A 122,365-nucleotide genomic window follows, 5' to 3' on the forward strand; every position below is an offset into this window, starting at 1 on the left:
AAAAGGGGCCCATGAGAGGGAAGTGGGGGGGAGAGAGGGGAGGGTTTCAAAGCAGTTCAAGCAGAGTGCAGGCCACCACATTCAATTTCATAGCATTTCAGGCAGAGTGCAGGCCACCACATTCAATGTCAGGCAGAGTGCAGGCCACCACATTCAATTTCATAGCATTTCAGGTGGAGTGTATGCCACCACATTCAATTTCATAGCATTTCAGGCGGAGTGCAGACCACCACATTCAATTTCACAGCATTTCCGGCGGAGTGCAGGCCACCACATTCAATTTCACATCATTTCAGGCAGAGTGCTGGCCACCACATTCAATTTCATAGCACTTCAGGCAGAGTGCAGGCCACCACATTCAATTTCACATCATTTCAGGCAGAGTGCAGGCCACCACATTCAATTACATAGCATTTCAGGCAGAGTGCAGGCCACCACATTCAATTTCACATCATTTCAGGCAGAGTGCAGGCCACCACATTCAATTTCATAGCACTTCAGGCAGAGTGCAGGCCACCACATTCAATTTCACAGCATTTCAGGCAGAGTGCAGGCCACCACATTCAATTTTATATCGAAGTCACGTGAGTGACTACGTGAAGAGCCCGCCAGCCCGCATGCGCGTCAATACGTCGATGCATGGCGCGAGAATCGGAGCAGTTCGAACTGCTCCGGCAGGTAAGGAACATTTTTCTTTCAGTAACGGGCCGCTGCTCCGAAAATAGGGGCAGCGGACCTGGAGAAGCTGGCACAGCTTGTGCAGCTGCTGCCGTGGATACTCCGTACGGAGCTGGCAGTGTAAATTTTCGTCTGCCTGCGCGGCCGGGACAGCGACCGCCATGGAGGCTCCGTAAAGGAGCTGGCGGCTATAAATAGCGGCTGCCGGCATGGCCGGGGCAGCAACCACCGTGAAGGAATGGGGCTCCACCGGAGCATCTGACGGACAAGGCCTGTCCAGACACCTCCGTTGGAGCTCCGAAAGGGAGCCAGCCAGAGGCCTGAGGAGGCAACACCTGGCTCAGGGTTGCGTTATATTCCTCCCTTAAGAAACTCCATTGAAGCTCCAGAGGGGAGCAAGGCCTCGGAGTCACTTGCAGGCGCACCATGTCTAGTGAGTAAACATAAATAAATAAATAAATAAACAAACAAACAAATAAATGAATAAAAAATAAATGGATGGATAAAATGAAAAAAGGAAATGTGCTCCTGGCTCAGGAGACACTTACAGGCTGTGCCAGTCGGGTGCCAGTTAGATGCTTGTGGAAGCAACACCTGGTTCAGGGTTGCATTATAATATCTCCCACGCAGAAGAAGGGAAGCAACACCTGGCTCAAATTTGCGTTATAATAATTCCCACTCAGAAGAGGGGAGTGTTGGAGATTATTACCTAGGTGACTCTAACTATGTGGATTTCGATATCAAATCCCTTGAACTAATGGGGGATATGCTTCATTTTAATCATCTAAGGGAGCTACCATCTCCTGTCTCATATTTACCATCCCTTTGGGGATAGGAGATTCACTGAAGGAAGATGTGGCTAAGAGTATCCGGGAAATATGCCAGTCCATATAACTGCCAGACATTTGGATGTTCCAAATGTCAATTTCATTAGTTGGGATATCTCAGTGATGATATGTAGGCAAAGAATTATGTCAACGAGTCCAAAAACTGCTCACGGGAGTCATTATGGCCTTTTGCAAGTCAGGGGTCTCAATTCTCGGAAGTGCAGAAAGCTGCATTAACACTTCTCTGTAATACGCAGTTGGGGCTATTGCCTTCGCAAAAATGCTATACGGCATGGGATAATTCCAAATATGGCTCATTTTTACAGTGCCAGTAACATGCAGCCTGCATAGTATCTCTTCAGAAAGGACTTATGTAGCAAGTTGAAGACTTGCAGGGGGAATTTAAGGCGGCTGTGGGGGTGGAGTACCATCCTATGTGGGTAAAGCTCCAATATTCCGGTGGGTTTTTCACCCCTGTATTCAAGGGGCAGGAAGCGCTGTTGAAGCTCCAGAAAGGAGCAGTCGGGAGTCACTAGTTGGCCCCGCTAGAACAGCCTGTTGATCCAGGCTTGCAGCAGTGGCAGGCGTGACATATCCAGTGAGCCCGCTGAGGCCTGTCAATCCAGGCTGGAAGAAACTGGCTGCGCGATCTGTACAGTCAGCTCCAGCAATGGCTCCAAAAAAGGCAGAAGGCCCGCAGGAGCAGCCTGTCGAACCAGGCTCAGAGCAATGACAGGCGCGGCCTGTTCAGTGAGCTCCGTTAAGGCTCCAAAGTAGCAGAAGGTGCCGAAGGAGAGGCCTGTCAAACCAGGCTGGGAATATCTGGTAGCGTGACCTGGACAGTAAAGCTCCAGCAAGGCTCTAAGAGGCTGTAGGCCGCAGAAGCACTCTGTTCCATTGTAGGTATGTTACAAAACCTACCTTCAGCGGCGCTGCAATTCTGCCACTGGCCGTGTGCGCGATTTTGGCGCGTTTGAGGGGGTGGGGGGGCAGGGTTAAAATGAGTTTTTTCCCGATCTGGTCCTGAATTATATTTGTTGGAGTGCAAGATGTTGCTAAAGAATCGTTCCTACGGTCGTTCTGTGTGTTTTAAAAAAAAATTCACCCGACAAGTTAATCACTGGAATGATTTTAAAATCAGCTTCTGAAGCCGTCAATGCCGACAACTGGGACGGATTTTATGGAGGACCAGGTAAAAGAAAGTAGTTTATTTTTATGTATAAAAGTGTTTCTTAAGATGTATTTAATTCACATTTTAAGTTGCGAAACGGTGATTTTTTCCCCCGAAGAACCGGCAGTGTATTTGCTGCCGATATGGGGGACTAAATTCACTGCCACCTGAACGTTCCAAATGGTCCCGTTCCAGAAAATCCCACTCACAAGCTGATTTAAATGGCCATTAATTTCCAGGTATTAAACATTAAATTCCTTCCATTTGGCCTATAAACCCATGACAATGAGATTTAAAAATTATGTTATATTCTGAATTCTTGTGTGAATGTTATTTGGACACTTAAGCTATTAAAAATGTTAATCTATTCTTAAGAAATGGACAGATGTTTAGATCTAGTAATTGAATTTTGTAATTAGCTACAATTAGGTAACTAACTAATTATATGCTTTAATTTCATCATCTAAGTAAGATTGTTTCATATTTATTTCAGAATGCTTCAATCTATAATAACTGAAAATTTCTTTCAGTTCTCTTAAATTTTAAGAAAGTTATCGGCTTTTAAATGTTCTCGATCACAGCTTTTGTGTGAAGTCAATGAAAAAGCAATAGGGAACAAGATGTCAATTTCCGAGTATGAAAATGGCCATAACTTTTTTAATACTGAAGATATGAAAGTTAATTAGGTGTCAAATTAAACTTATTTTTATGCTTTATCTGATGGGATAAATTAAAGACTTGATTTTTTAAATCTCAAAATGTTGTAACATTGCTATCCATTGGGCTCAGAAATCCTTACACAGCAATATCGCTTCTGAGCTCTGGAAAAGAGCTGTTTGACAAGAGTGGGGCTGAAGATGTGGTCAGACAGGGTCTGCAATGGAACTTCGCTGAAGCTCCAACAAGCAGGTCGACCTGGGTTCAGAGAAGCTGGCAGGTAAGGTCTCTTTACTAACCTCCGTAAAACTCTGAAATGGAGTAGTCTGTCGCCCTGGGTTTGGATTTACTGGCAGCACGGTCTGTCTAGTACCTTTCACTGTCTCAGGAGAAGAGCAGGTTGATGCAGAGACATTGGCAGGGTGCCTTGCATAGCAACCTCTGTAAGTTCCACGGAGGAACAGTTTGGCTACCCTGATTCAGGGTAGACCATCTTGGAACTGGCTGGCCATATGGAACATATTGACCAGGGAAGCACTGCCTCACCATCTGTGATTGAGGTTAGCAGGCTGCTCAGTAGAGTGAGATAGTTTGAGGTTTCCCTTAACACATGCTTAATTCTTTCAGCTCAGCTAGTAGAGTTGCCAGTTCATTGGGAACATCATGGCCATCTGCTCTGGGATAGATAGCTACTGTAAGTTATTGGGGCAAATCCTCCAAAATTATAGAAGAACTTGGATAAGGACATGGATACCCCTGGATTTCGGGGACATAGACATAGAAGAGATGTACCGCGGGGGAGGGGATTTCACTTTGGGGTCCGGCAGGCAAAGACGAGGGGTGGTTAACGACGGGTTTACAGCATTTAACACGGGGACGTCTATTATTAATAGCATGGACAACGTAGAACTGGCCTTGCAGATCAATCAGTTGAAGGGCCAGTTACGAAAGGTTCTGGGGGAGGAAAATGCGGTGGTAGGATCGGGACTGCACGAAGAGATGGCAATGACTCTACATCTAAAAGAAATCATAGCACAATTGGAGACACATGCAAAAACGATAAACGCTTTGATTAAAGAGGACCGGAATGCGTCCGATCAGGCTGCACAGAATGAGGTGTGTGGGCTGTATGGTGCATGGTTGTTGGGGGAGGGGAGGAGCAACCTGGAAGACCTGAGGCAAGGTCGGGTCCCCTCCTGGATAAGCAACCAGCACCTAGCAGTGCTACACCCTTATAACAGCACTTTGAGTCCTTGTCAGCTTCGTGTGGCCTCCGAGGCCTACCCGGTACCGGTGGATTGCGGAAAATCCAATCACACCATAATGGGAGTGGTCGTAAGAATCCCGGTGATGGGAACCTCGGCACGACCAGCTCCTCTGTACCAAGTGGAGAACGTGGGAGTGGTTCGTGGGGGGGTGCATATTCGCTACGGGAAGGTCCCACCCTATGTCATAGTGAGGGAGCAAGCTGTGTCAGGCATTGACCTTTTGGGTTGTCGGAGCCGGGGAGCACAGGTAATCCTGTGTCCCCAGCACATGGGCGCTGAGGCTAGGCCTCAGTGTGGGTTCAGGACTGTTGGGGCACAGCCTATAAACTGCACCATGGAGGCGATGGCGGCAGACCATGTCCCTCCACAGGTGGCGTATATAGACAGTGGGACGTACTGTGTCACCACAAGTGCCCAGCGGTATCAGCACGGATCACAGCTGTGGTGCCCGATACCGCACAGCAGCTTCTGTTTTAAACCCAGGGCAGAAGTCCATGTGGCACAGCAGCGAATATTGCCCATCCCGGAACCTTCTTCGGTTCACCTCTCGGTATGAGAAAATGTAACTGACTTATTTAACTATGTTGCCCATTTTGGGTATGATATTCCCCCAGTGAATGAAAAATTAAAAGAGTTGCTGGTGGCGGTCGAGTTGTCGCACAAACACTTCTTCTCCCTGGAGCAAAAGACTCTGGATATCGCCAGGGAGATCGAAGGGATCAAGTCTCCAAGTTGGTGGGACCTGGAGTCCTGGATCATAGTTCCAGCATGGGTCCGCATCGTGTCCCATGTTCTGATCATCTGCCAGATGATAATTGTGGTGTATTTGCTATGCATTAATTGCAAATTTAAAAGGCGGAGGAGGATGGCCAAATTACAACAGCTGGTAAATCGAGCCGCCCGACGTCACCGTAACAACACCCCATCACTGTAAAATGTCTGTACTCTAGTGCAATAGTTTTTGTACATATGTTGTAATCCCTGCATTTTCAGGGAATGGTCGTGAGGGTACTGTATGGTTTGTGGGATTGATGTAAAGTAAAAGGTGTATAGTGTAAGTTAATGTGCTTTGAGGGCCTAGTTTAGCGATTAAGGGGGCTTTCGGGGTACATAATTTCACCTTCTCACCAGGAGTGTTTACAGCTCTTGAGGCTGGAGGATTGCCCACTACCTTTGTCAATCGATACGGTCCGTGCAAGCCTGGACGTATCGTAGGGGCATGTAAGTTATTGGGGCAAATCCTCCAAAATAATGGAAGAACTTGGATAAGGACATGGATATTTTAAAAAGACAGATTTGCTGGCTGCAATGGAAAAACCCCCAATCCACAGAAAGAATCAGTTTCAAGTTTCAAACCCATCTGACCTGTGGACTTGGACATCACACAACGGTGTGAACAGGAAAGGCTGAGACGGAGATAACGAGATTCTCTTGGAAACACAAAGGAAGGAACCAAGCCTCAGCAGACGGTGGTAAACAGGCCCGCAGAAGCACAATCACCATCGGGGATGATAACGATCAGGCTGAGGGATCATGACATCAGCAAACCCCTTATCATCGGAAGCCTATTGTTCATGCCAGATCGAAACTGGGAAACATCAAAAAAAAAACTTTTATCCAGAGGACCACCTGGGGGTTTCAAAGGAAGCTCAGGTATAAAAGCCGAAGTCAAGCCAGAACTCTTCCTCTCTTCCTGCTCTTTCTGCTCTGCTGGACAGCCCGTGAGCCTGCATCGACCTAAGCTATGAGTATCCTAGTGACCTGGTGAACTCCCGAAATAGGATAGGAGGTTGAGGGTAAATAAGGTAAAGGGGGAGTATGCTTGCAAGTAAAATTGTGTTAAAGTAAGTTTCACGACATGCCCGATAGTTTTCCGTCCATAGTCTTAGTTTAAAGCATAAGTTTAGCCACATATTGTGTAGTGTTGGTGAGATTCGATTTCTCATTGTTTAATAAAGCCTGTAAATTTTAGACTTGCTTTGAGTCCATCTTGGTTTCTGTTTTCTCTCATTGGCACACTCTGGTCAATTCAGCCTTTTTATCATATCCCACCATAATTCCGAGGTCTAGAACCTAGGGGAACCCCTTTTGTGGAGTAAAAGGAAACGCAAAACCCCTACACTACCAGCAGAAAGCCGGTCTGGCATGTAGCATTTTTTTTATCAGACCTGCAGGTTTGTTGTGTATAGAAAATATATATAATAATCTGTAGGCTCTGAATACCAAAATTCCTGATTGAGTGGCTGGTCGAAGAGAGTGTGTTATGCACACTGGCGACTGAGATAGGTTGTTCCAAGCAGAGGACTGCGGCAGCAACTCCTGGTTCGCGGTTGCATTATGATATTTTCCAATCTGAGGGTGATTCTGCCTGTGAGGAGTTGACAGGGAACTCGTATTCCCACACCAAGTGGATGCTACGCTTCAATTCTAGTCGCAAAAGGATCTGGTGTATGTTCTGATTCTGTCAGACACTGGAGGTTTGTAGGTTAATGCCATCAGTTGAGGCAAAATCAAAGTCTAAAGGCTTTAACCCCATAAAGTTTTGAGAATTCTCAGGGGAAGAAAAATGTAGCATGCCAAATCTAGTTAGGATTTGGCTAGTCTGATCATGTGTTTGGTTAACCAGTTTAAGATGGATAATTATCTATCAGCAATTTAGCTGATTCAGAGGATTTAGGGCCTCAATCAATCTTGAAGATGCTTTCTTTTCTATATCTATACACGAGAGGCACAGATTTATCTGGTGTTTTTCATGACAAAGCAAGTGGTGGAAAGTTTAGGCTCTACCTAGGGGTTGTCTTCAGGCTTTGGCTATTTACAAAGATTCTAAAGCTAATGCTGCCCTACTCAGATCAAAAGGGCATTGTGTCATGGAGTTTATAGACGACATGCTTTTGTAGCTGATAAGACTCAGGGGTTTTATCATTAGATGCCTCTTACGATATTAAACATGAGGCGACATGAATTTTAATAGAGCCAATTTGGCCTACACATTCAGGGTGTCCATTGTAAAAGGCAGCTGAAAAAAGCTCCTATTTACTCGAAGTCACGAGTGATGGCTAGTTCAGCCTATTTCTCGTGCAGCTAGCTCTGCACGGTTGTATGGGAAGTTTGTGAAGAAGACACAGAGCTACTTTTAAACAGTAGTAGCAGAGGTTTGTGTTTCTTTCAGTTTGGGCTTAGAGAAGCGATTATGTTATAGCACAATTGACACTGCTTGTGCTCCTTTGTCATCTCTCCAGTACCATAAGTGGGACAATAAATGATTAGTTATTCACCCACTGTTGACTAACGTTATGCAAGGTATCTTTTATATGAACACTCTAAAGTCTAGACTCATAGTAGTGTGGAATGTGTATCAGTAAATTATTATGCAGATATTCATCTGTATTCCTAATGGGAGCAGTATCTTTTAAGGTGATTATGCTTTTAGCAACTGATTTCAGCACAAAGAACACAGTCTTTACTCAATCTCCGGCTCGGTCTCTGGGTCATAACTGACATGAGGGTAGCTTGTTGTGGGAATGATCTCATAAAGCAAAACGGGCACGGTTAGGTACAATTTGGAGTTGACAGCATACCCACCAGATTAGACATAGTGCGTTTTCAGAAGTTATAAAATTGGTTGAATATGCCTGGATGATTGCAAGATAGAATTCTGAACGGTGTTGCATGAGTTATTGTCTAACTCAAAGCCAATTGGGACTGTGGTCCGATTAAGGGCAATGGCCATGTACGCAAGTTAGCATCATGTTGTTAATAACCCATGTCTTTTCTACCATTTATGGTTTATCTGTTTAAGTGTTTCACACATGGATTGGTTTACTGCATGAAAGCACAGAGCTTTGAAGGCTTCACGTAGTCACTCACGTGACTTTGATATAAAATAGAAAGATTAAACGAAAACTTACCGTTTGAAGTTTGATCTTTATTTTATGAGAAGTTGAAGTAAGGGACTACGCACCCTCCACTCCCAACCCTGAATCTCATAAAGATCATTCGGTAAGTCAACGGTTATTAATCTTTCTATAGTTTAAGTTTGTGCAAGTGGTCTGTGGTTTCATACAGTTGCTCTGAAGATTGACACGCATGCAGGCTGGCGGGCTCTTCACGAAGTCCCTCAATTCAACCTCTCATAAAATAAAGATCAAACTTCAAATGGTAAGTTTTTGTTTAATCTTTCTATTTCACAGTATTTCAGGCAGAGTGCGGCCACCACATTCAATTTCACAGCATTTCAGGCAGAGTGCAGGCCACCACATTCAATTTCACAGCATTTCAGGCCGAGTGCAGGCCACCACATTCAATTTCACAGCATTTCAGGCAGAATGCAGGCCACCACATTCAATTTCACAGCATTTCAAGCAGAGTGCAGGCCACCAAATTGTCAAACAACTCATTGCATTGTCATTAAGGGCTAACAATTCATTTATTGCAAGCACATTGCAGACTCACAGTTGTGGACTTTACCTCTTGATCTTCCATGCATCTGGGGTTTTATGTTTTACTAGACTAAGGGGGACCCGTTAGATCCCAGCTTCACACGGGAGGGCTGGTCCCCAACGCAATATTCCACGTCTCACCAATTCCAATATTGGTGGCCTGTGGGGTGGGGAGGGGGGGGGGGGCCTTTCTGGAGCACTAGTATGCGTGTTTTGGACTGGTTTCCCGAGGGCTAGTATGGACATTGTGGGCCAAATGGATTCTTGGGCTGGTGGCTCAGTCACTCAAGCCTGGTGTGCTGGCAGCTCACTCACTCAAGGCTGGTGTGCTGGCAGTTGACTCACTGCTATTCCTTGAAATGCCACTTCAAGCAGGGTGCAAGTCCACCAAATTCACGTGCAGTTTCCTGCCACTTCAGGCAGGGTACAAGGCCACCAAATTCGAGTGCAGTGTCATACATTTCAAGCAGGGTGCAAGGCCACCAAATTCGAGTGCAGTGTCATACCACTTCAAGCAGGATGCAAGGCCACCAAATTCGAGTGCAGTTTCCTACCACTTCAAGCAGGATGCAAAGCCACCAAATTCAAACGCAGATTCCTACCATTTCAAGCAGGGTGCAAGGCCACCAAATTCAAGTGCAGTTTCATACCATTTCAAGCAGGGTGCAAGGCCACTAAAGACAGAGAGTCATGACTCTCCCTCCCCCTTCTTGCAGAGATTGAGCCGCGCCCACAATTACAGGTTTTATAGTCCCTCCCACCATAAGGGACGTGGCCTTCATGGCATGATTGACAGGAGAGCGAATCTCAACATTTTTAAACACTAATAACTCTTTTATTTTTCATTGATGGGAAAAAATCCTCGGCACCTGATGAGCGGTGGGGGACTCTGAGTAAGATAGCCAAAAATAACAGCCGTACGTGGTAGCGTCTTTCCTAAAATCAATATACAGCGCAAACAGGAAGTGGTCAAGATTGGACTTTTTAATTATATAGACGGCAAGGCAACATTTGCATTCTCAAACCAACTTTTCAATTAGGCAAGGCAACTTTTGCATTCTCAAACCAACTTTTCAATTAGGCACGGCAACTTTTGTATTCTTAAGCCAACTTTCAATTAGGCAAGGCAAGGCATTCTCAAACCAAAACACACGTTTGGCAAGCATTTTCAAACCAAAAAACACTTTTACCAAGCATTTTCAAACCAAAAATCATTTCTGCATTTTCAAACCACATTAATGGCACTCACAGTTTAGTAGACATGTGTTCAGTGTTATTCACAGATCAGACTGAGAGACGTGACACTCTAGTTCCCCCATCTTGCAGAGACTGACTGAGGCACTCAACACTTCCGTGTTTTATAGTCCCTTGGAAGGGGCGTGGCCTTCAGGAGAGAGAATCTCAACATTTTTAAACATTAATAAGTCTTTTATTTTTCATTGATGGGAAAAATCTTCTTGGCCTGACCAGCGGAGGGGGACTCTGAGTAAGTTGGCCAAAAATCACAGCCGTAAGTGGCAGCATTTTTTCTAAAATCCATATACAGTGCAACAGGAAGTGGTCAAGAAGAGAGTTTTTGTAATATAGATAGTCCTGCCCCCCCTGAAAGGGGCATTACCTTCATCATGGTGATTGACTGGCGAGAGGACCAATCAGCTGATCTCAAGATTTTTTAAACACTCATAACTTTTTTCTTTTTTATCGATCGGAAAAATCCTCAGTGCTGCCTCAGTCGGGGAGGACTGTGAGTAAGATGGCCAAAAATCATAGTGATATATGGTAGCGTTTTTTCTAAAATCAATATACAGCACAGACAGGAAGTGGTCAAGATGAGACTTTTAGTTATATAGGTTAGAAACGGTCCTGTTCAGTCAAAGAGATAGAGCACGGAAACAGGCCCTTCGGCCCACCAAGTCTGCACTGACCACAATCACCCCGTATACAAGTTCTATCCTACACAGTAGGGACAACATACTGAAGCGAATTAAACTACAAACCTGTACAACTTTGGAGTGTGGGAGGAAACGGCAGCACCCAGGGAGAATGTACAAACTCTGTTTAGACAGCACCTGTCATCAAGATTTAACCCGGGTCTCTGGCACTGTAAGGCAGTGACTCTACCACTGCACCATTGTGCCACCCTAACCCATAACTTGTATCACCTCGTTATGCAGTGTTCTCTTACTACACCAATGCTTTTTTAACATTGTAATGTTGTGTTCATGTAACTCAGCTGTGAGGCTCTTGACTCCTTTCCTGCAGCCCTCCACTTGGTACGTAACCTTGAGGCCGTATCACAATTTGTGAGTTATGGCAACTGATGCCTTTCCAAAGTCCACTGTCTCAGCTATTGTGGATGCTGTGCTGAAGACGTAGGCTCTCTCTTCTCTTGTCTTGCACTAAATTCCAAACTGAGCGATCGGTGAATGTGACCAGTTTCTGGATTGTCATTTCTAGTCGATGGCTGGAACTATAGTGCCTCATTTGAACATGCCAGCAGGTTTCATCCTTTAGAAAAGCATTTGAATAATTTGCCTATTCAACGACGGATGACTTGACTTCGGTCTTGTAGCAAGCAATGGATCGGAAAATTGTAATTTTCAAGCTTGGTGACAACTTACTCGGTGACAGCGCCCGCCCAGTTACTACCCAAAGTACCTTACAGCCAGCAAGACTAAAAACAGAACCTGTAATCTGAACTAAACCACAGGTCTGGGATATCATCACTGCTATTTTGGAAATGTTACCGTGAATTTCTTTGTGCAGGAGATATTTGTCTGTCATGATTTCATAATTAGTGGTTATTCATGATCAGTAAGTGTGTTAAGGGTTATGGAGAGAAAGCAGGAGAATGGGGTGAGAGGAAACGACAGATCACCCATGATTGAATGGTGGAATAGACAATGGGCCGAATAGCCTAATTCCTCTCCTATCACTTATGAACATGATTTCCTGTCAACATTGAATTCCTAGTCGAAAGGTTCTGTGGAAGCACAGGGGTAATGGCGAAACTCAAAGGGTTGTTTCAGTCACTAGCTATTGAAAGAGTGTAGGAAGGAACTGCAGATGCTGGTTTAAACCGAAGATAGGCATTAAATGCTGGAGTAACTCAACGGGGCAGGCAATATCTCTGGAGATAAGGAATGGGTGACGTTTCGGGTTCAGTCTATTGAAAGAGTGTTGATTGCCTTTGTGGCTGGACGTGCGGTGCCTGGAACCGGGACTAGTTTGGTGCAGGGAGGGGGGTAGTAGCTGGAGTGCTGGTGGGGAGAGAGGACAGGAGGCCTTTGACCCAAATGAGGCAAGAGATCAGGTCTTGTGGTCAGACAAGTGAGTATGCAGATAATCGGGGTGGCAGGATTGGGGTGGTCAGCCCGAGGTCCCTCCAGTCAGCCCGGGGAGTTCGTGCACACATAAGACTGAGGTGTGAATGTTGGCCAGGCAAGTGGCCAGTGGGGTGAGTATTAGGTATTAGGTTCTCCATCGCGGACCTTGGCTATGACCAGATGAGCGAGATCTGGAGCTCGAGGGTCTGGTTTATGTGTGTGGAGGTAGACCTATGCTCAGAGGCAGGCACGGGACATACCTTACACATGTCATGGACTCAACTTACACCCACCCATAGACTTACCTTACACCAGTTTCAGTTTAGTTTATTGTCACGTGTACCGAGGTACAATGAAAAGCTTTTGTTGCATGCTAACCAGCCAGCGAAAATACAATACATGTACAATCGAGCCATTCACAGAGTACAGATACATGATAAGGGAATAGCGCTTAGTGCAAGGTAAAGCCAGTAAAATCCAATCCATCCAACCATGGATTTACATTACACCCAAATGAGAATTATACAGTGAAGTTCCAATAGTTCTGGAAATATCCAAAAAAGGTCACACCCCTCACAACGGTTAGATTTCTCTGGTAATCATCCCACCTGTGACTGATGCTGAAATAGTGTTCTGCATATGTAGCTGGATGTGCCCAGTCCAATCTCCAAAGTGGCACAATTCATCCAGGAAATGGTCAGTCGATGTCCATTACAGAAGGCAGTTGTCCATCCTTACCCAGTCTGATAGACAGATAGATTAACTTTAATTGTCATTCAGGTATACACATAGACACAGTGCACATTGAACGAAATTTCGTTGCATTGACTCTTCAAGTAGCAGCAGAATATAACATTTATATCAGGCGATCAGTAAAAGTGCTTAGTGTGTCCATAACAAGTACTTCATGTGCATAGTTCTGTAAAATAGATATGTAGGAAAGTTTTTAAAAGTGGCAATGTATAAGAAAGTTCTAGCCTCGGTTTGATTGTGAGTTCAATAGTCTTATGGCCTGGGGGATGAAGCTGTTGCAGAACCTGGTTGTCCCGCTCTTCATGCTGCGGTACCTCCTCCCAGAGTTCAACAGTGTAAACAGTCCATATTGTGGGTGTGTGGGGGCTCTGGTAATGCCCTTAGCTCTTGTCAGACAGCGTTTGTAACCAATGTCCATGATGGAAGGAAGAGAAGTCCCAATGATTTTTCCGCTGTCCTCACCACTCTCTGAAGGCACTTCCAGTCCGCAGCTGTACAGCCGCCGCAACACATAGAGATGCAGCTGGTCATGACTGATTCAATGGTGCTTCTGTAGAATGTGGTGAGGATGGGAGGGTGGAGGTGTGATCTTCTCATCCTGCGGAGGAAGTACAAACGCTGCTGTGCCCGTTTTACCAGAGATGTGATGTTTGTGGTCCAAGTTAAGGTATCCGTTATATGCACTCCCAGGAACTTGATGCTTTTCACCTGCTCCACTGCTAAGTTGTTGATGCACAGCGGAGTGTGACTGGGCTGATTTTTCTTTCTGAAGTCGACGACAATCTCCTTGGGTTTGTCCACATTTAGGAGAAGGTTGTTCCTGCTGCACCAGCTCACCAGCTGCTCCACCTCCTCTCTGTATGCCTGGTCGTCGTTGTTGCGGATGAGGCCCACTACTGTTGTGTCATCCGCGTATTTGATGATATGGTTAGTAGTGGACCTGGCGACACAGTCATGTGTCATCAATGTGAAGAGCAGCGGACTCAGGACACAGCCCTGAGGGGAGCCGGTGCTCAGTGTGATGACCGAGGAGGTGTTCTTCCCCACCCGCACAGACTGGGGTCTTTCAGAAAGGAAATCCAGGATCCAGTTGCATAGTGTGGTATTGAATCCTAGGAGTGCCAGTTTGCTCACCAGATGCTGGGGGATTATCGTATTGAATGCTGAGCTGAAATCAACAAACAGCATCCGCACATGGGTGTTCTTCTCCTCCAGGTGTTGTAGGCTCAGGTGGACTGCAGAGGAGATAGCATCCTCTGTGGAGCGGTTCGGGCGATAAGCAAACTGGAATGGGTCAAAGCTGGAGGGGAGTTTAGAGACCATGTGCTGCTTAATAAGCCTCTCAAAGCACTTCATTATTATTGGTGTGAGTGCTACGGGGCAGTAATCATTCAGGCAGGTTATTGTGGACTTTTTGGGAACTGGTATGATGGTGGCTGTCTTGAAACATGATGGAACAATGGCCTGGTTCAGGGAGGTGTTAAAAATGTCTGTCAGAACCAGGGCCAGCTGGTCGGCACATCCCCTAAGCAGACACCCCGGTATGTTATCCGGTCCGGCTGCCTTTCGCTTGTCAATGCCCTCCAGGATTCTGCGGACTTCAGCAGTTTCAAAAGGCAGTGTCTGTTCTCCTGGTTGAGGCTCTAATTTCCTCACTGTAGTGGTGTTCAGTGCCTCAAACCTGCCGAAATGATTATTGAGTTAATTGAGAAAGTCTGTGTCATCCTTACAAGACATCTGAGGGGCCTTGTAGTTTGTTATGGCCCGGATGCCTTTCCACATGTTCCTGGTGTTGGTATCATCCTGGAAGAAACCCTGGATTTTCTGTCCGTGGGCGCGCTTTGCTTTCCTTATTTCACGGTTGAGGTTGGCTCTCGCTGTTCTCAGAGCCCCCAAATCACCAGATTTAAAAGCCGCATTCCGTGCTTTCAGCATGGCACGCACCTCTGCAGTAATCCAAGGTTTGTGGTTGGCCCGGGTTGTGATGTTCCTGATGACAGTGACGTCCTCCATGCACTTCTGTATGTATCCCGACACAGACATGGCATACTCATCCACATTGATGTTTTGGTTGTAAGTGGCTGCTGTCCTGAACATGTCCCAGTCCGTGCACTCAAAGCAGTCCTGGAGTGCTTCTATAGCTCCCTCAGACCAGACTCTAACCTGCTTCACAGTGGGTTTCTCTCTGATCAGCAGGGGCTTATAGGCTGGGATGAGCATTACGGAGAGGTGGTCAGAGGAGCCGAGGTGAGGCCGGGGTACTGCTCTGAAAGCCTGCTTGATGTTACTGTAGACCCGGTCCAGCATATTCTCTCCACGTGTAGCAAAGTCCACATATTGATGGAAATGAGGGAGGACAGTCTTCATGTTGGCCTGGTTAAAGTCCCCAGCAACAATGACAACGCCCTCTGGATGATTTCTTTGCAGCTCACTGATGGAACGGTAGAGAATACGCAGAGCCTCCTTAGTGTTGGCCGCGGGGGGATGTATACAGCAGTAATGCTAACCACAGTAAACTCCCGTGGCAGATAGAATGGCCTGCATTTCACAGTCAAAAACTCTATGTCCGAAGAGCAGTGGCTGGAAACAGCGGTAGCATTATTACACCAGCTGTTGTTTGTGTAGATGCACACACCCCCACCCCGGGATTTACCAGTCAAAACAGTGTCCCTGTCGAGCCGGAATGTTGTTAGCCCCCCTAAGCTAACAGCCGCATCAGGTACAGATGAGTTTAGCCATGTCTCTGTCAGAACTATAGCGCAGCAGTCTCTCACCTCCCTTTTTGTTGTGAGATCCAGATGTAAATAATCCATTTTATTTTTCAGAGAGCGGACATTCGACAGGAGAACGGATGGGAGCGGTGTCCTCCACGGGTTAGCCTTTAGCCTCGCCGTTAGCCCACCTCGACAGCCCCGCTTCTGTCTTCTGTAGCGCCGCCTCCGTGTCCTTCTGTGGCGCCTTCTGTAGCGCCGCCTCCGTGTCCTTCTGTAGCGGCCAGTGTTTGTGAATGTCTCCGCGGCTCTGCAGGCCGCTGGGTCCTCCCGACGCAGCAGTCCGAGACAGTGCAGGCGTTCCTCAAGTTCAACGTCCACGTAGTCTCTACTGCTTAACTGTTGTAATTCCAGTAATGACCCATGATCGTACGTTAACTTGCAACCTGCCCGCTGCAAGTTATGAAGCCGGATTGTAGAAAACTTGTCGCTATCGCTATCGAGAGTCAATGCTGCCGCAGCCAACCAGGGCGCCGCCATACTCCGAGTTGAATTGGACTCATAGAATCAGAGCTGGACTGTACAATCCACGCTTCGTTGACTCTTTATCTGCCTTCTCAACTGGCCACCACCTCATTCCAAACCACCATGTCAGTTCAGTCTAGATGATAGTTTATCATTATCTTATCAATAGACGTAGGATTCAGTGCAAGCTGGAAATTCTCAGCGAGCCAGTCAGTAGTTGTGGAGAGAGAAAGAAAGTTAATGTTTCATCTTTCATCGGTTTTAACTCTGCTGGCTGGATGAGAGGTCCTTGAGGAATTATCTAACCTCAATGGAAACGGGGTGCTGGAATGACCATGGGGTTCTTTGTACTGTTTACTGATCACCCCAACTAACCCACCAACTCCTCTCCCCCACAACTCTTTGAATGTTAATTCCAGAGTTGGATGTAGATTCCTCCTGGCCCTCTCGGCCCTCATTGCATAGTTCATGATCTGCGAATAAAGTTTCTTTGTTGACTCCTCCATCAGGTCATCTCTTACTGAAGGACCATCCATGGCTAACATTGCACTGTGTTCTTCAGCGTCACTTGCCCAGTTGAGTTGCTTCCTAACCGCCATATCTTTCCTACGCAATGAATATAAAGCCTGAGGTCCCATCAGGTTCAGTGATTGGACCCCTCAAACTTGAGTCACCAAGTTATTGAGTTCAAACTTGGTTCACCCAAATTCCTAAGAGCATAATTAGGCCATTCACCCCATCAAGTCTACTCCGCCATTCAATCATGGCTGAACTATCTTTCCCTCTCAACCCCATTCCCCTGCCTTCTGCCCATAATCCCTGACACCCATACTAATCTAGAATCTATCTCTGCCTTAGAAATATCCATTGACGGCCTTCACAGCCATCTGTGATAATGAATTCCACAGATTCACCACCTGCAGACTAAAGATATTCCTCCTTATCTACTTCCTAAAGGAACGTCCTTTTATTCTGAGGTTGTGGCCTCTGGTCCTAGACTGTCCCACTAGGGGAAACATCCTCTCCACGTCCACTCTATCCAGGCCATTGTGTGAGTCCAGATGATGAAAATAACACTTCTTTCCCTGCTTTAGCATCAAACTGGACAAATGGAGATGAAGCATATCTTTTTTAGCTACTGGTGAAAGCCATTCTCCATGCCCATTAGCCAAATCAATTGTACCTTTCCCTCAGTGAGTAAAAAGCCAAGAGGAAACTTTCTGCCTAAGTGCCTAAATTGGCACCATGGAAAACCCCCTGCCACTAAGTGCAGGCACAAAACTGCACATTTCAATTCAACGAGCATTCTTTGCAAAAAGGACAGGCGTCTATTTACAGAACGAAAATCGCAGTGAACTTTGGAAAATTGAAGCCTTCGGTTTGCGATGACATTTTGCATGTACATGCTATTGCTCAACCTTGATTCTTTCATTTCAATTGCTTTCCTCTCAGCACTTTACAGTGTGATTTAGTTGCGAGACTGCTCACAACTCAAGTTAACCTCCATGCTGCTGTTAGCGGAGTTACTTCAATAGATCTCAGCTTTCAGCTCCGAAGGGCATGATGAGAAGCGCGCTGTTCCTTTAAAGCAGAATCCAAGTTACCTTTTTGTTCAACATCAAGAAAACGATTATTCAGATAATTATCTCCCTGCTGTGGGAAGACAGCCTGCCTTCACTGTGTGCCACATTCCAATTGATGACTGATTGATGTACGTTTGGAACAACAATTCTGAGAACGTAATAATTAAGCTGCAAGTTTGATTTCTTCATTTTATTTTCTTTAATTTCCTTTATGTCCTTGGCAACATTCTTGTAAATCTTCTCTGCCCTCGAAAGTTTTGGTTTTGCTTTTCAATCCTGACCATTCAACAGGGATGCAGTGTGGTTTGAGGTGAGAGGCTAACGGAATCAAGGGATTTGGGGAGAAAGCAGGAACGGGGTACTGATTTGAGATGATCAGCCATGTTCATATTGAATGGCGGTGCTGGCTCGAAGGGCCGAATGGCCTACTCCTGCACCTATTTGCTATGTTTCTACGTTAAACAAAGGTCTTGGCTGCTCTCAAAAGTTGATGCTCTGTACACCATCACAAATCTTCTCAAGAAGACCCATGTGTCACAAAAATAGAGCTAAGTTCTTCTTCAATGTTGGCACAACCTCTATCCATTTTGCTTTGGGCCACCTTTGCCTCGATCCATTTTGTTTGGCTGTCCACAAATGCTTGAGTCATTTTAGAGTTTTTTAGTTTAGAGATACAACCCTTCGAAGCCCGCATTTGACCAGCGATCCCCGCACATTAACATCCCCGCATATCCTACACTAGGGCCAATTTTTACAGTTATACCATACCAATTAATCCTCAAACCTGTACGTCTTTGGAGTGTGGGAAAAAACCAAAGTTCTCGGAGAAAACCCGTGCGAGTCACAGGGAGAATGTACAAATTCCGTACAGCAGCACCCGTAGTCGGGATGGAACCTGGGACCCTGGCGCTGTATGCGCTGTAAGGCAGCAACTCTACCGCTGCGCCACCGTGCCGATTGGTCAATCTGTCATCTCATATGGACCAGACTGTGGAAGGACAACAGGTTTTCTGCCCTGAAGACATTAGTTAGACATTAGACATAAGCAGATGAATTTTACAACAATCCAATAGTTTAATTATTGGTGTTAATGACTATTAAAAAAAATTCTACAGTTGCCATGATAGAATTTGATCTCATGTCTCTGTTACTTCAAATGTCCGTATAACTCAATGTGGTTTTCTATTGAAATGCAGACTCTCTAGGCTGTATATAAACATTGTTTCCCGTAAGGTCTTTATGCCTTTTTCAACAAATCTACATTTACCATTAGACGCTTTGTAAACACAAAGTGCTGGAGTAACCCTGCAGGTCAGGCAGCCTCTCTGGAGAACGTGGACATGTGACTACTCAGGTCGGGAGACTCATTGCCTATCAATGTCCTCCAGAGATGTTGCCTGAACCGCTGAGTTGCTCCAGCACTTTGTATCAGCTGTTGGTTAATGGCACTTTGTAGAACTTCTTGATGTACATAATAGAGCTGTCAACGACTGTGTCTATGTATTGATCATTTCAATTTCAATTTCCATCAACGATGCTTATGGTGTTTAAGCTGCATTTCCTATGTTGCTCACCAGCTTCAAGGCCCCACAAGGCTCTCCTTTGTGGCTTTGTGTTCTAAGCGTTGCGCTTACATTGAGAACCTTCTTGGTTGATGTTATTCTGACCTTTAATACTAAGACTCAATGTCCTTTTATTTAACCATCTCACTGCCCCGCTGGCACCGGAATGGACATTTCAAGCCTCCTGATCCACACAAGAAGGCCATAGTAATCCATCATATTTATTGTTCCTAAGAACTAGATTTATGCAGCACACAAAAACAGACGCCACCCCACCTAATTACCAGATCATTGACTCAACAGGTTTCTTAAATTGCACCATGCACAAGAAGCACAAGAAGCGCAAGACGCCATTGTATGCAGATGCTGAGAAGTGTGTTCAGCTCTGGCTGAACAATTTCTAATCTTGTGATGCGGATTCGATAAGAAAAAGAAGAATGGCAAAATGGCAGCGTGTTAATGTAACCCACTAAGTCCGTGCCGACCAGCAATCCCCGTCCTACACACACTAGGGACAATTTACATTTATACCAAGCCAATTAACCTACAAACTTGTACGTCTTTGGAGGAATCCGAAGACCTTGGAGAAAATGCACGTGGTCACGGGGAGAACGTACAAACTCCATACAGACAGCACCCATAGTCGGGATTGAACCCAGGTCTCTGGCATCGCAAGCACTGTAGAAACTATCTTATAGAAACTTACAAAATTCTTAAGGGGTTGGACAGGCTAGATGCAGGAAGATTGTTCTCGATGTTGGGGAAGTCCAGGACAAGGGGTCACAGTTTAAGGATAAAGGGGAAATCCTTTAGGACCGAGATGAGAAAAACATTTTTCACACAGAGAGTAGTAAATCTCTGGAACTCTCTGCCACAGAAGGTAGTTGAGGCCAGTTCATTGGCTATATTTAAGAGGGAGTTAGATGTGGCCCTTGTGGCTAAAGGGATCAGGGGGTATGGAGGGAAGGCAGGTACAGGATACTGAGTTGGATGATCAGCCATGATCATATTGAATGGCGGTGCTGGCTCGAAGGGCCAAATGGCCTACTCCTGCACCTATTTTCTATGTTTCTATGTTTCTATGTAAGCAGCAACTCTACCGCTGTGCCACCGTGCCCCCTTTGTTAAACAGGGTGGCCACAAACAGGGGGCTGATTCTCCCACATGCACCAGTGGGTGCTTTCAGTTGCCCATAAACTCAGGTTGATTTTGAGACTGTGTTCTAGAACCAAAACATTCCAACAGGAGGTATTTAGCACTCTCTGTGTCACTCTCTCTGTCAAAATAATATACTAACTGAAAGCAACCTACTATTATTTTGTGTGCACTCCACTCACGCAGAAAAATAGCCTCAGTGACAGGATTTGACACCCAAACCCATTTGTGTTCATTTAGTAGAGGAGTTTGCACATTTTAGTTTAGTTTGAATTATTTAGTTTAGAGATACAGCGCAGAAACAGGCCCTTCGGCCCACTGAGTCTGCGCCAACCAGCGATCCCCGCACATTAACACTATCCTACACACTCACTAGGGACAATTTACACATATACCAAGCAAATTAACCTACAAACTTGCACGTGTTTGGAGTGTGGGAGGAAACTGAAGATCTCGGAGAAGGTCACGGGGAGAAGTCAGGATCGTTCCCGGGTCTCCGGCGCTGCACGTGCTGAGTGCCCCTGTCCCACTTAGGAAACCTGAACGGAAACCTCTGGAGACTTTGCGCCCCACCCAGAGGTTTCCGTTCAGGTTTCCTAAGTGGGATAGGGGCATTAGGCAGCAAATCTACAGCTGCCCCAGTTTGCTCCTGCTGTTTGTCTATTTACCATTAATTCTGACGTTGTTCACTGGTTGAAGTTCTGTAGCATTTGATGGAAGGCCTCTCTGTCGATGTAACTATTTACACACAACTCAAATGTTAAGCTTTGCCAACTGAATCATTTAGATTAAATCTGTTCAGCTGTTAAAATGAACACAAACTTGCCCCAGAGTGGTTGCTTCTTGAAGGTGTCAATATTAGAGTTGAAACACTTTGAAGTTCTCCAACTTTACACATCGATATACAAATTGTTCAGATACGTCACACAGTGATGTTGCACTTATTCACGATGTAAAACATTATATCTGAACTAAAGTGCTTATTTTCTTTCTCCTTGTCAGTTTGTGCCTATTGGTACTTTGTTTAGTTTAGTTTAGAGATGCCGCGTGGAAACAGGCCCTTCGGCCCATTAAGTCCGCGCCGACCAGCAAGGCTCGCATATTAACACGATCCTACACACACTTGGGACAATTTGCACATTTTGCCAAGCCATTTAATCTACAAACCTATGCATCTTTGGAGTGTGGGAGGAAACCGGAGCACTCGGAGAAAACATATGCAGGTCACAGGGAGAACATACAAACTCCACACAAACAGCACCTGTAGTCAGGATCGATCCCGGGTCTCTGGAGCTGTAAGGCAGTAACTCTACCGCTGCACCACCATGCAGGAATTTGTGAGGAATTCCAGATCTTGCCTGATTTCAGAAACAAAAGATTGTCAGATTTAGTTAATACTTAGATTGTGGGAATACCAGGCGCAGGTTTTATTTGAAGGGGAGATGGTGCCTCCAGGTCACCTATGATGCAAAACGCTTTGTGTCTTGTTAGGTACCTCAATGGCCTGAGTGTTCTTGGAACTCACTGCTGTCCTCAATAGTTCCATACCTTAGTAAGAAGATAGCCACAAAGCTGGAGAAACTCAACGGGTCAGGCAGCATCTCCGGAGAAAAATGACGGGTGACTTTTCGGGTCGGAAGCTTTCTTCAGACCCGACCCGAGATGCCACCGATCCTTTCTCTCCAGAGATGCCACCTGACCCGTTGATTACTGCATCTGCAGTTCCTTTCTATCCATACAGTAAGATTGGTTTATTCTCTATAGCCTTTATGAAGAAGTCTCCTTTCAATCAATTTGGATTTCTTACATTATATATCAGTAACTCTTGTTTTAAATTCTCCCATAATTCAAGACAACTTTGCTATAAATGTCCTTTCCAACCTCTCCTTGGTCTTCTCTCAACTTTCTATTTTACAGAGAAAACAACTCCCTGCCAGTCTGAAGAAGGGTTTCGGCCCGAAACGTCGCCTATTTCCTTCGCTCCATAGATGCTGCTGCACCCGCTGAGTTTCCCCAGCAATTTTGTGTACCTTCGATATTCCAGCATCTGCAGTTCCCTTTTGAACTCCCTGCTATTATTGTTTTATTGATGGTTTGAACCTCTCAAAACGGATACAATCCTTGTAAAGATTCCTGTATCTTTTCGAGTGCCTCTGTATCACAAAAAGTGATTGAAGGGCCTGTAACCGGAAGGATTTATGGAGAGTCTATCATCAAAGTAAATGGCCAAACTGGGCTGTTGGCAAGTAGACCAACTTTGGCAACACTCAGGCATGTGCAGTTCACATCAAAGTCAATGGCAGATGTACCAATGCAAAATGAATAATGTAGCTGGTTTACATTTGCTCTTTGTGATTCCCCACTCTGGGCACAGCTCGTTACAGTCTTCATTCTTCAGTTATACAAAGGCAGTGTTTGCAATCTAACCCTCCACACTCCACTCAGTAAATACATGGCTGCAATCTAGACATCTGGCACCTTATCATCCTAGCAGGAGCATGTGTGTCCCTCATCCCCCTGCTTAGTAAGGTCGGCACAGTGGCACAGCTGGTAGAGCCGCTGCCTCACAGCGCCAGAGACCCAGGTCGATCCTAACCTCGAGTGCTATCTTTTTGGAGTTTGCACGTTCTGCCTGTGACTGCATGAGTTTCCTCGGCGTGCTCCGATTTCCTTCCACATCCCAAAGGCATGTGTGATTGTAGGTTAATTGGTCACTGCAAATTGCCACTAGTGTGTAGGGAATGGAAGCGAAAGTGGGACAACAGAGAACTAGTGTGAACGGGTGATCGATGGCCGGCACAGGCTCGGTGGGCCAAAGGGCCTGTTTCCATGCTGTATCTACACTCTCTGCACTGAACTCTAAAAGATCTACTCCCTACACTTCTTCCTTTTACACTAGTAATTTAGCTCACATAGTTCAATGTCTAAAATTTCTATTCACTTTATCTTCTCCAGAGGGAACTAATGTTCAAGTCAAACAGAGTCATTAAACTGGAAAGAATGCAGAGAAGATTTATGAGGAAGTTGCCAGGACACAAAGGCCTGAGCTATAGAGAGATTTTAGGCAGGCTAGGACTTTATTCCTTGGAGTGCAGGAAGCTGAAGGGTGATCATATGGACAGACAAATGCACAGGGTTTTTTATCCATGGTAGGGGAATCAAAAGAGTCAATTATAAAAGATGAGGTTATGCAGCACTTGGAAGTTCACAATAAAATAGCCCAAAGTCAACATGGTTTTGTGAAGGGAAGATCTTGCCTGATGAATTTGCTGGAGTTTTTTGAGGAAGTTAATAAAAGGACAGACAGAAGGGAGGCTGTAGATGTTGTTTACCTAGATTTTCAGAAGGCCTTCGATAAGGTGTCGCACGTCAGGCTGCTAGGGAAAATGAGAGCCCATGGTGTTGAGGGGAAGATACTATCGTAGATAGCGGGTTGCTGGATGGCAGAAGGCAAAGAGTTGCAATAAAAATTGCTTTTTTAGGTTGGTTGCCAGAGACTAGTGGAGTTCCGCAAGGGTCGGTGCTGTGATCGCTTCTCTTCACGTTGTATATTAATGATTTGGATATGGGGATTGAAGGCTTTGTGGCCAAGTTTGCAGATGATGCTAAGATAGGTGGAGAGGCAGGCAGTGTAGAGGATGCAAGGAATCTGCAGGAGGACTTGGACAGGTTAGGAGAGTGGGTAGAGAAGTGGTAGATGCAATTCAGCATAGCAAAGTGCGGAGTCGTGCATTTTGGTAATAAGAATAAAGACGTAGATTATTATTTAAATGGAGAGAGAATCCAGAAATCGGAGGTGCAAAGGGACTTGGGAGTGCTAGTGCAGGACTCCCAAAACGTTAATTTGCATGTTGAATCGGTAGTAAGGAAGGCAAATTCAATGCTAGCATTTATATCAATGTAAATGTGAAATGTAAATGTAAAAACAGAGATGTAACGCTGAGGCTCTATAAGGCACTGGTCAGGCCGCATTTGGAGTACTGTGAGCAAATTTGGGCCCCATATCTGAGGAAGAATGTGCTGGCTCTGGAGAGGGTCCAGAGGAGGTTTACAAGAATGGCTCCAGAAATGAGTGGGTTAGTATATGCTGAGCGTTTGACAGCACTGGGCCTCTACTTGCTGGAGTTTAGAAGGTTGAGGGGGGATCTCATTGAAATTTACAGAATATTGAAAGGCATTGATAAAGTGGATATGGAAAGGATGTTTCCACTGGTGGGAGAGTCTAGGACCAGAGGTCATAGCAGGTCAGAATTAAAGGGCACTCTTTCAGAAGGGAGGTGAGAAGGAGCTCCTTTAGTCAGAGGGTAGTTAATCTGTGGAACTCATTACCACGGAGGGCGTGGAGGCCAGGACAGTGGATATTTTTTAAGGCAGATTGATTAGAATGGGTGTCAAGGGTTATGGATAGAAAGCAGGAAAATGGGATTAGGCAGAGATCAGCCATGATTGAATGGCAGAGTAGACTCGATGGGCCAAATGGCCTAATTCTACTCCTATAACTTGTAACTTGTAAAAAAACAGAGGACATAGGCTTAAGATGAGAATGGCAACATTTAAGAGGAACCTGAGGGGCAACATTTTCATTCAGAGGGTGGTAGGTATATGGTACGAGCTGCCAGAGGAGGTAGTTGAAGCAGATACTGTAACATCATTTAAAATACATTCAAGCAGGTACATGGTTAGGAAAGGTTCAGAGGGATGTGACCAAATGCAGGCAAATGGGACCAGCTTAGATGGGGCATTTTGGTCGGCATTGGATGAGTTAGGCTGAAGGGCTAATTTCATGCTGTAGTCCATCCTTAAAGGCGGCACAGTGGCACAGTAGTAGAGTTGCTGCCTTACAGCGCCAGAGACCCGGGTTTGATCATATGGGTGCTGTCTGTATGGTGTTTGTACATTCTCCCTGTGACCGCGTGGGTTTTCTCCAGGTGCTCCGGTTTCCTCCCACACTCCAAAGACATATATTGTGGGTTAATTGGCTTCTGTAAATTATAAATAGTCCACAGTGTGTGTAGAATAGTGTGCTAGTGTATGGGATGATCGCTGGTCAGTGTGGACTCAGTGGGCTGAAGGGCCTGTTTCCATGCTGTATCTCTAAAGATGGCGGCGCTGCCTTAGCAGCTGCGGCTCACCTGCAGTCTGTCTGTTTTTTTCTTCTTTTTTTGTGTTGTTCTTTTGTCCTGTTTAGTTGAGTTTTGGTTTATTATGTTGTGTATGTGGGGGGGGAACACGTTTTTGGTCTCTTCCTTTGGGGGATGCGACTTCTTTTGTCGTATCCCCCGTCTCCGCCAAGGCCTAATGGCGGAGCTGGCGGCCTCGGAGCTGGGGCAGCGGCAGTGGCGGCTGGGACAGCGGCAGCGGCAGCGGCGACCAGAACTCGGAGCTGGGCAGCGGCAGCGGCAGTGGCAGCCTGGCCTCGGAGCGGGGACAGCTACAGCGGTGGCCTGGCCTCGGAGCTGGGCCAGCGGCAGCGGCGGCCTGGCCTCGGAGCTGGGACAGCGGCTGCAGCGGCTGGGACAGCGGCAGTGGCAGCGACAGCGGCGGCCTGGCCTCGGAGCTGGGACAGCGGCAGCGGCCGCCCGGCATCGGAGATTGGATGGCGGCTGCAGCGGCTGGGACGGCGGCAGTGGCAGCGACAGTGGCGGCCTGGCCTCGGAGCTGGGGCAGCGGCAGCGGCGACCTGGCCTCGGAGCTGGGGCAGCGGCAGCGGCGGCCTGGCCTCGGAGCGGGGGCAGCAGCAGCGGCCACACGGCATCGGAGCTGGGGCAGCGGCAGCGGCGACCTGGCCTCGGAGCTGGGACAACGGCGACCAGAACTCTGAGCTGGGGCACGTTCCGGCGGCAGCGGCCACTCGACCCGACCACGGGCCCAGTGGACGACAGCGGCGGCTGGGACAGCGGCAGCGGCCTCGGCGCAGAGGATGAATAAGAAGGGATGAGACAAAGACTTAAGACTTTTGCCTTCCACCACAGTGAGGAGGTGCCTGGTGAACTCACTGTGGTGGATGTTAATTTGTGTTTATTGTGTGTTTTGTCATTTTTACTATATGTAGGACTGCAAGGCAACAACATTTTGTTCAGACCGCAAGGTCTGAATGACAATAAAGGCTACTTGTTACTTGTTACTTGTTACTTGTTAAAGCCTAATGTAAAGTCTCAAGCTTACATTTCCCCAAGAAACGAAGGCCCTGTGGAAGGCTCACTGATCTTGCTATTGAAGAAGGTGAGGTTAGTGCTGTATCACTGACAATAGGTTAATGACTGAACATCTTCACTTTGTCAAGCATCGCATTCCTAAGAAGCACAACATAGACACCAGCTTCTACTCCCTTTTTCATTCCAACGTCGTAACTCGAGGAGAGGGACGATGGTTCGCTGGACGATCAGGACGGAGGCGACGGCTGCGATGGGCCTTTATGGCCAACTGCAGCTGGGACTGAAAATGGCGCCAAAACCTGGCGACTCTTATATATGGTCTCAGTAGCCTACTTCTATACACTTCGTACGTAATCTGGGATCGGGTGTATGTGTAGCAATAATTTATTGAACTGCATGCAAAAAAGTGAACCACTGTACCTCCGTACATGTGATAATAAAGAACCATTGGACCATTGACCATTGACCATTGCCCATTGACCATTGGACCATTGCCCATTGACCATTGGACCATTGGACCATTGACCATTGGACCATTGCCCATTGGACCATTGACTATTAGACCATTGACTATTGGACCATTGACTACTGGACCAATTGACCATTGGACCATTGACCATTGGACCATTGACCATTGGACCATTGACTATTGGACCATTGACCATTGGACCATTGACTATTAGACCCTTGACTATTGGACCATTGACTACTGGACCAATTGACCATTGGACCATTGACCATTGGACCATTGACTATTGGACCATTCACTACTGGACCATTGACTATTGGACCATTGACTATTGGACCATTGACTACTGGACCAATTGACCATTGGACCATTGCCCATTGACCATTGACCATTGGCATTTGACCATTGACCATTGGACTATTGGACCATTGATCATTGACCATTAACCAATGAACTCAGAAGGTTGATATTAATGGGAAGTGATTTCTTGTCTCCTGGTGGTCATCTACTTATGCAGGACCACAATCTCACCACAAATTAACCAGTAATCTGGGCCAGACCCTAATGAGTGGTAACAAAAATTGATGGGACATCCTGAACCATAGGAAGCTCCATGACCCTGACCATGGAGAGTATGACAGGCCTGGGATCCAGGGGCCGTAAGCAGAGTGCTCCCTCAGCTGATGGCTGGATCCGCAGGCAAGCGTAATTTAGAAGAAACAGCATCGATGGCCCCCTTCCACGCCAAGTCTCTTGCTGTGGTTCTGTCATTGCAGGCTCGCTAAATCCAGCAATTAAGTGAATCCCCCCCGCCCCCAGGCTTGTGGTTGTAGCCAGCAGAAGCCTCGCAATGTAAAAGCATGGCCAATCCACCCATTCCTTTCAAGGCACAACAAAGGACTTTAGACACTTAGCCATTCTGAATTTCCCGGGCCCTATCTTTTACAATTCCACTCTTGCACAACTTAGCAGATTCTTAAAACTTATATACAGTGTGCACTTTCCAAATCCACACTTGAGGCTATGCTAATGAAATTAAATTTGCATACGTATCGCATATTTCCGTTTCCTTTGCCCAAAGATAGCCGTGAGCCGTTCTGGGATAAACTTTGCCAAAAGCTGAAAGATTTTGGCGTGAATGAACTCCTGAACACAATAACATTCCAATATCCCTGATTAACTCTTTGGCAATTTGTACATGTTTGGATCCATGATGGTATTACAATCCTACCCCTTGTGGTAGGGTGTCTTTCTGCACATTTCCTTCTTCTAACGCTGGAAAATGGCACAGCGTTTATGCAGCCTTCTGATCCTCAATTTCTTGCGTGTTAAATGGAACCGTGACGCAGTTATTGCTACATTAGTCAAGTTGACTTCACATGTTTTGGAGGATAGTCCAGTTAAAGATAATAATGGCACAGACATAGCTGAGATCAGGTACTTTGGAGGGATGAAAGTCATACGGCAGAAAGAATGCACTTGAGAAACCTTGCAGCAATAAGCTGCTAAATAGACCAATTCAAATACATTTGCAATTTTGTCTTTTTAAAGTTTAATTAGGGGATTATTCAGATTCACACTTAATCAACCGAATCCATGTAAATAAGGTTTCTAAAGGTCTTTAAAGTTTATCCCTTTGAGCAACAGAAATCTGCTGCCTTGTGATAATAATGTTTCTATTATATTAACGATGCGGACCTTTTGAGAAGTGTGATTGCTTCGGCAGCTGACAGAAATGAATAGCTGGTGCGTTCTTCACTGAGCATGAGTGATAAAATCATTCCTTTGGTAAAAATACCCCAAAGAGTTGTATCAGTTGAAAACAAATGCAGAAAACACTACCTTGGTGACCAGAGATTTGTCTGTGCGTCCGTTAGGAATTGCCAGAGGCTCAACGATTGACAGGAAACCATTTTGCCTTTAGCCAACAGAGATCTTTACTATCCTCGGTAACTCAGCGGGACAGGCAGCATCTCTGGAGAGAAGGAATGGGTGACGTTTCTCGGGTCGAGACCCTTCTTCAGACCTGAAACGTCACCCATTCCTTCTCTCCAGAGCCTGCTTGGCCTACTGAGTTACTACAGCATTTTGTGTCTACCTTCAATTTAAACTAGCATCTGTAGTTCTTTCCTACACTCTTTCCTATCCTCTATTTATTTAGGGAAGAGCATGTAGAGAGGAGATGCATCTTTCAGAGAACAATTCAGCATTGGCCGGGTCCAAGCCAGCAGATGCCTCAGTTGGTTGCGCACCCTTTCTCCTGATCAGCTCAAGGTTCAGAATGAGTTAGAGTAGAATCATACAGTGTGGAAACAGGCCTCCAGCCCAACTTGCCCACACCGACCCATCTACACTAGTCCTTCCTGCCTGCGTTTGGCCTATATCTTCTAAACCTGTCCTATCCATGAACCGTTGTCTCAACTACCTCCTCTGGCAGCTCGTTCCATGCACCCACCACCCTTTGTGTAAAAAGGATAACCCTCAGTTTCCTATTAAACCTTCGGGGTCAATTCCCACTTCACCTGGCTTGCAGCCTGCTATAGTCTCACAAAAAAATGTTGCCCATTACAGATGCCATCTTTTAGATGATGTGCTAAATCAAAGTGTTTAAACATTGGCAGGTTTAAATATTGGCACGGTAGAGTTGCTGCCTCACAGCGCCAGAGACCCCGGTTTGGTCCTGACTACAGGTGCTGTCTGTATGGAGTTTGTGTGTTCTCACCTGTGTGCATGGGTTTCCTCAGGGTTCTCTGGTTACCTCCCACACTCCAAAAAAATCCAGGTTTGAAGGTTAATTGGCTGTGGTAAATTGTAAATTATTCCTAGTGAGTAGGATAGTGCTAATGTACGGGGTGATCGCTAGTTAGTGCGGAGTAAGTGGGCCGAAGGGCCTGTTTCCACACTGTATCTCTAAAGTCTAAAGCCATGTACAAATATCTGTGATTATCAATGGTATGTGGAAACAATTGAAAAGCTTTTTAATAACTCAACCTATTCGAACACCATCAGGGCGATCTATGCGGAATCTAATCTAATCTAACTCTTTTTTTAACCTTGAACAAATGAGAGCTTTGTGCCTTTTAACCTTGTCACTGATTCCAAAACTATTTTTCAAATCTGTCAACTCAGCTGATATGCACACATTAGGAATCGCAGATGCTGATTCACAAGAAAAAACATAAAGTACTGGAGTAACTCAACAGGTCAAGCAGCATCTCTGGGGATCATGGATAGATGATGTATCTGGTTGAGACCCTTTTTCATGTGATGGGAAAATAAGTAATTAGTGTCAAGACTCTTAACAGCATTGATGTACAGAGTGATCTTGGGTTCCAAGTGCGTGGCTCCCTGAAACTGAGATAGAGTGGTATAGAAGCCTTATGGTATGTTTGCCTTAATTGGTTGGGGCATTGAATATAAGTGTTAGGAAGTCATCGTGCAGCTCTATAGGACTTTGGTTGGGCTGCACTCAGAGTATTGCGTTCAGTTCTGGTCACCCCATTGCAGAAAAGATGTGGAGGCTTTGGAAAGAGTGCAGAGGTGATTTGCCATAATAATCTCTGGATTAGGCGGTGTTAGGTGCAGGGAGAGGTTGGACAGACTTGGCTTGTTTTCTCCAGAATGCTGGAGGTTGAGGGAAGACCAGATAGAAGTCTATAAAATGATGAGCGGCATAGATAGGGTAGACAGTCAGAACCTTTTTTTTTTCAGGATGGAAATATCGGATGGTGACGTGCACAGTGTTCAGGTGAGAGGAACAAAGTTTAAAGGAGATGTCTGGGCAAGTTTTATTTACACAGAGGGCAGTGAATGCTGATATGCACTGCCAGGGATGGTGGTAGAGGCAGATACAATAGTGGTGTTTATGAGATGTTTGGATAGGTGTATGGGTATGCAGGCAATGGAAGGATATGGATTATGTGCAGGTAGATAAGGGTTGGTCTTTGCTTTATGTTCAATGTAGATTTTGTGGGTCAAAGAGCCTGTTCCTGTGTTGTTCCTGCACTGTTTTATGTTCGATGAGTTGCATTTCTCCATAACCACCCCTCATACATATATTGCACATTTTGCCTTTTTACCTGTTTTTTTTTCAACCATCTACTAATCACCCCCCCCCCCCTCCCCCCATCACCAATATCTACTCTTCCAGTTTTCTTCCCCCACATCAATTAATCCGAAGAAGGATCTCAACCTAAAACGTCACCGATCAATGCCTTGCAGGGATGCTGCCTGACCCACCAAGTTAATCCAGCGCTGTGTGTTTTGTTTCGTAACCCAGCTGATAACCTCCTGCCTTATCTGTTCTCTGTAATTTTTGTTTTGCCGAAGCTCATTAAATGATGGAAAATGTTTTGTGTAGTTTAGTTTAGATACAGCACGGAAATAGGCCCTTCGGCCCACCGAGTCCACATCGAACAGCGTTCCCCGCATATTAACACTATCCTACACCTACTAGGGACATTTTTTTACATTTACCAAGCCAATAAACCTACAAACCTGTACGTCTTTGGAGTGTGGGAGGAAATCGAAGATCTCTGAGAAAACCCACGGAGTGACGGGGAGAACGTACAAACTCCACACAGACAACACCCGTAGTCGGGATCGAATCCAGGTCTCCGGCGCTGCAAACACTGTCAGGTAGCAACTCTACCACTGTGCCACCATGCCGCCAATGGTGTTTTACTGATTGTGCTTGAATCGTTCACTCGCCACGGACATCGTTGGCAATCGTTGCGTTTATTATCCAAACACAATAGAGGAGGTGCAATGTAGACAACAGCAGTGTTGGCTGTGGATCCACAAAGCCGGCCCAGGAACGAGAGAACATTTTCTTCCCAATGGTGAATCAGATGCGTTTTTCCAAGGATCCCCATAATTTACCGAATAGGAAAGGACTGGGTAGAGTGAATGTGGAGAGGATGTTCCCACTAGTGGACGAGTCTAGGACCAGAGGTCATAGTCACATAATTAAAGGACTTTCCTTTAGGAAGGTAATGAGGAGGAATTTCTTTAGTCAGTGGGTAGTGAATCTGTGGAATTCTTTGCCTCAGAATACTGTGAAGGTCAATGGATATTTTTAAGGCAGAGATAGATAGATTCTTGATTAGTACGGGTGTCAGGGGTTATGGGGGGAAGGCAGGAGCATGGGATTAGGAGGAAGAGATAGATTAGCCATGATTGAATAGTGGAGCAGACCTGATGGGCCTGAATGGCCTAATTCTGCTCCTATCCCTTATCATCATTAAACATAGAAGCTTTTTATTCCAGTTTATTTAATTGAACGAGTTCACATTCCCAAAAAGAGGGCTTTTAATGATCAGTCAGGCCATCTGGTTGGTTAAACTATTGTGTCACCATACCTTGTATTGACACTTGTTTTTCATTCTTGGCTCTGACGGACAGTGGTGTGACATATCCATTTCTGAATCAGATTAATCTTGAACCCGCTGTAGAAGTCGTCATCAATATGATTAAAGAAGTAGTAGAAGTATTTGATTGTGTTGTCCAGAGTAATAAACTATATTCATGAGAACAATCTCTCCACTTTCCATTGGGCCCTGGCGAGTTGTATCAGGGCAAGAGAAAGCCAATTGTGCAGCACAAATAGACCTGTAGCTAGCAGTTCATCAGTGCTAAATGTCAAAGGTTAATCAGCAAAACTCACAGCTAGTTGATGTGAGGAATGACATCGCTGGGCATTCTCTGAGTACATTGTTAGGTAACAAATTTACTCGAGCGTCATCTAACTTGCAGATACGGCACAGTGGCACATTGGTCGAGTTGCTGCCTCTCAGCGCCAGAGGCCCTGGTTCGATCCTGACTATGGGTGCTGTCTGTACATTTGGTACATTCTCCCCATGACCTGCGTGGGGTTTCTCCAAGATCTTCGGTTTTTCTACCACACTCCAAAGATGTACAGGTTTGTAGGCTAATTGGCTTGGTATAAATGTAAACGTGTCACTATTGTGTGTAGGGTAGTGTTAATGTGCGGGGATTGCTGGTCGGTGCGGACTCCGTGGGACAAAGGGCCTGTTTCCACTCTGTACCTCTAAACTAAACTAAATACTTCATGTTGGCACCAGCTCCTTGAAAATGAAGATTTGCATTCCTCAAAACAAACACCTGGTTGAATATCAAACGCTCAAAGAGTAATTTAAATGGTAACACATTCTCTTCATCAGCCTGGGTCAGCAAGCATTGTAGAGCTGTTGACTCACGGTGCCAAAGACCTAGGTTTCAGCGTAAATAGGTGCTGTCTGTGTGGAGTTTGCATCTTCTCTCTGTGACCTTGTGGGTTTCCTCTGGGTGCTCCGGCTACCATCCACAAGATGTGTGGGCTTGTAGGTTAATTGACTTCTTTAAATTGCCCCTAGTGTGTAGGAAGTGGATGTGAAACAGGGATAATATAGAACAGGTGTTGATGGTTGGCGTGGACTCTAAGCCAAAGGGCCTGTTTCATGCTGTATCTTTCAATAAATGAAAAGCCACGCATTAAAACGCTTGCACCCATTTCCTCATGATTTTATCACTTGCATTGCCACAACAGAGGCATGTGAGGAATTTTTCCTTGAGTGGTACATGTGAAATATTTACTGTCCAGGTGCCTTCATTCTGTTGCCCCAGGATTTCCTGTGGTTTAGTTTAGTTTAGTTTAGAGATACAGCACGGAAACAGGCCCTTCGGCCCACCCAGTCCGGGCCAACCAGTGATAACTGCACACTAGCATTATCCTACATGGACCAAGGACAATTTTACAACTTTACCAAGTCAATCAGCCTATAAACCTGAACGTCTTTGGCGTGTGGGAAGAAAGCGGAGATCCTGGAGAAAACCCACAAGGTCACAGGGAGAACGTACAAACCCCTTACAGACAGCACCCGTAGTCAGGATTGAACCCGGGTCTCTGGAACTCTAAGGCAGCAACTCTACCACTGTGCCACCATGCCGCCCATTTGATCGAAGGATGGAAGCATGGAAACAGACCCTTCGGCCTACCGAGTCCACACCAATCGTCAATCACCTGTTCGCACTAGTTCTTCATTATTCCACTTTTGCACCCTCTCCTCACCCACTAGGGGCAATTTATAAACGACAATGAAACCACAAACTTTGTTGAAAGTTCCAACTCCTACTTTCTTATGTGGCAGAAGAAAGTTCTCTCAGTGTGCAGGTTGCACAAAGCATTAGGTATAATGGTTGTAGGTTGCGTGCAGATAAACCTAATAAGAAATAATCTCGAGGGAAGATGTACAGGAGTTAAATAGTATCAGGTGTGAGACAGATTGTTTCAGTAACCTTTGGGACTTGGAAGGAAGTTTTTTTTATTTAATTGGGAAAAGAAGCAACGCTGGATATTAGTGGTAGGAAATTTCAGTCTCAGAATCCAGTCTTTCAGGGACTGCAAGGAAAATGTAATTTGAAGCACACCATTCATCTGTTATCATCTGGCAACAGATGTCTTGAAGATGTAGAAATCTTTTTTCAGAATCTCATTTGGTTTCTTGTCGATGGATGTGCTGTCCTTTTGATGCGCGTCTCTTTGCGGCCAGGATTTGTGATAATTGTATTGTTATTGAGGGTTTGATGGCAAACAGAAACAAAACAGGTGATTCCTTGGGGTGTGTGACTTGCATGAGGTGAGGTCACAGTACATTCCGAATTACTCCTTCATCACCTACCGTGTTAGATCTTTGAATGTTATAGCAAAAGAACGGTCTACCATGTCTGTGCTGACTATGGTACTAAGTCAATTGAGTTTAGTTTAGAGATACAGCATGGCAACAGACCCTTCGGCCCACTGAGTCCACCCCGACCAGTGGTCCCCGTACAATAGCACATTAGCCTACAAACCTGTATGTGTTTGGAGTGTGGGGGAAAACTGGAGATCCCGGAGAAAGCCCACGCAGGTCACGGGGAGAACGTACAAATTCCGTACCGACTGAGCCCATAGTCAGGATCGAACCCGGGTCTCTGGTGCTGTAAGGCAGCAACTCTACCACTGCGCTACTGTGCTGCCCTATCTATCCCGCTCATCATTTGATGAGTCAGAGAGTCATTTAGCGTGGACACAGGTCCTTCGGCCCAACTTGCTCATGCCGTCCAACTTCCCCCATTTACACTAGTCCCATCTGCCTGCTTTTGGCCCATATCTTTCCAAGCCTATCCATGTGCCTGTCCAAATTTTTTGTTTAAATATTGTGATAGAATAAGGTGACATTAAGTTTAAAAGAGTGCAGAGAAGATTTACGAGCAAAGGACACAAAATATTGGAGTAACTCAGCAGGCCAGGCAGTATCTCTGGAGAACATTAATAGGTAACCATTTGACCCGCTGAGTTACTCCAGCACTTTGAGTCGTGTTTTACCAACCTGTATCAGCACATCCTAGATTCTACAAGTTTACTAGGATGTGGCCAGGACTCAAGGCAAAGCTATAGGAAAGGAGGGGCAGGCTAGGACTTGCAGCACAGGTGGCTGCGGAGTGATCTTATTGAGGAGTATAAAATCATGAAGGAATAGATAGGGTGAATCCCCAGAGTTATTTAGCCAGTGTAGAGGAATCAAAACCCAGAGGACATAGGACACGTTGAGATGGGAAAGATCGGAGGGGCAACCTTTTCACAAAAAATAGAAATATAGAAACATAGAAAATAGGTGCAGGAGTAGGCCATTCGGCCCTTCGAGCCTGCACCCCCATTCAATATGATCATGGCTGATCATCCAACTCAGTATCCGGTACCTGCCTTCTCTCCATACCCCCTGATCCCTTTAGCCACAAGGGCCACATCTAACTCCCTCTTAAATATAGCCAATGAACTGGCCTCAACTACATTCTGTGGCAGAGAATTCCAGAGATTCACCACTCTCTGTGTAAAAAATGTTTTTCTCATCTCAGTCCTAAAAGATTTCCCCTTTATCCTTAAACTGTGACCCCTTGTTCTGGACTTCCCCAACATCGGGAACAATCTTCCTGCATTTAGCCTGTCCAACCCCTTAAGAATTTTGTAAGTTTCTATAAGATCGCCCCTCAATCTTCTAAATTCTAGCAAGTACAAGCCAAGTCTATCCAGTCTTTTTTCATATGAAAGTCCTGACATCCCAGGAATCAGTCTGGTGAACCTTCTCTGTACTCCCTCTATGGCAAGAATGTCTTTCCTCAGATTAGGAGACCAAAACTGTATGCAATACTCCAGGTGTGGTCTCACCAAGACCCTGTACGACTGCAGTAGAATCTCCCTGCTCCTATACTCAAATCCTTTTGCTATGAATGCTAGCATACCATTTGCTTTCTTCACTGCCTGCTGCACCTGCATGCCTACTTTCAATGACTGGTGTACCATGACACCCAGGTCTCGTTGCATCTCCCCTTTTCCTAATCGGCCACCATTCAGATAATAGTCTACTTTCCTGTTTTTGCCACCAAAGTGGATAACCTCACATTTATCGCCATTATACTGCATCTGCCATGCATTTGCCCACTCACCCAGCCTATCCAAGTCACCTTGCAGCCTCCTGGCATCCTCCTCACAGCTTACACTGCCCCCCAGCTTCGTGTCATCCGCAAACTTGGAGATGTTGCATTCAATTCCCTCGTCCAAATCATTAATATATATTGTAAATAGCTGGGGTCCCAGCACTGAGCCTTGCGGTACCCCACTAGTCACTGCCTGCCATTCTGAAAAGGACCCGTTTACTCCTACTCTTTGCTTCCTGTCTGCCAGCCAGTTCTCTATCCACATCAATACTGAACCCCCAATACCGTGTGCTTTAAGTTTGTATACTAATCTCTTATGTGGGACCTTGTCGAAAGCCTTCTGAGAGTCCAGATATATCACATCGACTGGTTCTCCCTTATCCACTCTACTAGTTACATCCTCGAAAAATTCTATAAGATTCGTCAGACATGATTTACCTTTCATAAATCCATGCTGACTTTGTCCAATGATTTCACCACTTTCCAAATGTGCTGCTATCCCATCTTTAATAACTGACTCTAGCAGTTTCCCCACTACCGATGTTAGATTAACTGGTCTGTAATTCCCCGTTTTCTCTCTCCCTCCCTTTTTAAAAAGTGGGGTTACATTAGCTATCCTCCAATCCTCAGGTGGTGGGTATATTGAACTAGCTGCCAGAGGAGGTAGTTGAGGCAGGTTCTATAACAGCATTAATAATAAACCACTTGCATAGGTACATGGATAGGAATGGTTTATAGGGATATAGGTCAAATGTGGGCAAATGGGACGAGCTCACCTTTGCCAGCATAGATGTTGAGCCAAGGAGCCTGTTGCATGCTGTATGACTATGTCTCCATGAGTCAATGCCTCGACGTAACCCCCTCTGGACCAGGGAATGGGTTGGAGACCTTGGTGTCTGTTTTAGAATGTGACTTCAGAAGTGTTCAGTCCTTTGCTGCCAAACGTTACAGAAGCGAGGTGGCACGGAAGTGCAGTTGTAGAGTTGCTGCCTTACTGCACTTGCAGTGCCGGAGACCCGGGTTCAATCCCGACAATGGGTGCTGTCTGTACAGAGTATGTACGTTCTCCACGCGTCCGCGTGGGTTTTCTCAGAGATCTTCGGTTTCCTCCCGCACTCCAAAGACGTACAGGTTTCTAGATTAATTAGCTTGGTATAAATGTAAATTGTCGCAAATGTGTGCAGGGTAGTGTTAGAGTGCTGGGATCGCTGGTTGGTGCGGATTCGGTGGGCCGAAGAGCCTGTTTCCGTGCTGTATCTCTAAACTAAACCAAACAGTAAACACCCAGTAATGCTTTTTCTTCTCCTCATTGCCAGGTGTGTTTTATCTTCAATACTATTATACCTTTCGAATGGCTGATAATTCAATTAAAAAACACAAATGACAACACTATTTAAAAAATAATGTGACGGTGGAATGAACTCAAGTAAATTCGATTGAAGGGCAACCTTTAGAGACAAATTGAGGACTTCAATCAAACTGGCCAGTTACCACCCACTGACATTTTAAAAGTGTTTTTGCAAAGCAGTAAATGCACATCAACAGACACTTGTTGGCTGTGATCTTGTCAAATGTCAGCTGGTATTTCCTCAGATTGAAAGTTTGCTTCAAAGATGAAATATTCATTTGCCTATTAACGTGACCTTGTTGAGGCACAGCAACTGAACGGATAAAGAACTGAAAATATTTAGGAAGGAACTGCAGATGCTGGCTTAAAACCGAAGATAGACAAAATAAAGCTGGAGTAACTCGGCGGGTCAGACAGCACCTGTGCAATCATAATCGAGTCATAGAGTCATACAGCATGGAAACAGACCCTTTCGCCTAACTTACCCACGCTGACCAACATGCCCCATCTACATGAGTCCCACCTGCCTGCAGTTGGCCAATATCCCTCTAAACGTGTCCTATCCATGTCCCCATCCAAATGTCTTTTAAATGTTGTTACAGTACTCTCCCCAATTGCTCCTCTGACTGCTTGTTCCTCAAACCCACCACCCTTTGTGGGAAAAAGTTGCCTCTCAGCTTCCTATTAAATCTTTCCCCTCTCACCTTAAAATAAATTGGTATTTTAACCTACTCAAACTGTTTATTTGAGGTTGTGACAGCAATCAAAACATGCAGAAAACTAAACTCTGTGGTGATTATGAACGTACGATTATTTTTGTATGTTATATTCAATCCTGTAAATTGAATTCTTTAATCGACTGTGATGTGCACAAGATTGTTTTCCAGTTGAGTGCTGGACATACTGACGCATTTAAGGATAAATCGGACTACAAACAGAGAACCCAATAATTGTACTCACTTATAAATTATTTCAGACAATCAGTTTAATGAATACATTCATAACAAACACAAGCAACTAAACCTTTAATGAATAACATTAAACAGAAATGAAATCACCAGGGGAGTAAGCACGGAAATTCTTAATAATGTATTATAAAATTCATCTTCATGAAAGATAGCTATAAATAAATCTCAATGGGAATGTTTGCTCTTTATGTCTCATCACAGCACTCACTTCCTACCTTGACTCCACTCAAATGTTTAGAACTATGTATATCTAACAAATTATTAATTGATCTAAGATCAAAGACTCACATTATACTAATTTGCACTTACCATACAAACTATTGATACAAATTTAATCTAAAAGTTCATTTACATTACTTTGCCAGTTTAGAGCAATGCTGCAGGTTTTTTCCCCCCGGAGTTTCTCCTGAGATAATATATAAAACTTCCACCTGTGAAAGATTATTTACAGTGAAAGCACTCCAATATTCATAGGCAAGACCATGTCATTCTCTGCTCCCTTCCTTTTCCTTCAAATAAACTATTCCTTTAAGGACTGAATAAATGTATTGGGTTTACTTGTCAGTCAGAAGAGTTGAAACCATTGGATGAGTGCCAATCATATCTTATCAATTAAGCAGAGGTCCATATAGACTTTAGACTATAGAGATATAGCGTGGAAACAAGCCCTTCAGCCCACCACGTCTGCGCCGACCAAAGATCACACTAGCACCATCGGTGACAATTTACAATTTTACCGAATTTTACCAAAGCCAATTAAACAACAAATCTGTACGTCTTTGGAGTGTGGGAGGAAACCAGAGTACCCGGAGAAAACCTACGCGGTCATGGGGAATGTAAAACTCTGTACAGGCAGCACCCGTAGTCAGGATCAAACCTGGATTGCGGGCACACTAAGGCAGCAACTCTACCACTGTGCCACTGTGCTGCATAATCACCAGAAATCCTGAAGAGCACTTTTCAAACGTGAACTTTTCAATCATATTCTTTGGATGGCACCACAGTGAGTGGGGGTAAGAACCACTTTTTTTCTTGAGTGCCGCAAGCATAATACTTCTGATCCATGAAAATATAAACTCTTCCACCCGCCAGCCCTGCCTCCTGAAGGATCCCGACCCGAAACGTCACCTCTCCATGTTCCCCAGAGATGCTGCCTGACCCGATGAGTTACTGCAGTACTTAGTGTTCTTTTTGTGTAAACCAGCATCTGCAGTTCCTGGTTTCCACTGGGGAAATGCTAGTCTGTTCCTTGATTCCTTCTCCATAGATCTTGATCAACCTTTTCCCTGTTTAGCTACCTGAAGAAGGGTTTCGACCCGAAACGTTGCCTATTTCCTTCGCTCCATAGATGCTGCTGCACCCGCTGAGTTTCTCCAGCACTTTTGTCTATCTCTTGCTTCCAATCACTTGGAAATGCAGTTGCAATAGTAACAAATATTAGGAAGGGCAGCAACTGCTGGTTTTAGTAGCTCCACCCATCAATTGATTAAAAACAATTGATTTGTCTCAATTAATTTTTCATACAAGGCAGTTAGGTTACCACTGGCAACAGTCTCATTGTGGCTGTGAAGAGAGAGATTTCAGAGCTTTACATGTATAGGGGGAGGAAAGGAGGATAAATTTATTTAGCCAGAAGGGGATGAATCTGTAGAATTCATTGCCACAGGCATCTGTGGAGCCCAAGTCATTGGGTATTTTTAAAGCAGACATTGATAGGTTCTTGATTATAAGTTCAATAAGTTCATAAGCCACATGGCAGGCGTAGGTCATTTGGCTGGTCTATTCTTCCCTCTCAACTCCATTCTCCTGCCTTCTCCCCAAAACCTCTGACACCCTTACTAATCAATAATCCGTCAATCTCCACCTTAAATATACTGGGCTTCGAAGGTTACAGGGAGAAGGCAGAAAAATGGGGTTGAGAGGAAAAGATAGATCAGCCATGATCGAATGACTCGATGGGCCGAATGGCCTAATTCTGCTCCTATGTCTTAAGGTCTTATGAAATGAAAGAAAGTGAAATATAAATACAGCCTTAAACTGGGAAACAATAAATTTGTTGGAGTAATGAGCTAGAGTGAAGCATTTTTATAGTGAATTATTTTAAATGAAATTGAAATGTCAAACATTAGGGGCTTTTACAGTAAAATTTAGGTTTTTATGGTGCAACTGAACTGTTAACGCATTGCAGGAATGCATAATCAAATAGAACTATCATGACTGACTTTTTGAGACATTAAATGATACTGTGAGATTTTTAGTGAGATATTAATATTATGGTGATTTTAAATTTCATCAGTAAAATTAATTTTCATTGAGTTTAAATATCATGATAAAAAATGTTCTGTGTTTGAAGTGAGTACATTTTATAAGAATTGCTTTTAATAACAAAGTTATTTTATGTGAATACATTTAAAAATAATGTTTTATTGATTGAAATCAAACAAATGGTGCACATTCAAGCTTTCAAATAAACTCAAATTTGTTGTAATATCATCAATTATTCACAGGGATATCCTCTGAATCACACATTGTGCTACAATGTTCTGAAGAAGTGTCTCGACCCGAAAAGTTACCTATTCCTTTTCTCCTGAGATGCTGCCTGACCCGCTGAGTTACTGCAGCTTTTTGTGTCTAATTTCAGTTTAAATCTGCATCTGCAGTCCCCTCCACAGCTCCCTGGTCAACTTGTCCCTTCGCACCCAAACCACCCCCTCCCCTGGTACTTTCCTCTGCAACCACAAGAGATGCACCACCTGTCCCTACACCTCCCCCCTTGACTCTGTCCGTTGACCCCGACAGTCTTTTCAGATGAGGCAGAGGTTCACTTGCACCTCCGCCAACCTCATCTACTGTATCCGCAGTTCCAGGTGTCAACTCCTGTATATCGGCGAGCCCAAGCACAGGCTCAGCAGTCGTTTCGCTGAACACTTCCGCTCAGTCCACCTAAACCTACCTGATCGCCTTGTTGCTCAACACTTTAACTCCCCCTCCCATTCCCACACTGACATTTCTGTCCTGGTCCTCCTCCATTGTCAGTGTGAGGCCCAGCGCAAATTGGAGCAACAGCACTTCATATTTCGCTTGGCAAGCTTGCACCCCAGCGGTATGAACATTGACTTCTCTAACTTCAAACAGCTCTTGCTTTCCCTCTCACTCCATCCCCTCCCCCTTCCCAGTTCTCCGACCAATCTTACTGTCTCCGACTACATGTTATCTCTGCACCACCCATTCCCCTGAAGAAGGGTCTCGAGCCGAAACGTCACCCATTCCTTCTCTCCAGAGATGCTCCCTGTCCCTCCGAGTTACTCCAGCATTTTGTGTCTATCTGCAGTTCCTTCCGACACATTGTGCTGCAATCTCTTTTTGGACTCAACGAATAGATTCTTGTGCAGACCTTACATTAATCAGATGAGGTGGAATGAATGATTTAACCTAATTTAATTAGGCCAGTAATCAGACAGAAATTAACTGCTTAAGGATTTGAAGCAGCTGTTTCCATTGATGTGAAATTTATCCCATTGCTCCTCGTGGTGTGACATTTTTAATACAGAGACATTCTCTAACAAAGTGAAGGCATTTTTTAATTATAACATGGATATCATTTCTAACTCTGCATTATAGGACTGTGGTATCAAAGGGCTCACGAAAAACAAAGTTACAGTATATTTGGCTTCAATATACGGCTGCATTTAGTTTTATGGAGTATAGAGTGTGTATGAAGGAACTGCAGATGCTGGTTTAAACCAAAGATAGACACAAAAAGCTGGAGTAACTCAACGGGTCAGATGGCATCTCAGGAGAAAAGGAATAGGTGACGTTTCGGGTCGAGACCATTCTTCAGACCATTGTAGCACAATGTGTGATTCAGTGGATCTCTCTGTGAATATTTGGTGAGATTACAACAAATTTGAGTTTATTTGAAAGTTTGAATGTGCACCATTTGTTTGATTTCAATCAATAAAACATTATTTTAAAATGTATTCACATAGAATAACCTTGTTATTAAATGCAATTCTTATAAAATAAACTCACTTCAAACAGAGAACATTTTGGTCTGAAGAAGGGTCTCGACCCAGAGCGTTTTTTTTCTCCAGAGATGCTGGCTGACCTGCTGGGTTACTCCAGCTTTTTGTGTCTATAGAACAATATAGCACAGGAACGGGCTCTTCGGCCCACAACGTTTGTGCTGAACATGATGCCAAGTTAAATTGATCACATCTGCACGTACATGAACCACTTCCCTCTATATTCCCTGCATTTCCATGTACCTATCCAAAAGCCTATTAAATGCCACTATCGTATCTGCCTCCACCACCACCCCTGGCAATGTGTTCCAGGCCCCCACCACTCTCTGTGTAAAATACTTGCCTCACGTATCTCCATTAAACTTTCCCCTTCTCACCTTGTAGTGAGAACAAAATCACAATGAACTATACTCCAATTATCCATTTCCTATTTAGCTTCTGATTTAGTGCTTCCAGAGTCATGAAATTATACCGAAAGAGGCCCTTTAGCCCACTAAATCCATGGCAACTTATTAGCCACCTACGTTACACTCATCCTATAATCCCATTTTATTCACTTCCACTCCCAACAACTCCCCCTAGATTCCACCACTCACCTACACACTCCGGACAACTTTACTGCAGCCAATTAATCTACCAACTTGCAGCTCTTTGGGATGTGGAAAGAAAACTGGAGCACTCTGGGTAAACCCTTGCAGTCACAGGGGCCTTACAGACTCCTGGATGAGACATCAGCTCTTCCAGCTGCACCACTGTCCTTTAGTTTAGTTTAGTTTAGTTTAGAGATACAGCGTGGAAACAGGCCCTTCGGCCCACCAAGTCCACGCTGACCAGCGATCCCCCGTACACCAGCACAATCCATCACACACTGGGGACAATTTACAGAGCCTTTACAATCTATACACTTGTAGGTCTTTGGAGTGGGGGTGGAAACCAGAGCACCCGGGGAAATCTCACGCTGTTCACGGGGAGAATGTATAAGCTCTGTACAGACAGCACCCGTAGTCAGGATCAAACACGGGTCTCTGGCTCTGTGAGACAGCAACTCTACCACTGCGCCACCGTGCCACCTATGGCAGACCCATTTCTAATTTATCTTTCCTGAATGGATAACACTTCATAATTGTTCATTCTGGTCTATTTTTTGTTAAAGGATATGGCTGCATCATTTGAACAAGGGCAAAGATTGTTGGCATGACAGCCTTCAATGTGGTTGGCAGGAAGGCTCTGAGAGCAGGAGAAGGCCTTATGGTACCTTAAACCTGATCCTTGCATCAGTTCCACCTTCTTGCCAGTTCCGATAATTTAGTTTAGTTGAGTTTAGTTGAGTTGAGTTTAGTTTAGTTTAGTTTAGTTTAGTTTAGTTTAGTTTAGTTTAGTTTAGTTTAGTTTAGTTTAGTTTAGTTTAGTTTAGTTTAGAGACACAGCGTCGAAACAGGCCCTTCGGCCCAATGAGTCCAGGCCGACCATCGATCACCCATTCTCACTAGTTCTGTGGTATGCGACTTTCTCATCCACTCCTTACACACAAGGGGCATTTTTTACAGGGGTCAATTAAACTCCAAACTCACTAATTCGGCACAGTTGCGCAGTGGTAGAGTTGTTCTCTTATAGCACCAAAGGCCTGGGTTCGATTGTGACTATGGGTGTTGTCTGTACATTCTCCCTGTGACTGCTACCATTTCCTCCCACACACCAAAGACATACAGGTTTGTAGGTTAAATGGCTTTGATAAAAAAATTGTAAATTGTACCTAGTATGTAGGATAGTACTAGTGTATGGGTAATTGTTGGTTTGCATGGACTTGGTGGGCTGAAGGACCTGTTTCCGCACTGTATCATGAAAGTCTAAAGTCTATCCATCATAAGGTAAATCTTTAACCTCAGGAATTAGCCTAGTGAATCTTGCACTGCTGTGCTGCAAGTACAACCCTATCTAGTTACGATACCTTAACCTTACCCAGCTAGAGGGACCGAGTTACCACTAGTTAAAGAGACCAACATTTCTCCAGGCATCAGCTTGCAATTACTTGTGAAGTCCAGTTGGAGATGTAATTAGCTTCCTGGCTTCATGATCCAACCTATTAAAAAAGACCAAAAGCTGCCCAATTTACCAATGACACTATATTTTAGAGGCACAAGGAACTGCAGATGCTGGTTTACAAATAAAGAAGACACAAAATGCTGGAGTAACTCAGCAGGTCAGGCAGCCTCTCTGGAGAAAAGGAATAGGTGACATTTTGGGTCGGAGCTCTTCTTAAAACTGAACCAGCTTCTTCAGTCTGAACCAGGATTCCGACCCAAAATGTCACCTATTCCTTTTCTCCAGAGATGCTGGCTGACCTGCTGAGTTACTCCAGCATTTTGTGTCTATCTTCAGTATCTCTGGAGAACATGGATAGGCGACGTTTTGGGTTTGTTTGTGTTTTAGTACTGGTCAGCGATATTTATTTTACCCCCCCTAGCTCCCAATGAGGCTCCAAATGAAGGATAGTTTTCGATGTGGATTAAGTGAGTTCATTATTCAGCTTGCCATAGGTTACCCTGAGGTACTGCTCCAACCACAGACGGAGTGTCAGGAGTGCACCTGACACCCAAGCTTCTGCTAGCGCTGATCTGAGCCGGTCGCTAGGAGACCAGAATATTGATGACCGTGACTTGACTTCCTACTGCACTGAGTCGTGAAGCTTCAGCTGCGTGTGTGAACACATCAACGTCAGCAAGAGGCAAGGCACGCTGTTCAACAGCCTGGATTTTACTTTCCCTGATTGGTTTTCATTTAGTTGAGTTTAGTTTATTGTCACGTGTTCTGAGGTACAGTGAAAAGCTTTTTGTTGCATGCTAACCAGTCAGCGGAAAGACTGAAGAAGGGTTTCGACCCAAAATGTTGCCTACTTCCTTTGCTCCATAGATGTTGCCTCACCCGCTGAGTTTCTCCAGCATTTTTGTCTGCCAGCGGAAAGACTACTCATGATTACAATCGGGCCATACACAGTGTACAGATACAGGATAAAGGGAATGCAAGATAAAGTCCAGTAAAGTCTTCCTAAGATGTTTGCCTGTCAGCTTCTCAATAGTTTAGTCTAGTTTAGTTTAGTTTAAAGATATAGCGCGGGCACAGGCTCTTTGGCCCACCGAATCCGCACCGACCAGCAATCCCTGCACACTAATACTATCTTACACACACTAGGGCCAATTTACAAGTTTACCAAGCCAATTAACCTGCAAAATTGTACATCTTTGGAGTGTGGGAGGATACTGGAGCACCCGGAGAAAACCCAAGCAGGTCACAGGGAGAACATACAAACTCCATACAGACAGCACTCGTAGTCAAGATTGATCCCGGGTCTCTGGTACTGTAAGACACCAACTCCACTGCTGCGCCACTGTGCTGCTCATAATACTTTAGGCATCATTGGCCTAGACAGAACGACTCCATATTTCTCAGTTCTTTATCTAGTTATACATGCAAGTGGCCATTTTGAAGCTAGTCCTTACCCGAAACATCACCTATCCATGTTCTCCAGAGATGCTGCCTGACCCGCTGAGTTACTCCAGCACTTGACATCTTTTTTTCTCCAGCTGATAATACTGTTGCCTTCTGGCTGTCATTGGACTGATGTGCACTCTATCCTTCAATGCTCCAATGGAAAAGTGCACGCTGCCTGGCGTTGCCAAGGAAACCAAGGTCATTCCACTTGTGGGAGAATCCAGGACTGGATGCCGTTGTCTCAGACTAAAAGGATGTACCTTTAGAAAGGAGATGAGGAGGGATTTCTTTAGACACAAAAATCTGGAGTAGCTCGGCGGGTCAGGCAGCATCTCTGGAGAAAAGGAATAGGTGACGTATCAGGTCAAGACCCTTCTTCAGACATCAGAGGGTGGTGAATCTGTGGAATTTATTGTCACAGACGACTGTAGAGGACAAGTCATTGGGCATTTTATGGCGCAGATTGACAGATTCTTGATTATTATGGGAGTCAGGGGTTATGGGCAGAAGGCAGGAGAATGGGGTTGAGAGGGATAGATCAGCCATGATTGAATGGCGGAGTAAACTTGATGGGCCGAATGGCCTAATTCGGCGCCCATAACTTATGAATCTTATCAACTTATTCAGAGACTGCTGCCCACTTACAAAAAACACTTTCACCTCCTGTTGCCACAGGCCTGATCTTGCTACATCTTGAATGTCCCCATTCTTAAAGATCCTTATTGAAGATCCGATTTCCAACACTTCACACCTACGCAGCCCTGCCATCGTTCATCCTAACGCCAACACAAAACCTTTCAAGATGGCAAATACACAAGAATAGTGCGAAAGGTAGAATCTGGCTAACAAATGACATTGGAGAGTGTAGAAGTTTGACGATGTGTAGCAGATTAGACAGTGAAAGAGCAAAGAATCCAAGCAGAAACACAATAAAGAAAATTGCTGGGACTTTTTTTAACCGCGATTAAATGCAAATGCCAATAGCTGCAAGTATTAACTAATCAAAATCATTCAGAAAGAAAATGAGATTTTCATGGGCTGAAGACAAGGGAGATTTTTGATGTCAAATGCACAAATTCAGAACTCTTACATTCACCAGATGATCAAAGCATTATCTGTGACAGCTTCAGATAACATCAAATTATGTTCATTTCACCCAACTAAATCTGATTTTGTCCCTTTTGAAGTCTGGCTGTGAAGAGATAATTCGCTCACTTCACCTGTGGAGTGCAGTGAGCATTTACTGTCTTTGTAACTGCTGCTGTGAGACTGGGCTGAGGAAGTGTTGCTAGCACAGTGCTGTTTGAGGCTGCTATGCACCATGCTGGCTGACTCAAAGACTCCTTTTCACATTCATCCAAGCACAAACTCAGAACCACAAACTCAGGTACCTGCTTTTAGACTTTAGACTGTAGACTTTAGAAATACAGCATGGAAACAGGCTCTTCGGCCCACTGATTCCCCTTATCACCCCATACACTAGCACTATCCTACACACGAGCGACAAATGACAATTTGCTGAAGCCAATTAACGTACAAATCCGAACTTCTTTTGAGTGTGGGGTGAAACAGCAGCACCCGGAGAAAATCCATGCGGTCACGGGGAGAGCGTACAAACTCCATACAAACAGCACCGGTAGTCAGGATTGAACCTGGGTGTCTGGCGTTGTAAGGCAGCAACTCTACTGCTGCACCATCCTTATACATTTCACTCAAAAATTGCTCGCCTCTATGTTTGCCCTATAATATATACTTGTAACGATAAAATAAATTCTCCCACATTAGATCCTATATTATAAGTTCTGCCTTGGCCGGCCATTGTGGTCTTTCTGTGATGGTGAAAATATTCTCCAACTTTGTCTTAACTTTGCAAAATGACATATGGCTAGTTCACAGAAATCATCTTCTTTTAAAAACAACAGAATTCCAATTTTGGATCTAATTCACCACCCCATCAGAGAATCAATTACAGAGACAGAATCAAATTAGCACAAGCCCTTTGTGACTGAGCCACTTTCACTTTGACTGACTGAAACATGATCTTTTGGTTGATGACCAAGCTCAGGGTTTGGAGAGGATTGGAATCAAAGGACCAAGGCGTGGTTGGGAGACTTAAAGGGTTGAGTTAGTGAATGGAGGAATGGTTCCATGGTTGGGAGGTGTGTGTGACGTATTAGAGATTGGACCTTCCAACAGAAGACTTGGAGGGCAGGGATGTTCAAGACACAATAGGCTCAGGTCTGGGACAAATGATGTTGCAACCAGTCCAAGATGGCTGCCGGAAGGGAGAGTGTACGCTGGCGCGCTTTAGCTGCCGCTGCTCTCTCTTCATATTGTGTTTTTGATTTTTGTCTTTGGATTGAATTCTGTCTTTAATTTGTGTACTGGTGATGTCTTTACTATTTATTTCATTCCGCTTACATGTTTTTACTCTATTTGCTAAATTTTGTAAGGTGTCCTTGAGACTCTTGAAAGGCGCCCATAAATAAAATGTATTATTATTATTATTATTACTACAGTTGAGGGCAGAAGATAGCAAATAAGCATAAGGCTTAGCATGAGGGGACCCCAGTCTGTCACTGGGAATGAAAACTTGCAGTGACCAACAAAGGCCATTCCCAGTATAATACGATCTAACTTCCCTATTAATGCTCCAAAAGGCAGATTCAATGGGGAATTACAATCCTCAATGTTCATCTAGTCTTCACCTTGAACATTTCTGGAGAAACATGAAAATGTTCACACTGATGTGATGATCAAGAAAGCGTAACAGCACATACACTTTCTTAGGGCATCTGAGAATATTCGGCACGTCCATGAGGATTGTACGTCCATCAAACCACTTCTGAGGCGCTAGAGGAAGTATTTTGATGGGTCTATCTCTATCTTGTATGGCATCATGCCATCTTCAGGATGAGTTGCTTCAGAAAGGCTGGAAGTAAGGTCAGGATGCCTGCCACAATGGCCATCCCACCCTCTCTCCTCCACCTTCATAAAGAAGATGCAGGAGCTTGAAAGGCCAGATATCCAGATTTAAGAATACCGTTTTGCTCACGGTGATCAGACTCCTGAAACCATCACCTCTTTCACATCAGTCTGAAGAAGGTTCGCCGCCCGAAACGTCACCTATTCCTTCGCTCTATAGATGCTGCCTCACCCGCTGAGTTTCTCCAGCATTTTTGTCTACCTTCGATTTTTCCAGCATCTGCAGTTCTTTCTTAAACACCTCTTTCACATCGCTTCCCCGGAGGTACTGTCATTATTCTTACTCTTATCTCTACCTCATTCAGTTAATCAGTTGTCGTCCTTCAATATTTCTTTGCACTCTTTGGATCTGCAGTACAATCTTGCACCATTCTTCTGTATGCACTCATTTTAGTTTACTTTAGTTTAGTTTAGAGACACAGTGTAGAAACAGGCCCTTTGGCCCACTGAGCCCGTGCTGACCAGTGATCACCCCGTACACTAGCACTATCCTACACACTAACAACAATCTACAATCTTTTCAACAAAGCCAATTAACCACAAGCCTGTATGTCTTTGGAGTGTGGAAGGAAACTGGAGCACCAGTAGGAATCCCATGTGGTCACAGGAAGAAAGTACAAACTCCTATTGGACTGCACCCGTAGTCAGGATTGAACCCAGGTTTGTGGCGCTGCGGTAGAGTTGCTGCCTTACTGCGCCAAAGACCTGGGTTCGATCCTGACTATGGGTACAGTCTGAATGGAATTTCATTTATTTTTGTATCTAACATTTTGCTATATTCACAGTTTTCTGAGCGAGGTCTATGTGAACAAGGAACTTCACTGCACCCTGGTCTATATGACAACAAACCCACTCTGATCTGAAATGGCCATTACATTTCGCTCCATCCAAAGGGGATTTACAATCACACATCACTCTATTCTTCAGCACCACTACGGATAATAGCTCAATCTCTGAATGCTTCTGAGGGAATCAAAATCACAGAAAGGTTACCTTGCAGAAGGCCACTTGATTCACTGAGCTGCATACAAAACAATCCAGTTCCTTTCATTCCATTACTCTAAACTAACGTAGTCCTCATTGCCAGATGTCATGTTCTCCTTACACCCACTACCCGTTCTTTAGGCTGGATATTTGGTTGTTAGGTCATAAGGTCATAAGAGATAGGAGCAGAATTAGGCCATTCAGCCCATCAAGTCTACTCCACCATTCAATCATGGCTGATCTATCTCTCCCTCCTAACTCCATTCTCCTGCCTTCTCCCCATAAACTCTGACTCCCGTACTAATCACTACCGTCAGGTTCCTGTGGATCTGCACTTGACCCCATGAGACACGAAGATGCTTCCAATCCTAGAACACCTTGCCTGTACAATTACTCAGCTACAATGGATCTCTTGTTGCTTCTCATCAAATCACTTGTGGTGTTTTCTGGTAGAAAAGCCAAGTGTTTATTCTCAGAAGCTGCTAACTGTGGATTTCATGATCAGGAGTCATCAAGTTATCTGTGGCATGCTGATGAAGTAGAATTTTATTTTCTGATGTCTCATGATTTTGATTGTTCTGCAGTTTTGTCAACAGTTCTAGATTTAGTTGATGAAAATGACAGAACTAATTACGGAAATGAGCCCTTCAGCCCACCGAGTGCCTGCTGACCAGTGATCCCCTCACACTATACTATCCTACACGATAGGGACCTATACCTCTTTGGAATGTGGGAGGATAGGGGAGCACCCGGAGACAACCCATACAGTCACGGGGGGAATGTACAAACTCCGTACAGAGGATCAAACCTGGGTCTCTGGCGCTGTGAGTGAGGCATCAACTCTACCGCTGTGCCCCCGTGCCATGGTCCCAGTGATGTAATTCCTCATGGACCCTCACTTGGATAACAATGTAATTGGGCAGATGACGATGTTTGGATCAAGGATGGTCATGCGGCCTTGCTTTGATAAACCAGGGTGTTAGGCGGGGAAGCAAGTTAACCTTGTGGCTGAGGTGCTACCAAGAAATGGCCGATGTTGATGAACATTTATCAGATAGATTCCTCACTAATTTTCACTGAGACATTATCCTCTTTATTTCAAACATATTAAGGCACCATTCCTCTAATATCAGTAATGATAATCCTTACATTTAAAAAAAAAACAATTCTTTGTAATAATTTCTTTAATTTATTTGCTAGCTAGAGCTTTTTCGATTTAGTGAACACTTTTATCTAGACTCAGTGTGTGAGTAAATAAGAAAAAAAACACGTCGGCAGCAAAATAACCAATTTCTGGAACATAAAAAGTCACCGATAACATGATATATGTTGGAGGCGCAATTGCTTATTGTGTTTTTCACGATCATGATTATATCTGTTTCATCGTGCCTTTGTTCAACACTGTTTTAATTGTGACTTATTCCTGAGGCATTTAATTCACTGGGCGAACAAGCATTTAAGTCAATTCTTCAATTGGCATTGTAGAAACAAATTAAACAAACATCTATCCCGTCGCTGTTATTGGATCCTAGTGTTTGCCTACATAATTAACAGTGATTACATGTCAAAAGCACTTCATCATTTCATGAAACTCTGTGAGGCCCTGGGAATTTGCGATGTAGATGTAAACTGGTTCTTTCCATTCATCTGCCTATGCTGGGACATGCCACTGAATAATTTGAGGTGGATAAATGTTCCACCATGAGCCCTGGCCTGCACTGTGATTTCCGATGTGCATTTGAAAGAAGCACATAGAGATAAGAGTAGGGTTGCCAAATGTCCCGTATTAGCTGGGATATCCGGTATATTGAGCTAAATTGGTTTGTCCCATACGTGACCGTTCTTGCCCCGTATTTGACTGCTACTACTCGGGTCGAGGGGACTGTAGAGTCGGAGCGCCATATCCGGCCCCGCTTCACCCGTTCACAATAATCATGCAAGGGTATAGCTGTTCATTTTACGAGCAAATAAAGATCAATTGTTAGACCCATAGTCATACAGCACGGAAACAGACCGTTCGGCCCAACTTGCCCATGCCAACCAACACTAGTCCCTTCTGTCCGTGTTTGGCCCATATCCCGCTAAGCCTTTCTTATCCATGTACCTATCTGAATGTTTTTTAAATGTTGTTATCGTACCTGCCTCATCTACCTCCTCTAGCAGCTTGTTTCATTTACACACCACCCTATTTGTGAAAAAGTTGTACATCAGATTACTATTACATCTTCTCTCACCCTAAACCTATGTCCTCTGGTTTTGGATTCCCCTAACCTGGGTAAAAGACTGTGCATTCACCCAATATATGATTTTATACCCCTCCATAAAATCACCCCTCAGTGGTCCTGCACTCCAAGGAATAAAGTCAGGTATGACCGGCGTCAGCTCAGGCCCTTCTTGGACGACCGAGAGAAGGACGGCAAGGCCAAGAGCAACATCGTTCCTGTTGTGGGTAGAGGGACCAGTAGAGCATCCCTTGGAGCCAAGGTCCGGAGAGCAAGGCGCACTGCCACTCCACCTAGGGGGAGGAACGGCTCTGCTGCCAGCGACCGAAGGAATGGTGACGGGATCTAGGGAGCGTGCAGGGCCGAAAATGTCCTAGGTCTGGCCGAGCTGGCCATCCACGAGTCACGGCACCAGGCGGAAGAGGGTTTTGCCCGGGCCAGATGCTTGCCCCTTTACCGGGGCTATGTCCGCACCCAGTTAGAGATGGACATAGTTGTATATTAGTTGTTTAGTATATTTGTAAGGATTGTAACATCGTTGTTGGAAATTTAGTATCTGAATAATTTGGTGAATTTATAATATGGTGATGGGTGTGTCACCACGGTTTGGTTTTGTATCGATATAGTAATTAAATAAATTATTTTTGATACAAATTTTGAAAAGGAATAAAGTCAAAGCCTGCCCAACCTCTCCCTACAACTCAGGCCCTCAAGTCCTGGCAACATCCTTATAAATCACTGCATATTTTCCAGCTTAACAACATCCTTCCAATAGTAAAACTGAACACAACACTCAAAATCTAGCCTCGCCAATGGCTTGTACATCTGTAACGTTCCAACCCAAATTCACAGCTCAGTACCCTAACTGGTGAAGACCACTTTACACAGAGCCTTCTTGACCACCCTATCTACACTACCTATGACACCACTTTCAGGGAATTATGTACCTAAATCCCTAGATCCCTCTGCTCTACAAAACCCCACTGACTCTTACTATTCACGGTGAAGATCCTGCCCTGGTTTGACTCCCTAAATTGCAACACTTGGTATTTATCTGCATCTAAAAATTAATAATATGTGACACAAAAATGGGCAGAGATTACGAGGGGAAAAAGAGCATAAGATGATGTTTTTTATGGTGACCATGCATTTTCAAATGGAACCAGTTAATCACAAATTAAGGACCAAATAACTTGTCTTTTTAAGGACAAAGTTTGATTATTTGTACCTAGATGTGATGTACTGCTTCATTACTTTATGACCATTTGATGTAACGTGTCACTGACCAATTATGTCTGTTGACAATGTAGAATAGACTAATGGGCCTGTCCCACTAAAGGCGATTTTTTGGGCAACATGTTGAAAAATTTTCTGCGACAGTGGTGACAATTTTTGCTGTCGTCGCCTAAAGAGTCGCCCAAGTGGGACAGGCCCATAAGATGTCTCGCCTGCTAATCATGGTTAATAGGGTAGAATGACTTGGAAAATATTTTGTGTTGTGATGAATATACAGACATGGAAAGCCGGGGAATCAAAACTTTAATCATTCTTTCAGCCTAATTGCACTGTCCCTTTTTTAACTGCGTCTTGTACCATCGAGACGAGATAAGTCATGAATGTTCCGCCAGTCACCATAATACTGTTCTAATACTGGCTGAAATAAGACACTGTTCTTGTGTTGGAAACGCACCTTTTTGTGGAACTGTCACCTTCACAAGTTGGACACAAGGAACTGCAGATGCTGGTTTACAAAAGAAAAACAAAGTAACTCAGCGGGCCAGGCAGCATCTGAGGAGAACATGGACAGGCGACGTTTTGGGTCAGGACCCTTCCTCGGTTTGCAGAGTCTGTAGAAGGGTCCCAATCCAAAATGTTACATAGAAAATAGATAGAAACATAGAAAATAGGTGCAGGAGGAGGCCATTTGGCCCTTCGAGCCAGCACCGCCATTCATTGTGATCATGGCTGATCATCCCCAATCAATAACCCGTGCCTGCCTTCTCCCCATATCCCTTGACTCCACTAGCCCCTAGAGCTCTATCTAACTCTCTCTTAAATCCATCCAGTGATTTGGCCTCCACTGCCCTCTGTGGCCGGGAATTCCACAAATCCCTGTTCTCCTGAGATACTGCCTGACCCGCTGAATTACTCCACTTTGTGACCTTCACAAGTTACATGGCTCTGTATCGGAACCCAACTTTAAGGCAATGCAGTTCATCTGATAGACACCAGTGAAATCCAAATACTGATCACTTTCGAAACTCCACCCTGCTTCATCCTTCCACATCTTATAAAAGCTTCAGTTATGTGAAGTGTAATATGTTTATGATTAGGCTGCTGTCAAAGCTAAAGCTAAAGTTGGGAACTTAGTCATTTTATACATCAGTTTACATATCAGTTGTGCTGCTGCAAGAAAGAATTTGGTTGTTCTGTTTTCGGACATGTGACGATAAAACAATCTTATTCCATAGTAATAATATGGATAGCTGTTGGTGTTTATTTAATGCATCTTTAACCTGAAATTAAAGCAAAATAACCCCTATCAATTAATTCTAACAGTCAGCCCTGCTACTTTTCAGGGTTGGAACAGCCATTCATATTTCGGTGGGCGGCGTGACTCACGTCGCAGCGACCTCTGCAGTCTGTCTGTCATTTTGTTATTTTTGTCCCGTTTTAATGTAGTTTTTATTTATTTTTGATGGGGTATGTGTGTGTGTGTGTGTGTGTGGGGGGGGCGGGGGGTGGGGGGGAAACTTTTAAAATCTTTCCCCTGCACGGAGAACCCGACCTTTTCCCTGTCGGGTCTCCGTTGTCATTGGGGCTGCAACATGGAGCGGCCTCCGGCAGGAGCGACCTGGGGCCCCAGTCGCGGAGCTGGAGCTACTCACCATCGTAGAGCTGGCCGAGTTCGGAGCAGGTGGAGCTGTGGTGGCACGCTGCTGCGACCCGACCCCCGAAGATTCAGAGGCTTACCGCAGGTCTGGTGGACAGTGACACCGGGAGCCCGCGGGTCCCTGCTGGGAGACCGCTTTTCGGGGTTTCCGCAACGGCGACTTCACCCACCCGAATTGCGGGGTTGAAGAGCACCTGGAGCGGGGCCGTATCATCGCCCGGCGCGGCTTCAACGGCTGCGGGACTTGGCTAGCGCCCGCCGGGGGCTCCAACACCAAGACCCGGAGCGTGGCCTTGCATCACCCAGCGTGGCGTTAATGGCCGCGGGACAATTGCCATCGCCCGCCGGGGGCTTTGACTCTGACATCGGGAGGGGCATGGGGAGTGCAGGGGAGAGATAAGTTTTTTTGCCTTCCATCACAGCGAGGAGGAGGTGCGCTGTGATGGATGCCTGTGTAAACTGTGTTGTATCTTGGGTCTTTTTTTCTTGTGTGTATGACTGTAGAAACAACATTTCATTTGAGCCTCTATGTGGTTCAAGTGACAAATAAATTGTATTGTATTGAATATGGAAGTGAACGTGATCTTTATGTTCTTCTGTCTGTACCTGGGGTGTACCACTCAAACAATTCCCCCATGATCGACAGAACATCCTATAGTTATCCAGGAGGCTGTGGTGCTGCTCACCCTATTCTTACCAAGCTACTTGTTGAGTGATGGTGGGGAGATTTAAGGAAATGGAAAAACTTAAACCACCCATATCTTTTTACGACTTATGTCTCCCTTCAAAAATATATAACAACGTCCTGATTTACTCCAAAAAAAAAGTTGCTCTGAAAATGTTCTACATGTAACCTGTATTTTAACAGTCAACATTCAATATATTTACACAAACTTGGCTTTCAGAGATCAAAGATGGTCGCTGCCTTCGGGCTGACAAGTAAACCTCGCTTGAAAACTGTCTCGCTGAGCTGGGTGATTCTGTTTGAAGAAGGGGCGTGTACATGGAACAGAGACATAACATTTTACATACACCAGTGTGAAGGAGAAATTTCTTAGTGCAAACAATGGCATAATTTATAATAGCTGAAATACTTGAGCTGCGATTCGTACTCACATCCTTCAGGTCTCTCTTCGAAATCTTCTTTGTTATCATAGACAGCTGGTAGCAGTTCAAAGGACCACATCTTCTTTTTAATCACCAGTGTACCTAAATCTCTGGAAGAGGCCCAAACCCAGATTTATAGTGTTCTTTTTCCACATTCACAAAGATAAACTAGAAGTTTGTCGTGAATTAAGCTGCAAGGTAGCTCCTTATGCTCAGAAGCATCTTGTGCTTGCATGATTCCACGGAGCAAACAGATCCACAAAGCAACACTGTTCAGGTCGGCGAGAAGTTAAAAGTTCGGACGGAGTCTTACGAGGCTACACAGAGAAAAGAGAGCGAGCCTTGTCACTGAACAAACCCGCTTCTGCATCCTTCTTTACAGTGAGATTTCCTTCTCTTCCTTTCTAAATGCCTCGACGAATAATGTAATATTAATTCTGCCTGACCTGCAAAATTGATGCAATGAAGACAAGAGGCAACACCGGAGACCACGAGAAATGGGAAATTATTAAACGACATGTTGGGTGAAAGTGGTTGAGACAAGTGGGGCACTTTGCATAATATCCATAATTTGTCAGTGTCTTCAGCTAATGGCAATGGCAGTTAGTTAATTATTCATCCATTTTAACATTGATCTAATGTTTTTTGAAACCTAAAATGACTCATAGGATTCAATATTAAATATGATTTTAGATGACAATTACAATAACTATTGGTCTATCAGTTGCTAAGTCTGGCTCTCCGACATTGATTACTGATACCACTGAAATAGATCTCAGAGGTTAGAGTCTTCCTGGAAAGTTGATTCTCTGCACTAGCCTTTCTGAGCTCTTTTGCGCTGAACAATTTACATATTTTACACCCATTTACAGAACTGCAGAAACTGCTGTAATAATAGGCACAAAACAACTTAACAACAGGCATTAAATTGCAATCACCATGAACCTTATTAAATTGTGGTCTCCATGAAACCACGGTTTGCCAGTTCACCTGCCGTCGACTCCAGCTCAGCACGTTAAGAATAATTTGAAAAAAAAAACACATTTCCCTCCAGAAACCTTCAACCAGAGGGAAAGTAGGGCGTGTCACTGTGGTAATTATAGTCAGGGCACACTTTCTGCACCAGTCTGTAATCCGTGCTGTAAAAGGAAATGTAGATGCAGATGACTTTAAAGGGCTTGGAGCAGATCCAGGATACGTGGCTCTGGGTCTGCTCCTGGTAGCAAGTTTTGGACGGGTCATAATTACACAGCGCAGTCTTCTTCGCTCTGTCGATCTTCTCGTATTCGATGCGGCAGTTAAATATTTTAGAATCTTTGGCATCAATCGTGGTTTGTTGAGACAGGTCAAACTCGACCGCCTTCGTGGGCGGCACGAGGCTCACGGATATGTTTCCCTGGCCAGTAGAATTGTGGCGGAAGTAGACACTGAACGTACCGTTGCCATGGTCCACGATTTTCCCTGTGATCAGCAGGTTTAGTTTCACGGTTTTGATGTTTGAATAAAAATCGCCCCATCCAAACATTTTCTTAAATTTCCCCGTCTTAACCATCGGTCTCCTCTTGACTCTGGAGTTGGGGTCTTCGTGTTGATCGGATATATTTCCCAGCCAGTCCCAGATATCCTGCTTGGAGTAGGAGACAGGCGATGAGAACGGCAAGCGCAGGAGGGTGGAGTTCCCAGTGTTCGGCAGCGCCTGCATAACCCACTGGCTGAGAGCAGACGTTCTGTTGCCCTTGAGCAGCACATGCTTCTGTGTGCTTTTGGAGCCACTGGGCTTTGAGTCGTTTGCATCGTTTGACGTATTCCCAAGGGTAAAAGCAACCTGCAGGAAAAAAAAGACCGTACTGTAGATGTCATTTACAAATGCTTTCCTTAAATGGGATCAATCAACAAAGTGCAGACGCAAGGAGCTGCAGATTTTAGTTTAGTTTAGTTTAGAGATACAGCGCGGAAATAGGCCCTTCGGCCCACCGTGTCCGCGCCAACCAGCGATCCCCGCACAATTTTTTTACATTTACCAAGCCAATCCAATTAACCTACGTACCTGTATGTCTTTGGAGTGTGGGAGGAAACCGAAGGTCTCGGAGAAAATTCAGAGATCTCGGAGAAAACTCGGAGATCTTGGAGAAAACTCAGAGAACTCGGAGAAAACCCACGCGGTCACTGGGAGAACGTGCAAACTCCGTACAGACAGCACACATAGTTGAGATCGAACCCGGGTCTCCAGTGCTGCAAGCGCTGTAAGACATCAACTCTACCGCTGCACCACTGTGCCACCCCTTTGCTGCAAAGATGCTGCAATCTTGTGCAGAACACACAGTGGGTTTAGCACTTTACCTTTATTATTGTCACGTGTACCGAGGAAGTGAAAATATGTTTTTTGCATGTTATGTAAACAGATCATATACACCACAAGGACACAGAATGGAATGCTCCTGTCCTTTGCTTTCAAAATTATTGATTACAAATTAAATATTGTAAATTATAAATTATTGAAGTTGGTTGTAGAAAACAAAGTGCTGGAGTAACTCAGTGGTTCAGGCAGCATCGATGGGGAACATGGATAGGTGATGTTTCGAGTCGAGACCCTTCTTCATTCTGATTATAGTAGGGAAGAGAAAGATATAAGTGAGATGGGGACAAAGCCAAGCAACTAATGAATAACACTCTTCCAATTAAAAAATTGCCTAACCTGTATCCACCTATCACTTGCCAGGACTTGTCCCGTCCCCAACTTTATCTAGCTTTCTCTCCCCACTACAATCTGTCTGAAGAAGTGTCCTGACCTGAACCGTCACCTATCCACGTTCTCCACAGATGCTGCCTGAGTCGCTGAGTTACTCCATCAATACAATAGTTTATTTTGAAAGCAACATTTTGCAGATGTAAGTAAAGAGCATTTTATTCCCAGCACAGTTCTCAGAAAGATATTTCCACTCCATCTCTGTGTAATAACAGGTAGAATTACCACTTCTCAGTATCAGTGTGGATACAATTGCAGTTTTCCCCATTTCCTCATTGATTTATGATACCTAACCTTATTCCTCTTAGCAAAATGCATTGTTTCATGCTTCTCTATGTTAAAGTACATCCTGCATACCTCTTCCTTACTTTTTTACTATTATACGGGCGGCACGGTGGCGCAGCGGTAGATTTGTTGCCTTACAACGCCAATGACCTGGGTTCAATCTTGACTATGGGTGCTGTCTGTATGGAGTTTGTACGTTTTCCCCGTGACCTCGTGGGTTTTCTCCAGGAGCTCCAGTTTCACCCCACACTGCAAAGATGTACAAGTGTATAAGGTAATTGGCTTGGTTAAATTGTAAATCGTCCCTAGTATGCATAGGATAGTGTTCATGTGCGGGGATCGCTGGTCGGCGCGGACTCGGTGGGCCGAAGGGCCTGTTTCCGCGCTAAACTTGCCCTTAATATGCTACTCTAATTCATTGCCACTTTCCCCCTCCTTAAGGAACATCACCTCATCTTCCATCTGGGCACATTGTAATCTGCTAATGGTTCAATGGTTCCTTTATTATCATGTGTACCAAGGAACAGTGAGATTATTCTTTTGCATATAGATCAGTAAGATTATTGCCACACATAAATACAATCCCTGGTTAGGTACATAATGCATAGAAACAGCCCACTGAGTCCATATTTCCATAGTCCCCAGGATTTGGTGTCATTTCACAATCCCAACTGTGGTTGGCCATAAAGGCCTGTTGCAGCCATCGCCTGCATCCAGTCATCCTACAAACGGCCATCCCTCTCCTTGCCCGGCCCTCTGCAACCTTCGTGACCCAGGGGCATCTCCCTTAGCTGAAGATGCGCGGAAGATAAGATACAATACTGAAAACGTATCTCATTCGTTCCTTCCTTCTCTGACCCAGCACCAGTCATTTCTGTCAGATATCCCTCTGTGATGTTGACTTGTATTTTTTGTCTTCATCTGTATGTTCAAAACTGCTGAGAATATCCCCAACCCCTGCCATCAGCAACACATAACGCAACAATCTGCAGTTTAATATCACATTAACACTCTTGGCCTCCTGCTAACAGAGAGATTTCCTTCATCCCTTCCATCGTTCTCACACCATCTCTACAACGTATAACCCTTCTTCGTCCTGTGGGGAGAGTGAGATATTCACCCAGCATACTTCTGCCTATTTTACTTGACACTTCCCGTGGTTCATTACCTCTTCCCTCATCCTTGAGGAAAATCACCTAATCTTGCATCTTGGCACATCCATTCACCTGCATCCACCTATCACTTGCCAGGCCTTGTCCTGCCCCTCCTTTATTCCAGCCTCCCCCCCCCCCCCACCACAATCAGTCTGAAGATGGGTTTTAACACTGCTACCTCCAAATAAGCTCTGAACCACATAGACTTTTAGTTTAGTTTAATTTAGTTTAGTTTAGTTTAGTTTAGTTTGGAGATACAGCGTGGAAATAGGCCCTTCGGCCCATGATAGCTGCACACTATCACTATCCTGCACACACTAGGGACAATTTACACTTATACCAAGCCAATTAACCAACAAACCTGTATGTCTTTGGAGTGTGGGAGGAAACCAAAGATCTCAGAGAAAACCCATGGGGAGAACGTACAAACTCCATACAGACAGCACCGGTAGCCAGGATCGGACCAGTCTCCGGCGCTGCAAGCGCTGTAAGGTAACAACTCTACCACTGCGCCACCGTGCCCCATGAGTGAGTGTATGTGCATATATGTGTATGTGCATATATGTGTATGTGCATATATGTGTGTGTGTGTGTGTGTGTGTGTGTGTGTGTGTGTGTGTGTGCTGCATATTTATATAAATCTACACACACACTGAACTTTTTTTTCTTGTTTATTATATTGTTTACTGTGTACCATATTCACATATATCTGTTGTGCTGCTGCAAGTAAGAATTTCATTGTTCTGTCTGGGACATATGGCAATAAAATTCTTGACTCGTGAAACGCCACCTGTCCATGTTCTCCAGAGATGCTGCCTGACCCGTTGAGTCACTCCAGCACTTTGTGTCTGGTTTCTTAGTGCCTATCCCAGCTTCACATCCCTACAGCTGCTGCCTGTTTAATGTGAAGGATTTTAATTTCATTAACATGTTATTGTGCTGTAGTGGATCAGAAGCCGTTTGGAGAAGCCCATAATCGTATAAACCATCTTGCCCTCATTAACCTTTCCATTACTTCACAACTAACTCCATTAAACAGAAGGCACTCTTGACAAATCCTTGCTGGCTTTTAACTCATTTATTAACCCACAGGTTGCCAAATGCCAGCCCCATGGATTAGTCTCTCCTGAAGTTTCACTTATCTCAGCCTAGCTGCTGTGTAGTTATGGGATTTATCCTTCAGTGTTATGAAACAAGAATCCAATTAAACTGAAGGTTTTAGAGTTGAATGAGCAGAGTGGATTAATAATAGATTGGAAAAAATCATCGTAAGCAAAGAATTGAAGATCAAAGAGAAACGGATTACATCAGTCCAAAAAACCTGAATGAACTTTATTTACTTCATGCAACACAAACTGGAATTAGATTTTTGAATTAATTATACAGTTATATGCATAGGTTATGTAATACATTTCTTCTCTTTAGACTTTGGTCATTAGACTTTAGAGGTACTGCGTGGAAACAGGCCCTTTGGCCCACCGAGACCATGCTGACCAACGACCCCCGCACACTAGCACTATCCTACACACTAGGGAAAGTAATGCCCCTGTCCCACTTAGTAAACCTGAACGGAAACCTCTGGAGACTTTGCACCCCACCCAAGGTTTCCGTGCGGTTCCCGGAGCTTTTTGTCAGTCTCCCTACCTGCTTCCGCTACTTGCAACCTCCGGCAACCACCTGCAACCTCCGGGAACCGCACGGAAACCTTGGGTGGGGCGCAAAGTCGCCAGAGGTTTCCGTTCAGGTTTCCTAAGTGGGACAGGGCTTTTACCGAAGCCAATTAAGCTACAAACCTGCACGTCTTTGGAGTCTGGAAGGAAACCGGGGCACCCAGAGAAAACCCACGCGGTCACAGGGAGAACGAACAACTCCGTGCAGACAACAACCATGGTCAGGATTAAACCTGGGTCTCTGGTGCAGTAAGACAGCAAGTCTACTGCTGCGCCATTGTGCCACCCTAATTAACCTCGATTCAACCAAGAGAAGATTTTTTTTAAACAATGAGTTCCATTTGCAGCTCTGTTATCTTGTTCCTGCTTTGTCTATGGAGCATATCTCCTCACACAGTGCATTCACTTTTACTCTTTCACCGGTGATTGGGATTAGCTGTCTGAGAAATGGACTATGATTGAGTTATATTGGTAGTCCGGCAAAAGGTCTTGAGGCTGTACATTACTGGAGTTCTTGACAGCACGAGTGACAATTTTAAAACTTGAATGCAAATATGATGGTATATGTAAACATTTTGGTTGGTACAGTGGTGCAGCTGGTAGAGCTACTGCCTCACAGCGCAAGTGACCCGGGTTCAATCCTGACCTCAAGTGTTGTCTGTGCAGAGTTTGCATGTTCTCCCTATGACTGTGTGGGTTTCGTCCGGGTGCTCCGGTTTCCTCCCACATCCCAAAGACGCGCGTGCTTGCATGTTCTGTAAGTTGCCCTTGGTGTGCAGGGAGGGGATGAGAAAGTGGGATAACAAGCAACTGGTGTGAATGGGGACCTATACATGCCTTTTACTAAAAATTGATCTATGAGAACTACGCTAGTCATCTATATGCATGTTCGCCACACCAGCTTCAGGTGAGGGGCAAAAGCTTGGTTAGTGAGGAGTATCCTAACATTCCTGTACAAGTCCCATTGTTAGCTTCATGAAGGTAATATTTCACTGCCATCCCCATTGGCACCCTTCCAATATAAGATTTGCTGTCTGGGTTCAGTAGAGAGAGGGGGTGTACATAACACAAACCAGAAGGCAATTAGTTTCATAAGTACGCCCTTAACAATATGCTGATATTTGTTCATTTTTACAAACCAATGGGCGTAAAATGTTAATGGCTTCTTTTGGTTTTCCGTGCTTAACTTTCTTTCTTGTAGATACAGCATAGAAACAGGCCCTTCGGCCCAACTTGTGCACACTGGCCAACATGCCCCATCGATACTAGTCCCAGCTGCCTGCGTTTGGCCTGTATACCTCTCAACCTGTCCTACCCGCATACCTGTCTAAATTCTTCTTAAACGTTGCGATAGCAACCTTCTAAACATTCTAATTCTCTTTCTAAATTGTTCTTTCATTCTCTTTCCACAACGATACGATATGATGCGATACAATATGATAGAACTTTATTCATCCCAGGAGGGAAATTAATCTGCCAACAGTCATAAAAACACAAAATACATGAAACATGAAATTAAAGTGACGAGTGGAAAGGATTGGGGGATGTGCAAAGATTAGGGAGGGGAGAGTGGGGGGAGGAGAGTCAGTCTCAGTCTACCCCATGACAGAAGGGGGAGGATTTGTACAGTTTGATAGCCACAGGGAAGAAGGATCTCCTGTGGTGTTCTGTCCTGTATCTTGGTAGAACCAGTCTGTGGCTGAGAGTACTCCTCAGGTTGATCAATTTACCATTGAATTCTGACCCTTTAGTTCAGGCAAGTTTAGTTTAAACTCTGTCTTTTGGCTGTTTATATCCCAATCCTTCACTCGTATTGGAAAAAGAGATATCAATTGATTCCCTTGGCATTGCCCCGGGCCTGGATTGATACAACACAAGACAGTTATTGTTGTAGATAACCTCCTTACACCAACCTCTAGCACACATCATTCCTCTGTCACTCCACATCAACCAATTCTTCCCCCACCCTGCCCCCACCGCTCCACAATGGATAAATCACAGCCAGTGATGGGACCCATAGACGATGCTTCCTATTTAAGAGAGAGTTAGATAGAGCTCTAGGGGCTAGTGGAGTCAAGGGATATGGGGAGAAGGCAGGCACGGGTTATTGATTGGGGACGATCAGCCATGATCACAATGAATGGCGGTGCTGGCTCGAAGGGCCGAATGGCCTCCTCCTGCACCTATTCTCTATGTTTCTATCCCTCAAGCAGCGGGTTCCTTGTTGTCTGTTATCTATCAAGGACCTTGATAGCTGTTGCGTTTTATCCCACTTTCTCATCCACTCCCTGCACACTTGGGGCAATTTACAGAGACCAACGAACCTACAAGCCTGCACGTCTTTGGAATGTGGGTGGAAACCGGAGCACCCGGAAGAAACCCACCCCGTCACGGGGAGACAATGCAAACTCCACGCAGACAGCAACCGAGGTCAGGATCGAACCCGGGTCTCTGGCTCTGGCGCTGTAAGGCAGCAACTCTACCGCTGCGCCACTCTGCTGCCAAATAAAAGCATTTATTCCGTATAACTATATTTTTGAGTTAAGAAAGATAATTTAAATACAGGGAAATAATACAGGGTTTAGGAATATGGTGAGCGAAAGAGATAAAAGAGTTAATTCTGCAATCCCAGTGGAGAAGCCAACTTGCTCTGTTTCAGTCACTACATGCCTGGGAGTTTAGTGCCTCATTGGGAATGGTGAATGGCAGAATTAACAGTATTTATCAAAATGATATGTGGGCCAAGATTAAACAAATGGAGATGGAAATTATCACTGACATTTCAATGGCTTTATAACAGCTGATTTAATTGTTCCTGTGAACTTTCTAATAACTGGAACTAATCAAATTTTTATAACACATTATTAGTGTTAGACCTTCTCTTATGATTTAATCATCTGCTTATATTCAGTAGTAGTCACATAAATGTTCCGTCATTTGAAGCTTTTAGAATGCCATATAGAAGGTTAATTAATTATAGTCACAAAGCAAAGTTCAGGCGGGAGAAAGGTTATCCAGCATCATTTGCCTAATTATATTTTATACTTACCAAGGCTTTGACAAATGACAACTCCAGCTGGGAGTACATGAATGATTGTAAAGGATGTGCCAAAGTATTTGAACAGTCGACAGACACAAAGTGCTGGAATAAAGGGCCTATCCCACTTGGACATCATTTGCGCGTCATTTACGCGACATAATTTATGCGTCACGACGCACGACGCGCGCATGGTGAGTGGTGATGTAGGCAGTGACGTGCGGTCTCGCGCGGCGCCCCAAAATTTTGGGATGTACAAAATCTTCGCGCGCCATCTGCATGAAGCGCAAATGACGCTCAAGTGGGACAGGCAGCACCTCTGGAGAACAGGAATGGATGACGTTTCAGGTCGAGGCCCTTCTTCAGACTACTTTCAGACGGTTGTGTGTGACATTTATCATTGTGTTAACTTTTTAATATCCCTATTTTCATAGAAACAAGATGTTTCTATCTTGGGAAAATATTTGGGCTGATGTTGGAATGACTGGCTCCAGACCTTCGGGGCTTTGGGAGGAAAGGTGGGCAGCTGGTCACAGAGAGAAATCTACACAGACACAGGATGGAACACGCGTGGTCACCGGGAGAAACACACGTGGTCACGGGGAGAAACACACGTGGTCACAGCGAGAAACACACGTGGTCACAGGGAGAAACACACGTGGTCACAGGGAGAAACACACGTGGTCACAGAGAGAAACACACGTGGTCACAGAGAGAAACACACGTGGTCACAGGGAGAAACACACGTGGTCACAGGGAGAAACACACGTGGTCACAGCGAGAAACACACGTGGTCACAGGGAGAAACACACGTGGTCACAGCGAGAAACACACGTGGTCACAGAGAGAAACACACGTGGTCACAGGGAGAAACACACGTGGTCACAGGGAGAAACACACGTGGTCACAGGGAGAAACACACGTGGTCACAGCGAGAAACACACGTGGTCACAGGGAGAAACACACGTGGTCACAGGGAGAGCGGGTAAACATCAGAAAGACAGCGCTGGAGGTCAGGATTGAACCCAGATCTCTAGGACTTGGAGAAAACAGTTCAACTGTGTCACTGTGCCACTCAATAGCACATGTAATAATGTATTAACATCACTGACATAAAGATAATGGTACAGGAATTATATGATTATGTGGATTATGTATAATCAGATAATGAGTGGGTTAGCATATGATGAGCGCTTAACACCACTGGGCCTCTACTCGCTGGAGTTTAGAAGGATGAGGGGGGAACTCATTGAAACACAGAATAATGAAAGACATAGATAGAGTGGATGTGGAAAGGATGTTTCCACTGGTGGGAGAGTCTAGGACCAGAGGTCATAGCCTCAGAATTAAAGGGCGCTATTTTAGAACGGAGGTGAGGAGGAACTGCTTTAGTCAGAGGGCAGTTAATCTGTGGTACTCATTGTCACTGAGGGCTGTGGAGGCCATCAGATGATATATTTAAGGCAAGAAAAAATTCTTGATTTGAACAGGTGTCAGGGGTTTTGGGGAGAAGGCAGGAAAATGGGAATAGGAGGCAGAGATCAGCCATGATTGAATGGCGGAGTACCCGATGGGGCAAATGGCCTAAATCTAGTCCTATACCTTGTGAACATATGTGCCCGTGGTGTAACATGTTGAATTGAAAGGTCTGCTTCTAATTTTTATGTTATGGGTTTCAATAATATAAGATGACCAGATGTTTTCAGTAATGTTATTTGATTAATGTACAATAATGCTTCCTTACATCACCACTTGTTACCATGTATTAGATTTTACAATGACTGTAAAAACCTGTAGTATCTATTGATATCATAAGGGATTGTGAAGTGGGATTACAGCAACCCATCACAGATTTGATTCCTTTCAAGTGGTCTCTCTACTGAAATTGCAGAATTTACACTTGCATCCCATTTATGAAGTCAATGTCGAGCACTCCTTCAATATAGTGGTTCTCTTAGAAACTAATCGAAAATAACATGATGAGTGTAACCGATTTCTAAACATTTATTCACAAGCACTCGACCATAAATTGAAATCTTCTGCATGGTTGGAAATCGAGGAAATAAACCAGGATAAGATTTATTCCAACCCTGCGGCACGGTGGCGCGCTGGTAGAGTTGCTGCCCCACGGCGCCAGAGACCCAGGTTCGATCCTGGCTACGGGTGCTGTCTGTACGGAGTTTGTACGTTCTCCCCGTGACATGCGTGGGGTTTCTCCGAGTGCTCCAGTTTCCCCCCACACGTCTCGACCCGAAACCTCGCTTATTCCTTCTCTCCATAGATGCTGCCTCACCCGCTGAGTTTCTCCAACATCTTTTGTCTACCTTTTTCCCGCATCTGCAGTTCTTTCTTGAACAAGAATATTATCTGTGTGTGTTCATAATAAATGGCTTTACGTTCTCAGAGTAATATGAAACTTGTCAATGAAGGTAATGTGTTTCTCTGGCAAGGGACTAATTCTATTAAAGGCCAACTTTGTAATTATTATTTAGTGTGTTGTCAGAATGGGAACAGCAGACATTTGAGGCTGAGTAATTAGTGGATTCTGTCTATCTGTGGCAGTCTGAAAACTGTTTGGAAATGATTTGTGGCTGAATTGCCTTTAATAAAAGTTGGAGGTCGATAAGGAGGTCAAAAAGCCTTTAATAAATCTTGGCATTCAGAATGAAGTATAGACTAGCTGAGGAAGCTTTAAGCCAAAACCATTTGAAAAGGCAAATCAAAAGAATTTATTTGAATTTATTTTGGTACATTTTAAATGGTGTAACAGGATTATTCCATTTGCCCCATATGCCCAGATTATTCCATATGCCCCAGCTGAGTACTGCGCACCCGTATGGAGTGGAAGCAGACATACTAGCCTGGTAGGCACGAGCCTGAACAGCACCTTGCAAACCATCACCGGGTGCCTTCAACCTACTCCAGTCGAGCAGCTCCCTATACTTGCAGGCATTCTGCCTGCAGGGAGCCGAAGGCAAGCAGCAACTCTGGGACTATCTCGTCGTGCCATGGACACAGATCACCTCCTCCATCAGGCTATCAGCAGAGAGCAGAGGCCACCCCGACTGAAGTCCCATCACCACTTTGCTCCACAGGGAAAACAGCTCCTAGCATCCATCCAGCCAACTGAGACAAAAGCACACTGGATAGCCACCAAGTGGTCATAGGAGTGGAAGGCAACCTCATCTCCATTACACAGCTACATCTCTTCACCAGATAAAAGTTGGTCAGGGTCTGACCTCCCCAGAGGAGCATGGGTGAAGCTCAACAGACTTGGTACTGGAGTTGGGCGTTTCAGTGCCAGCATGTGGAGATGGGGGCTCCGCCAGAGCCCGGCCTGTGAATGCGGAGCAGAACAACAGACAGCCAACCATGTCATCTCTGGGTGCCCGCTCTACCACCCACCAAATGGAGCTCAGGGCCTGGCAGACATTGACGCAGATACAACAACCTGGCTGCTCAACACCCGGCCTGAGATCTAACTATTCCTTTGGTTTATGTTTCATTCGCAAGAAGAAGCAGAAGATTCAATTTTATTGCCATGTACCCTGTCAAAGCTATTGAAAACAGTATGTACAAAGTATCCTATAACTTAGTTGCCAGAGGCTATCCATATGTGCAGTGCGGATAAGATAAAACACATCTCCTATGATGGAAAGACACAAAGTGCTGGAGTAGCTCAGTGGGTCAGGCAGCATCTCTGGAGAACATGAATAGGCAACATTTTAGGTCAGGACCCTTCTCCGGAGCCAAAACGTTGCCTTTCCATACTCTCCACAGATGCTGCCTGACCCAAGGAGCTACTCCAGCAATTTGCGCCTTTTTTTTGTAAACCATCTGAAGTCCTTGTGTCTCCTCAGATGAAAGATTGGGAACAAGAAACTCTCCATGTTTACCAAACAAAGTGCTGGAGGAGCTCAACAGGTCGGGCAGCATCTGTGGAGGGAATGGACAAGCCAGGTTTCAGGTCGAGGCCTTTCTTCAAACTCTCTGTGTTTCTGTTTAAATACAGACACTGGCAAAACACAGGGGCTGTCAATTACTGGTTCACTTGTGGTGCTTCCTCAGCCAGGTAGACCAGTATTTATCTCAAGCAACAAGTTAAGTTACACGATTACCCAGACCCATAGTGAAAGGCCTGGATAGAAATAATGTGGAGAGGATGTTCCCACTAGTGGGAGAGTCTAGGATCAGAGGGCATTGCCTATGTATAAGAGGACGTACCTTTAGTTGCTACACTAGTGGTGTGCCTCAGGGTTCGGTGCTGGGCCCGTTATTGTTTGCCATCTACATCAATGATTTGGATGAGGGCATAAAGGGCAAGATTAGTAAGTTGGCTGATGATACAAAAGTTAGTGGTTTTGCAGATAGTGAAGATGGTTGTTAACGGTTGCAGAAAGATCTGGATCGATTTGCCAGGTGGGCGGAGGAATGTTTGATGAAATTTGATACAGAGAAGTGTTGCATTTTGGGACGTCGGACAAGGGCAGGATCTACACAGTGAATGGTAGGCCTCTGGGTAGTGTTGTGGAGCAGAGGGATCTAGGAGTACTGGTGCATGGTTCCTTGAAGTTCGAGTTGGAGGTCGATAAGGAGGTCAAAAAGTCTTTTGGCACTTTGGCCTTCATCAGTCAGAGTATTGAGCATAGAAGTTGGGCGATCATGTTGCAGTTGTATAAGACGTTGGTGAGACCGCATTTAGAAATTGCGTTCAGTTCTGGGCACCATGTTAGAGGACAGATATTGTCAGGCTTGAAAGGGTTCAGAAAAGATTTACGAGGATGTAGCCAGGAATAGAGGATGTGAGCTATAGGGAGAGGTTGAGTACGCTGGGTCTCTATTCCATGGAGGAGGATGAGGGGAGATCTTATAGAGGTGTACACAATCATGAGAGGAATAGATGCACAGAGTCTTTTGCCCAGAGCAGGGGAATCAAGGACCAGAGGACATAGATTCAAGGCGAAGGAGAAAAGATTTAATAGGAATCCAAGGGGTAACTTTTTCACACAAAGGGTGGTGGGTGAATGGAACAAGCTGCTAGAGGAGGTAGTTGAGGCTGGGACTATCCCATCGTTTAGGAAACAGTTAGACAGGTACATGGATAGGACAGGTTTGGAGCGATATGGACCAAGCGCAGGCAAGTGGGACTAGTGTAGCTGGGACATTGTTGGCCGGTGTGGGCGAGTTGGGCCGAAGGGCCTGTTTCCACACTGTATCACTCTATGACTCTATGACTCTATGAGGAGGAATTCTATAGTCACAGGGTTGTGAATTTGTGGGGCTCATTGCCAGAAACGGCCGTGGAGGCCAAGTTAGTGGGTATTTTAAGGCATAGATTGACAGATCTTTGATTAATATGGGTGTCAATGGTTATGGAGAAAAGGCAAAAGAATGGGATTGTGAGTGAAAGAAAGATCAGCCATGATTGAATGGTGGAGTAGACTGTTTCTGAATTGCCTGTTTCTGTTCCTATGACTTATCTACCCATGAAATTAGAACTTCTCTCCTAACGCACAGTGAGTGAAGTAGATAAGCGCTTGGCAGAATTGTCCCAAAATACAATGGAATCAGTTTAAGGGCCAGAGTCATTCATTTTTACAGTGCCTGTGTGATTCAATATACCAGCTGCACAAGGAGCTCCCAGGTGCTGTGTGTTTGGTGGTGAATCTGTGGAATTCTTTGTCACACAAGGTTGTGAAAGCTAAGTCCATGGATATTTTTAATGCAGAGATAGATAGTTTCTTGAATAGTATGGATTATGGAGAGAAGGCAGGAGAATGGGGTTAGAAGGGAGAGATAGATCACCCATGATTGAATGGCGCAGTAGACTTGATGGGCCGAATGGCCTAATTCTGCTCCCAACTCTTATGATCTTATGATCTTTGGTGCGCTGATCACTGCAATGGGCATCCGTTCCTAAAGGAACCCTCCCCAGGGCAGCCCAGAACAGATGCACAAATGGAGGCAGGGAATGGCGGGATGTATGGGAGAAGGGGAGAGGATGATCTTCTAGGTCTATGGTCAATCATCTAACCTGACTGAGTCAATGCCGCCGACCCCGTGTATGCCATGAGGTGTGGGACAAACACTGAAGTAGAGTCATAACATGAAGCTGTGGTGTCCATTGCGTGAAAGGGTTGGATTCAGTGACGGAAGAACAGCCAAACATATAGAATATTAAAATCTGAGGCTGGTGAATGCTGCGTGGATTGGGATGCCACGGTGGTGCAGCGGTAACGTTGCTGCCTTATGCCCCCGTCTCACTTAGGAAACCTGAACGGAAACCTCTGGAGACTTTGCGCCCCACCCAAGGTTTTCGTGCGGTTCCCGGAGTTTGCAGGTGATTGCCGAAGGTTGCAGGTAGTGAAAGCGGGTAGGGAGACTGACAAAAACCTCCAGGAACTGCATGGAAACCTTGGGTGGGGCGCAAAGTCTCCAGAGGTTTCCGTTCAGGTTTCCTAAGTGGGACAGGGGCATTACAGCACCAGAGCCTGACTAAGGGTGCTGTCTGTAAGGAGTTTGTAAGTTCTCTGCCACAGAAGGTAGTTGAGGCCAGTTCATTGGCTAGATTTAAGAGGGAGTTAGATGTGGCCCTTGTAGCTAAAGGGATCAGGGGGTATGGAGAGAAGGCAGGTATGGGATATTGATTTGGATGATCAGCCATGATCATATTGAATGGCGGTGCAGGCTCGAAGGGCCGAATGGCCTACTCCTGCACCTATTTTCTATGTTTCTATGTTTCTATGTTTTCACCCTGTGACCGTGTGGGTTTTCCCCGGGTGCTCCGGTTTCCTCCCACACTCTAAAGGCTTGCAGGTTTGTAGGTTAATCGGCTTTGGTAAACATTGTAAATTGCCTTAGTGTGTGGGATAGCGTTAGTGCGCAGACACAGTGGGCCGAAGGGCCTGTTTCTGTGTTGTATCTCTAAACTAAACTAAACTAAATCTTGGAAAGACGTGCTCTTAGTTTTTCTGCTGATGAAGCCTCTAGGCTACTCCAGAAGACCCAGCTTGTGCAGAGGTGGAGAACATGTATGGCATGTGACCTGCTTTGTTAGTAGGTGACTGAAGCATGAAAAATGCTAGGGGTGCTAGTTGCAGTTGAAAGTAGACACAAGGAACTGCAGATGTTGCTTTCCAAAAGAAGACACAGAGTGCTGGAGTAACTCAGTGGGTCAGGAAGCATATCAGGAGAAGGCAACGTTTTGGGTCGTGACCCTTCCTTAGAAGTACCCAGGTGAATGGATGTAACTTTACCCAAGCATAATCACAGGCACAACTTCTAGACCCTGCCATTAATTAACTGTTTGAATTCTTCAATCATTAAAAATACCTGCCATTTGTTATTTTCATTTTCATTTCAGTTATTTGTCCTGTCAGCCCTATCATTTGGGCTCCTATGCTAGTAATATTGCAGCCACAATGTAGCAGAAAGATAGGCACAACATTCCAGAGTAACTCAGTGGGACGTAGCATCTCTGGAGAGAAGGAATGGGTGACATTTCGGGTCGAGACCCTTCTTCAGACTGGAGTCTGAAGAAGGGTCTCGACCTGAAACGTCACCCATTCCTTCTCTCCATAGATGCTGCCTGTCCCACCAAGTTACTCGAGCATTTAGTGTCTATCTTCGATTTAAACCGGCATCTGCAGTTCTTTCCAACACATGTAACAGAAAGCTGATTCATATCAATGCCTTTTTGCCAAGGCAAGGAAAAATGCATCTCAAAAAAAAAGCTGGCATGTGTGAAAAAAATACCTGGCACCATTCTGAAACAAAATTGTGGGACCTCTGAATTCTCTCGAGCAACGAGTTGGGTTACATGAATTCCTAGACTTACTTAAAACTTCTCTGCCAATGCACAATGCAAGTGAGTGAAGCAGGCAAGTGCTTGTAGTTGTGAGAATTGTAATTCACATGGCAGCACGGTGAGCATGCCTCACAGCACCAAAGTCCTAGGTTCAATCCTGACCTCGGGTGCTGTTCTGGACAAAGTTTGTACGTTCTCCCCTTGGCCTGTGTGGGTTTTCTCTGGGATCTCCTGTTTCCTCTCACACTCCAAAGATATACATGTTTGTAGGCTAATTGTAAATTGTCCCTAGTCTGAAGGATAGTGTTAGTGTGCGGGGATAGCTCATTGGGCAAGGGCCTGTTTCCACGCTGTATCTCCAAACTAAACTAAACTAAACTAAACTAGAGCTCAGGTTCTCAATCCTCGGGTGCTATCTGTGTAGAGTTTGCACGTTCTACCTGTGACCGCGTGGGCTTGCTCCGGGCGCTCCGGTCTCCTCCCACATTCAAAGCACGTATGGGATTGTAGGTTAATCAACCTCTGTAAGTTGCTCCTTGTGTGTAGGGAGTGCATGAGAAAGCAGGATAACTGAGGACTATTGTGAACGGGTGATCGATGGTCGGCGTGGACTCGGTGGGCCGAAGGGCCTGTTTCTTTCAATCTATGGATCACACTCTCCTTTCCCATCACTAATTAACTGCTCATGAAATTCCTTCTCTTCCCTCCCACCCCTGCCCCATCCAGCAGCCTTTACATCCAGCTCCAATATTAATATAATTAGTCATTCAGAAACTTCCACATAAACTACAGAAAAATATAATTCTTCCTGGGTTACTAGCGGGTTGTCTAGGAAATCAGCGTGAGGACAGCAGGCACAGGAGAAGTGCCAGCCTCTCGCAGTGAGGATGGAGTATTTGTGCACTTGGCTCTGGGGCTCCAACAGCAGAGGCCGGAGTCAATTTAAACCCCCTGAAGATATCAAAGTATCTCTCCACTCTTTTATCTGTTTTAAATTTACTGCCTGTGAAAGCATAGACTGAGACAAAAGTCTTTAGGAGGCTTTTGCCAAGTTCCATCACTCCGTGGCATGGCAAGCAAATCCCAGTGCTGGCTTTAGACTTTAGACTGTAGAGATACAGCGCAGAAACAGGCCCTTTGGCCCTCCGACTCCGCGCCGGCCAGCGACCGCCCCGTACACTAGCGCTATCCTACACACATTAGGGGCAATTTACATTTACAGAAGCCAATTAGCCAACAAACCTGCACGTCTCTGCGATGTGGGAGGAAACTGGAGCGCCCGATGAAAACCCACGTGGTCACAGTACAAACTCCATACAGATGGCACCCGTAGTCAGGATCGAACCCGGGTTTCTGGCGCTGTGAGGCAGCAGCTCTACTGCTGTGCTGCCCTGATTGGCACTGTAGCATTGATAGTTTTCTCGCCTGAGCATCAGGTTGAAATTCCCCCCCCCCCCACGGTCAGAGATTTGCTGCAGTTTATCTGCAGGCATTACGACACTGGAACAGTGGGAGCCTTTGTGGCGATTCCTCATGCAGAGGACATTACAATCATGGATACAAAGCAACAGATTACAGAGGTGGGTGATGAAGGAAAGATACAAAGTGCTGGAGTAACTCAGCGGGTCAGGCAGCATCTCTGGAGAATATGGATAGGTGACGCCTTGGTTGGGACCCTTCTTCAGACCTGTATATGTTTGGGAAATTGTTGCAAAGCCTTGGAGAAAGGGCCATGGGTTGGAATTAGAGTTGCTACAGTAAAGAGCCATCACAGACACAGAGGATATCCATCTTGTGTTGTAAATATTCTATGAAAGCAAGGGTCAGAATTTTTTAATTGACACAGTCCTTACTAATGTAAATACTGAAATTAAACGTGATAAGTTCCGGGTGCCAACACCAGTTTTGGTGTTGGCGCTCAGGTTTATATAGGATGGGAGGTTGCTTGCAGACCATCAGATTTTCAGAGGTAGACAAAAATGCTGGAGAAACTCACCCAAAATCTATCTAAGCTCCATCGATGGTACACAAAATTGCTGGAGAAACTCAGCGGGTGCAGCAGCATCTATGGAGCGAAGGAAATAGGCAACGTTTCGGGCCGAAACCCTTCTTCAGACTCTGATGGAGGGTGGGGGGGAGAAGGAAGGAAAAAGGGGAGGAGGAGCCCGAGGGCGGGCGGATGGGAGGGTGGGAGGAGACAGCTAGAGGGTTAAGGAAGGGGAGGAGACAGCAAGGGCTAGCAAAATTGGGAGAATTCAATGTTAATGCCATCCGGACGCAAGGTCCCCAGGCGGAATATGAGGTGCTGTTCCTCCAATTTCCGCTGTTGCTCACTCTGGCAATGGAGGAGACTCCATCGATGTTGCCTCACCCGCTGAGTTTCTCCAGCATTTTAGTCTACCTTTGATTTTTCCAGCATCTGCAGTTCTTTCTTAAACATCAGACTTTCAGAATCGTCAAGTCCACAAATAAGAAAGGGATGGATGCAGACTTCAGTCATTTTAGTATAATTTCGGTTTAGTTTAGATATAGAACCTGGAAATAGGCTTTGGACCCCCCAAGTCCGCACCAACCAATAATCAACCATACACTAGTTCTATCCTACACATTAGGGACACTTTACAGAAGCCAATTAATCCATAAACATGTAATAAAAAGGAACTACAGATGCTGGTTTATACCAAAGAGAGACCCAAAATGCTGAAGCATCTCTGGAGGAAATGGATAGGTGCTGTTTCGGGTCAGGATCCTTCTTCAGATTGAAGAAGTCTGAAGTCTGAAGAAGGGTCTCGACCTGAAACGTTGCTTATCCACGTTTTCAAGAGATTCTACCTGACCCGCTGAGCTACTCCAGCACTTTGAGTCATTTTGTTTGCAGTTCCTGTGTGTAGTTTGTAAAGATTCAGGTTCAGTTGCAGACAGCTACAAGGGAGGAAGGAGTTGTGGGTGAGGGAATGGAAATTGTGGTGGGATTACTCTGTACAACCTGGCTCCACTCTGAACTAAAGAGCCATTTGGTGTCAATGGCATCCGATGCCCAGACATTAAGCTTAGGATTTTCTTTCTAAACATTTCCAACCATTTTCTGTCATAAATAGTCTTTTAAATTCTACCTCCTTCACCGTTGTTGTTGATTACCCTCATAAAATGAACAAATTAGACCATTGTAAAGATTTGTTTACTGTCTCTCCTCTCAAGGACCTCTAGCTAGAAGGTGCCACACAAAATATCAGCTTATGCAAAAATTAAAATCAAACATTATGCACAATATTATGGTCGAGTGCAAGATAATCAATGAATAACAAGATAATGGCAGATAAATTGTTTTATGGCACCTGCTTAAGGATAGGTATTGGACAGGCGACTCGAATGAACTATTGTTCTCTTCTTCAACGTACCGAGTGACATTCACCTGAGGGAAAATAGAGCTATGCGTTATCCTGCTCTTCAGACCTGCACTGGGGTACACAGTGGAGCAGCTGGTGGAGCTGCTGTTTCACAGCGCCAGTCACCGGAGTTCGATCCTGATCTCGGGTGCTGTCTGTGTGGAGTTTGCGCGTTCTCCCTGTGACCGCGTGGGTTTCCTCCTGGTGCTCCGTTTTTTTCCCCACATCCCCAAAACGTGCAGGTTTGTGGGTTAATTGGCCTCGGTGAATTAAGGGCCTGTCTCACTTGGGCGTCATTTGCGCGTCATTATCGCGACATCATTTACGCGTCACGATGCACGACGTGAAGCGCGCATGGCGTGCATTACCTGCGTGACGCGCAAATGAGGCCCAAGTGGGACAGGCCCTTTACCCCCTTGTGTGTAGGGAGTAGATGAGAAAACAGAATAAGATGTGAACGGGTGATCAATGGTCAGCATGGACTTACACAAAAATGCTGGAGAAACTCAGCGGGTGCAGCAGCATTTTTTCGGCCCGAGACGTTGCCTATTTCCTTCGCTCCATAAATGCTGCTGCACCCGCTGAGTTTCTCCAGCATTTTTGTGTACCTTCAATTTTCCAGCATCTGCAGTTCCTTCTTAAACACGTCAGCATGGACTTGGTGGCTGAAGGGCCTGTTTCCATGTGTATACTTATTCCTAAAACAAAAACTATGACTTGAAGTCATAATGGAATACACTATAGAAACAGGCCCTTCAGCCCATCTTGTATGTGCTGACCATTAACCATCCATTACACTAATCCTAAATTGCTATCAACTCCCCTGAGATTCTATCACTCATCCACACTAGGGGCATGTCACAACAGCCAATTAACCTACCAACATGCATATCTTTGGGATGTGGCAGGAACCTGGAGGAAACCCATCCAGTCCCAGAGAGAATGTGCAAGTATTTTGCAGATGCCCCCAAGATTAGCATTGAACCTAGGTCTCAGGCACTGTGACAGACAAAAGGTACTGGAGTAACTCAGCGGGACAGGTGGCATCTTTGGATAGAAGGAATGGGTGATGTTCCCCTACTCGATGCTGCAGTCAGTGTTCAGGAAGGATCTCAGTCTGAAGAAGGGTCTCGCCCTGAAACGTCACCCATTCCTTCTCTCCAGAGATGCTGCCTGACCTGCTGAGTTACTCCAGCATTTTGTGTCTATCTTCAGTGTAAACCAGCATCTGCAGTTCCTTCCTACACACCAGTGGAACGCGAGGCAGTGGCCCCACTAGCTGCGCCACTGTGTTGTTTAAATGCACAGTCTTTGACAGAAGCAAGACTCTCAATGGTGCCTGACCTGCTGTTTTCTGTTTTATCTCAGATTTCCAGTGCGACATTTTGATTTTAATTTGCAAGGAGAGTGTGCGCGCTGCACTTATAACTCATTCTACCTCCCCATCAAATGGGCAGCAACATATGTGATGGTAGATAAGTGGAATGGAAAAAGCTGACAGGCTGCTCATGTACGCCTTTCAAGAGTACCGCTCTCTCCCTCTGTACTTCATTATCAGCCAGATTCAGCTATTAGACAGCAGCACTCTCTGAGAAAGTCCTCTTTGGTCTCCGGCATCAATCGCTGGCAAGAGTAACAACTGCAGCTGTACTGAGCTCACAACATTCAGCTTTACAATTTCAACAGAACCAAACATGTAGAGATGCCTACAATCAAAGGCCCACACTCTCACAGGCATTTAATATCAGTGACCACAGAGGAATTACTTGATGCTGCAGTCAGTGTTCAGAAAGGATCTCAGTCTGAAGAAGGGTTACAACCCAAAATGTCAGGCAACATCTCTGAAGAACATGGATGGACACGGGGAACTGCAGATGCTGATACATATGGAACTTGTCCATGTTTTCCAGAGATGCTACAGTACCTGAGTTACTCCAGCATTTTGTGTCTATCCTCGGTGTAAACCAGCATCTGCAGTTCCTTCCGACACAAGCTACCATGTTCTGCTTCTTGCTCTAGATCCTATTCTTATGCTTTGGGTCTAGGTTTAGGTTTAGGTTCATGTATATTGTTATCATGTGTACCCAGGGTGAAAACCTTGTTTTGCACACTATCCATACAGATCCGGTACACCATACATAAAGACAAACTCGTACAATAAGTAAAGCAAAGGGGGAGATAATGATAAGTTTGGCTTTTATTCTCATGCTATCCAATCAACTTAAGAAATACTATACATAAATACAATCAACCCAAACTCAACTACAATAGGAGACACAGAGTGCTGGGGTAACTCACCAGGTCAGGCAGCATTTCTGGAGAACATGGATAGGTCACATTTAGGGTCGCTTATCCATGTTCTCTAAAGATGTTGTTTGACTCGCTGAGTTACTCCAGCGGTTTGTATCTTTTTTTTTGTAAACCAGGATCTGCAGTTCATTGTGCCTTCAAGTACAGTAGGTTGAGCAAAGGGGAAGATACAGAGTACAGAATATAGTTCTCAGCATTGTAGTGCACCAGTTCCATAGACAAAGTCTAATGACTGCAATGGGGTAGAGGTGAATCAGACAGTGGCCTAGCTTATGGAAGGACCCTTCAGAAGCCTGATAACAGAGGAGAAGGTATCCTTGAGTCTGTTGGTGGGCACTGTCAAGCTTCTGCCTGATGGGAGCAGAGAGAATAAGGAATGATCGATTTGGGACAAGCCTTTGATTATGTTGACTGCTTTTCTGAGGCAGCATGAGGAGTAGATGGAATCAATGGTGGGGAGTAATTACTGTAATATACTATTTGTGCTCGATTCAGACTATTAATGTTGTCAGATTTAGGTGTGGACCAGACTATAAAATGCATAAACTCAACCAAATTCTTCAATTGCATTGATGAATATATTTCAAGATTCTATCAATTGAGTTTCTGGCATCTTGGCAGTAGTGTCAACATGTAGTCAATGTTAGAAGGGTTGGGGCTTTATTCTTGGTAAGTAAATAATGTGGACATCTTGGTTTGTGATCTTCTCAAATAGTGCATGGTTTATGCATAATGGGCCTGTCCCACGAGCATGCGACCTGCATGCGGCAAGCGCGACCAAACCGGAAGCGGGAGCGCGCGGAGGTCGAGTGAGTGGCGTGAAGTTCGAGCGAAGTCCGCGGGAAGTTCGCGCATGACGTATGGCATCAAGATGCTGCGTACAGCATCGAGACGCTGCGCACGCCTGTCGAGGCGGTGCGTACGGCGTCGAGGTGGCTGCAGGTCAGTTTTTCAGAGCCCCGCGCGATGTCGGGACCAGCTCCGCACAACTCTATACGGCTCCGGCGATTGAAGTGGGACCGGCCCCGCGAGGCCGTACGGCTCAAGCGACCACGTTAGGTCGCGCTTGCCGCATGGAGTCGCATACTCGTAGGACAGGCCCTTGATGCTTTGTGGCTGAACAGAGCCAAACAGGAACTGAACAGTCTCAACATTCCAGGAGTGCCATAGTTCAGGCATTCTACCATCAGTAGGGGCCAGTGCCAACTTCTTCGCTGTCGTGTGCTGGGGTAGCAGGGCGAACGTCACGGACGGCAACAGGATTAACAAGCTTATCAGGAAGGCTGACTACGTCCTGGGGCGGAGTTGGATTCATGGGAGGAGGTCTTGGAGGGGAGGAAGCTCCTCAATTTGCGGAGCATCCTGGACAATACAGCTCACCCCCTCCATGGCACACTGGCCAACCCGAGGAGCACCTTCAGCAACAGACTGGTTCCACCAAGATGCAGCACAGAACGCCACAGGAGATCCTTCTTCTATTGTGGCTATCAAACTGTACAACTCCTTGATAAGTTACTCTGGCACTGAGTTTTTTTTCTGAAAAACAAGTTGTTAATGTGGAGCCTATAATATATGAGATTTGAGTTATTTGGCTTATTTTAAAGTTGGCAATAATAAAATAATTGATCACCTTTAAAAATAAATGGTTCAAAATTTGTACAAGGTGGACGAGGGAGTGTCATCAGGTCATAAGGTCATGTGATAGGAGCAGAATTAGGCCATTCGGCCCATCAAGTCTACTCCGCCATTCAAACATGGCTGATCTATCTCTCCCTCCTAACCCCATTCTCCTGCCTTCTCCCCATAACTCCTGACACCCGTACTATTCAAGAATTTATCTATCTCTGCTTTAAAAATATCCATTAACTTGGCCTCCACGGCCATCTGTGGCAATGAATTCCACTGTGGGTGTTGTAAGGACACAGTTGATGGTGCACAAAAATCAGTGTGGTGACTGTGGTGGAAGGGCAGAAGAAGTGATCACCAGTGATTCACTTTGAAGCTGACCGCAATGAGGAGGGAGGGTGAGCGGGACTGGCTTCTAATTACTTCTGTAACGTAGCAGGCAAAGAAATGCACGTCTGGGATTTTAAGGCGATAATTAATCCTTAATTAAATTTTCAAATCAGTGGGAAGACCTTTGCAGGGTCATCGAAGATGCACAGACATTGAAGATGTGCGTTCACTGAAGATACAGGGCCAGGGGAAGACCACCAGGGAAATTTGGATTTCAATAAATGACTCCAGTTAAGCTCATGAAACTGGTGTCTTAATGCATCTGCAGCTTCTTGATAGAAGGTCTCTGCTTCACTTTGGGAATGTACCCAGGAGAGAAGATTCCGCCCCAACCTTCAGCAGTAGTGAACATGGGGAACATTTTGCCTCAGGTCTAAGACCCAATGATGCTGGCAATGTTTTGTACTCAGGCGCGTGGCCAGATAAGGTGGGTGGGAAATTAGAGTCGACCACAGTCGACCGTGCTAACTGAAGCATTTGTGTGGCATCATCAGACTTATTTCGATTTGAACAGCATTGAAAGGCTACATATTGCAAACATTATGTGCAATCTCTCCACTTTACACATTTGTATCAACAGCTCACAATTTATGATAGCAGTGTTTAAGAGGTATTTAGACAGATGCATGAATAGGCAAGCACTGGATAGTGTGAGGACACCTCCTCGATAAGTGCTGCTCTGATCCCCGTTGATGGCAGACAAGGCCAGTATGGTGGACAGCGCTTGGCTGCTGGAAAAGACCCAGCACCTTGAACAGCACTCCGACTGAGCTGGGGCTAGTGGACAGCGCTTGGCTAGCCCCAGCCCCATGCTGCCCACTTCTATCAACTTCCCCAAATCCACATACACAACTGCCCTGGCTGACCCATTGTTTCTGCCTGATCCTGCCTCACAGAACTCATCTCCACATAGAGTTACAGTCATACAGCATGGAAACAAGCCCTTCGGCTCAACTTGCCCACACCGGCCAACATGTACCAGCTACACTAGTCCCACCTGCCCGCATTTGGCCCATCTCCCTCCACACATGTCCTATCCATGTAGCTGCTAAACGGTTTTCTAAACGTTGCAATAACTTGATTCCACCCAGGACTCCCCTTATCTTGCCCAGACCTACACCTGAGACACCACTCACACCCTTCGACTCTTCAATAATTTTCAGTAAACTAAAGGAAATTACTACTGTTATTATTCATAACTATTTTTATTTTCATAACTATAGTGAACAGGTGATCGAAGGTCAGTGTGGGCCAGGCGGGCCGAAACGCCTGCTTCCCAGCTACGTATATCTTTCAATCAATTGATAATTCGGTGGGTAGCACAGAACTGCGGATGCAGGTTTAAATCAAAGATAGATACAAAATGCTGGAGTAACACAGCAGGACATGCAGCATTTCTGGATGTGTGACGTTTCGGGTCGTGATTTTGGTTGACACTCCAGCAGTTTGTATCTATCTTCGATAATTTGTATGAGCACAGCATATCGTGATTGAACTTCACTAAATTCTGATTAAAGGCACCACATCACCAGAGTCCAACTTTTGATTAGTATCTGTAACCATAGGCAACATCTCTTCTTTTGAACTAAGTGAGTACATGCACTATCTCTACAGTCCTGTCTATGGATATCAGCCAAAACTAATATCTCTCAGGTGAGACATTAAGCCGTGACTGCTTTCTGCTAAACCGCCCTTTGACAATATTTCAAAGAGCAGAGGAGTTGCGATATGGCCATCAATCATCCTGGCAACTGAAAGCACAAACTCTGGCTATCTGGCAATTATCACAGTGTTTGTACAAGATCGTTGTGTACAACTTGGCTTCTCCTTTTTCCTCCTTACAACAATGACGACTCCATTCAGTAAAGCATTACCTCAATTTAGTTTCTGTTTTCTATGACCAGATTATGAGCATTTTTGCATCATACATGTAAGCAAAACTGCTTCCTGAAATCTTGAAAGATGCCACTCAAATAGAAATATTCCGTCTTCTATCAAATACTTCAACATGTGCATGGCAAATTCTCACAAGCAACATAATAATCATCATATTCCAGGTCCACCACCGATTTTCAGGTTCTAGAGCCTTGCTGTATTATCCATTTTGCCAGACCAACAGAGGTCTCAACCTTGCGGGAGCTGAGATGCCAGCTCCTTGAACTACTCTTAAATTTTCTACCTGTATTCATAAAATGCTGGAGCAACTCAGCGGGACAGGCAGCATCTCTGGAGAGAAGGAATGGGTGATGTTTCGGGTCGAGACCCCTCTTCAGACTGAAAGAGACCCATCTTCAGTTCATTCCTTCTTTCCAGAGATGCTGCCTGTCCCGCTGGGTTACTCCAGCTTTTTGTGTCCATCTTCAGTTTTTAAACCAGCATCTGCACTACCTACTATTGTAGTCACAGGAAGCTCATTTTTGAATTCATTGTGGTGAATATATTTTTCTCGCTCTATGGCAAGAATGCCTTTCTTGCCATAGAGCGAGTAGAGAGAAGGTTCACCAGACTGATTCCTGGGATGTCAGGACATTCATATGAAGAAAGACTGGATAGACTCGGCTTGTACTCGCTAGAATTTAGAAGATTGAGGGGGGATCTTATAGAAACTTACAAAATTCTTAAGGGGCTGGACAGGCTAGATGCAGGAAGATTGTTCCCGATGTTGGGGAAGTCCAGAACAAGGGGTCACAGTTTAAGGATAAGCGGGAAATCTTTTAGGACCGAGATGAGGAAAACATTTTTCACACAGAGAGTGGTGAATCTCTGGAACTCTCATGCCACAGAAGGTAGTTGAGGCCAGTTCATTGGCTATATTTAAGAGGGAGTTAGATGTGGCTAAAGGGATCAGGGGGTATGGAGAGAAGGCAGGTACAGGATACTGAGTTGGATGATCAGCCATGATCATATTGAATGGCAATGCAGGCTCGAAGGGCCGAATGGCCTACTCCTGCATCTAGTTTCTGTGTTTCTATGTTTTTATTTTTCTATGTTTCCAAGATTTGTACAGCAACTGGGTTCAGAAGGAGAGCTACAAATTCCTCATTCTTTCAAATCCAGCTCCTCTGCAAATATATTCACCGCGTCGGCCGTGGAAGTCAGCTTTGGGAATGGATCTGCCAGCTCAGGAGAAATGCTTGGTATTGATTTTAAACTCAGTAGGGACACAGAGCTAAATGGTCCTTTTTGACAAAGCATAGCATCACAGTTTGGTAATTTCATGGGTTCTGCTTCTTCTTGCGTATGGCGTACACACACTAAGGTTGTAGGACAACTTGTTCTATTTGATCTTATTTGATCGTGCACGCCGGGTTGATTGCATTCGTTGAAACAGGTTGAAGGTTGCAATCTCCCACCCAATTGCATGGCTTGAGCTACAGGTGACAATCATATCAAGGAGATCATTTACCAAGCGTTGAAATATAAATGTCTTTTAGATTTACTGCAAGTAAAATTCTCGATTTACAAAGCGCGCTGGTACCAAATTGTACCAAAATCCAAATAGAACAACTGTAAAAGATAAAAAGCTGGAGTAACTCAGCGGGTCAGTCAGCATCTCTGGAGAAAAGGAATAGGTGACGTTTCGGGTCGAGACCCTTCTTCAGACTGAGAGTCAGGGGAAAGGGAAAACGAGGGGGATATAGACGATGATAAAGAGAAATATCGAACAAATGAATGGAAGATGCAAAAAATAACAATAATAAAGAAAACAGGCCATTGTTAGCTGTGGGCTGAGTGAAAACCAATTACAGACAATGAAACTCAACAAGATGACTTTGAACCTAGTACAACGACTTGGGTGGACGAGGTACGGAGAGAGAGGATTCACAGACTAATTACAGTACAGCCTCCTAATTTGTAAAACTGCAGATAATTTAACAAAGGCAGAAACTTATCACTTCATGTTTGACACCTGAAAATATTAGTCTGGTTCTTATCTGTAAAGCAGAGATGAATTGCATTGAACTTGTAGCAGGACAGTAACCTTGTAGATATGGGCACACAATGCAAGCTCTACATGTGGCGCATGACAACAAGTACATTTCTCCCGATTTTAAAATGTTTTCTCATCCCACTTCTACAAGGCTCATTGGCTCGAGTCCGACCTTGAACTGAGCTCAAAATTGGGTGGCGCCATGAATGGCTGCCTCGCCAACAATCTGTCTGTTCCTTCCTTCTCTCTGTCTGTTTTGTATGTGTTAAATGTATGTTTTTTTTGTGTTCTTTAGCTTGTTTTGTGTGGGGAGGGGGGGGTTGTGGGAAACTTTTTTAAATCTCTTACCGCGACGGAGATGCGATTTTTTCCCTTATCGTATCTCCGTCCGCACTGCGGCCTAACATCGAGGAGTTGCCGGCCTTAGCTGGAGATCGACCGGGAGCTCCATCGCAGGACTTACCATCGCAGACCTCGCAATCCCTGTCGGGGGGTTGTCTTTGAGGGTCCCACCGTCGGAGCCTGCGGGATTTTAACATAGCAGTGCCCACGGTCTCTGGTTAGAGACCGATATCGGGGACTCCAAGCCGCAGGAGCTTCGACCGCCCTGACGTGGGTGTTTTGATCACCCCAACGCGGGAGTTTCGATCTCCCTGATGCAGGAGTTTCGATCGCCCTGATGCGGGGACTTCGAACGCCGGTTGTGGGAGCTTTGATCGCCCCGACTTCGGATAGTTTGACTGCCCCGACCACTGGAGAATAAAGGGGAAGGAGATCGGACCTTATTGCCATCCATCTCAGCGAGGAATGTGGGGAATCCATTGTGGTGGATGTTTATGTTCTTTTATGTAGTTTTCTGTCTTGTTGCTTTTTTTTTTACTATGGCTGTATGGTAATTCAAATTTCACTGTACCTTAATTGGTCAACGTGACAATAAACTGACCTTGAAACCTTGCTGGTGCAATATTGGGGGAGGGATTCACAGATAAATTGTTAGTGGTGGCTTTATTCTGTTGAGCCTCGACACCAAAGATCCACATGCCTATTCAGTTTAGAGAGGAACTGCAGATGCTGGTTTAAACCGAAGATTGACACAAAATTCAGGAGCAACTCAGCGGTACTGGCGGCATCTCTGGAGAGAAGGAATGGGTGACGTTTTGGGTCGAGACCCTTCTTCAGACTCCCATGCCCTCTACCCATGATGAGAACTATATTCTGCACTCTGCTCTTCCCCTTTACTGTACGTATTGTACTTGAGTTTGACAACAGTATTTATGTAAAGTATTTTAATTGAGTTTTGTTTCGTTTTAGTTCTAGAGATACAGCGTGGAAACAGGCCCTAAGTCCGCACCGACCAACGATCGCTCGTACACTAGTTCTATGTTATCCCACTTTCACATCTTACACATTAGGGGCAATTTGCGCCTTTGGAGTGTGGGAGGAAACCAGAGAACCCAGAGAAAACCCATGCAGAACGTACAAACTCCGCACAGACAGCACCCGTAGTCAGGATCGAACCCGGGACTCTGGCGCTGTGAAACAGTAACTCTACCGCTGTGCCACTGTGCCACCCTTAAATCTAATCTGATTGGATAGCATGCTCAACAAAGCTTTTCACTGTACCTTGCTACATGTGGCAATGATAAAACTAAACCTAATAAACTTACACCTTTACCAGAAAGATTACAACTTCTCGTGATGAAGATACATCACCTCCTCTGCAATAGTAATTAGGATGGCAATACATTTTAGTTTAGTGACACCCACATGCCAAAAATCAATTAAAAACACTTGATTGAGTCTAATATATTTCAGGAGAGAACAATGGATGAGTTGGTATCCTTAGTATGTCCTGCAAATTGCTGCATAATAAAATGACAGTTGCCTGCAGACAAATGAAGAGGGATTTACCTCACAGTTCCATTTGTCAGGCAGCCACTTGATAACTTCCAGTGTATGCACCATTTCAGAGACAACATTTTAGCACCAGAGAGGCTGAAGTAGGGTCTGAGATGTCACAGAAATAGACAGTGAATAGAGATGGAAAGAACAGCTGAGGATTTAATCGGGCTTGATTGTTAACACTCTCACTTCTGACCTGAGGTCTGTGGTTGAAAGCCTTGATCCAGAGCAGGCCATTAGGCTGACACCTCTATCAGACTGCTGTGTTAAAGCCAGTGCCACCTGTCTACTCGAGATCAACGTGGAAGATATTATGACACTATGAGTGACATCCATCTCTCAATAAACAGCACTAAAATATGTAGTGTCAAGACTATTTATCTCATTGTTGTTTGCCAAAAATTCCTACCAGTAATTTGGCTCATAGGTTTAGCGATACTTCTAATTCCAAACATTGGAATCTGCAGAGATTCTGATAAAACGTATTGTTACGTTGATGCATAAAAGGGCGGCACGATGGCGCAGCGGCCAAGTTGTTGCCGTACAGTGCCCGAGACCCGGGTTCGATCCTGGCTACTGGTGCTGCCTGCACGGAGTTTGTACATTCTTCCACGTGCGTTTTCTGCTAGTGCTCTGGTTTCCTCTCCCACACTCCAAAGATATACAGATTTGTAGGTTAATTGGCTTTGGTAAAGATTGTAAATTGTCCCTAGTGTGTCAGATAGTGCTAGTGTATGGGGATCGCTGGTCGGTGGACCAAAGGGCCTGTTTCACACTAACTCTAATAGTAAAACTAAAACTAAAGAGATGCATGCAATTTGGCCAAAGTGGTCCATTTTAAATTGTTTCAATTGGCAATTATGCGGATGAGTTTGACAGCCAGAATGCAAGCAGCTAAAACTGTGAGAAACATTGCAATCTGTTCTTCACGCCTTTGCTGGGAGTGCTTCTTACACCACAAGGGTACAGCCATGTGGGGCGCACAAGAATCCTTCAATCAGCTGTTTGCAGAGTGTAGTTACTTTTACGTTCAGCATTGCTTCAGGGGATTATTTTGTATTATTGACCCACAATGGCCTTGATGTCCCCATGCACCAACGCCACCAAGGAAATTCAGACGGAGAGGCATGCAGGGTGAGGAATAGTCGATTACGTACACGGTCTGTGAGGAACGAGGTACCATGAGGCAGCATGGTCTCTCAGCTTTCACCTTCTGTCAATCCCAGCTTCATACCCTGCTGTATGTTAGAACACTCTGACTAACTCAGTTCATGAGTTCATAAGGAGCAGAATTAGGCCATGAATTCAGCCCATTCAGTATACTCTGCAATTCAATCATGGCTGATCTGTCTTTCCCTCTCAACCCCATTCTCCTGCCATCTCCCCATAACCTCTGACACCCTTGCTCCAAAGGTGTACAGGTTTGGAGGTTAATTGGCGTGGTATAAATGTAAATTGTCCCATGTCAGTGTAAGATAGTGTTAGTGTGCGGGGATCGCTGGTCGGTGCGGACTTGGTGGACCGAAAGGCCTGTTTCTGCGCTGTATCTCTGAGCCAAACTAAACTAAACTGATCAAGAATCTGTCAATCTTGGCCTATAAAAATGTCCATTGACTTGGCCTCCACAGTGGTGTGTGGCAATGAATTCCACAGATTCACCACCCTCTGACCAAAAAAATTCCTCCTCGCTTCCTTTCTAAATGTATGTTGTTTTATTCTCAGGCTAAACTGCCCCTTCCCTGGGGTCCGAAGGTTGGAAATGGCCAGGCAAGAGGCAGAATGACAATTCGCAGGATAACTGGATGGAGGTGACGGCTGCAACAGGCGTTTATGGCCAGCTGCAATTGGGACGGTGAATTGGTGCCAACACTTGGTGACTATTTCATATAGACTCAGTGGGCTGTTTCTATGCATTATGTTCTTAATCGTGGATGGACTTATGTACAACAATAATCTTACTCATCTGTATGCAAAAAAATGATTTCAATGTACATTCGTACATGTGCTAATAAAGGAACCATTGAATTATTGTACCATTAACTAACTCTGACTAACTAATTCAGGGCAGCACAATAGCACAGCTGGTAGAGCTGCTGCCTCACAGGGCCAGAGACCCGTGTTCTATCCTGAGTTTGGGTGCTGTCTGTGTGGAGTTCTCTCCATGTTTTCTCCGTGTGCTCCGGTTTCCTCCCACAATCCAAAGATGTGCAGGTTTGTAGATTAATTGGCCTCTGTAAATTGCCCCCAAGTGTGTAGGGAATGGATGCAAAAGTGGAATAACATAGAACTAGTGTGAGTGGGTGATCGACGGTCGGCGTGGACAAATGCAAAGCTGTAGAATAGAAAAACAAAACTAATGTTTTAAATGGAAGATAGACACAAAGTGCTGGAGTAATTCAGTGGATCAGGCATCATTTCTGATTCTACATAATGTTTAAAATGCTTGATACTGTGATGTTGCCCCCTGGCTATTGTTAACTTGTTGGCACGGGTAAAAACAGGTGCCTCAAACAGATAGTGTTTTACCAATGAGCCAAGAAGTACAGCATTGACCATACCAGCAGCAGATGACAGTTTGCTCACAATAACCAAAACTAGTTGACCTCCCAGCAGAGCGAGATGTCCGTCGGGGAATGTTGCCGACTGGCTCCAGGCTGCAGGAGTACGTACTGAGGGACGCACTGTAGCTCAGTGCAGCCAACGTCAAGGCTCTGTGAGGGAGGAACACAGTATAGGGTCCTTCCTCTGCTGGACATTGAGCGGCAGAGTCCGGTGGAAACGCCCTCAAACAAGGGAAGGGATATCACCACAGGACTGGCAATGGTGCTTGGAATAAGGATAGTTTGTGAACACTGCTGAATATAGCACTACTGAATGTATAAATGATTAGAATTTCAAAAGTGTTTTTGCACTGTTCTTGTTTAGTGGGCATTTTTTCTTCTGAATAAAGATTATTTACTTTTCAGCCATTCATGATAAGAAAGTGATATTTGGTTTCCTCCCACACTTCAAAGAGGTGCAGGTTTGTAGGTTAATTGGCTTGGTATGATTGTATAAATGTAAAATTGTCCCTAGTGTGTGGAGGGCCTATTTCCACGCTGTATCTCTAAATTAAACTAAACAAGATTTGGATAGAGGGATACTTGATGCCCATTACATTCACAATGGGGTGAAGAGTCCTTTCCACAACCTTTATCCATCTGAAACGGTCCCGGTTTAAAATCCCCTGTAAAAGGCATTACGTTCAGCAATGTATCGGATACCCACTGGCCAAAATCAAGTCCCAAGTGAGGATAATTATACACGATGCCTCTGAGTTGACAGATTTATGAAGGCGGGTAAGGTTCTACAGATAGACACAAAGTGCTGGAGTAGCTCAGCGGGTCGGGCAGCATCTCTGGAGAAAAAGGATGGGTGACTTTACAGCAGTTGATTGTAAAGGAGTAAGGAGAGACCTTCATATCATTCAATCTGCCAAGGAAGCAAATTCTTCAATTTTCAAAGCAGTCTGAGACAGAATGGTTCAGACATACAGTGCAGAAACAAACTCTTTGACCCACTGAATCCGCGCAGACCAGCAATCCCCATACACCAGCACTATCCTACGCTAGGGACAATTTACAATCATACCAAGCCAATTAATCTACAAACCTGCACGTCTTTGGGATATGGGAGGAAACCGGCGCACCCGGGGAACACCCACACAGTCCCAGGGAAAAAGTACAAACTCCGTACAGACAGCACCCGTAGTCAGGAGCGAACCCGGGTCTCTGGCTCTGTGGGGCAGCAATTCTACCGCTGCGCCACCGTGCCGCCCTGGTGTACTGTTATACGATTGTACTGTTGTAGCATGTTATTCTATCCCTGATGGCTGTCTCAGTTGGCCATGTGCCAGTTCTAACACTACAGAAGAGGGAGAGCTTGGCTATGTTCCTTGAATCGGGCATGCCAGAACCCACCCTCATTATGTCAACTGCTCTGCATGCCTTTGGACGGCACTGGGTCCAGTGACAACAGATGGGTTTGCTACATAACCTGCCAAACAGCATTGCAGTGTTGTACCACTGAACAGAGCACTCACTTCTGTGGAAAAATATTACACCAGCAGTACGTTTTTATCCTTTAACCATTACAGCAACACCGATGTAGTAACCTGTTTTAATGGCAGTCAGCTCAATATTTCACCGCCGAGCTCTCATAATAAATGATTCAGGTATGCAAAGGTTAGTCTGAAAATGAAACCTGACACATGCACAGTGGCGCAGCTTGTAGAGCCTCTGCCTCGCAGCACCAGAGACACGGGTTCGATCCTGTCCTCGAGTGCTGCCTGTGTGGAGTTTGCACGTTCTCCCTGTGACTGTCAGGGTTTCCTCCGGGCGTGCCGGTCTCCTCTCCCAATCCAAAGACATGCGGGTTTATAGGTTAATTGGCCTCTGTAAACTGCCCCAAGTGTGTAAGGGAGTGGATGCGAATGTGGAATAACAGAGAAGTAGTGTGAATGGATGATTGATGGTTGGCATGGACTAGATGGGCCAAAGCACCTTTCCATGCCTTATCTACAAACTAAACTTTAAACTAGATTAATCATTCATATATTGAAACTCTATTACACCATTTTAATGTCTGTTTTTCTGATTTCCCCCAGAGCATATCAAGCTTTTATAACACAGCTATTTCAACATAAAATGCTGCTAAACTAGAATTTTGATGTGCAATTGGAAAGTGTGCAGCTCAGAAGTCCCTAGAGATAGCTATTTTATAGATAAAAGACATTGCACTAATCCTTCCTCCGGGTGCTCTGGCTTTCTACCCACATCTCACTGACGTGCAGGTTTGTAGGTTAATTGGGCTCTGTAAAATCGCCTCTACTGTGCAAGGAGTTGACGAGAAAGTGAGATAACATAGAACTAGTGAGAATGGGTTTAGCTTGGTTTAGTTTAGTGTTACAGCGTGGAACTGCAGCTCACCGAGTCCATGCCGACCAGTAATCACCCTATTCTCCACAATAGCGACAATTGTTTTGATAAAACCCAATGAATCGACATACCTGTCCATCTTTGGAATGTGGGAGTAAACCGGAGCACCCGGAGAAAGCCCAAGTGGTCACAGGGAGAACGTACGAACTCCGTACAGACAGCACCGGTCGCCAGGATCGAACCCAGGTCTCTAGCGCTGTAATGCCCCTGTCCCACTTAGGAAACCTGAACGGAAACCTCTGGAGACTATGCGCCCCACCCAAGGTTTCCGTGCGGTTCCCGGAGGTTTTTGTCAGTCTCCCTACCTGCTTCCACTACCTGCAACCTCCGGCAACCACCTGCAACCTCCGGGAACCGCACGGAAACATTGGGTGCGGCGCAAAATCTCCAGAGGTTTCCGTTCAGGTTTCCTAAGTGGGACAGGGGCATAGAGCAGCAGCAACTCTACCGCTGCACCACTATCTTGTGGAGATATTGCAGTGGAGTAGCCAAAATGAAGAAAGGCATTAACCAGCTTCTGCAGATCTTTGTTTCCACATCTTGGCTGACCCCATTGCTTACTCAAGGTATGCCTACATTGAAGAAGTTCTGCTTCTCTCTCTGAAGAGGATTCTGGAAGGCCCTCTCTCACTGCTCCCCCTCTGTGATTCCTATGGCTCTTCAGCTCATCTACTCTCTTCAATGTCCCCACCCCCTACTTTCAGTCTGAAGAGGGGTCCTGACCCGAAATGTCGCCTTTCCTTTTCCCCGAGCTGCCTAAATCACTGATTTACTCCAGCACTTTGCAACTCTCTTTGGATATCATCCTATGTCCAAGACCACATTCCTCTCCAATATTGTGCTCAGCATCTGGCCTGGTTCAGGTTGCAATTTATCACTACACTCCAACACAATTCTTATCTTCTACAGAAGCATGGTTAAACGTCACTCCACCTGAAGAGCAGAACACATCTTACTTGGGTTCATTTAGCCATTTAAAGTTTATGGCCTAATACACTTTAACAGAATTGATTTTACCACCTTTAGAAATCAAAGATCAAAGACCATTAAGGAAGATATGAGGTCAGTAGTTGAGCTGGAGGTGGGGAGGGGGTAGCAGTGAAGGGCAGGGAGATAGGGTTAGATCCTTGGACAAGAAAGAAAGCAAAACAGGTTATAATCGTTGAGGTACTTGTGAAATCAATGTAGTTAATTTGTGCACAGACTTTGGAGTTATAATGTCACTAAGTCGAGTTTAGTTTAATCAGAGATGAGGAAACACTTTTTCACACAGAGAGTTGTGAGTCTGTGGAGGCCGATTCTCTGGATGCTTTCAAGAGAGAGCTAGATAGGGCTTCTAAAGATAGCGGAGTCAGGGGATATGGGGTGAAGGCAGAAACGGGGTATTGCTTGGGGATGATCAGTCATGGCAGTGCTGGCACGAAGGGCTGAATGGCCTACTCCTGCACCTATTGTCTATTGTCTATTTAGATTAGTTTAGAGATAAAGCATGGAAGGCCCTTGGGTCCAACTAGTCCACACCGACCAACAATCCCCGCACGATAACACTACCCCACACACACTAGGGACAATTTTTACACATACACCAAGCCAATTAACCTACAAACCTGTACGTCTTTGGAGTGCAGGAGGAAACCGAAGATCTCGGAGAAAACCCACGCAGGTCACGGGGAGAACGTACAAACTCCGTACAGATAGCACCTGTAGTCGGGATCCAACCCTGGTCTCCGGCACTGCAAGCTCTGTAAGGCGGCAACTTTACCGCTGCACCATTGTGGCCGCCCGGAGTTATCAAGACTTGCCTGATGACCTGACATAGTTGCACAATAATTACTACATTTGAACACAGGTAGTGTTACATTGGTCTGAGACACTCAATAAGAGAAGGAGTGCAGTGTGACATATCTGCGATTGCTTGGTCATTTAATAAATATCATTTAGTTTAGTTTAGAGATACAGCGTGGAAACAGGCTTTTTGGCCCACCAGGTCTACGCTGACCATTGTTCACAATAGTTCCCTATACACAAGTTATTGGCAGAGGCCAATTAACGTACAAACCTGCACAACTTTGGGATGTGGAAACTTTGGAAAATGGAGCACCCAGAATCCAGTCACATGACAGCACCCAAGGTCAGGATCGAACCCGGGTCTCTGGCGATGTAAGGCAGCAACTCTACTGCTGTGCCACTGCGCCGCCCTTTGTAACCTTTCAGCAGTCGCAGATTCTGCTTTATATTCGCTGGTGGAATAGATATCCCGGACATTTCCTTCTCTCCTAACTCATATCAAACACATGAACACGACTTGGTATACATGCAAAAATATGTCATCATTAGTTACACTGGAGGTTGGGCGGATCCTTACAGGATGCTAACTGCAGACTCAAACACAGTTCATCTGTTGAGTGGAGTGGGAGAGGGTAGGATTTGAAAGATTGGATGTTGATCTAATCATTTAAATTTAGTAAAGCATTCTGAAAGAACAGATTCAAGACCAACTTCGAGACCCTCACCATTATAGACACAAAGATCTGGAGTAACTCAGCGGGACAGGCAGCATCTCTGGAGAGAAAGAATGGTTGACGTTTCAGGTCGAGACCTTTCTTCAGACATGGTCTCAACCTGAAACATTACCCATTCCTTCTCTCCAGAGATGCTGCCTGTCCCGCTGAGTTACTCCAGCATTTTTGTGTTTATCTTCGGTTTAAACCAGCATCTGCAGTTCCTGCATCTACACCCCGCACCATTATGGTGCATTAGCATCATCTGGCATAGATCGACCATCACATTCCAGTCTGGATCTTATAAAGCCTTTTTCTTGCCCAAGATACAGCCACTGATTTAACTTTCTTAGTAGTCAGTTCTTTAGGAGTGGCGACAGCAACAAAGAATGATCTGCAGTAGACGACTTTAAAATAAGCCTCAAGGAAGAAAGATGCGAATCTTTATGAGGCTGATTAGGAAAATTGTGGTAGAGCAATGTTGGTAGTTTAGTTAGCATTGCCTCATCACAGGTCCAGTGACTCGGCTCAATCCTGTCTATGTGGAGTTCGCACCTACTGGAACTGTCTGGGCTTCTTTCAAACATTGCCTTTTCCTCTTAAATCCTAAAGATATGCTGGTTGGTAGCTGCTTGTCAAAGCTGTTTATTTCTACCTGTGCGGGTGCATGATAGGAGATTTGGAGGAGGTGGATGACAATGTGAAAGAGAGAACAGGTTAGTGGGAAACAAGTGGGAGAAGAGATCGCTGGTCGGTGCAGACTCAGTGGGCCGAAAGGCCTGTTTCTGTGCTGTGTCTCTAAACTAAAAACTAAACTAAAGAGGTTTGGTTTGATACCACATTGACTTATCGGGTTGGATGACCATCTATGATCTGAGAAATAAGTAACGAATAATAGTTCTGCATTAGCTGAATGATCTTCAATGTTATTAAGCACTAACAAAATGTGAACAAGTACCTACTGTCTTATTCAACGCTGAACAGCCTCAACGGCCAGCAATGCAGAAAGGTTCTCCCATCGTGTCGTTGACTACGATGAACAACAATGTGACACAGTGAACCTATGTACAGCACAGGGACAGGCCCTTCGGCCCACAAAGTCTGTGCAGGACATAACACCAAGACCAATCTTATCTGCCTGCACATAATCCATATCCCTCTATTCCCTGCATATCCATGTGCCTATCCAAAACTCTCTTAAATGCCACTATCGTATCTGTCTCCACCACCACCCCAGGCAATGCGTTTCAGACAGTCGCCATCCTCTGTGTGAAAAAATATCTCCTTTAAACTCATAATTTTATATACTCCGATCAGGTCTCCCTGCAATCTCTGTAGTTCCAGAGATGACAATCCAAGTCTGTCCAACCTCCTTTTTCCTGAAGCTAATACCCCCAACCAGACATCATTCCGGTAAAGCAAGATATAAAGTGCTGGAGTAACTCAGCAGGTCAGGCAGCATCTTTGGAGAAGATTTGTAGGTGATGTTTAGGGTCGGGACCTTTTTTCCATTTTTCATCCTTTCCAATCCAAAACGTCACCTATCCATGTTCTCCAGAGATGCTGCCTGACCCGCTGTGTTACTCTAGCACTTTCTGGCCTTGCTTTGTAAACCAGCATCTGCGGTTCCTTGTATCCATCATTCTTTACCCTTTCCAAAGCATCCACATTCTTCCAGTAATCCTTGGTGATTATTTGGAGGGGAGGTTTCAAGGCTGGCTGCACCTCTTGCCTGTTGCCCATGATCTGCTGCGGCAGATTGCGGATTTGTGAACGCTTTTCATAACTTTGTTGGTGTTTGAGAGTTGACTGGTGGGGCAATAGGTAGAGAGATTTAATTGGCCCTGTCTCTCATGGATAGGACATGTATGGGCAACTTTTCCCTTTTTATTTTAGTAGATGCTATTGTGGGAACTGTATTGGAGCAGATGACTAAGTCCAAAGCATTGGTTTCCACCAGTACTGCCTGATATTGTTCCGGTGGCACAGTGGCGAATGCAGCGGTAGAGCTGCCATCTTACAGCGCCAGAGATTCGAATTTGATCCTGACTACGGGTGCTGTCTGTATGGAGTATGTACATTCTCCCCGTGACCTGCACGGGTGCTCCATTTTACTTCCACACGCCAAAGACGTACAGGTTTATAGATTAATTAGCTTCAGTAAAAATTGTAAATTATCCCCAGTGTGTAGGATAGTTCCAGTCTACGGGGTGATTGCTGGTCGGCGCGGAGACTCGGTGGGCCGAAGGGATTGTTCCACGCTATATCTCTAAACTCTAAAAAATAAAGTCTAAAGCTGTTGTTTCATCCATAACATAACTCAACCATGAGAAACAACTCAAATTGGTAAAAGATGGAAATGGTATATGCACCAGCGACATGGTAAGTAATTGCTACACTGAAGTGTTATGGACACCATTGCCTAAACGTGTTATATTTTAGCAATCCTGATATATGCTTTTGTCATACTGGGGGGGGGGGGGGGGGGGGGGGGGGTCATTATCAGGTGGCCTGTCTGGTTTTATACATTGCTTTTTTAAGGTGGTTTGATACAACAATGGGGCTTGCCAGGAAATTTAAGAGTAGATCATATTAACAATATTCTTCAGTGATATATAACCAGGCAATGCAAGGACAGTAATTTCTTCCCTAAAGAATATGACTGAAATAAATGGGCTATCATATCCTTTAATCATTTCACATTCACAATTAATGACACTAGCCTTTTACTCAAGATTTATTAAATTAACTGAAATTCTATGCCAGAGCTACTGCAATAAAATTAGAAAATTTTGAAAACACTCAGCAGGTCAGGCAACATATGATGAAAGGTACTCAGACTGCTTGAGCTATTATATTTACCAGACCAATATATAATCTGTCTGTTATTTGTGGATATTTGATAAATGGCTTCAAAGTAAGTAGATGCTAAATTGTGATAAATGTTATGGATATCTTTGCCAAAATCAACTATTACTGAACGATTGTGATATGTGGCTGCTGGTGCTGATTAAAGACAGCCATTAAACTCCTTGAGTCTGACTAAGGGTCTCAACCCAAAATGGCCCCCATTCCTTCTCTCCAGAGATGCTGCCTGTCCCGCTGAGTTACTCCAGCTTTTTGTGTCTATCTTTGGTTTAAACCAGCATCTGCAGTTTCTTCTTACACATTAAACTCCTTGTATTGTTTCTACGTTTACAACCATTCACAAGGTAAACAGCTTCCAGTGTTAACAGCTGCCATGTCTTCTTTGAACACACAAACCAGCTGTTTCCATAAAACTATGTGGTCGGCCTTTAATAATTGCCATCTGGCCTGGTATTCACCTGATGCTATCTTGATGCTGGATCAGATCCACTCTAACTGTCCTGGGGCTCGAGCAGGCGAGCAACACATACCAGCTGCAGAAACGACCAGATGTCACCCAACAATTAAGAGAAAGCCGCTAACGAGTTATCGTCCGCGGCTCGGAGCAAATTGTTCTTGCTGTAGATATGCGGTCTAGCTTAGAGGGGTTCTGTAATAAACCTCAGCTCTTTGTAACCAAAGCCAAAGAAGACCCTCCAGGATTTTCAAACTGTATGTATGTAGCAGCGCTCTGTAAACTCACCAGCTTCTCTCCCCGTCATTCATTTCAATGGCTTTGGATACTCTGGCTATTCCATGGTTCAGTGGTTCAATGATGCTCTATTTATCATAATGTCTAAAGGGCCTGTCCCATTTGGGCGTAATTTACGCAACATCATTTATGCGCCACAACGCCCGACACGCGCATGGCACGTGGTGAGGCGTGGTGACGTAGGCAGTGATGCGCGGCCGCGCGCGGCGCCCCAGGATTTTGGGATTCACAAAATCTTTGCGTGCCACCTGCGTGACACGCAAATGACGCCCAAATGGGACAGGCCCTTTAGTCATACAGTGTGGAGACAGGCCATTCAGCCCAACTTGCCCATACCAAACAATATGTCTCATCTACACCTGTCCCATTTGCCTGCATTTGGCCCATATCCCTCCAAATCTGTCCTATCCATGTAGTTGTCTAATTGGTTCTTTTTTATGGAGGTAGACACAAAAAGCTAGAGTAACTCAGCGGGTCAGGCATCATCTCTGGAGAGAAGGAATGAGTGAAGTTTCGGGTCGAGGCTCTTCTTCAGTCTGAAGAAGGGTCTCAACCCGAAACGTCACCCATTCCTTCTCTCCAGAGATGATGCCTGACCCGCTGAGTTACTCTAGCATTTTGTGTCTACTTTGGTTTTTACCAGCATCTGCATTTCTTTCTTACTACAGGTTTTTTTTTAGGTTGGTCACATGTTCATAATTGTCATATTTTTTTATTATATGCAACTGCACAATTAATTTATTTTTGTATATTAATATGTGCATGTGCCACCATGTTTTGCTGTCAGTTCCACAAGTACAAAGTCCAGTCCGCCCACGCGCTCGGTCTTCTAGAGCGGCTCCCGTTCCAAGTAAGCCACAGGCGCCTTCCTCCTTCGCCTTCGACCGGCTCGGCCCGCGAGCCAGCGTCGCTCTCCTGGCCTGGCCGTCTTCGGACCTCGGGGGCATCTCCTGCACCCAACCTTGAAAATGCTGGAGGCATTACCACGGTTCACCCTCCCACCGGCCCTCGCTCCTCGTGGCCTGATATCAACCTTTCCCTTCGGCACCACCGTCCGCCGAGCCTCTGGGTCCGAGCGAGTTTGCAGTTCCACGGTCGGCTGTACCTTGCTGGTCTGGTGTGTAATGTGAGACTTGTACAGACAAGTCCACATTCTCACTTGACCTGATGATCCGGGGCACTGTCTTTGAACACACGATAAGGATAAAGAGGAAGAATTTCCTGGAATTCTCCGTTCCAATAGCTCACTGCATCGCTTCTTCTCAAACCTATTCTTCCCCAGGCTCTCCCATCTGAGAAACATCCTTCCATCACATCCATCACATCAGCTCATCTGTGCTCACCAACTGATCTGTCTAGGACCACTCCAGGGACATTCACTTGTGTAGCTCCATTTCAAAACCCTTGTGGAAATTATTGGAAAATATTAGTTGTCCATCAAACTGCTTGTGAATTATTCAATTGGCCCAACTTTCCCTCTTTCAAAGTCTGTATGGAATAAGTCAGAAGTAAAGGCATTTGCTGAGAATAAATATGTGGTGCTAAGAATGAGTTTGAAAGCTACATAACCAAACTTGGGAAAGGAAGCAGGGAGGGGGAATTCTGAGGAAATGTACTAACCTGGAATGTTAACTCTTTTACATTCTTCATGCAAGTCAATTCACCTGTTCTGCACTTCCAAATGTTAATTAATAATCAATTGACAATTCTCATTCATCCAATGAACAATCGTTGCAAAGAAAGCTTTTCGCTTTGCCTGCTTGGGAGCCTCAGTGGCCACTGCCTCATTGCACCAGAGGCCCGAGATCAAATCCTGACCTCCGGTGTTGTTTGTGTGGGGTTTGCGCATTTTCCCTGTGACTGCTTGGGTTTTCTCCAGGTGCTCCGGTTTCCCGCAGCATCCCAAAGACGTTCGGGTTTGTAGGTTAATTGGCCCTGTGTAAAATGGGATAACATTGAACTAATGTGAATGGATGATTGATGGTCGGTGGGGACTTGGTGGGCTGAAGGGCCTGTTTGGACGCTGAATCTCTAAACTAAAGCTAGGTTACATTGTGCAGGTTGCACACAAAGCTGTCCAGTGTGATCATGGAGAATTGATGCACTTGAAGCCATGTCATGAGAAAGAGAAAACTCCAACGAAAAATATATGATTTGGCTTTTCAATAAGTTATTAGTAATTTTTTTGTCATAGGTCAGCAACTTACACCTAGCCAAGCTTTGATCCAAACCAAGGGATTAGCAGTTCAAATCAACTTGATGTTAGTTTAGTTTAGTTTAGAGATGCAGCGTGGAAACGGGCCCTTCAGCCCACCGAGTCCGCGCTGACCAGCGATCGCCGCACACTAACACTATCCTACACACTAGGGACAATTTACTATCTTTACCTGCAAACTTTACCTGCACTTTGGAGTGCGGGAGGAAACCAGAGCACCCATGAAAAACACATGCAGGCCACGGGGAGAGCGTACAAACTCCGTACAGACAGCACCCGTAGTCAGGATCGAACCCGGGTCCCTGGCGCAGTAAGGCAGCAACTCTACCGCTGCGCCATCTGGGCTGCCCCTGTGTTTGTGTCTAAAGCAGCTTGTTTGTAAGATGAACATTACATGCATAGGAATGAGTCAACCTCGTTCCCGGCTGATCGCAGAGAGCAAGCAACAACCAGGAACGTGAGCGAACCTTACTGAGTGGGAGGAGGAGGAGTAAATAATTTAAAATGCATGGATGCAAATAAAATGTAAAAACGACAACAAAAAAAGCTGCTGTGCTTATCCAGCCTTGCTGGCACCTGCTGAAGGCTGGAATCACAACGAGCTGTAGATTTAAGCAGCATTTTCAAAGATGCGGATGGCAAGCTCTGGTGTCAGGCACTTCTCTGGCATTCAAACTCAGAGACATCTGGTCACAAACTAGGTCCCGACGTGACTGGGTTGCATCCTGTGTTCTGGGAGATTTCACTCCCTCAACTCATAGAGCTTGATTCCTGGGATGTCAGGACTTTCATATGAAGAAAGACTGGATAGACTCGGTTTGTACTCGCTAGAATTTAGAAGATTGAGGGGGGATCTTATAGAAACTTACAAAATTCTTAAGGGGTTGGGCAGGCTAGATGCAGGAAGATTGTTCCCGATGTTGGGGAAGTCCAGAACAAGGGGTCACAGTTTAAGGATAAGGTGGAAATCTTTTAGGACCGAGATGAGGAAAACTTTTTTCACACAGAGAGTGGTGAATCTCTGGAATTCTCTGCCGCAGAAGGTAGTTGAGGCCAGTTCATTGGCTATATTTAAGAGGGAATTAGATGTGGCCCTTGTGGCTAAAGGGATCAGGGGGTATGGAGAGAAGGCAGGTACAGGATACTGAGTTGGATGATCAGCCATGATCATATTGAATGGCGGTGCAGGCTCGAAGGGCCGAATGGCCTACTCCTGCACCTATTTTCTATGTTTCTATGATTTAGTTTAGCGATGCAGCATGGTGACGGGTCCTTCGTCCCACCGAGTCCACGCCGACCAACGTTCGCCCATTCGCACTAGTTCCACTTTCCTCTGCACATTAAAGGCAATTTTACAGGGCGCAATTTACCAATAAGAACCAACTAGAAAACGAATGCTTCAATCCAAGCCTTGTCGAAACCCATGGCAATTGGACAATGGGAAAATATAAATGTCTCTGATCGTGAGCCTTTGTCCGCCTGTTTAATGAACAGACAGGCGGCTGCAGGTAGAAGCGACTGTACTGCCTGTCTCTCTGTCTGTACAATGTGAACAGGCCAGATGGGTGGCACCCCGGGCTGACAATGAGCTGATGAGCGGATGGCGATGAGCGATGACCACGTAGAGGAGTCAATCTCCCAGCATAAGAGAGCTGGCGACACAAAGATAAAGTTAATGGTAGAACTGCTGAGAATCGATGCAGCTCTTTACTTATCTCTATCATAAACTATGTTCAATCCACAAATAAATCCCCTCAAAATATGTTTTTCAGAAAATAATGATGTCACCCACAATCATTTCGAAAACAAGATGAAATTTTTAACAAGGTTTGAAGGAAAATTCATGTTCATATGTTATAGGAGCAGCAAGTCTACTCCGCGATTCAATCGTGGCTGATCTATCTTTCCCTCTCAACCCCATTCTCCTGTCTGCTGCCTACAACCCCTGACACACCCATACTAATCAAGAATCTGTCAATCTCTGCCTTAAAAATATCCATACACTTGGCCTCCACAACCTTCTGTGGCAATGAATTCCACAGATTCACCACACTCCGACTAAAGAAATTCCTCATCATCTCCTTTCTGGGACTGTGGCCCCTGGTCCTCGACTCTCCCACTAGTGGAAACATCTTCCCCACATTCACTCTATCCAGGCCTTTCACTATTTGGGTAAGTTTCAGTGAGGTCTCCACTCATCCTCTAAATGGCATGTTTGCTGTCATGAATCTGACCTGCTGAGTTACTCCAACACGTTGTGTCTTTTTTTTTGTTGTAAACCAGCATCTGCAGTTCCTTGATTCTTGCAGCTCCAACCAGCCTAATCTAATTTTGCAGTGGTTACGATTAGCCTGGTTAACCCACTCTATATCCGTTCTCTCATGCTGTCTCACAGATGTTTAATCATTTAAAAGCAGCTATCTCCACACCTCACTCACACACACTTCCTTAATCTACGGGAAAACACTTAGACACAAAACTTACATACACACACATACATACATAGAATGATCCACATATAGAATTGATGAGATAGAAGCCTTCAAAATGTTTTTTTCAGAAAATAATAACGTTGTCCACATTCACTTGAATATTAGGGTGGCGCAGCTGGTAGAGCTGTTGCTTCACAACACCAGAGACCCAGGTTCGATCCTGACGGCTGTGGAGTTTGCACCTTCTCCCTGTGACAGCGTGGGTTTCCACCGGGTGCTCCCGTTTCCATCCACATCCTAAAGACGTGCAGGTTCTCAGGGTAATTGGGCTCTGTGAAATTGCCTTTATTGTGCAGAGAAAGTTGGATAGCATGGAACTAGAGAACGGGTGGTTGATGGTCGGCGTGGACTCGGTGGGCCGAAGGGCATGTCACCATGCTGTATCTCTAAACTAAACCAAGCACTTGGTGAATGAGGTAAGTAAGGGGGGAGAAGCTTGTTTTTGGTCTCTTCCTTCGGGGGGATGCGACCTTTCTTGTCGTATCCCCTGTCTCCGTCTCCATCTGCGCAGATGCCTAATGGCGGAGCTGGCGGCCTCCAACGGGGACCGACCTCGAGGCTCTGGAGGCAGAGCCAGCCAGGACTTACCAGCGCGAGGCTGGCTGACTTTGGGGCTGTGGTGGCGTTCCGGTGGCCCGACTTCGGGGCTGTGGTGGCGTTGCGGTGGCGGAGGCCCGACTTCGGGGCTGTGGTGGCGTTCCGGTGGCGGCGACCCGATTTCGGGGCTGTGGTGGCATTCCGGTGGCGGCGGCCCGACTTCGGGTCTGTGGTGGCGGCGGCCCGACTTTGGGGCTGTGGTGGCGTTCCGGCGGAGGCGACCCAACTTCGGAGCCTCGGGGGCTCAGCCGCGGGGCCCAGTGGACGATAGCGTCGGGAGCTCGCAGGTCACAGGTTGGTGACCTGTTTTTCTGCGGCTCCCGCAACAACAGCTTCGTCTGCTGGACTGGAGGGCGGCAGCTTCGACCGCCCCGGGCCGTGGAATTGAACCGGCCCGTTCGCGGAGCTCGGATTCAGCCGCGGGACTTGCTTGCCATCACCCGGCGGGGTCACAACGTCGGAGGCCTGGATCGCCTCAGCGCAGAGGGAGAGCAAGGAAGGAAGAGATAAGGACTTTGGGACTTTTGCCTTCTATCACAGTGAGGAGGTGACTGGTGGACTCACTGTGGTGCATGTTAAACTGTGTTGAATGTGTGTTTTGTTGTTTTGTTCTATGTTATGACTGCAAGGTTAAACCATTTTGTTGTACTGTAAATGTGCAATGACAATAAAGTTGAATCTAATCTAATCTAATTTAATCCAAATATAATGTAAAAAGGCTCATACATTTCACCCTGAAAAACATCAGATGTAGGACTATGTGATTTCTAAGAGTTAGATAGACATTGAACACAGTTACATATGAGCTCTTGGAATTGAGTTACCTTTTGAATACCACAATGTAATGTATTTCTTTAGTCACCATATTAGTCATTGCAATACCTGGTGCATTATATTGGCGTAAATATATAGTGGTTAGATGCCGCAAGCTGAAAGTGTTACACAACACTTTCCTCATGTCCCAATGTGACTTGTGGATGCAATTGAGACTGGAACTCCAAGATAAAGGTCAATATTCTCGATGGGATTATTATGTTTCATTCATATAACTACATTATTTCTGAATGTGTTGATTTCAACCTGAGAGCAGGCCGTTTGGACACAGCTCAGGCAAACACAGTTCCACACACAACTCGTTAGAGCTGTGGCAGAATTCGCAAGGAACTACAACTCAGGGTGTAATTTCATCTGTGTCAAATGAATTATTATTGATCAATGATTAGCATGCTTCATCAACTGTGGCTAACCTAATCAGCAGTAATCCTCGTTAGCACAGCTGAGTGAGTATATGTGTGTAAATTAATGCCATCTCCATGATGAAATTAAATTGTCAGCCAGAACATTAGCTTTCTCCTCCAAAGTATCTTATTCCAATTTAACCATGCCATATTTTACATTTGACGTAAAATTGAGGCACAAGGAGCAGCAGATGCGATAATCTTGTGTAGAACATAAAGTGCTGGAATAATCAGCGGGTCAGATAACAACTCATTAGGGGTAGTTGCTGCCTTATGCCCCTGTCCCACTTAGGAAACCTGAACGGAAACTTCTGGAGACTTTGCACCCCACCCAAGGTTTCCGTGCGGTTCCCGGAGGTTGCAGGTGGTTGCTGGAGGTTGCAGGTAATGGAAGCAGGTAGGGAGACTGACAAAAACCTCCAGGAACCTCACGGAAACCTTGGGTGGGGCGCAAAGTCTCCAGAGGTTTCCGTTCAGGTTTCCTAAGTGGGACAGGGGCATTACAGCGCCAGAGATCCGGGTTCAATCCTGGCTATGGGTGCTGTCTGTATGAAGTTTGTACGTTCTCCCCGTGACCTGTGTAGGTTTTCACCTGGAAATCCAGTTTCCTCCCAGATTCTGAAGATATACAGGTTTGTAGGTTAATTGGCTTGGTAAAAATTGTAAATTGTCCCCAGTGTGTGTAAGATACTGCTAGTGTGCAAGAATCACTGGTCGGTGCGGACTCAGTGGGTGAAGGCCCTGTTTCCATGCTGTATCACTAAGACTAAACTAAACTAATCTCTGGAGGACATGGATGGACACAAGGCAATGCAGATGCTGGGACACAAGGAACTGGCCCATGTCCTCCAGAGATTCTGCCTGACCCGCTGGGTTACTTCCAGCACTTTGTGTTCTATGTTAAATAAAATGTTCTGAATTCCTTTAAAAAAAAGTGATGTACTTTTATCTTATTGAGAAGGATATTTTCCTAATGCCATATAGGTGAGTAAACAGTACTCCATGACTCCATGTAGGAAGGAAGTGCAGATGCTGTTGAAGAAGGGTCTCAGCCTGAAACGTCACCCATTCCTTCTCTCTGCAGATGCCGATTTACTCCATCATCTTAAGTCTACCCCATGATTCCAACTCCACTGCTTCTGTCCATGCTAGATTCCATTATCCCCCCCTTCAGAGTGAGATGCTCTGCTACTGTGGGGCAGTGCCACCTAATGGCCTGTCTGAACATTGAGCACTCTTAGCTCAAGATATGCAGGAAGGAACTGCAGATACTGGTTTAAACCGAAGATAGACATGAAAAGCTGGAGTAACTCAGCGGAACAGGCAGCATCTCTGGAGAGAAGGACTAGGTGGTGATTCAGGTTAAGGGTCTTGTCGCGAAACATAACCTATTCCTTTTCTCCAGAGATGCTGTCTGACCTGCTGAGTTACTCCAGCTTTTTGTGTCTATCTTCTAGCTCAGGATGTGTTTGATGGACAGATTACTTAGCGTATGCAGGCTCATGAGCTTTCCACGCTCCAGTCCCTGGTAACGAAAATCAGCACTCCAGCTGATAAATGTACAAAATCACTGCAGTATCTGACATGATGAGATACTGATCTCTGTCAGTTTGTTCCAGGAATAAATCAGTTACATCTTCCTCTCCCTTGTCTCCTGGTGGCTCATTAGAGCCCAGACATGGAACAGTCTGCCCATGTCCTCCTACACCGGTGGATTTTTTTTTTTCCTTACTCAGAAAATTGAGGTACTCATTACTAGCTAGTCCGGCACTTATTGCTCAGCAAGGGACCATGTGTAAATGGATTTAAAAAAAGCTACATCAATCTGCACGGCAGAGCCAGGTGAGATGGGAGAAGCATTTCTTGCAATATAGGCAAAAAAAGACACAAAGTGCTGGAGTAACTCAGCAGGTCAGGCAGCATCAATGGAGAACATGGATAGATGACATTTAGACCCAGTCCGAAACGTTGCCCATCCCTGTTCTCCAGAGATGTTGCATGATCTGCTGAGTTACTCCAGCACTTTGTGTCTTTTTTGTACAGTTCCTTGTCTCTACATTTCATGAAATCTGCTTGCTTTGTGATGTTTTCTTTGTTAACTCTCAAAAATATTGATTGCAGTCCAAAGTATTATTTGTGTTTGATTACATATTGCCAGATTAACTCCTTTCATTATTTCTGATGTTGATTATTTCCAGTTTTCATCCATACCTGCAGAATTGATCGGGGCTATAGGTTTATATGTTCAGCTGTTTGCACAGAACTTCATATCTGGGATCTGGGACTCGGGATCATTCATTATTCAAAAGGTGAAAAATCTTGCAGGTTTCAACCTCCACGACATACTCCCATTACATGGACATCCGTGCCTAGAGATGGCATTCATACAAACCTATCCTAAGCAATTTGAAACCGCTCTTTGTGGCACAAAGGCACCGCTAGTTGAACTGCTGCCTCACAGCATCAGTGACCCCGGCTCATTTCTGACCTCCAGCACTGCATTTTCTCGTTATGACTGCGTGGGTTTTCTCTGGGTGCTCCACTCTCCCCCCACATCCCACAGGCATGCAGGTTGGAAGATTATTGAAGTACTTTAATTTGCCCCTTGCATGTAATTGAGTGGTAGAGATTGCGGGGAAGTGGAGGACAAGGGAGAGAGCGAGATTTATGAGGATTTGGGGAGAATCAATAGGATTAGATTATTAGTTTATAATGGTGCCATAGGCCACAATGGGCTCAATGGGCTGAAGGACCTATTTCTGCACAGTATAACTATGAAATTGGAAATCTAATTGCTTGGCTAAGTGTTTCATGAAAGGCATAATGTTAATAACAAAGAATAGTGATGGAATGTAGGCAAGAAGGTTGGATTACAAGAGTAAGGAAGTCTTTGTACAATTGCACTGGTCCTTGGTAAAAGTTGCCTGAAATATTTCATGCACCTTGTGAAGTGTGGCGGTAAGTTTGAATTCTGGTGTATGCCTTATTCCTGTTTGTTTAAAATATTGCTTAATATATATTATCACATCATGAAAGTAATCATCATAAAACCAACCTTTCCTGTTTAATTTATATTTCAGAAGTGTCCACACTTCCAAGACAGAAATTGAACTATTTATTCAAAGCCGCACATCAAGCCTCTTCCTTTCTATATTTTAAATTGCCATCACAATGTTAGGGTCTTACACTTTGCTTAGTTTAGTTTATTGTCTCATGTACCGAGGTATAGTGAAAAGCTTTTTTTTCTTACTCAGCAGAAATACTATAAATGATTGCAATCAAGCCATTTAGAGTTGTTTAAGAAGGAACTGCAGATGCTGGACAATCGAAGGTAGACAAAAATGCTGGAGAAACTTAGCAGGTGAGGCAGCATCTATGGAGCGCAGGAAATAGGCAATGTTTTGGGTCGAAACCCTCTTCAGACTGATCTGAACCAATTTACAGTGTACAGTTGCAGGATAAAGGGAATAATGTATCTGCTGTTGGCGTCAGTTCATGCTATTGGAGCAGAGTTAGACCAATCAGCCCATCAAGACTATTCTGCCATTCAATCATGGCTGATCTATCATTCCCTCTCAAACCCATTCTCCTGTCTTCTTCCCATAACCCTGACCCACGCAGTGACCTTGGAGTGGAATTTTAAAAGAATGGAATGATTGTGGTTGCAATTCAGCTTCTGGGACCAGCATGTAGAGAGTTGCCTGGCTTGGGGTTATGACCTTATGACCTTAACGGGCTCAAATATTGTGAACCTGGTTACCCCTGCAATGATTTGCTGACCAGCCTGCCCCAACATCCAACTAAACAATCGGATAATCAAGAATATGATCATTGTATTTCATTGCTTCATAATTCATTAAGCTACCTTTATTGCACAGCCAGAGGGTGGTGAATCTGTGGAATTCATTGCCATAGAAGGCTGCGGAGGCCAAGTCATTGGATATTTTTAAGGCAGAGATTGACAGATTCTTGATTCGTACGGCTGTCAAGGGTTATGGGGAGAAGGCTGGAGTATGGAGTTGAGAGGGAATGATAGATCAGCCATGATTGAATGGCGGAGCAGACTAGATGGGGCGAATGGCATAATTCTGCTCCAATAACTTATGAACTTATGAGTCTAAAAACGTATGGAACTATCAGTTATGATTGAATTCATCTGATTTAAACTGCAGAGTTTATCTATTAGTATAAATAATACATTAGTAATGCTTCACTCATCTATGGGTCATTGCACTCAGAATGAACAAGGGCTCTCCTATGTTTAAGCCTTGTGGTTATAAAGACTTAACTCATTTGAGAATCTTTGCTGAACCCGATTCACACAGTATGTTAGTATTTTGTGATCATGTCTGGAAAAGACATTAGGTTATCTCAATCCACACTGTGGGAGATACTTAATGAACGCCTTATTATTTACAGTGAATGGAAAATATCATCAAACCTGGGTTATGTATTAAACCTCCGTTAATAAACATCACTGGTCAAAATGGACCACTGTTTCAAAGTAAAATGTGGAAAAAAAAAATTTCTGTAATGAACTACTTCTGTGAAGAGGTGTCACAAAACATCCTGGACTCTGAAACTATCTTGACTAAATTTAGCTTTGAAACCAAGTAATTCATTTACTTTTACTTGGTTTCTGTTTTGTGGCTGTTTTGTGGCCAAAGTTCCACTCTTGGTCGAAATTCTACAAGGAACATCCATAAGTCCAATGTGATAATGCGGGAAAACCAGCAAAGTTATTTGAAACATCTACAGTAATTTGCGCAAAGGAGAGAAATATCACAGTGTAGGAAGGAACTGCAGATGCTGGTTTATACTGCAGATAGACACAAAATGCTGGAGTAACTCAGTGGGACAGGCAGCATCTCTGGATAGGAAAGGGTGACTTTCCGGGTTGAGACCTTTCTTCCTCTGGATTTTGGGGAGAAGATACGGGTTGAGACCCTTCTTCAGACTGAGAGTCTGGCTAACAATGATCCATTCACTCCCGATTAAATTTTATCTCTATACGCTTCGTTGTCACCTTCCCCTAGCTAACAATGGTCTATTCTACATGTTCCTAGAACAACATCCCTTTTGATGTCTTGTTTTCACACCTTACCCTTCCATATCTCTGTGTCTCCATCTCCACTGACTCTCAGTCTGAAGAAGGCTCTTGACCCAAAATGTCACCCATTCCTTCTTTCCAGAGATGCTGCCTGTCCCGCTGAGTTATGCCAGCGAATTTCTATCACAGCATCACAGTTTTCTTTTATACCATATGCTTCAAAAGGAGTTACTTAACCTTTTAGTTTTTATTGACCCAAAATTGGTCCCGTAAAATATCCAAGAATTTTTGATTAAAGCAATATTCATTTATTTTCTTCCCAAGGCAAAGCTCCTGCCATCAAGCCCAACCCCTACCCTACAGAAAAGGCCAGAAACGCACATCATACTTACTCAGAATGAAGACACAAAGCCTTGGCTCTATTCTTTGCAATCCAGTTAACACACAATGGATGTGGGCAATTTAAAAATTAATTTGCATTTTAAAAGCTCACAGCGTAACAAATTATCACCGTATCCAAAATAAAAACAGGATCTAGGTTATTGTTGTGATTGATATTCATTTTGGAAACATGAATGTAGTTAATTTAGATTGAGAGATACAGCATGGAAACAGGCCCTTCAGCCCACTGAGTCTACACAGATCATCGATCAGCCATTCACACAAGTTCTATGATATCCCACTTTCACATCCACTCCCTACACACCAAGGGCATTTTATTGCAGAGGCTAATTAAACTACAAACTTGCACGTCTTTCTGAGGTGGGCGGACACCAGTGCACCCGGAGAAAAGACACACGGTCATAGGAGGGAGTGCAAACTCCACACAGACAGCACGCAAGGTCAGGATAGAACCCGCATCTCTGGCATTATGAGGCAGCAGCTCGAACCCACTGTGCCACTGTGCCAGCCATACATAGACAGGATATTCTGAATTCTACATTTTTAGTAGACATTCCCTGGCTCCCCAGTTACCTGCTACAGAGACAGAAGCAATGGAAAGATCCATGTCCATGAAATAATCTAAGCCATGGGTGCAATTAGAATTGATTAGGCTATCCCTGCGTTTTAGAGATGGAGATCGTGGGAGGATTGTGTTCTCATTTAAACATCTATTAGCATTTACTGCATGAATAAAACAGTTGGTCTGCCTCTGCTGACCAGATTAATGTGATTGAACACTGCAAATTTTCTGTTTTTCTCCATCAAACATTGATGCATAGTGTGCTAAAGGAGAGAGGCAAGTGTCATCATTCCCTTAAGTTAGATAATATTTGCCGTCACTGCAAGCCAGTGCTGAACTGCATTTGGTACGTCCAACCAAACAAATAAAAATATCAATTTCCTGTATGAAAATGTTGAAATTGTGCACCATTTTAAGACAAGTCAGTCTCATCTTTGGTGGTTAGGTCACAGTTAGGTGAAAGTGAACATTTTCTTGTACAAAGTCTTTGTTGCATTTTGCTCACTGCTACATTGTTGCGCATTCTGTTCAGCTAAATCATTCACGTATGTTGCGGCTTCTCTTTGACTCCACCTTGAAGCCGGGCTGGTAATCGTGTTTGGCTTTTCCTGAGATTACATCAGTTTTCCCTTCACATATTCCATGGGTAATTCCTTTTGCCTCCAATTATTCATTGCAACTCCTGAAAATTGACACCACTGCAGTAATTAATACCCTAGAGTCATAGAGTCATCGAAACAGGCCCTTTGGCCCAACTTGCCCGCACCGGCCAACATGTTCCAGCCACACAAGTCCCACCTGCCTGCGTTTGGCCAAGATTCCTCCAAACCTGCCCTATCCATGCTTTATCTAACTGTTCCTTAAATGTCGGGATAGTCCCTGTCTCAATTACCTCCTCTGGCAGCTCGTTCCATATATCCACCACCCTTTGTGTGAAAAGGTTACCCCTCAGATTGCTATTAAATCTTTTCCCCTTCACCTTAATTCTTTGGTCCTTGATTCCCCTACACTGGGCAATAAATTCTGTACATCTACCCGACCTATCCCTTTCATGATTTTATATACCTCTATAAGATCAGATAGTGTTGGAGTAAAATCAACGGGTCAGGCGGTATCTCTGGAGAAAAAGGATTTGTGAAGTTTTGGATCGGGACCCTTAATTAATATCCTTGCAACTTCTTGTCTACATTGTGTGGCAAAGTCTAATTCCTTGAACTAACAATAAGAGGCAGACACAAGGCTAATGTTGATGTTCATTTATAAACGTGGATAAGTGGATACTGTTTGAAATGATCAATGATCAGAATATCTCGCAACTAAATGCTACCTGGAAACATAAGTGAATTTACCACTCTGGGAACAAGTTGTACTATTTCCCAGTTTTTGCCAAGTTCCTGCCTTTTACCCGAGTTTACTCCCATCATTTCCTGGAGTATGGATGTACAGGTGCCGATATTTTTCTGACTGATTTAGATTTAGGTATATTATTGTCACCTTTACCGAGGTACAGTAAAAAAGCTTTGTCTTGCTTGCTAATCCAAGTAAATGATGTAATATTACTAGACTAAATGGGACCCGTTGGGTCCCAGCTTCACGCGGGAAGGCTGGTCCCCCAGGGCAATATTCCACTTCTCTGAGCGCAGCCTCTCCACTTTGGGGCTTCCGCAGGCAACGGCACTTCCGCAATCAGCGTGACCTTTGTACTCACCGGAAATTATGTAATAAGCGCAACCAGTCCACTACGCGGAAGTCACAAAATGAGTGGGACTTTTGAACCAAACACAGTCGGACCTAATAAAGCATTTATTCCTTCCAAACACAGTCGGACCTAATAAACCATTGCAGTTTCAAGCACAGATAGGGCAGCAGGCCAAACAACTCATGGCATTGTCATTAAGGGCTAACAAATCATTAATTGCAAGTACATTGCAGACTCACAGTTCAGCTGATTCACAGCTTAGAATGAGAGTCATAGCCTTGCCCTCGCGATCTTGCCGAGTAACTGAGTCACATCCAGGCATCCTGCCCCCCCCCCCCCCCCCCCCAGAAGGGACGTTACCTTCATCGCGGTGATTGACATGCGAGAGGATCTCAAGGTTTTTTAAACACTCATAACTTTTTTATTTTTCATCGATGGGAAAATTTCTCGGGGCCTGCTCAGCAGAGGAGAACTGTGAGTAAGATGGCCAAAAATCATAGCAATATATGGTAGTGTTTTTTTTAAATCAATATACAGCGCTGACAGGAAGTGGTCAAGATGAGTTTTAATTATATAGATACATAAATACAATCAAGCCAAACTCAAGTAGAGCATAAGTTCTAGGAGCAGAATTAGGCCATTATGCCCATCAAGTCTGTTCCGCCATTCAATCATGACTGATCTATCTTTCCCTCTCAACCCCATTCTCCAGCCTTCGCCCCATTACCCCAGACCCCCTTACTAATCAAAAATCTGTCAATCTTAAAAATATCCATTGACTTGGCCTCCACAGCCGTCTGTGGCAATGATATCCACAGTTTCACCACCCTCGAACTAAAGAAATTCTGCTTCTCCTTTCCATGTCCTTTTATTCTGAGGTGATGGCCTCTGGTCCTAGACCCTCCTGCTAGTGGAAATATCCTCTCCACATTCACTCTATCCAGGCCTTTCACTGTTGGGTAAGTTTCAATGAGGTCCCTCCTCTAAGGGCAAAGGGGAAGATACAGAATTCATAATATAGCTCTCAGCACTGTAATGCATCAGTTCCATAGAGTAACAATGGGGATGGAGGTGAATGGGACAATATCCAAACTTATGGAAAGATGTGGCAAATCGTCTGGTGTGGAATCAACAATCCCACATTCCTCTCTCAACCGCACAAACGATCTCATAACAGGCGATGCAAATGTTGCAATCCCTGGGGCACACAAACTGAACCCTCTGACACTTAGAGCCAGAGCTTCCTGCGTTTGCAGAGTGTCACATCCATCTTCTCAACCCCTCCAGCTCAGAGTGTGCAGATGGGAAGACAGTCGAGCTGGCAGACCCACCCCTGCAGGCAATCTCTGACCCACCTATTCTTCACTTCTACAAAACAACCCAATCCTTCCTGCAAAATTCTAACTTCTAGCTCGGAGAAATCGGGGATTAATATTAGCTGAGGTCAAGTTTTGAACTGTGATTCACTGCTTACCTTTCCAGCATCATCTTAACCAGTGCATTGCCACGATGGGAAGTCATTGGCATGTCAAAGGACTCTTCAGGCAACTGAATAAGTTTACTGTGGAATTTTATTACACGTTGCAGATTAATAAAACGCCATCTCGCTTGCCCTGTAGTTGAAGGACAATATGATAAGCTTTACAGTATGATTTATGTTATATTTATGAATATGATCTCTTTAATCTGCTGCTAATTATCTGCATGTGAGTTAACAAGATCTTTCCAACACATGCAAACGTGGTCCATAAGACTGGATTCTATGAAAGGCAGCTGTGAGTGTTGGAAGATAGTGTAGATTTATGGAATTATACAGGATGGAAATAGGTCCCCACCTTGTTCACTGAATCCACATTGATCGATGAGCATGTGGATAATCCAACGACCCAGTGCTGCTCAAATTCTCAAATACTATTTCTCAAATTCTATTTTTGATTCTCCCCATATACCCATCAACTCCCACCAGATTCTACCATCCACTTTCACACCAGGGACAATTACAGGATGGGAATATCAATTACAGTTACAAGATCCCACCTGCCTGTCTTTGGGATGTGGGGGAAAAAAAGGAAACACCTGGAGGAAAATTCACCCTACGTCACAGGGAAAAGGTGCAAACTCCAGACATTGCGGTGCACACCTGGGTCACCGGCACCGTGAGGTAGCAGCACTACCTGCTGCATTACCAAGTCCCCTGGCACTAAACTTTATTCCCTTGTCATGTGTCTGTGCACTGTAAATGGCTCGGTTGTAATTATGCATTGTCTTTCCGCTGACTGGATAGCAGGCAACCAAAGCTTTTCACTGTACCTCGGCACAGGTGTGACAATAAACTAAACTGTAAACTTGGAACGATCTCCCTGTCCCTCCGAAAAATATGGGGATGCAACAGAAGAAATAAGGTGGCCAAGAAGGTAAAGGTAGACACAAAAAGCTGGATTAACTCCGCGGGACAAGCAGCATGAGAGAAGTAATGTGTGACGTTTTGGGATGAGACCCTTCTTCAGACAAGACAGACTTGACTCTTCTCAGACAAGAAGGTAAATAAAGACAGTGGGAGCTGCTGATGTTGGTTTACGAAAAGAAGACACAAAATGCTGGAGTAACTCAACGGGCCAGGAGGCATCTCTGGGGAACATGGATAGACGACGTTTCGGAACGGGAAGAAGGAAAAATAATTTAAATAATACGTAACATAATTAATCTTCAAGGGACTGAAGGACCCACTGCTGTTTTCCTATTCTTGCCTGAATTAGGCTGCCTAAATAAGCCTCTAATATCGCTGATCCGTTCGTACGATCTATCTACAGGGCTTATTTCTTAAAACTAATTATCTTTTCCTAATCCTTCATCTGAACAGGTTTTGGCTTCAAATATTATTTAGACACATCCTGTGTCATAACAGATTCCGTTGTAATAGTTACCAAAATCTTAACAAAGTTGGTAAAACTCTTTTCAATGTAAAATAAGCACGATGAAAAGAAATCGGTGTAAATTTAATGCTGCTATTTAATCGCGGGAGTTAGCTGATGTTAATCCAGCTCAGATATCACTTTTATGGTTTATGCTATTTTGAACCCCCCTGAATGAAACACTGCTGTATAATGCATTTGCAGGAATCCATCATCATTGTGAGAGGCTGATAGAAACAAATTTGTCTTCAGCAAGGTGTAAAGGGAATTCATCACTCAAGGATTTAAATGTCACTTGACTTGCATGGCCTTCAGAACTGACACTTGGAAATTATTTTCCTCATTAACATTTTAGTTGGCAAATACATCGTGGTCTGGGAATTCTAAGTACACAGTTAACCTCCCATTGTCAGTCAAAATGGACAGGGAGGTTTAATGTGAAAAGGCAATCTAATTGTTTTATAAGGATGAAAATATATTCAACCCATTTTATTATCATCTCTGGTGATTTACTGTTCAAATAATGAGCGCTAATAATATTATGAAGGCAAATGGCTGAGAGAGAAGTCTGAAGCTGACACTGTACTGAAACCAGATTAAGATACATACAATTGAAATCATGCGATCATCAAGAACACTTTACGTTCATGGGAGAAAGCATTTTTTCGAGATGCATCGCCGCATGGTCCGTCCAAGACCGCAAGAAATTACAGAGAATTGTGGACGCAGCCCAGACCATCACAAAAACCAACCTCCCTTCCATTGACTCCATCTACACTTCACGCTGCCTCGGCAAAGCCAGCAGCATAATCGAGGAAAGGTTGCACACTGGCCTCTCCCTCTTCTCCCCTCTCCCATCAGGCAAGAGATACAGAAGTGTGAAAACGCATACCTCCAGATTCAGGGACAGTTTCTTCCCAGCTGTTATCAGGCAACTGAACCATCCAACCAACAACTAGAGCGCAGTCCCAAACTACTATTTTGGTGTGGGAGATTGCAATCTTCACGTGGTTCACCCTGTTTCGACGAATGCAATCAACCCGACGTGCACAAACAAATAGGTGTAGTGTGTTGGTGTCTACAACTTTAGGCTGTACACGCCATAGGCAAGAAGCAGAAGAAGCTACTGTCTACCTCATTGGAGATCCTCGGACTATCTTTAACCGGACTTACATAGAAACATAGAAAATAGGTGCAGGAGTAGGCCATTCGGCCCTTCGAGCCTGCACCGCCATTCAATATGATCATGGCTGATCATCCAAATCAATATCCCATTCTCTCCATACCCCCTGATCCCTTTAGCACTTTACAGGACTTTATCTTGCACTAAACGTTATACCTTTTACCATGAGTATGTACACTGGGGATGGTTTGATTGTAATCATGTATTGTCTTTCTGCTGACTGGTTAGCACGCTACGAATGCATTTCACTTTGCCTCGGTACACGTGACAATAAACTAAACTAATAGCCGCACCCATTTCATATTCATTCACTACCGCCTGGATTCACAGTGTATTTATAGCACCACTGTATCACCATTGTAAACAAACCAACTGTGCCAATTGCATCATCGTCAGTTGGATAGTTTAGAGGTTCATGAACGCTGAGTAATGTGAATCTCAATCCAAGGTTGACATTGCACCTGCACCAGATAACTCCGACCCCATTATGTGACAAATATTGTTTAAAAAAGAATGAACCCAGAAATGACAGAATTAAGTAGGTTAAAATTAATCCCAATTATCTACAGTGCTTATTAATGCAATGATGATGGGCGTTGGGATTCACTGGCTCGCTTGCTTTTCCTCTCAATGGCCTATATTTTAGAGTGATTAGGACATTGTGTGTTTGTTTTTTTAAATCACTCACAAGTTAATAAACGCAGTCTGTAAACTGCAACGTTACAAGCGGCATCCCGGGATTTTTTTTTTACCGTATAACCTAAATGGGGTGCCTGACAGGTTGCGGTGTCCGATGGCGCGCCAGACACCTTTGACTTCGAGGTGGACCTCCCTGTGTGACGGTTCAACGACTGGCAATCGGCCAATGAGTTTCACACCAAGGAGGCGAGTCATCCGTGGGGTTGAATGCGATCTGGGTTGGCTGGGGCGGGGCAGGGAGGGAGAGAGGAGCAGAGCCTGGCCGCTCATTCCATCAATGCTCACTGGTCTAGGTAACTCTGGAAGCAGGAGAGATACAATCTCGTGTTCAAAAGGGAACTGCAGATGCTGGAATATCGAAGGTACACAGAATTGCTGGGGAAACTCAGCGGGTGCAGCAGCATCTATGGAGCGAAGGAAATAGGCGACGTTTCGGGCCGAAACCGAAACCGGGTCTGAAGAAGGGTTTCGGCCCGAAACGTCGCCTATTTCCTTCGCTCCATAGATGCTGCTGCACCCGCTGAGTTTCCCCAGCAATTCTGTGTACCTGAGATACAATCTCAGTTAACCCTTCAGCTACTGCCTCTGAAAGACTAGCGAGCGGTCCGACACATCTGGGGCATTGGCTGGTGGCCAAAGAAGAGAAGACCTTTCACCTGCAGAGGAGCATCCTGAGATGTGTTTTCCAGGGAATGCTGACGCGGGCTGAAGTTTGGAGATTCCCGAGATACCGGAGTAATGAGGACAAAGGAGGCGCTCCTTTAATTCCCAGGGCTCCCACCCCAATCCCCAGCAAACACGACCAGCGTGTGAGACACCTCGGCCCATCAACACAGCGCGCTGTAGTACCATAAGGAACTTCAGATGCTGGTTTACATTAAAAAAGACACGAAGAGCTGGAGTAACTCCAGCAACATCGCTGGAGAACGGGTGTGTGTGGGGTGGGGGTGGGGGACGTTTCGGGTCTGGACCCTTCTTCTGACTAAGTGTAGGGGTAGAAGAGAGGCGGGATAAAGTCAGTCTGAGGAAGGGTCCCGACCCGAAACGCCATTCATCCTTTTCCTTCAGGGATGCCGCGTGACCCGCTGAGTTACTCCAGCGCTTTTTTCTGTATCTCTGGCAAGTAATAGCTGAATACAGGTGAGAAAGCACAGAGATGGCGTGAGACAAAAGGATTGAAGAGTTACGAATTATGAAGCTGGAGGAAGTAATGGAAGGTGTGTGTGTGTGTGTGTGTGTGTGTGGGGGGGGGGGGGGGTGGTCAATAAATAGATACATGTACAGGTGCAGAGGGGAGAGAGGATGGAGGAGGGAGTGGTTAGTTGCCACTAATTGGAGAATTTAATGCTCACACACACACACACACACACACATATAGGCTGTAAACTGCCTGAACTCGCTGGCTCTGTTTGACGGGAGGTTCAGACAAATGCGGGTTTCTGAAGAATTATGATGAAGGATCTCGACCCGAAACGTCTCCCCCATTCCTTCTCTCCAGCGATGCTGCCCGTCCCCGCTGAGTTAGACCAACAATTTTGTTTCACTCGTCGGGTGTCTGAACCCGGACTTTGTTGACCCGGTCAGCCCCAGTCCTTGACCCCGGTCTCTCCCAATATCACCATCGCCAGCGGGAAGAGCAGCCGGTGGACCGCGACCCCCGAGCTGTAAAGACGGAGACGCAGATATCAAACTTACACCTTCAACCCCCCACGGGTGTGAGCGCAGTGCGGGTGGGGGGATCTCCGGCTCCAGCTCCGTCACTGCTTCTCCCGGGTCCCTGTCAAGCACTGCCTCGCTGGGACAGCGCTGCTGAGCGACGCGCCGTCCAACAAAACTCTCCGCCTGTTTCACGCTAGGAATTCACTCGTTCTTATCACTCAGAGCGATCTGTTTTTAAGTTTGTTTTGTTTCCGAGTGGAAACAAGTCGCGCTTTGCGTTAAATAGACAAGTGTAGGAAGGAACTGCAGATGCTGGTTTAAACCGAAGATAGACACAAAATGCTGGAATAACTCAGCGGGACGGGCAGCGTCTCTGGAGAGAAGGAACGGGTGGCGTTTCGGGTCGAGACCCTTCTTCAGACTCAAATAGACAAGGTTCAGGAAGGGTCTCGACCCGAAACGTCTCCCGTTCCTTCTCTCCAGGGATGCTGCCTGTCCCGCTGAGTTACTCCAGCATTTTGTGTCTATCTTCGGTTTAAACCAACATCTGCAGTTCCTTCTTACACAGGTTCGGGTTTAGTTACAGATGGACGAGAGGTGAGCATTAGAGTGAGACGGTGCCCAGGATCCGCCGACTACGGGCGGTTTGGGCTCTGTCTCCCCGTTAACTCTCCGCTAACCCCGGGCTGTCTTACCAGGTGTAGACTGTGCTGGAGCAGCAGAACAAGGCACCAGTGTTGGGCTCGCATCTTCCCTGCGAACTCGCTGGCTCCTCGGGCGTGTGTTGCCTTCACAGTTGGCACCTGGTATCCGGGGTGAGCTCAGACTGCAGCCGTCTCACCATCGCTTAGGCTTCACCGGCACACGGAGCAAGGCACACCTTCCTCGCCCACCTCGCTCGTTGGCGGGAGCTGGGACCCGGCTCCCCTCTCCTGTAACCTCCCTCCCGCGGAGCCTTGCCTGCAGAGCCGAGCGCCGCCTCTCCCTCCCTCTAACACTGGGTCCAAGTCCCATCTCTCCAGTGGCAGCCAAACTCCGACACGCCGTGCAGGATCATCACTGGATCTGCCGGCTGCTGCCTCGGTGATCACACAGCCCGATTGGAAGGCGAGCCGGCAGCTGGGGATCCGCCAAGCCAATGGTCTTACTCTAGATGTTCCTTCAAAAGCGAGGAGCAAGTGGTCAGGACCACGAGAAAGCCGGTCTGTCCTGTAACCCACAAGACGTTGTCCAGTGTATATATACTGCACGTGATCACATCACCGTGCCACAGCAGTTCACAAAGAAAGACTGTGCGATTGTCAATGGTCTATCTAAATATAGCACCAATTAACAAGCAGGTACTCGATTCCTGCAGAGACCCTGTTTCGGGCGTCGGGGATTATGGGGGGAAGGCAGGAGAATGGGGTTGAGAGGTAAAGATAGATCAGCCATGATTGAATGGTGGGGTAGACTGGATGGGCCGAATGGCCTAATTCTGCTCCTATCACTTATCAAGATGTTGGGGAATACACTATTGTACGTTAAAAAAGTTTGGCCTCGGATGGTGAGAGGTGGCCCGGTTTAACAGAGGGGGCGGCGCGGTTTCCTCGTTCATCTCAAGATAGACACAAAGTGCTGGAGCAACTCGGCGGGTCGGGCAGCATCTCTAGAGAGAAGGGACCAGGTGACGTATCGGGTCGAGACCCGTCTTCAGACTACAGTTCGATCCGAAATGTCAGCGGTTCCCTTTTTCTCCAGAGATGCTGCCTGACCCGCTGAGTTACTTCAGCATTTCCTGTGTACCTTCGGTGTAAACCAGCACCTGCAGTTCCTTCCTGCACATTAACATGTTAGCTCTAGGCTGACTCAATTGGCACTTTAATCGAAGCAGATATTTGAACCGACTATGGTGGGTTGGCGTGGTGGGAAATACCCATTGAATGTAGAAGTTTAGAACAGGTCACAGTTTTTTCCGTTTTTAGTTTAGAGATACGTCCATCACCCATTCACACTGGTTCTACGTGATCCCGCTTTCTCATCCACTCCCTGCACACAATTTATAGAAATACATTAACCCGCAAGTCTTTGGGATGTGGGGAATGTACAAAATTATAAGAGGAATAGATCAGGTAAACTCAGAGTCTCTTGCCCAGAGTAGGGGAATCGAGAACCAGAGGACATAGGTTTAAGGGGGGAGTGGGGGCGTTTCCACGCTGTATGACTCTATGACTATGAAACCGGAGCACCCGGAGGAAACCCACGCCGTTACAGGGAGAACGTGCAAACTCCACACACACACACGGACAGCACCCGAGGTCAGGATTGAACTCAGTTCCCTGACGCTGTGAGGGCAACAGCTCCACCAGCTGTGCCAAAGTGTTTAGTTGATACGGGTGATTATTTTTATCTTTCCCAGTCTCTGTTAACCGTGTGCTTGAACAGGGGCGGCTGTGGTAGTCCAGGGGATGAATGTTGAGCTTTACAAAAGAACAAACAACTATTTGACAGTATATACAGTGGAACTGTACGCTATTTTGATGGCAGTTCGGTGGATGGAACAGGTGCAACCATGTAAAGTAATAATATGTAGCGACTCATTATCTGCAATCCAGAGTATTGGGTCTGGTGCATCCCATAGGTGGCCTGACTTAGTTTATGAAATCCTGCTACTATTAAGCCAAGTGACAAGGAGGGGCAGTGACGTGACTTTGTTGTGGGTCCCAGCACACATTGGTGTTCTAGGGAATGAAAAGGTGGATAAATTGGCAAAGGAGGCTGTAAAAAAAAAGAAACATAGAGGTAAACTTACAACTATCCAAATCTGAAGGAAAACACATTGTGTGGAAGAAAATAAATCAGGAATGGCAACAATACTGGGAACAGGAGACAAAGGGGAGACACATCTATTCGCTACAAAACAGAGTGGGCATTACAGCAAGAAGAGGGGGGAATAGGAGGGAACAGGTAGTATTAACAAGATTGAGGATAGGACACACTCACCTGAACAGCACATTAAAAATATTGGGAAAACACCGTACTGGGCTGTGTGAGGTATGCCATCAACCAGAAACAGTTCAGCATGCCCTAGTTGCATGTAGGAGATATGAGACAGAAAGAGGATTTATGATCATTGAAATGAGGAAAATTGGATTGACAGAAATATCAGTAAAGAACATTCTAGAGTGTGGAGGGAAAGGAAAAGGAATAAAGTTGTTGTTTGATTTCTTGAGGGCCTCTGGGCTTATAAAAAGGATCTAATATAAAGACATGACTACTGTGGAATGAAGCCAGAAGGTGGCAGCAATGCAACATTGCGGATGCCGGCTGCCGTAAAACTCCAAAGAAGAAGAAGAAGAAGAACCGTGTGCTTGCCCGCCTGCCCTTAGCGGCAGTCACAGATCAGCGGGCCCGCAGGGCTCACCCGCTCTTTCCTTCACACTCACTGTTTTATGGAGTGCCTTGCACCGGCATCCACCTTTGGGTAGGTGAGTGGAGACGGCATAACCCATCCCAACTCACTCCAACGCGCTTGGTCACTCACTGACAGTAAGTGGGCCC

At 45.1% G+C, this 122,365-nt stretch overlaps 1 protein-coding gene across 1 annotated transcript; it reads right to left on the reverse strand.

The window, feature by feature from the left end:
* Positions 1–56,927: 56,927 nt before the first annotated feature.
* On the reverse strand, positions 56,928–119,783 carry LOC116982077 (neurexophilin-1-like). Its single transcript, XM_033035371.1, has 2 exons — positions 119,521–119,783; positions 56,928–58,602 (listed from the first exon to the last, which is right to left on the reverse strand). Exons 1-2 carry the CDS (start codon positions 119,572–119,574, stop codon positions 57,838–57,840), a joined length of 819 nt encoding a protein of 272 aa, XP_032891262.1. The 5' UTR covers positions 119,575–119,783; the 3' UTR covers positions 56,928–57,837.
* Between the last annotated feature and the right edge of the window lie 2,582 nt (positions 119,784–122,365).

Source organism: Amblyraja radiata, chromosome 16, assembly GCF_010909765.2.
Source record: "Amblyraja radiata isolate CabotCenter1 chromosome 16, sAmbRad1.1.pri, whole genome shotgun sequence".
Taxonomy (NCBI): Eukaryota; Metazoa; Chordata; class Chondrichthyes; order Rajiformes; family Rajidae; genus Amblyraja; species Amblyraja radiata.

Bases quoted from the DNA above. Each gene is read 5' to 3' on its own strand.
- LOC116982077 (XM_033035371.1), bottom strand. From the start codon at position 119,574: ATGCGAGCCCAACACTGGTGCCTTGTTCTGCTGCTCCAGCACAGTCTA. The intron at 58,603-119,520 runs GTAAGACAGCCC...TTTTTCCTGCAG, and splicing joins TCCAGCACAGTCTACACCTG to GTTGCTTTTACCCTTGGGAA.